General features: G+C 38.5%; 2 protein-coding genes and 1 long non-coding RNA gene across 7 annotated transcripts; 2 read left to right on the forward strand and 1 right to left on the reverse strand.

Moving 5' to 3' along the window:
• Nucleotides 1-7037: 7037 nt before the first annotated feature.
• On the reverse strand, nt 7038-29826 carry PIK3R4 (phosphoinositide-3-kinase regulatory subunit 4). Its single transcript, XM_058803816.1, has 19 exons — nt 28980-29826; nt 27609-27742; nt 26852-27434; nt 25415-25549; nt 23300-23521; nt 21801-21974; nt 20516-20661; nt 19189-19392; nt 18191-18392; nt 16390-16589; nt 15231-15441; nt 14698-14863; nt 14085-14249; nt 12803-13014; nt 12386-12517; nt 11090-11190; nt 9991-10079; nt 9425-9533; nt 7038-7632 (listed from the first exon to the last, which is right to left on the reverse strand). The coding sequence occupies exons 1-19, from the start codon at nt 29707-29709 to the stop codon at nt 7462-7464; spliced, it is 4086 nt and encodes a 1361-aa protein (XP_058659799.1). The 5' UTR covers nt 29710-29826; the 3' UTR covers nt 7038-7461.
• Nucleotides 29827-33142: 3316 nt separating this feature from the next.
• On the forward strand, nt 33143-40918 carry LOC131565367 (uncharacterized). The gene is made up of 4 exons (XR_009275444.1): nt 33143-33560; nt 33978-34150; nt 38734-38774; nt 39878-40918. It is a non-coding gene; the product is annotated as an uncharacterized LOC131565367 (long non-coding RNA).
• A 17896-nt stretch (nt 40919-58814) lies between these two features.
• On the forward strand, nt 58815-121022 carry ATP2C1 (ATPase secretory pathway Ca2+ transporting 1). Of its 5 annotated transcripts, none has more exons than XM_058810380.1 (28): nt 76115-76181; nt 76717-76867; nt 90490-90600; nt 91511-91627; nt 93180-93269; nt 95989-96024; nt 96911-96972; nt 97328-97436; nt 99193-99348; nt 99904-99972; nt 100675-100750; nt 101251-101317; nt 102369-102493; nt 103723-103820; nt 105231-105326; nt 105437-105526; nt 106241-106345; nt 108018-108174; nt 109521-109691; nt 110680-110777; nt 112357-112407; nt 113190-113356; nt 114945-115013; nt 116691-116807; nt 117558-117705; nt 118322-118417; nt 119215-119356; nt 120210-121022. In XM_058810380.1, exons 2-28 carry the CDS (start codon nt 76862-76864, stop codon nt 120344-120346), a joined length of 2766 nt encoding a protein of 921 aa, XP_058666363.1. In that variant the 5' UTR covers nt 76115-76181; nt 76717-76861; the 3' UTR covers nt 120347-121022. The 5 variants fall into 5 exon arrangements, with proteins under 5 accessions (XP_058666355.1, XP_058666363.1, XP_058666371.1 ...); XM_058810388.1 differs by lacking the exon at nt 76115-76181 and adding an exon at nt 76344-76404; XM_058810406.1 differs by lacking the exon at nt 76115-76181 and adding an exon at nt 76500-76614 and having other exon boundaries at nt 76717-76945.
• The last annotated feature ends 874 nt before the right edge of the window (nt 121023-121896 follow it).

A 121896-nucleotide genomic window follows, 5' to 3' on the forward strand; every position in this document is an offset into this window, starting at 1 on the left:
TCCTGTGACTGTGTTCTCAGGGGTCTGAGGATGAGGGAAGAGACGAGAATCTGACTCCATGCTTCAGCAGGCTTGATTTATTATTTAATGATATATATTATATTAAAACTATAATAAAAGAATAGAAGAAAGGATTTCATCAGAAGGCTAGCTAAGAATAGAAAAAGAACGAACGAATAACAAAAGCTTCTGTCTCAGACGGAGAATCTGAGCCAGCTGACTGTGATTGACCATTAATTAGAAACAACTCTATGAGACCAGTCACAGATCCACCTGTTGGCATACCACAGTAGCAGATAACCATTGTTTACATTTTGTTCTTGAGGCCTCAACTTCTCAGGAGAAAAAATCCTAAGGAAAGGATTTTTCATAAAACATGTCGGTGACATTTTTCTTCTTTTTATTCCTTTTTTTCTTCTTTTGTATTATATTCACAAAATATAATACAGTATAAAATGCTTATTTTCTCCAAGCAAAACAGAAAAAGCAATAGGTTTTTCCATGTTCCAGCATAGCCTATCTTGTAGTATGATACACTGAGAGGCATGGACTTCTGAAGCACGTGCTACTCTTCAGTATGAGGCTTTTGTATGATGGAAAAGCATCATTGAATGCCAGGGGCTTTTTCTTTCACTCAGCCTTTTTATGGCCTAGGACATAATGGCCTTTTCCTGCCTCAGTCTGAGATTAAAATTTTGGCTTGTGCTAGTTAATACAGAGCTATACATTTAGCCGTGTTACATTTTTATTGCAAGATGAGGATTTATGAATTTTAAAAGTCAAGTGTTCTGTCTCCCTTGGCAATATCTTTTTCATTCTTTCCTGCATAGTTAGCTCAGCTGGCATTTAGAAATAGATTCTTTTTAAAATTTGCTTTGCATCCAGGAGAATTTCCTGACTTTACACATTGTTTCTGTTTTCACTTTTGCTACTCTTTTTTTTTTCAGATGCTAAAGCAGTCTTTTAGCAATTTTTGTTTGAAAAGTCATTCTTTTAAAACCACACACAAGCGAGATATCAAAAAGAAGGATTTAAAAATATAATTTTAAATAGATGCCTTTACTCATGCACCCCAAAATTGCAAGAAGTAGTAATAAAAATGGGAATGTCCAAACCTGGTTAGTAATATACTCAGGGGATGAAGCACAGAAGAATAAACTGCTTTCTGGTTTCTGGTGGCTGCTGCTGGCAGATGCTTATGTTTTGACTTTCATTTCCAACATTTTCCTAAGCATTCTGCCTTCTTTAGCTCAAGCACAGATTCCACTGAGATCATGTAAACTGTGCCAGAAGTGGACCCTCTAAACTGCATCTCACAGGCAGATGTGATATTTACACAGAACTGCCAAGGTAAATCTCATCTTGAGGAAATTATTGGGAAGCTCAAGCTCCTATTTTTTAATGGAAGTTTTGACATTCTGAAAACAATAGAAGATGATTTTGTCCTTGTCATTCCCACTTCTGAATATTTACTGTAACTCATGTTGATTCATGTATTTATTAATTAATTTCAGATTCAGTGGTGATTATTTTAATGAGATAAATAACAAAAAGTGTTTTTCTTCTTGCAATGTCACCTTTTCATACTGTGTGTACATGGATGAAGTCAATTTCATTTGCAGATTAGCCCATCTGACCCAGTTACCTTCAAAGATGTAATATTCTCCTTCTGATCATTTGCAACAGTAACATCAACCATCCTTGATCTGGGATTTGAGAGCAAGTTGTCTCTGTTACTCTGCTTGCTTGCATAATTCTCAGGTCTTTGTCTCCCCTGTGATTTTTAGACATACTCTTCTTGTCCTTGCTTTCCATAAATCCTTGAGAGACCAGTGCCTTTCTTTTCTGTGGATCTAAGAATATTAATAATCTCTCCTTAATTATGCTAGCCAGGTCTCTTGTGATATGGTCTTTTCCCAAGAGACTGTGCTTGGTATCTCTTATCAAATCCCTTCTATGTATTGCCAATGTAATGTATTGTAATACTATTCTATTTCACTTTCTTCTAGCCCCTGATTCACTTGTTCAAAGCCCAGTTTTTACAAATGTATGTAGGTGATGATTTAATGTATAATTATCTCTTTTGAAGCTGACACTTTGAAGAAATCAATGAGCTGTGTAAATAATAAGGTGAGAAAACAGGCTTCATTTCAGTCGCTATCCCTACACTGCATTCCCGAGGATGGCTGCCAAAGTGGTGTCAGCTGGAATAGAAGAGTTTCTTGGAGGCTCCAATCAGCACAGCACAAACTCATTACAGTGCAGGATGAAAAACAGTGATTTTTAACACTTTGCTTTTCCCTCTCCTAGTTGGAGAAGAAAATCTGGACTGTTATCTTCACAGGTAAAAATAGAACTTTTCCTTCTACTTTCAGAGCTGTTGCCAGCTTTCCTTTACTGGTAATGCTAATGGTTTTCTGCCTCCCAGAATCCATGGCACCTTTGTGCCTTATGCCAGCTGGTCTAATTTTGACAAGAAGTAAATTATCTGAGCAAAGCTGAGTCTCTGCTTTTTGTGTAGTCAGGATATACTACCCCATGAGTGTTTAAAGTTGGAAGGAAATGGGATTTGTGATACTGACTGGATTTTTAAAATTGCAGAATAGTCAGGTAATTCATAACAGTCTTGCTAACACCAAATCATCTCTGTTTTCATGGCAACTGAATTCCAACCAGGAAGTTATTTTAATAAAAATACATTTTTCTCTCCCATTTTACAGAAAACTGTGTGCACACAAATAAAAATTTATTATTTTTTACAGGCCACTCCTGCCAGAAAATTAATTCTAGAATTGTTGCAAATCCACAACATTAATTTTCAATAAGGCTTTTCTGTATATAGCAGTTTTGTTATCAGTAGCCCTTAATGAATTCTTTTTGGCTCTGAATGTACTTAAGTATTATTTGAACACGGGCAAACATTGGTGTTCACAACAGCCCAAAACAATGAGTTTCATCACTTAATTACATGCTTTATGAAACAGTACCTTCTTTTGTACATGTTTATCTCATCTTTTATGTGATACTCTGTAGTTCTTGCAGTAAATGCATGAGCAAACAGCTATTGCCTATTCAGTGTTAGCTGCCATTGCTTATTTACAGATCTGTTATCTTTTTCTTCAGGCTTCTGTTTTCCAGATGCTGACTCTGAGCCTGGTTAATGATTCTTTATGTGGAAACCATTTTTTACCCACAATAGGCCTCTCTGTGCCTCCCATAGCTGTATTATATCTATTTTGATTATTAAGGGGAAATACTATACACATTATTCACAGTAAGAGGGCACCATGGATTTGTTCACTGGTGTATTATCCTATTCTTTCCCTTGTAATATCTAACATCTAACTTCTGGATCAATATTGAGTACTGAGTTAATCTTTTTATAGGACTGTCTGTTATAATTCCAATATTTTTGCCTGAATAGGAGTATATTTCAGGATTCATTCAGGACTCTTTATTATAAACACAGGATTAAGGGTGGGCTGTGTTTCCCATGTACACCATTTGTACCTTCAAATAATTTAATTTTACATGGGATTGTTCAGCCACCCACCACAATGAAATCCTTGTATAAAATTTTTGCAGCCACTTTTTGTTCCTACTGCCCCAAGTAACTTACTGTCTTCAGCCACTTTGGGCATATTGCTGTTCCTTTCTCCTTTTTAAGTCATTGATAAACTTTATGCAAACAGAGGTCATCTATCTCTACTGACAGCTTTACTCCACTGCGAAAACGGATCTATTTGAGGTATCACATATTGTGTCTTAACTATTATTAAATAGTATTTAATTTAACAACTATCTTTAACAGTGTTATTCCTGGGAATATTTTGTATCAGATGACAACATTTATTTTTGGAAGGCTTCCATTGGAGAATTTGTCCAAAGTCTTCCAGAAAAGCAAGAAAATTTGCCAGACATGTACTGTTCACATGGCTAGCAATTCTTTCGAAGATAAGTTTATCATAAAGTCTCCACCTTACATGTTGACTCTTCCTTGATAGAGCACATTTATTGATGTCTTTACCAACCCTGCTTTTTTTAATAATTAACAATATTTTGCCTACTGCATACATTAGGCTGGTCCCAAAACTCCCCAGGATTTTTCTAAAAGATCTGGTGTGAATTCAACCTTTTTAAAACTAGAGAAATTTTAAGCAAGAGGCTCCAAATCATAGTTGGCAGTTTGGCTGTTTCATTCCTGATGCCCTTTAAAATACATCATCTTTTAGATGGGAATTTTCTGCTCTTGGCAATTTACTACTGATTGAAACCTCTCCTACCAAGCTGGCAGATGTTTCACGCAGAGGGATCCTGTGGCACCTCACATACATATGTAGAAAAGGGACAAGATTCTAGCATAGGAACCCCTCTGAATTCCTCCGGGGTGAACACAGAGGGAAAGCGCCCTTCTAATTATCTACCAAGGCCTTGTTTTGTTTGAAATCTTTTACACCTTCCTCAATTATTGGCCAAACAGAAACTGTCAGATTCTCATTCCCAATATATTGGAAAGGAGTTTATTATTTGTTTTTATGTCTTGCAGAATATTTTCCTGAGAATGTATTTTCTATATTGTGTTTTACACATGGTTTCCAAAGTTTATTTTCCTTGTGTTTTCTATTTCAGCATAACTTACGACTTATGAAAGGTTTCCTTTTCCTCACACTAGTCTTCAACATGCTACTGTGAATGTATTATCTGAAAATATTGTCCTTGTTTAAATGTCACACAGCAATAGGATGTCATCATCATCATGGCAGCTAAATGGAGTCTTTCATGATTGTGCTCTCCACCTTCGCAGTCTCTGTAGTTTTCTTTAGTACAGAAGGAATTGCCTTTCTGGTAGGAAAATCCATGCCTTCTTTTGATGGGATTCTGCTGCTTCAGCCTCCCTTTATAGTTTTGCCAAGCTCTGCTCCAGGCCAGATCTGAGGACACAAAGCTTCTGTTGACACAAACCCAGAGGAAATGTCACTGTGAATATCATGACCTTTCACATCCGTTCTCCCCTCCCCTTGTCTTTCCTTTAAGTATTTCACCAACACTTGTCTAATTGTAACTGTCAGCAGTGTGGTATAATTTTAGTTTAAGACCACTTTTCCTGAAGGAGCTACAAATGATTCCCCTGTGCTTGCTGAATCTCAGTTCTGCTTCTGTACACAATGTACTGTATCTGTGCAAAATTACTAAGACAGTTTTGCACTTCAGGCTTTGGGACTGGTCTAGCCAGCTGCTTGAAATGTTTTGAACTGTGGGTGAAACACCAAGCTCCTGAGTTCTAAGATGCTTTTGATTAAATATTGATGAAATTGCTGAGTTTTATCTGCCATTTCTCTAGATTTGGAAGGGAGAACAGGGACTGAACCAATATTGCTACTCTGAGAAATATTAAAATGAAGGCATGTCCTGAATTACTGGGTAAATCAGCACTTTCACTTAGCCAGAAACCTTTCTTGTTACAGGCAACAGTAAGTTAGAAGTTGAAAAATCCATGCTACTAATAGAATAGTATTCTACAAGATGTAAGAGTTTTGATAAATATTATTGAATATAATTTTATTTTCTTTTCTACCTTTTGCATGTTTACAGTGCAGCAACGCAGCATGGTTGTGTTTTCCTTACCCTGATCTAAAAGGTGCTCCTAAACTTAAATAATCCAGCTCTGATTTTAAAAGTTTGGGACTACAGGTAACACCAGAGAAGACCTCACTGTCTTCCTGGACTGCGATCCAGCAACATTTTTCCATGTGATCAGTCTCAGTTCTTTTTAATACTTTACCCACCATTCAAGTGTCCTATGTATTCATACTGCTTAAAATGTCTTGTAAGTTTCATATGGTATCAGTGGATTGTAACACCTGAAAGTGAAAACTGATCTTCTTTCATCAAACTACTTCGTCAATGGGCAGAACCATTAACCAAGCAATGGTTGGAGCCATGCAGCCAGAGAGGTGATTCCCTTCACCAGGTGTACAAGGACCTGTTTAGAACTGTACACCAAATGGATATAGCAGCAGAACAAGCTTGACTTACCATCCTCTTCCTTGCTGCTCTGTGATACAAGCGGACTGAGAAAACCTTCCTTATTTCTGAATTCATACAACATAAAGGGACAGAACCAGCTCCTCTATACAAAGCCAAGAAAGATCTTCTTTCAGCATAACAGGGAGCAGCAATGATAAGGTCTGCAAAGAAATGTCACACTGTTCTTGAGCCCACTTCCTCTTTTGTTACACTAAATTATCCAAGTAATGCACTCACTAGGGAAAAGCAGGCAGTCTTTTTCCATTGAATTCTGAGACTTTTTAAACAAGTCATTATTTCATGTGTTGTCTCTTCAAAGAACTCAGTTCACAAGTTAAGAGCATTCCCTGCTTCTATCAGATACTCTGTAGAGAAGTAGGCTTCCATTTTTTTTCCCAGCTACACTCAAGAAACTCATGCCAAATTAATGCTGTTTGTTGTCAGTGTCACTTCTGAGTCCATCCTTGCAGAGGGGGCTCAATGATCTGTTTTAGGGGGAAAAGTAGTACCTGGAACTGGTTAATGGTTCTGCCATTAACCAGTAAGGTAAGAAATATAAGTAAAGTTTAAGTCTGAAAAGGATTTGGAAATCTGAAGAATTGGATCAGATAGTGGAAGAGTAGTGAGAACATTTACTGTCCCTGTCATTTAGAACTGCCTTTCACATGAACATTCCATGATGAAAAAGTACTTCCTGCTGAAAGCCATGTTTTGGCTATTTTTGACATCCATACTGAATGACAGAGAACACCATCCTGATGGTGCTGCTTTAGGTTCCCAGGACAGCAGAACTTAGCTTTAGACTCAAGTTTAAAGCAAGCTGGATGCAAGTTACAGTTGAGGAGCAAGGACACCACTGTCAAAGGACAGCTGAGGATAGACACCATAGTAAGATGATCTCAAATGACAATGAGCCCAATGGCTCTGCCAGCTGAGACTGTGGAATCACTGCAGCGGAACCATAGATGTAAAGAAACCCAAGTACCAAACAGGGAAGCTCAAGTGGACTTTATTATAGTTATTAGAATGTACAGGGACATCAGTGCACTGGTTCTTATTTCATTTCTCAGATTCAACACAGGAGCAGTTAGACACCAGCTCTTTGCTTTATGCACATTTAGAATGTGTCATGTGGGACATCCTGAAATAATTTTCTGAAAGGTTCTTGAAGAACAGTGTAGTCAAAACCAAGCTAAGTGACTTCATAGATTCCCTGCTATTTCAAGGAAATGCTATGGATACCAAAAAGCTTTAATATAAGAAGTGATTAGGAAGTGCCAACAGGGTGGTAGGATACAGGTAACTGATTTTATCACTGCTTTTATAGTTTTTAAAGTCCAGTCCATTCCATTAACTGGAATCAGTCCTTGAAAACTTCATTATAACACTATTTCTTTATTACAAATATTTACATACTATATATTAGTACAATTTTTATTTCCACACTTTAACGATCCCATCCCTTGACGCAGTTACTATAAACCCTTGCGTGGTCTGGAAAGTCGCGATATCGGTGATAATGTCGTGATGCCCGACTGGGAGAGATTCTGGACCCTTCCGAGGGGTCTCATCACTGGGCCCCATCTTTTGCTTGTTCTGAATTTCCTGTATAAAAACAAAGTGGGAAATACTGTTTACAGAAGGGTGAGCATTTGCAAAGAGACACTGTCATCCATATTAGGTTGTCAGTGTAAGAAGACCACAAAACCTCTTCCACCAAAAACCAATCAAACAAAAATGCCCAAACATACCACCTCACACCCTTTGACAGTTTTCTCAAGATTATTCCTTGGTTAATTTCTTTTCATCACACACAGCCTAAGTCTTAATCTGAACTGACTTTACAGCTCTCTGATTAGGTAAACGATGGGGGAAAATAGGAATAAAATAAAAGGAAAATTGGAATAAAATTGAGAGGAAAATGGGAATAAAAACTGGAAAAAAAATTGGGAATAAAATTGGGAAAAATTCGAATAAAATGGTGAAAAATTAGGAATAAAATTGGGGGGAAAATGGGGAAAAATTTGGGAAAAACAGGAATAAAAGAAGAGGAAAATTGGAATAAAATTGGGAGGAAAATAGGAATAAAAATCAGAAAAAAACTGGGGAAAAAATAGGAAAAAAATTGGGGAGAATTGGGGGAAAATGGGAATAAAATGGAGGAAAAGGGGGAAAAATTCCCTTATATGGACTTTGCTGCACCCACATCCCCTTAGTTGGGTTTAACCATGCCTACATTTCCTTATTTGGGTTTAGCCCCTCCCACATATCCTTATTTGTGTTTAGCCCTGCCCACATGGGCTTATTTGAGTTTAGCCCCTCTGACATTTCCTTAGTTGGGTTTTAGCCCCTCCCACATTTCCTTATTTGGGATTAGCCACTCCCACATATCCTTATTTGGGTTTAGCCACTCCCAAATTTCCTTATTTGGGTTTAGCCCGCCCACATTTCCTTATTTGGGTTTTAGCACCTCCCACATTTCCTTATTTCAGTTCAGCTCCACCCACATTTCCTAATTTGGGTTTAGCCCCACCCACATTTCCCTTATTTGGGTTTAGCCCCTCCCACATTCCCTTACTTGGGTTTAAGTCCTGCCCACACTTTCCTTATTTGGTTTAGCCATGCCCACATTTCCCCTTATTTGGGTTTAGCCCCTCCCACATTTCCTTATTTGTGTTTAGCCCCTCCCACGTTTCTTTATTTGGGTTTAACCCCTCTTATATTTTCCTTATTTGGGTGTAGCCCTGCACACATTTCCTTATTTGAGTTTTAGCCCCTCCCACATTCCCTTATTTGGGAAAAATAGGAATTAAACAAGAGGAAAATTGGAATAAAATTGAGAGGAAACTGGTAATAAAAACTGGAAAAAAATTGGGAATAAAATTGGGAAAAAATTGGAATAAAATAATGAAAAATTAGGAATAAAATTGGGGGGGAAATTGGGAAAAATTGGGGGAAAATTTGGGGAAAAATGGAGGGAAAATTGGGGAAAAATGGCAGGAAAATGGGAAAAATTTGGGGGAAAATTGCTGGAAAATGGGAATAAAATGGGGGAAAAATTGGGGAGAAAAAGGGAAAAATTGCAGAAACATAAGAATAAAGTAAGAGGAAAATTGGAATAAAATTGGGAGGAAAATGGGAAAAAATTGGGGAAAAATTGGGAAAAAAATACTCATTTTTAAGTAAGTAGTATTTGTTGAGCCCAATTCTGTCAAAAACAAATTATGTTTTTCTTTTAAAGTAGCTTCTTCCCAACTGCCCAAAACATGCAATGCTGGCACCATCCACAAAAAGCAAGAGCGAGCGAGTTCTAATTGAAGACATAATGCAAAGAGTGCAATCCACAGGGCCACCCAAAAGGAAGCAGAATAGATGTCTATCAAACAAAGCAAAATACCTGAACCACCTCTGTGCCCTCAATTATCTTCCTGTAGTAGGAAACAGATGGGCAATTAGAACTTCCAGCAACAACATATGATCTCTCAGGGTAGGCTAGATCCCAAAACCTAAACACGAAGAAACAAAATCAAAATGAGATGTTCAATTCCATCAGCTTAAAACAACTGCTTAAAAGTGGTCTTGCTCTTATGATGAAAATGAGTGGGCACAAATGCTATCTGCTTTCTACACTTAGTGGAAGGGAGTGATGCAGAGAAATTTATACTCATGTCAAGTTCACACATGAGTTATTTTTTGGTTTTTGTCATGAAGCCCATGAAGAATTTTACAAAAGGATACCCGCTGTATTTCAGAGTACACAATACATTTCAGAGAAGCACCAAGTTCTGCAGTCCTTTTGCTGAGAACAATTTCCTCAGCTCATTGGTGTTCACTAATGAACACATGTTCAGTATTATTGTTTTGGATTCTTAGAGATTACTTAGGCAACACTTGGCAAAATTTAGTACACCAGCAGGGGTGGAGGGGAGGGTGACAAACAAGGAAATTGTTTAGCTTGATTACCTTATTTTCATATCTGAGCCTGCTGTCAGTAATATGGGATTCCCAGAAGCTGGACTACAGTATATTCCGTGGATGCTGTGAGGAGAAGGCTAGCAGGAAAAAGGGATATATAAAAATAATTTATCACCAACAGCTGTTACATGATGCTTCAGAAAGGGAATGCATTCCTTGCCACATTCATCCACCCAATTTCCAAATCTTTCTGGCGAATGCCAAGTCACTTTAAGGGGCCACATCTTAATATATTAATGTAAATTGCTCCCTTACACTTTACAGAGCAATACAACAGAATTAACCCTCTATAATCCTCTTGTTTTTTTGAATCTTGGAAATTATATTCTCAATGAGGAGAGATTATTTCTAAAAGAATCAGGCAGGCAAATCCTACTGAAAAGCACATGGATGCTTAAATTTTTAGGCTATGAAGGCATTATGGGACAGATATACAACAGAAAACTATCTTAGATCATGGAGCTCCCTGTGTAAAAAAGGGCAGGACTGAAATTAACTCAACCTGCAATCCTTGTAGCACGTACAAACTCAGGTTTAAGTAGATTCCAGATAGGCATTTACAACATTTATAGAAGCAGCTGTGGTAATTTTTGTCTATGGATTTGTGAACCATATTCCAGATTGCTCCTTTTCCAATTAAGTTTTTGAAGAAGAACCACTTCATGCTTCAAAGTAGCGGCTAAATGTAGTAGTGGTATTATATTACAGAAAGAATGTGTAAAAGAGCAGATGTTTACAGAAGTATGCATAGCCTCAGGAACAGAAAGTAAAAATAAGTACAAGATACCACATCATGAATTTTGGCTTTTCCACAATCTTTACAAGCTTAACCAGCTCACTGGTTTTCTAAGAACATGGCTGGGCATAATAAGTGAGTCCTACAAGTACATTCCATAGACAGTGGTAGGTGTCAATGAAGATTTAGGTTATACTGCTGTTTTACAAAGGCAATTTAATTCTGACAAGTAAAACAGTTATGGTGCCAAAATGAATCCCAGGGCAAGTTCTGTACTGATGCACAGCATGGAGACTAAGGTTGTTCTAACCCTGGCTACACAACAGAAACTGGAAAAGAAAGAGACCAGACCTGCAGTTCTGAAAGAGGTGGCGCACTGCTGGCCCACAGAGTGAAGCGTCGATCACCAGTTTCCATATCCCACATAGAGACTTCGTTGTTGCCTTGAACAGCTACAGGAAAGATAAAGCCAGTGCAAAAAGTACAAAACAGATTGGTTGGCTCTTGCTGTTTGCTCTACTGACATCACATAGAGGGTATGACATAGAGACACTCTCTGTTTGCTCCCTGCAGCATTTGTTAGTCTTGCTTTAGTACTTTGGTTTGGCTTGAAAGCAGCTTCACTCTAATTAAAAGTGCCTGATTTAAAAGAGTTTAAAGGAAACCTGACTTAATTCTCAACCCCTTTAAAAATGTATAAAACCCTCAGTTTCCTCCCTAGATATCTTCCCAGCACTCTTTGAGAAGGATAGATAGTTTGTTGAGCATAGTCATCAGGGACTTTGGAGAACACTCCTATGCAGGTAAGAAAATAATCCAAAGTTACAGAGTTCAGTAGTAGCCACAATGAACTTCCATTCTCATGTGGACAGGTAAAGAATTCTGTTCAATGGATTGCTTACAAGCCTGGCAGCAACCTAGCAGGCAAGGACTTTTTAATAATAATCGAAAATTATGAACTCTGTCATTCCTTTAGTCTTTCACAGGGAGGAAACAAACTAGAAAGCACAGTGAAACTTTGTACGCTTTTTCAAGGAATTTATCTCCCAGAGTGGTCAATAACTCAAAGTAAGAAGTGAAGTCTTAAAGCAAGTAAAATATGAAACTCAAACTACTCTCGTTTTACAGCAACTTGATAAATTTTGTTATTTAGGATTAGTTTTAGGTACTTGTCCATTTCAAAATGTGTTCCTGACACAAACATATAAAAGTCTATGACAGTGCCACATGCAGTGAGGATGAAGCAGCTGTAAGTGTATCAGATGAGGAAGATTTGGAGATTTCCAAAAGTTCTAATCCATGACACAGCTGGCTTAGGTTGAAGGGAGAACTGGAATTCAATCTCTGCTCTACAGAAGGTGGTAGCAGATTTCCCATCAGCTTCAATGTATGTCATGAGTTTGAATTTAATCTTTTGTAACATTTTGTCCTTAAAAAGGGATGGGGTGGACAACACACAGGGAGGGCCCCTCATGAGAGCTGCAATGCTCAGAAAATGAGAATTGCAAATGCTGTCATTTTGACAATGGCTAAATCCTACTTTTCTTCTTTTCAACTCTCCACCAGGGCTTGAAGCAGCAGCTGAAAAAAACTCTGGTTTAATCACAACCTCTGGCAATTGTGAGCTAAGTTTAAGACATCTTTTACCTGCTATTACCCAGGACTGATAGACAGGATGCATGAGCAGGCGTCTGATTCGGGCCTTGGAAGGATGAGAGTGGCTGGAGATAGGTAACTGAAACCTCATGTCCCAGCATGCCATGGTACCATTGCTCGTTCCTGGTGAGAAAAAGCTCCCCTTAGTCAGAGGGATCAATATATGAGGTTTTGCCCCTATCTTTGTGCTCGGTTGGAGCAGGGAGATGACCTTCAGCCTCAAGTTCTTAGCAGGCAGAATGCTTCTCAAAAAGACATGAGAAGACATTTCTCTCCTCTTGTTTGAGAAGAGCATACACTAGTAAGATCATATCAAGTAAAAGCTTGAGATGTAGTTACTGTAAGAGAAAACCATAAGGAAGAGGGGGGCAGGGAAGAGAGGGAAACTAATATGAAATACAGGCTTACCAATACACAGCCAGCACTGGTGTATGTCCACAGCAAATGAAGTTATGAGGCCTAACTTCAAATCGTGTTTCAGTGTCCAAGCATTGCTGCTGCATCGCAAATCCCATCCAACCAGAGATCCATTAACTGTTCCATAAGCCAGAACTGACTGGGCTCCTGAATTGAAGTGATGAATGTCTACCACACAGCCATCATCCTTCAGGTCTAATGACCTGGTTAAAATAATAAACTAATTTAGGCACAGATATGACTCCCTCCAAGTTTAAGACTCCTTCCCACAGCTTATGCTGAGCAGCATTTTCCTCTTTGTGTCACTTCTCAAGGCATCTGCCAGAAACAGCTTTCTGAATTCAGTACAATGGATGCTTATGCTCTCTCAAATCTCTCTGCTGATAGGACCTGCAAGGCTGTCAGCAGCCCTTTGCAAACATAAACACAGCTCTGTGCCCTGGGTCAGGGCAATCCCAAGCACAAATACAGGGTGGGTTGAGAATACACTGAGAGCAGCTCTGAGCAGAAAATTTGGAGTGTTGGCTGATGAGAAGCTCAGCATGATCCAGCAATGTCTGCTCACAGCCAAAAAAGCCACCCACAACAGAAGAATCAAAAGTGTGGGCAGCAGGTTGTGGGAGGTGATTCTCCCTCTCTCTGCTCCACACTTGTGAGACCCCACCAGCAGTACTGTGAGTACTTTCTGAGGCCTGGACATACCTCTCACTCAAACTTGAAGATCAAGCTGTAGCTTCAGTGCCAAATATTCAAACACTGCTCATATGGAGGTAAGAAAGAGGTAAATCAAGCCCAAAGGCTCCCCTACATACTATCCCATTACCCATATCTCTACCAACTTATCACATTAAGGGCCCGAGAGGAAAAATTGCAGGTCTTAGGCAACATCACATGCTATATGTCTGTAAACATTTATCTAATGACCTGCAAAACAACCTTCAAAATCACTTTGTAAGTATTAAGATTGTAACAAAGGAACCAACCAATCCCAGTACATAAACAAAAAACCTGAGAACTATTCAGAATGGCTGTTTCAAGCTCCTAATGTGTTCAGTGACACAAGAAGGACAAATAAACTAAGAATGGTCAGCTCTGCAGAGTTGCCTTTCAACCCTTCTTTATGAAGCAGGATAAGAACATGGATTACAGACTTCCAGTACACTCTGGGCTCAGCCAGCAGGAAGCCTAGAGCAAATTTAAGGATCTTATCTGAGGAATATAGTAACAGCTTGAGCTCTCTGTGTGATGAGATTTAACTGCTTGAAGTACATACCTGCTTTGTATTGGATGAATTTTAGGAGATTTGGGGAGCTTTGAGGATTCAATACCAAGAAGCTGGATGGCTCCATTATCCGAAGCTATAGCCAAGTAATGTGAACCTTGGCAAAATGTAAGTGTCTTTACATGTCCTCCAATCCGAGAGTATGTTAAAATTGATCTAAACAGTACAGAGACAAATAGGGGGAGAGAAAAAGAGGTTATTTTCAGTGGCACTTAAAAAAAAAATACTTCTCTTAAACACCTACTTAAAACCAATGGCTCTTGAGAAAGCTCTGAAAATAACATTTTCTAGCTGTTCCAAAATGAGAAAGCAAAAAAGCCAGTGTTGGCTTTAAACAACAACAGCAGAATATATTTATATATGTACAGAAATGAAATCAAAAAGCCTGTAATTATTATGGCTACAAAGCAGTCCCTTTGCATTTTTTTTTATTAACTAATTGAAACAGCAATCTAATATTATAGATGCAAGCCAAGAGGAACATTAATATATCCCCTTATTGATATTTCCAGTACACCCACAAATTATTCGTATTTTGCTTCCTGCTCTACTTTATTTTTCACTCTAAAATTGCAGACCCAACTACCACAGGTTTTTAAGCTACCTGGTTGTAGTGGTTTTTCCTTCCATTTTTTGGCTGTTCCAGACTTTCACTGTGCCATCATTTGAGCAAGTGGCAAAAATGGAGTGTTCATCAGAGACCCGAATGCGATTCACGGCAGACTTGTGTTCATGAAGGTGAGCTACCAACAACCCTTTGGGACGCCATCCTACAGGGAAAACAAAACCACAACCTAATCAGGAACATGCAAGTCCCCCTAGATCATCCACTAACAGCTACATCAGGATACTCATTACAACTGAAAAGCACAGACAGTACTGAAAACAGTGTTAAGGCATTTTAAATATTAAAGGCAAAAGCCTACTTGCTCAATTCTAAATTAGACACTAGGTCATAGGTGTTCTGCATGGTAAACACATTTCCTAAACTAAGAACTTCCTCTTTTCCTCATCCTTCGCATTTTTGCCATGAAAGGATGATATCTTGACTCAAATTATACATACATACATGCATACATACATACATATATATATATATAATTTTTAATCTAATAACCTCAGTGGCCTGTGATGTACCTGGAGGTGGGGGCTTGCTCTCCCACTCAGCATTCTCCATCATCTGTTTGGCAAGTCTCTCTGCATTACACTGCTCTCTCTTCTGCTGGATCAGCTGCTGCAGCTCAGTTTTGCAGGTGGTGATGCGCAGCTGGTGTGCAGATGGGGACATCGTGCTGCTCAGGCCCTGCAGGGTTGGTTTCCTGGGCTGGACAACTGCTCCATCAGATGCCTGTAGGAAATCAGACCTTAAAAATATATCCCTTACATTCTACACACAGATAAATCCCCCTCATTAGATTTCTGTGTCACACACAGTGAATAAAAATGGCAAAAATCTTTTTTATTGAATCAATTAGCAGTGAAATAGCATTTTAAAAAATGCTTGCATGAAGACAATAAAAATAGTGAAAATTATTATTTATATAAAAGATTAACATTTTCTTATTCTACCCTGTTTGCCTACTCTGTTCTATATTCTGTCTAAAGAAACTATAATGTGCTGTGCCCACCTATTAATGTGATTATTACATAGGCAGTTATTGGTCTCAAGACTGACAAAATGAAAGGTTAGCTTTCAAATTCATTTACATTGGACTTTAAAAACCAAAGTATGAAGTGTTTCCTTTAAGTTCAGGGTACACACACTCATTTAAAGCTAGCAGAAGTTAATCTCCAACTAGAAGCCAAACAGAAAAGAGTGTTCGGTGTCAAGATGTGCCTCCATGGCTTGCAGAGCTCCCAGCCTATCCTCCTCTTGCTAGTACTAAGTATTACAGGTACAGGATGTCTAAATGCTGTGATTTCCAAGTTAAAACCAAGATATCTCTTCCTCACAACATGTATCAGGGCATTCAATTTGAGGAGAAGTCTTCCCTGTGAGAGAAGTTTACATAGTAATTGTTCAATCCCCACAAAGTCCCATCTCTTTGTGCAAAGCATCTATTTGTTAGTGAAGCTCAAGGGACTAAAACTTACTTCAGTCCTTTCTCAGTTCCTGTTTTAAAAATAAGAACTTGAAAGTCAGCAACTCTGCTGAAGAAGACACCAGCCAATAGCATGGCCAGTGTCAAATAACCTCCAAACAAAACAAGAACATCACATCCCTATAGTCCCACCTGACTTTAAAACAATTAAATCATTACAGGTAAGATGCAAACACAGCATTTTTCAGGTATACCTGTGGAGAGGATGACAAAGTGGCACAAATACCAGCTGAGGACTCTGAACGAAGTGGTTTCCCAGCTTGGATGGCTTCAGGATCAGTAGTTTGCCCATGTCCTTTGGATATTGGCTGGGAAATGTTTGTGGGTTCCAGGGACCCAAACATGCTTTTCCATTCTTCATTTACATTTGAATCTTGCTTTACATGCTTTCTTGCTATTAAGTATGAGGGAGGGAAGGAGGGAGGGAGGGAGGGAGAGAGGGAGGGAGGGAGGGAGGGAGGGAGGGAGGGAGGGAGGGAGGGAGGGAGGGAGGGAGGGAGGGAGGGAGGGAGGGAGTGGGAGAAGAAAAAAACAAAACATCCCCAACATTACCATGACAACATTCACTCAGGATTGTCATTACTTTGGGACTACATAGAAATCTAATGTTTACAGGCCAAATGATTATTTATGTACAGAGAAAACCCTTCTGCTATGTTGTGGAGATCAGCTGACAGCATTTTTACGGGAAACCAAACAAAGCACCTGCCTCATGTGTTCACATCCTCTGGATCATGAGCTGACTCATGTAATAAATCACTTCACTAGAGGGAAAGCTTACATCTAGAAGGCTGCAGGATTAGACTCCACCATATGACAAATTTCTCTTAGAGAACATGGAAGGATTTAGGTCATTTAGTCCAACCACCCTGCAATGAGCAGGGGCATCAATAAAAAATTTGTAACAGCACAGTACACAAATCATTGTTGGTGTCAAATACAATCAGTTCCCATCATAATTGCAACATCACCTGTAAATTCAAGAAAGTTATTGTTTAAATAGGAAATTTATTTATTTCCAGCATTCCTTTAGAGTCACTTAGAACTGTAAAATATAGACAGAAAAAGAAACACATGGAACAAATTAAATTTGGACAAAGTCAGTGAAGAAAAGTTAAGGGCATAAAGATTTTAAGGGCAAGAGCTTTGGGTAAAACAAATTACTTCAAGTATAGACTTCATATACACTAAGTTTTAAATCATGTTGACTCCTCATTAAAGGATGCAAAAAAATAAAAAATCCTATAGTTCTGTACTTTCCTTTACAATTATATGCAAAACACCCTAATTCTGGAAATAAGATATTAATAGCTACAGGCTTTACAGATATTTCTGTATTTCTATATGTAAAAACACAGAACCTACCAGTGATGTAATAGAGGAGGGAATTACAAGCTTGAGAGGGTAAAGAGGAAGCTCAAACTGTCTGTAAATAAGAATTTTGAGGATACAGAGAACTAGAATAGTTAGCAGCAAGTGGATTTCACATCTGAACAAGGAAATGTAAGAGGTTTTTTGAGCTTAAAGAAGAGCAGGCAAAAAAAAAAGTAAAATGGGAGTGGATGAGAAGCTGAAGAACCCCAGGGCCAAAACACAGTGCCAGCCTGAGGAGTTTTTTGTTTTCTTCAGGCTACCTCAAGAAAACACCCAGGATTTTCACAGTTAAAGAGCTTAGCCCTTGTTGAGAGGAGACAGAGCAGATATGTAGCCTCCAACATTTACACTGTTGCCATGAGTCACTAGAGTCCTGTTTGCCACAATCAACTGAACAATGGCACACAGAGTCAAAATAATTTAAAATATTCTCAGGGGAAAAAATAATTCCCATTTTTCAATGATCAGAGAACATTTCATCACCTCACACTTCAAACTGAAGCAGTAATTTTCCTATGGCAAACTCAGGTGAGGATGGTGATAGTCATGTAGGCTGATTTACTGAGAACACCCTGAAAGGGAGGCTATACTTCAACTATATAGATCACAAAATATACTAACCACGTTTGTCATCAGAATCCTGCTTTGTTTTAACAAGATCCACTTGTCTTCCAGTTATTCCCAGAGCTGACAAGTCAATCACCCCTTTGTGACTGCTATCATGCAGGTGGCTCTGATCCACAATATTGGCTTTAGCTTTATTAGATTTTAACATAAAGTCCTTCAGTGCTAACAGTTTGTCTTCTTCCTCCTCAGTCATCCCCTACAGAATAAAAGAAAAGGTAATATTACTCTCTCTTAACAATAACATGCATCAAGGCATGAAGATTTAAGAAGCAGTAAAATCAATGACTGGCTCAGAAGAGCAGAAGAACACATTCCCAGAATTCAAAGCATTGGTCCATTGCTCATAAAACATAAGGTAAGCTACTGCAGTGTAAGAACATCTTTCCTCCTAAGGAATGGGGCAAGGAAAAGTGAAAGGGCAGAACAGAATTTATTGCTGGATCACTCTCTGGTGCAATCTGCTTAGCTGCCACCTAGACCATGCTTACAGCCCACATGCCATGGGGTGAAAAAACCCCACACAGCTACAGTCCTTTTTCTTCCCAGTTCTCACTACTTTGGGTGGGTGATTCTTTATGTTCCCCTCTTCACACATAACCCTAACACTTTCCAGCTCCATTTCCTTTTGGCACAAGTCTAGCACTTTGAAAAATACATGCTCCGTTATCCAGCACAATGCACTTAATCCAGCAATGCTCTCTAATGCTGCCACATCAAGGATGCATCAGAATTTGAAACTTACAGCCATTTTTTTAAAGACTTATGTGGTATTTGTATGTCTCTACATCTGGCAGATCTTTTAAACATCTTTAAGCTCTGAACAACTTGTCCCACAAGCATATACTGAAATCAATGAAGTTAAGGGCCTGGGGGATCAGAACCTCAAACTGGGAGTCCTTCACAGAAGGAACTGCAAGGTCAGGGCTTGTGGAGGTGTACGGAGCCCAGGAGTCTCAAGTCTGACTTTTAAAGTACAAATAAAACCCAGTTACTTGTGAAATAAGCTTCTTCAAGAGCTGTGCAATGGCAGGGTCCTCTGGGGGTGGGCACTCAGAGAGAGCTCCAGTTCTCTTCATCTGTCGCAAGTGCAGGTGTCGGAAGAGGCTCGTGATATCCTTTGATCTTAAGACATAATCAAATATGGAACGGCTGACAGGCTCCTTAAGGACACTTAACAGGACTATTTCTTTGTCTACCTGCAATTCAAAACAACAGACCAGTCAACATGATATATTCACATAACCTGTACAAATCACATAGATTCAGCTTGCCTCCCTTCTTGAAAATAAGATCTGTGTTGGTCATGTCATTTCTCCATTCTCTTCCCCTCTTTCCTATCAAGTACTTCTCATAGCTTGCTGTCTACAGGAAAAACAACTTCAAAATGAGTCCAGAATGAAGACTTAATATTACAGTCCAACTTCATGTTACCCACTACTCACTTCCACTACTCACTTGCTATATGTAGTGTTGCATAGCAAAGAAAAGATTTATATACTAAAATGAAAAAGAAAAGATTTATATATTAATATGGACAGGAAGTGAAATTTACCAACCAATGCCTAAAACACAGCACAAAGAACATGTAAACACACAAAAATGTTATTATAGTGAATTTCCAATATGCAAGGTTTTCAACAAAATGTTGAACACAGGATACATTTCTCAATGTATATACTGCAATTATTTCTTCTTCATCTATAAAAACACCCGAGAGGTGCAGTCTACAGGACCTAAAGCTGTATGCAAAGGTGCCTATATGATCATACTACGAGCATCATGTAGGACACTCCTGGACGTGCATTAATAGTAAATGACTTCATTCATTCATGCTGAGCATTGTGCCCTGACCCTTGGCAAAGCACTGAAACACAGGAGTGGTTCTGGGGAAATCACAAGCATGGTAATCACTAATTAACAGACTGGTCTTGTAGATGAAAGCACAGAACATAAACCAACTTGTTTCACAGCCAACTTTCCATCCTTTTTAGACTCCTATAAACTGTACAGTATTGTAAGAGTTTGACTATAAACAAGGCAAAAAAGGCTTGAACCAAAAATATACCTGCTGCTTTTAGGCTTGGTAAAATGTTTTGCATTTTGCAACAAATTTGAGACAACAGTATTTGAAACATGGAAAGCAATGGCCATTCTACAAATATGCCAGAGATCTATAGCAGAAATCAAAAAATCTATAATTGCCTATAATATCAATTGAAAAAAGGTACATATGGTCCCTATAGCCAGGACCATGGCCAAGACAAACTTATGGATCATGGCTAGTCCAGACATTCTCACTAATATTATTTGAAGTATTACCTGTATTATTGGTTGTGTGATAAAAGGATGGAGGTATGGCATTAGCTTGCAATAGACATCAGCAATATTCAAATACTGTGCCACCACAGTGATAAATCCAACTGCACCATAACATATCCAAAGATTAGGGTGACACAGGAATGGTGCTGAAAGAAAAACAGGCTGTTAAAATATATCATTCATATAGGAGAGAGGAGATCATCCTGCATATGGCAGTCTGTGATGTAATTTCCTTCTAACAGAATTACTCCCAAACTGAGCCTTTTCTCTTCCAGAGCAATAAGGTTAAAACATTCATACAGAGGAAATTATTTCATGGATTTCACTGTAGTCATGCTGCTCAATTTCCTTGCTCTTGCCAAAAAGCATATTTTCCTTATTTGCTCATTTCAATCCCTAATTGTCAACGACAGATTTGCAAGGGAGACTAATCCAAAAATAAATCTCAACCACATTTTAACAATTACAGTGAATCCTAAAACCGGTGATAGATTTTTTTCTTTTTAAGTAAATACTTTATTCCTTCCTGCTTTCCCTCTCTTCCTTGAAGAGTCACTACTTATATTATGAAATTAGGAGACTCAGAAGTTCCCCAATTATGCAGGCTTTAAGAAGTAGTTGTCAAGGCACTTTATCTAGTCATGAGATGTAATCACAGACCATCTGCTCCAAATTCTGAGTGCATTTGTAAAACCATAACATTAAGAAGCAGCAGACTACATCTCAAAAGATCATTTGATTTTTTTTTTTATAAATAGCTGTTAAATCTTGGGCACATCTAAATTAAATTGATAAGCCTGATCAGGAAAGAGAGACCAACTCTGCAACCAAGGATGTATTGAGTTAATGGGTTTTTATGGTGTTAGAATAAGAAAGAATCATGATTGTCTGAATTCTCTCATCTTCAAAAGCTAATGCATAAGTGTTTGCAAATTATGTGCCTGATGGACTACCAGGAGCATCCTGGACTTTTTCTTTACAGCAGGTTGCCATGTAGATCAAGGAAAGATCCTAAGGCAGAAAGTTTCTGGAGTGAGTGTTTTTTGCTGCTGCCCTCTATAAAATCTGGCAGAATGCACCCAATTTGTTCCAGCAAAACTATTATTTTAGAGTCCTGAGCACTAACATGGTTCAACTAGCAGTAGGTCCACACCATAATTTTGTTTAGATTCTAAAACAGAACTACAGGTTTGTATTCTGGACAGCTAACCCAACAGTGGAACTTTATGTAGAACTGAGATTTCTTTACAAGGAAAACAGGGTATTCTCCAGTATTCTAACTTACCTATATCACAAGCAAACTCATAAATATGGGGCTTTTGCAAGAGCCCCAGCTGGCACATACAAGTAAGAGCATTGAGGGCTTTATAAATGACAAATTCTTCAGCATCACTGAGACCTTGCTGAAGCAGAGGTTTGAGAATTGATGAGCTTTGCCATCCAACATAAGCAGCAACACCTGAAATATAAAAATAACATAAAAATCCAAAGCAAACTGATAAACAACAGAAAACTCCATCTTCCTATCAGAATTGAGAACAAATATAAAATAACTATTGCTTCTAATCTAATAAGGTAATAATCCATATACTTGTTCATGTCTTAATGCTGGACTTTGCAATTCTTTGCTAAAAGGAAGGGAGGAAGGAGAGAGAAACAGCACTAGAAAGAGAAACACCCTCAGTGCCACTGCTACAGAAGGGCATCTGCTCACAGCCACAGGCAGCAGTGCCTGCACTTACTTAAATAAAATAAAATAAAAACATAACTTCAGAACTTAATCTGAATTCTTCTATGGATGTTGGGAATGTACATTGGGAACGGAGTTAAAAACACAGGTTACATGTCTTCACTTTTAATTGCCTCACATGTCTCTATGTCTTTTGCAAGAAGGCAGGACACTCAAACCTCTGCTTTGGCTGTTCCATTGCTCCTTCTAAACAATTTCTGATAAGTTATCAATATCACTTCTTGGCAGTTTGCCAGCACAGAATTTTGTGGTTTCCAGTTACAATGGAATGCATAGCTACCATACTGGCCCCACTGAAAGTTTGATCATGATTGTTTTTCCTGCCAGGCACCTGAAGTACCATTTAGGCTCTCAGGAACTGCACTTGGGAAAGTTTTCTTGACCCACAAATCCTGAGCACTGACTCTCAGCAATGGTCATGTGGATTTCCAACATACATGGAGCACTGGATATACTTAACAGCCGATGTCATTTTTGGTAAGATTTTTTAAATTGTTATGAAGTATTCTGAAGTAACAAGAATCTTTAGGTGATGTTTTAAGGCACTAAATAATCTCTCCAGTTAGAACTTCAGCATATACCAATGCCTAGTTTTCATCATATGAACGGATCTACTGAAGTGAATGGGACCTTGTGCATATGTGAAGTGATGCATCTATTATAGAGCTTGCAGAAATCCTACTTATCACTTGCCATAATTTAGCTTTTTAAGTTAGTGGCTATAGGAGAGACTCAAAGAAGAAAAAAGCGTTTTAATTCCATTTTTTAATGTTAATCTACCCTAGACTTAAATGCCTCAGTTGTATTTGTATTAAATATTTGGACTAAAAGAAGTATACATTTGTATCTACTTTGTTTCATCTTCATTCCCTAATGAAACATTTCCTCCCAATAATTTAGAAAAAAGTATTTTCTTATAAATTCTAGAAATCTTTATAAGAAAGGACTTTTATATGACTTATTTCTTCATATCCTGGAAACTGCTAATTTATTTATTTTCCTTCCACTCTGTATGGCCGAAACCAAACACTTACCAACAATGCTGTCAAAGAAAGCTCCTCGAAGATGCCAGTCATTCTTGTCATTTAAGAAAGTGATCATATGAGACAGAAGAACATCGTTGGCTTTCTGACGTCCAAAAAAGACACACAGACGTGTTATTCCATTTTCCATCAGTGTCTGCTTCACAATATTCTCTGGGTCACTTAGCAAAGTCACAACTTTCTGCTGGACCATTTCATGCAAGGCTTGCAACTCTGCAAGGGACAACGGGGTGAACATTTTGGCTGAGGAGAAACAGTGTGTGCATGTGTACCACCTGCTGCTAAAGGAGTTACAGTGACAGGTCATCCTGAACAACACTTGGCTCGGTAAAATTTGTAATGCAACAGAACCTCAACAGTTCCAACAAACAAGGGCTTACCAAAGACTTCAAGGCTAAGCATGAGGTGGTGACAAAGCCAAAGAGTAGAGAAATGTGAGACGTTTTTACCCAGATCAATTTATTCTAAATATGTAACTTTCACTAAGATCATTCCACTCATTTTATATGTATAGATGATATGCAGATGTGAAGAAGCATAAGAATGAGTAAGCAGCAATGTTACCACAGTAAACAAAAGGCTTTGAGGCAATTTTGGTTTGATATGTTTATTTGACTATGAATTTCAAAATTTGTGAACTGACAACAGATCAAGACTATGTTTTTATTTAGGCAGATAGATTCACTTCATTAGCATGAAGTGTACTACTTCAAAAAGTGAGTGCTTCCAATCTCATTAAATTTCTGCAGTTAATCTAACAATACTGATGAAAAATTTGAAGATGACCTTGCCTATGGCTTCTACTTCATGACACAATTGAACAAAGTATTTTTTTAAATGGAAATAACAGATTGTTAATGCACTGCATATTATTGAAAACTACAAAGCAGGATCTCAAATGAGCAACACAAAAATTTCAGCTACTGCTGCACCAGTTTTGAGGGGTGATTATCATTTGCCTACAGTCAGAAGTCCAGCCAATTTGCTTTCTATTGTGACCCTGTCCATCAGCCACATGAAATATCTGCCTCCCGGGTTCAAATTTCTCGTGCTTGGTTTCAAAAAGGGTGAAAAGAACAGAACTACTCAAGGTTCTTTCTTCTTTGTGTTACTTCCTTCATCTCCAAGCTATCTCAAGGGATAGGAGACAGCATTCTTAGAAGCATAGCCCAAACGATGGAGCTTCCTCTCTCACTCAGCAATTCTGAGCACCCCCACCTTACATGAAGGAATTTGAAGAGGATCTTTTATATTTGGTTTCAGTAGATTTGTTGCTGTCTTATTTTAAAGTATCATCCTGCAACTAGTTAAGAGATAATTGCCTTTTCCCCAAATGGAATACGTGCAGGATGTTTACCGACTCTGATTAGTCACAGATCGCTCTACTTAGCCCAGAAGAGAAATGACAGTTTTTAACCACAAACTCTTCCCAGCTTAGAATTGCCCAGCATTCTTCTGGGAATTCATGCAGCACTAAAAGGCACTGGAGATGACACACAGGTTGCTTATTATCCTGTGTCTTTACAAAGGGAAAGGATAAAAAAATCTATCCTTAGGGTTTTAATTCATTCAACTCTAGTTATAATACAATGTTACAGTAATGTTACCGCCAAATGGCATCCACACATTTAGCTTTACCAGGCAAACAGACAAGATTTGTGAAGCACAGGGACAGAAAAGGAAGAATGAAAAATACAGTGCAATGACTATGTTAGAATTTGACAGATTTTCCAAAGCTAACGCTGCTTCCCACTCCAACAGAAGCAGTATTTGGAACACAGGCGTGTTTTTGCAGCTGTCTTGTTTATGAGATAAGCTGGAAGTGAAGCTGGATATGCAACCAAGCAACCAGCATCACAGTCAAATACCTTGAGGACCTCTGGAGAAGAAAAATATGCTCATTTATATACTTTTTTGTCTCTCACAACACTCAGAGCAGAGGTGTCTGTCTCTGCAGGAAGCTGTCACACACTTTGATACTGGTCAAGGCAAAACATTCTTCCCATTTAACAAGAAGGCTAAGCTTTGAGAGATGAGATAGCTCAGTGCTACCTAGGAGCTTTGGCCCATGATTTGCTATTATAAGCAGGCAAAAAGTGACATTACCTGTGTCATAGTTATCACTAGGATGAGATGTTTCATCCATTTCTTCACCGTTTGGTTCATTTTCCATATTCAGATTTTTCAGCTGTACTAACTCCAGAAATCTCAGAGCTGTTTCTGCCAATAGTGCTATATTTTCTGCAAAGGAAAACATTTTGGTTAAGAATTGTTCTACTTTGCCAATTTACATCAGTCTGATGACCCCCTGAAGAGAGATTACAGCCACTGACAACACCAGTCACAATGGGCAAACAGGACTGAGATTAAACAGGATGCTCTGGTCAACCCACTTCTGTTGACTCCTGGCAAAGCTACCAAAGTACACCAAATCACACAGTACTTTTGTCATGTAAACAAGTGGAAAAATCCTAATGATATTAGGTGTAACAATGACTAATTTAATTCTTCTAGAACAAGCCCAATTAGCAACTAAATAATTTGATAGAAGGTAAAGGCCAAATAGCCTGAATTAACTAACATTGCTACATAGTAGATTGCGACAAAATAACAACAAACCACCACACCAGGACATTATCCTAGGAAATAACAACTTGTTACCCTGGAATCCACTTTTAGAACATTTGTCAGCGTATCTATCCAGCTGATTTGGCACCGTTCTGCACCATTTGGAAGCTGCTGAAGCAACTCAGGCTGCATTATATGGGTCAGTCACTGCTGGCACAGGAGCAATAACATCAAGGCAGAAGTCCCACTTAAGCAGCAGTTCTGAGTGTCATCCAAACCAACAGCAACGTGCCAATGGAGCCTGTCCACAGCCCAGGCCAAATACTCTTAAGTCATCACTCTGACCACTTCCAAAAGTGTAACAGAAATTAACTCAGTTAGACTACCTTTAAATACATGAATGTGTTTGAAATTTAAATTGATCATGGTGACCACAAACAATTGGTTCTATTCATTAAGTGTACAAAGTCTTCAATAATTATTTTTATCAGTTTACTTGGTAAACAAAAGAAAAACATCATCTGACATTTCCAACTATATAAACCCCAAAATCTAATAAAAATGTGCTAGTCATAGTAAGGGCACACAGTAAATAGCAAACATGGGCATGACTATAAAGCTTCTTCCTGAACTGTGGAGAACTCACACATCTGAATAACATCTAAAGAAAACATCTGTTACAGTATAAGCCAGTTTATTACAGAGCAAATAATTTAATTTCAGCTCCTGCATATCAAATTGCATGTTGTTGGAAAACAGCTCTGCAGCCCAGCAACACAATGATGTTTTAAGTTAGTTTCTTATTTATCACTTCCATCAGGCCATTTTAAGGAAACAATCAGAGCTAATGAAATGTGACTACAGGTGTCATACCTGCAGTCACTTCTGAGACTTCTGGCAAGTTTTACTGACAGAAACTGTTAAGAGAACACAGAAAAGCTGAAGATTCAGAATTTTGACTGGATGTCCTCTTACCAGCATATGCAAGTCTGACGATGGTGGCTTCATCCTGGGCCAAGTGTGCAATGCCTGGCAGAATGTATTCTGGGTAAATGTTAATATCATTGCGTGGCACCTCTTTGACGAGAGCAAGAACTTTAGTTAGTGTCCTCACAGATTCTGCCCTCACCCTGGGCACAGAGTCGTTGCTGAAATGTAACAGATAAGGAGTAATACGATCCAGAAGAATCTCTACACTTAATCTTGGTGCTAAATGAAGAATCAGCTCCAAAGCAGCCAGTTTTGAATCACAGTACTTGAGAGTCTGTAAACAGGAAGTTATCACAGACACTAGAATAACCAGCCCATTCTCTTTTGTCTCTCCCTCGGCCTTCTCTGTGCGGTCGTGCCCACAGAGATTGTGAATGATGTTGTCCAGATCTTTACGTATGACCAATATACGCTCATCTGCTGACACAAACGTTTCCTTGGCAAACTGGGCCATGTAAGGCTGAAGAAAAGTGTAAAATATTTCAGGAAATGCATTGTTACGTTGCTGTTTCAAATAATCTTCAGCTGCTAAACGTTTATCTGGCTCTCGATGGATCATCTGAGTAACCTTGAGAAAGGCAGAAGTAGGAGGGAATGGGAGAGAAAGATCAGAGGTTTAGACATTTGTAATACCAAAACATCAAAACCCAAACCCAAACAATAAGCAATCTGTCACCAAAGTAGGTGAAATACACTGCAAACAGAACACACAGATGGTTCTAATTCTGTAGCCCATCCTTACCAGTTCTCTGATACTGTGGTCTTCAATTTTGTTTAGGACTTGGTCAGGGGAAAAGAGGCCATTTCTGTACGCCAAAAGCTGAGATAAATCAAACAAGGGTACACCTTCTGTGAAGAGCTCTGCTATTACACAACCTGGGACAGAAAGAAAAAAAGAAGTCAAAGATGTCAGAAGATTATAAACAGACACTATTACTTTGTTTTCTATATGCAGACAAGAACAAACCCTAAACAAGTCTTTGCTCAATTAAAAATAAGGCAAACGAGTTGCCAAATTAATTTGTGGAAAGGAGATAACATCTCAAGCTCCAAAACCTGGCTTTTATACTTGATCGCTGAAATCTGTTCCAAGTAATTTATTTCAAGCATGTCAACAGCAGAGGAGTTTGCTGAATTAGAAAACATGAGGCAGTGACTTCAGCCACCTGCCAGCTGGAAAATCCATCACTAGAAAAGGAACCCACATCACTGTCATGTGGAAGAAGAGAGTGGTAAGTCAGCATGGGTCGGGCAGTAGGTCAAAATTAGGCAGCCTTTTTACAAAAGGTAAAGGAATAACTTCTGGTCCTACAGCTGATACTGGGGTACAGCACATATTCACTCACACATGATTGCCAAAACCAGACTCCCAGTATTGTGTACATGACACAAGTCTCTCTTCAAAGAACCTGCTCCTGAAGTTTGCTCCCAATAGTCTGCTTTATCTGTGGAGGGTCCTGGAAGTATGGCCATAAGAGCAACTTGTAAAAGGAAGTAATAATTTCCTTCAAATTAATTTTCAATCACTTTACAGGGAGAAAAAACCCCAAAAAAGGGCTAAACTCATGACTTTTAAGACAAGGCTAAGACTCAAGGCAGTCTCCCACAGTCAAACTCCTAACTAGTATTTGTGAGTGGGACCATAACAGGACTTTGCTTCCACTTTGTGCCTATGGGGAAAATAAAAAAGGGGCTTCTAGAGCCAATATTGCCAAATTACCCTGAAAACAGTGTCAGTCCCCCCAGAACTGGGCCATGGACTGGGTTCTCCTCTCAGGCCCCATGAGGCAAATGCTTCTCTGCCAATGGAAGATGATGGACTGTGCTGTGAAGAACCACCTCTTTCCTAGGGCATAGGTGAGCCATAACAGAATAGTTTGTGATTTCTCTCCTCAGATAATAGTGATACACCTAACTTATGTAGCCTACTACATTGTTTTTGTACTTTTCTGTGAATGAAAAAGGTTTGGGTCTTTATGCTTAAAATACACAAGTTTTTAACATGCTGCACTCCAAGCCAGCTGTAAGAAAAGAAAAAAAAGGAATCAAAAACCCCCAATAAAGTTCTTCTGCACTGCATTAGTCAGAAACAACACCTGATAGCTCCAAGTACCTGCAGAAAAGATATCCATTGCACGTTTTAACTCCCCTCTTGTTCGCTGATTGCTATTTGCCAAGTCTACCAAAGGAGTGGAAGGGTCCCTCATGTTCTCCAGCTCCGTGGCAAACATGCTGCCATCGACAAAGCGCTCGGGAGCGATGTAACATGTTCTCCTCCGGGATGTGTCAAAGAAATAATTGAAGTCAGCAGGATTGTCTTCAGGAAGGTAAGTTGGTTTAAAACTGGCAAAGTCAGTTAGAAGAACCCAGTTCCAGCTGGTCACCATGATGTTCTCAGTTTTAATATCACCGTGGCGGACTCCAGATTTGTGCGCTTGGTCCACCGCAGTGAGGATCTGGAAAGCGATCCACCTTTTCTCGATGTTGTTCAGGAACGGCCTGGTACTAATTCGGTCATAAAGGTTGTCCCGTACGTACTGTCTGAAAAGCATGGCGGCCTTCTCGGACAGGGTGGCTTTCTGGAAGGGGAGGCAGTTCTGTGCCGAGTGTAACCTTATCTTCAGCTCCTCCAGCTCCTGTTTGTAGCTCGTCAGGGGTAAGGTGGGATCCTGAATGGCAAACACCTTCACGACCACCAGCCCCTCCCGGTGCTTGGCTCGGGCCACCTTGAAGAAGCGGGTGCTGCCCAGGCTCTTGTCATACTCGAAGTCGTGGATGTCCGAGAAGTAGCTGTCCACAGAGAGAATCTGCGAGGGGGCGATGCCAGCCAGCTGGTTCCCCATGGCGTCACCTCCTCCGGCCGCGGGCACCGGAGAGCTCAGGGGCTCTGCCTACGGACAAACACGGCGCGGATCTCACGCAGCCCCGGGCCCGCCCCGCTGCCCGGGCCCGCGGGCCGCGCTCCCCGCCCCGAGCGGGCCCAGCGGCCGCCGCTGCCCAGGCCCGGCCGCCCGGGCCGGCCCCAGGGGCGCGGGTCCCCCCGCAGCACTCACCGGCCCAGGCGGAGCCGGGACCCCCGGCCCCGGAGGCGGTGAGAGGGAGCGAGGCGGGACTCGGGGCGGCGGAACCGGCACCGCCGGGCGGGCGGGGAAGGGGCGGCGCCGTGAGCTCACATCCTGCGCCGGCCGGCAGCGCCGCGCTGTACCCGAGAGTCCGCGGCCGTGCCTGCGCGGTGACAGCAGGCCGGCTCCTCTCTCGGCCTCCTGGTGAACTTCTTTCCCCTCCCCTCTCTGGCTCCGTTTCCTGGAAGGGTTTCGTTTTGGGTTTTTTTTTGCTCTGCAATGGGAAGAGGTCAGGGCGGCAGCTTATTGTGATGTGTTCAGGCCGGCTCTAAGTTGTTTCCGTCTATTTGTTTATCCATGTTAAGGAAGTGCTGTGGGGGTGCAGCGTCTCCTGTGAGCCTGGTGCTGAGCCAGCTCAAGCAGTGCGGGTCGGAAGGTGCCTGCAGGAGATAGGGGTGCTGCTGGAACGGGCCTCAGGAGCATCCCTCATTTGCTTCTCTCAGCAAACAGGAGAAGAACTGCCGTGCTTCCTTCTGGTCCTTAGCACTGGGTGCCTGTTGGCTTTTTCAGGTGGCTTCACTTCTAGGTCTGTCCTGGCAATGCGTGGTATATCTGAAATATGAGGAAAAAGGCTTTTTATAGCAAACAAAATCATTGCCTTTCTCACAGTTTAATCTGAAAGTGCTTGAAAGCGAGGAGAAGCCCAGGGCAGAGTTTGTTCATTCTTTCCTTTGCCTTTTCCCTTTGCCGTGTGCTTTCTTTGCTGCGTATGATGCATTACTAAAGACGTGGTGTTTGGGTCTCACAGATCAGTGCCTGTATACTCAAAACTTTCCTTAATGCAAGATTGCCACCGGCCAAGTGTGAGGTCACTTAATCATGCCATCTTCAAAATGGTTTGGGTTGTCCTAGTGAGGGTTTCTTGCCAGCAGGACTCACACATCAGTAATGGATACCTGGAGAGTTAGCCTGTCCCAGGGCAGAAATCTTAGCTCAGGCCTAGGGCTAGGTTAGGACTAGGACCAGGGTGAGGAGAGTGAGAAATGGGGAACCATTTGGTGTTAGACTGGTGCCTAGGCACAGTTCCTTCTAGGGTCATAACTGTCATGCCATTTTTTCTCTTTGGAATCCCATGATCTGGACATAACTTCCATTAACAAGACCTTTACTTGGAGGGGAGGTAAGGCAGGCATCAAGTGCCAGGGGAGTTTGGAAGAGAAGGCACATAACTCGGTTTTCTGCTCTGCTAGAAGCTTGGCAGGTTGGTTTTGTGCTGTAGCACTGTAAACACCACTGTCATAGTGGGTAGGGAAGAGAATGTGGAGTGGTGACTATTGTGCTTCTTTTTTGACTTTGAGACAGATAGTATACTAATGGTACCCTAGTATGATCCTTCCTAATCACCTAAAACTTCATTCCCTCATTTTAGGGCATAACATGGCTGGAGAAAGCTGTGTAAGGAGACAACTGAGTGGCTGCTAAAAGTCTGGCTAAGTTGGTTGTTGCTTGTGTTATAAGTCACTAAAAGGGTAATCAGAAAATCTCCGTGGGCTTTTCTGCAAAACAGTTACACAGGTGTTGCTCTCTCTAATGGAAAACATAAATGGATTTAGAGCAGAAAGGTTTTCTCAGTTGCATCTGTCAGCCTCTGCACCTTAGCTGTGCACTCCAGCCTTTGATCATAGGAGAGAAGTTCTGTTTCCAAAGGAGGGCAGGGCTTTTTCATAGCCAGGGCTCTTTGTAGCTGCCGCAGGCAGACTTTGCTCCAAGCTGAGCCATAGCTGCTCTCTCTGAGCTAAGGCAGATTTCTTGCCTGTGCACACAGTTGTGATGGGCTGGAGTCATGCTTCAAGGCACTTTTTCAGCCACCTGTATCAGGGTGACAGCCTCCACACACTGCCAGGTGTACAGCATGTGTGGGCACAGGTGCTGAGAGAGATACAACAGCACTTTTTCCTGATCTTTATTTGAAGTTTGGCTAAACTGACCACAACAAAAGGAGGAGGTGTGTTTATGGCTTCAGAGCAATAAAATGGAAAAAAAGAGCAAATTGTGTATATGCTCACCCCTTTCAACTCCTCTTCTTCCTAGATCATATACTGTTTAGGTGCTCCTCCAAATCAAAAACAAATAGGAAATAAAACTTATAATTTCACTGTGGCATCTTTGGTCAGCATTTATTCAGAAGTATACAAGAAGTAAAAATAGACATTTTTAGCTGTTGATCATGCTGAAGTTGACAGAAATTATATAAGTTGCCAAATACATTGTCATATTTTTTCCTGTCTCCCAAATCTGTTTCCCTTCTAAAGCAAACATCCTTGGGTATCTATGCAAATGCAATGTCTTTCATCATTTCTTGAAAATGTCAGAACTCTGCTGCTACTGCAGAGCTGAGCTTAGAAACAGAAAAGCAAAGAGCATTGTCATATCAGAAATCTCCTTTAAATCATGGATGAGGACTGGAAATTGCCTGGAAACTGCCTGGGCTCAGTGGTGTGTCCTATGGATCTCCAATGCTCTTGCCCCAGTACAAAGAGCAGGGCTTATGGAAATACTTATGTTGTGTAAAACCAAAACTGCTTTGAAAGAAGATTTAATGAATCTTCAATCTAAAGCATCTTGGAATAAGAACAAAGCTTCTGAAATGCTCAGTTTTGTATATTTTACTGAAAAGGGTTTGTAAAGTTTTAATTTCTTATGATTCTCTATGTCAGCATTTTGGGTAATTTTTTGCTTTCAAAATGGTCCATGAATATGTCAGTTGACTTTCCAGGAATGGTGCTTTTTTAAATTACTAATTTGCAAAGGGATTCAAGATCTGTGCATATCACCCCTGATTAGTATGTCTGTACAATTTAAAGCATTCTGCAGCACCATTCTGTGCTATCACATCTTGTGACAATCTGTCCTGCTGATTTAGCAAGACTGCACTGCATGCAATATGGCAGTGATCCCAGGGACTTAAATGAGTGAGAGAAATGGTTTCTAGAATACTTTCTTTAAAAGTACCTAAGGTAGGAGAGCTGCCTCAAGTTTAGTCTCCAGACTGATGTACTGGCAGATTTGTTCCCTAGTCATGTGCTAATTGTTTTGGAATGAGAATCACTTGCTCCTGAATCCTTCTACCAAAGCAGCATGTATAAAATTAATTTCACAAAACTCAGCAAGAGACCATATGGAAGGGGAAAATGGTATTTATTTTAAACAAAGTTGATTTCAGTCACTAGCACATTGTGTTGTAGATGTCAGTCCCTTGCGCTCCCGCACCATGTACTCAGAAGCATCCAGTCATGTGTGGTACTTCCATACACAATCTTCTATTAATGTTTCATTCATACCAAGTTCAATGTTTTTGCCACACAGCAAGTTAAATTGCTCTAGCACACATGGTTATACTAGGCTATACTAGTGCAGTTTTCTTCTGTGTCTGCAGTTACTTTAAACTTTGGGAATTAAAAAGAGAAAGATGGAAATTGTAGAGATGAGTTCTATTACATGCCTTAAAAATCTAAGCCTTAAACATACCTGCAAGCTGTGGATAGTTCTTATAACCACCCCCTTGCAGGGAGAGTGGAGCAAGAAGAATGCTTTGCTCTTTTTCTTCTGCAGAACTGTGGAGATTTACTGAGGTAAATGCTGCTGTTTTGAGCTTCAAATGAAATCTGGGTAACTCTTTAATCTCAGGAACTAAACTGTGTAAATTTCCCCTTTCCTACATGTGATTCCGCTGCCTGAGACTCAGAAATGGCTCTTCTGTACTAGCCACAAGTTAGCTAATGGTCATCTTTTACTGGACTAAGTCAGCTCCAGTGCCAAACACTTCATGTTTTTTATTGTCATGTATCTGAGTTTAGTTAACCTAAGCTCCAATGTCAAACACCTTATATATTTAATTAAAGTATTTTAATTTTTAAATTTTTCTACTTTACTTTTCTTTTCTTTTCTTTTTGTTTTGTATTTTATTTTATTTTATTTTATTTTATTTTATTTTATTTTATTTTATTTTATTTTATTCAGTGACTATTTAGTCTTCTTTTGAAATCCAGGTTACAAATCCAAAACTGGACTCTTGGGGAGAGATATAACATGTTCTGCAATGAAGGTACCAGCTCTGGGCTAAATGAGTTGCTCTCTGCCAGATCCAGACTTGGTCTCAGCTGTGACCCCCCAGAAATGTCGAGTGTTTCCAAGGAAGCAGGCCTCTGCTAGAAGCTGAGAGGTTTGTGTGTTTCATCTGTTTATTTTGTGTGTTGATGTGAATTTGGGAGGGTTTAGCAGAGTTGCCAGCACATTTTCAAAGCATGTTTTAGATAGGCAGGATTTTTGGAAAGCGGATGCCTTCCCAAAGGCATCACCATTTCCAGGGCTTTGGTTTCCCATGCCCCACTTGTTCCTGTCTCAGTAGGAAATAATTTTACCAAGACATAGAGGAGACTGTTCAAAGCATCTGCTGACAAAGGGCTGAGTATCATGTTGCAAATGCATGTCCTCATTTGCTGGAATTGTAGAGGCAAAAGATAGCACAGAACTGGGGTTGAATATTAAATGTCCCAGGGAGAAAAACAGCTAGCAGGTGCTAGTTGCTGTGAAATCTGGATGAAATTAAAAGCAATTCCTCCCTTGCAAGGAAGATGACGATGATGTGAGAGTGAGCTCTTTGGGAACAGGTACACTTAGGAGAAAGCCTACTGAGAAAAGTCAGGTTTTAAGCTTGCCTGGCACAAAACTGACAGGAGAATTAGAATGGCAACCTCTGGGGAGCTGATGCAGGGCTGGGAATATCTGGCTGGTCAGTGGTGTTAGTTATGGCAGTATTGGGAGAGAGGACAGTGAAATAGTTGTCAATCCCATAACTGAGTTATTGTCCTCCAGGCCAATAATACTGCCTCTCTGTGTGAGAGCAACCACAGTGATACTGGGTTTGTCCATAGGAGGAAGGACTGAGAACAGAATCGCTGCTCTTCATTATCTCCTCATGTGGACATACAGTATTAAAAACCTTATTTGCACCTTATTCTTTCCATTCTTTCCATGACAACTTTCTGGCAGAGACAGAAGCACTAATGTTTATACTGTGCTATCAAACAGTGCCCTTTCTTCTCCACTCTTACCCTTCCCCACTGAAACTGTAAAATATCAGGGAAATTTGCCTCTAGAGTCTCTCTCTTGCTGCAGTCAGATTGTTTACCTCCAAATCCTGGTCTGAAAACAACTGATATTGTCAAAGATTTTTTTCAAATTTGAAATTAAAATGTTGGACTCAGGGCCATCTTTAGTGAAGGATCTATTATCAGATGCCAGGGGTAGTAAGATCAGAACATAATTATGCACTTCAGTGCAATATTCAGTTGTTAGTCATTCTTCCCTAATGGTGAAATGCGTGACAGTTTTGGGTTTTGATTGGCACCTCCATTACCTGCTCTCAGTAAACAGATTATTGGCCTCTTTTTTTTAAAAATAGAAATTTGACATCTTCACCTTGCACACAGTCTTGTTACCCAGCCTGCTCTAATGTGTGCTGCAACTAATAAATGAGCAGCTGCCATGGCTACTGTAGCCATACAAAGAAAAGCTCTTCAGCTTTTAAGGAGTGGCTGGAGGCAGGTAATTAACCACAGCTTCACTCCTTGCACGCTAAGAGCCTGGAAAGCCACACACCAGGCTTCCCTGTGGATTTTCCTTTTATCAGCACTTACTTCAAGGATAGCAGTGTCACTGCCAATTCTGGCTGCAGCAAGAGAGTAAGAAAAAGCAAGGTAAATCTAGTTATAATTAAGCTGGTGATAACAAAGGGGTCTTAAAAATATAATAGCAGATTAATCTTTGGAGAACTGCCTTCTCCTTCTTCCTTTTCCCCATTTCAGGCTTTATTCCTTAGTGCTGTTGTCTGTTCACTGCTTCAAGAAATGCATCTCTAATGTATCCAGGAGTAGGAGGGTGTTCACCAAACCATCTTGGCTCTTTTCAAATCAGTGCATTGTCATTTTTGCATCTTAATCCTCTGGTCCTCCATTTCTGAAGAATCTCTAATATTATAGAGCTATTTAAACTCATGTTTTAGCATACAGGGTAAATCACATTCTGCTATACAGCAGATTGTTATTTGTCTGTCAGGCTACAGTAAGAGGTCTGATTTCTGCCCACTGACTTCACTGCAAAGTTCTGTGTTGCCTATAATAAGGGTAAAATTGGGTCCAAGAGTGGTAAATTATATCTTCTCAAGCACAGAAGAACATACCCTGACTTTCATCCATATCAATCTGTTTGCAAACAACAGTGAAATTCTTTTTGGGTCTCACTGAGCCATGACAACATGACAGTCTTTTAGAGCTATAGATTGGATTTCAGGACAGAAATTGCTACTGCCAGCTAGTTTGGATTCTTGTAGAGAGAGGCAAAAATTCAGCCAGAAACTTGCTGCAAACCTATACATCCTGAGTGAGCTGTAAGCAAGAACTGCAGCCTCTTTGTCTCAATAACAAAAAACTCTTACCAGGAAAGCTACTGGTATTGGTTTATTTGATTATATTTTATTTCTCTCTCTCTCATGTCTCATTCAGAGCTTATTCACTTGTCTCAGAAATTCAAACCATTAGTAGTTGCTCTTTAAAGGTCAACAATAACTTTAAATTGCTATAAAATTAATCTGAAGTTGAAGTTGCAATTTCACTCGTACTCTTACTGTTCAAGTAGTATATTTTAAAAGTGTTTGGGGCTTTGGGCCAAGCATGGGTATAAATCAAAATAAATACTTGGCTGACTTGCTTGGGTATCTTCTTTGGCAATCTGTTTCTAGCTCACAGTTTGGCCTTCTTTGCAGCTGAGATACCTGGTTCTTTTTCTGCCAGCCTTTTTTTAGTGGTTTATATTTTGTTGTTGTTGTTGGTTTTGGTTTCTGTTTTTGCATCTTCTGTCTGAAGCAAAAAATTGTCTTGGTTTAGCAGTCTAACATTGCACTTAGTGATTTCTCAACACTCCAATCAAGAGTTTTCAAGCTTCCTTGACTTTTGCAACTGCAGTCCAAGCGTTTTTAAAAAATATTGCTTGTTACCTAACTTGTGTAGTTCTCTATAATTCATTTTTTTCCGAGACAAAGAATTATGGTGATAACTGCTGGCATTGACTCACACTGCTGCTTGTGCCCAGCTTGTCTATCTGTTGACTTCAGTCAGGCTGCTAGTATAAGGTTTGCAAGCCTCTGCAAGAAAATAAGCTTCTTATAGATGCCCTTCTTTTAAAAATCCTCATAGGTTTCAGTCCATCTTTGTCCTTCCCCCAACCCCTCCTGATTCCCTAGCTGTTTTCTGTGGCCTCACACCTAAGGCATGTTTGAGCCTTGCATGATGCCTGCCTGGGGATGAGGGAAATAGTGATGACAGCCAGCTGCCTCAGCCAGCTGGGGAACTGAGTGCTGGGGAAGCAGTTTTTGTCCTTGGTCTCCATCACCCCCTTCTGCACCGTACTGAGTGTGGGAGCCAGCTCAATAACTGGTGAGGAACTGCAGCTGACTTGGGATGACTGGGTTCCTCTTGAGAGCCTGAGTTCTAGCTCTTCACTGGGCTCCTGCAGCCTTTAAAGAGTATGAGTGGAATGTTTTGTTGTCCTATTGTTTTCAACTGATTTAAGCATCTTTTAAACTTGGATACACTTGGGGATAGCAAATGAAGTGAAATAGTTGTCTTAGCATCTTTTCAAAATACTTAGAACAGCAGCAGACTGCAACTTAAAGGGAAAATATTTCCCATTTTGGGGTGGTTGTGTTTGCAGTCCTGGGTCATTTAGAGAATCTCTCAGCACATTGCAGACCACCAGAAAAAAAAAAAGAAAAAAAGAAAAAAAGAAAGAAAAAAAATAAACAGTAAAAAACGAAGGAGACACTAAGCAGCTGGATTTTGTCCTGTAGTAGCATCCACTGGCTGGCCAATGCAGTCACTTTGAAAAACAACATGATTGCATCTCATCCTTGTCAAAATCTGAGTGGTGAAAGAGTAAGGCTGAAGTGGTGAGTAGGAATCTATGTGGCTCAGTGCTGACAAACTCTCTCCAGCTCTGAGACTGGGAGGAGACTTCAAGCTCCTCTTGGGCCATACTTCTGCTGTGAAGCCACCTGATGGCAAAAATACAGTAGGAAAGACCACTTGGAGAGTTATGGCAGGTTATTAAGAAAGTGCTTAGGGAAGGAAATTCCTCTTCTTTGCACTAAGAGCCAGACACCCTCCTTAGCAATGTTGGTTGTTTCAAAACATTTGCAGAGGAGCAAAGCACAGCCAAGACCCACTCTCCACCATGTGCTGCTGGTCAGCTGGCACAACAGCACTGGACAAGGAAAACATCACTTCTTCCTTCAGTAAAACACCCATTCTTCCTTCAGTAAAAAGCCCATTGCATTAGAAGCAGCAGGATGAATTCTGCTATGCTTCCTTTTTATACTAATTGTGTATTAGGATATACACAAGGTAATTTTATAGTGAGATTTTTCATTCCCAGCCTGTGAAAGATTCTGTTTTCCAGCTGCTGGAAAATAACATCAGCTGATCCTGTAATGAACTCTCTCATGTAAGAATTGCCTCATTACCACTAAATGTTGCCAGCTCTTAGATTTGTGTCCTACTTCATAAATTCTAAAAAGCAGCTCAATGTATTTAGAAGCTATTTCCCTGTTTTAAAAGGAACCAGAGTCCATTCCAGGACCCAAGCCAGATCCCTTACAGTGTAAATGAAGATAGATTGCCATGAGCTTCTTTCAAAAGATGAAGAAAAAGTTTTTGCAAAGTAATTTCTCTCTCTCTCTTTTTTTTTAAGGAAAAAGAACCTGTGCTTTTTGTGTTCCTGAAGAACAGCAAGTAAGTCTAACAAAATTGCACTATTGTGTGTGCCTGCTAGTCAAGTATGAATAGAATTTTTTTTCCATTGGCAGAAGGCAATAAAGGGCCAGAATCCATTTTCCCTTGGTTCTACATGCCAAGTCCATAGGGTTCAATTCACTCCAAAATAAAGTGTAGCTACTTTGGAAGAGCTAATGATGAGGTCTGGAGGGTTTATCCCATCAATTTTTAATTTGAATACAATCCATGTAAATGTTGAGCACTTTAGGTCAGTTCTGTGTTGCTTGAGTGCTATAAAGCAATGAAAATCTCTTCTAATCATGTGAGTGGTTAGTGTGAGTTTTCACATTTATTGGCAGCCTGAAGTAGTGAATAGGATAAAGAAGCAGTTTTATTTTCTTACCTAGACAGGTATAGGCAGAGCAGCACAACAAATTTGTACTGTTACTCATCTTGCATACACTCATAAAAAATAGAAGGGAATTTGCTATAGGCTGCAAAAGTAGTTCACAAAAATGAAGTTGCCAAGGAGAGCATCAGTTCTGAACTGTGCACCTTCCAAATATATGGGAATTCTGCCTGGGCAAAACAGTAATGTTGGATCTTAGTAGACAATGTTACAAACATTTTGGGTTTAATCAATGAATCTTTCCAAAAGGAGCTAGAGAGGGGAAAAATCCATAATGCAGTTGGGCACACTTCTCGTTTCCCATTGAAATCTGTCTGCTTCCACCACGTCCAGGCAGATTTAAACTGATTAAAATGTCAACTAAACAGTGATTCCATATGTACATAAATTAAGATATGAGAGTGTTCAGTAATTTATTTTAGCTACTGAAATGCTGCTGTGATTTTGACTTTGAGAAAGGAAGAGTCTTAGAAGGATCAGAAGGCAGTATCTCATGGCAAACAACCAAAACTGGATGAGTTCAAAGATGCAAGAGGATGTGTTCAGTCAAACATATATTCAGTTTGTTCAAGAGGGAGCATGCAGCTGTGTCCTAATAAAAAGAAATAATTGAATTTATTTGATCTTCTAGGGTTCCTTCCTTCATAGTCTATCCAAGAGAGCATTTTTTTACGTTATGTCTTCTTTTTTTCATAATGTCTTTCAAAACCAGGCCTAGTGTCCAGAACCCTTCTTTTCCAGTGTCAGGCCTGACATTTGGCCATTGGTACATTTATTACATTGGATCCCTTCTGCACTGCTCCTGGAGAACTGCACAGCAGACAGCTGGGAAAGCCATGGCTGGACCTGGACTATTGAGTTTCCAATCCACATAGGACAGAAATATTCAGAGAAGAAAAGCACCAGGTCTGACATGACAGTGCTGAGAAAAGCTTCCAGCTGAATTAATAGTTGCACCAGGAAACTTTTGGACTGTCTACATGGACTTGTTTTATTATCTAAACCCAAAATACAGTTTGACTTGTCATGTCTAGCCGGAAGTAGAGTGCATAAAACAGGCTGAAAATCCAAGTGTGAGTATAATGAAATATTTAACCCTAGTACCCTATTCAGCCATTGCTTAGGGTTCCTTTCAGTTTTTCAAAAAAAGTGGATTTTCTTCCAGTTTTTCCCCAGAAAACCTGTTAACAGTTATCATTTCTCGTTGCAAGAAGGGCTGAAAAATTTGGCATCTGAACATCATCACCTTATGGCATGTTGCACCTGAGCAAAAACTTACCCCCACACTTCACAAAAGCAGAATCCTTGGAAGGAACAGTTGTAGCACTTGAAGTGCTATTTAGGCTGTCAGTTCTCTTTCCATAAATGTTTTTAAATTAGGGATTTAAATTAAGCACTCACATTAATCACTCTCAAACTAATCAGTGAATTGATTCCAAATCTGGCAGCCAGTCAGCGTTGATACAAGATTTGCTGCATGTATACTCACAAATTTTGTTTGCACAGTATTTTATTGCAAATATAAAAAGGCAAATGCAGTTGTCAATTATGAATGAAATTGAATCGGGACAAACTGAAGTATGAAACTGGTGTATATACACTCAGCAGCCTGTCAGTATGGACAAAACCACCTGAGATTTGACATCTTATTTGATAGATCTTGTAAATAATAAATCACCTTTTCTTTCTGCAAACAACATGAACTGTGTTCATCATTTGAGATCCTTTACATTATTAACAGCTTGGCAGAGAGTTCAGAAACTCAGCAAAGAAAATATTCGGGAGATCCTCTATAGTTTATATTAAGATTCTGTGCTGATCTTTTGTACATAGCCTTTCTATTTTACCAGGAAATGAACATAATTTTGTATTAGAAGAGTCATGGTCTTGTGCTTCTTGGGGCATTTCCATACTGGAAGTATTCAGAAATATGATTTGAATGACAAGAATCACAGAATGTCTTGTTGAAAGAAACATTTAAAGATCACCTAGTTCAACACTGCCATGGACAAGGACACCTTTAATCAAACCAGGTTGATCAGAGCCCATCCAACATGGCATTGAGCGTTTCCAGTGACAAGGCATCCACAGCTTCCCTCAGAAACATTTCTCAGTGCCCCACAACCCTCATCATTAAAAATGCCTTTCTTATATCCAATCTGAATCATCCCTCTTTCAGTTTTACACCATTGCCCCATGTCCTACATGAGAGGAAGGCTGGAATCTTTTTTACTCAAGTAATGCATACAGTTTGCTGTGTATTTCACAAAGTGAGATATTTCCAGCACTGCTCTTACATTTTTACAGCTCCTGGAGCTGATGTGCCAAGGAACAAATTTCTCCTCAGGTGCAGTCTGGCTCAACATGTGTCCTAAAGAAGCCATGGCAAAACAAGGGAAGAAAGACAAAAGGTACAAAGAGCATACAGACAACTCCTAGGGCACAAAATAATCCTATTCATCCTCTGAAGACAGTAACAAAAAAAAAAAAAAGTCTTTGTAGCTAAAGCTGGTTACTTTCTAGCCTTGACATGCTTTGAAAAATTTCTATGATGTAACCAACAATAACAGGCTGTTATCTGATGAAGACAGTGGTACCTTAAAAGCCTCACTGAGTGATGTAGAGTTGGGCTATGTTTACTCCCAAAAATGCCAAATATTCCTGCTTTGGAAGGCAATTCCATAGTCTCACTGCAAGAGTTTAGTGGGCAAAGAGAGGAAACCAAAAAACCTATCACGAAGGAAGAAAAGAATTCTGCACAAACCAGATGGTTTACTCCTTTCTCTCAATCCTTTTTGTTTTCTGAAATATACCTTCACAAAAGCAGAGGATTGCTGAGGTAGGGGAGAAATCTTGTCAGGAAAGGATTCATGTCCATGCCTTTTTTCTGGTGCTGTAGTGACCGTGGGGAGGGTGGACATGGAGATGGGGGACAATGACACAATCAGTGTTCTCTTCCTCAATGGCCACTTAATCTTTGGCTGTAACAGTAGAAATTCTCTCTCCTCACACTTCTCGTACAAGATCCATGGTCCTGAGCACCCTGGGGCGGGTGTAGGTGTTTCAAAAAAGATGAAGACCATCCCGTTCTTTCACATCCTGAAAATCTTCGCACGAATAGCCAAGCTTGGTTTTAGGTCTAGAAATTACACATGGACTGCTGAAAGTAAAGCTATCATTAAATATTCATTAATTCCTTTCTAGGAGTAATTTATTCTTCTTACTTTTTTCTCTCCCTCTCAAATAGACATCTCTTTGACTGGTTTTTGTGGCAGATAACCTGCAGGGCTAAATGGAAATTGAGTTTGTGCCCTTATTTCTAGAGTAATTTGGATTGGTGGTGTATCACTGGAAAAAGTAGCCATCCTAGCTGCTAGGCAATTTTAATAGTGATTTAGCCACTTTTCCCTTATTTATTGTAGTCTTTCCTTTGTTTCATATTTTCTTGTTCTTAATCTGAACATCCATAGATAAATAATTATTTATTGTAAACAAAACATAGATTTCTTCCAATAGTGATTTGTAATAATTATATCAAATGTAAAAGGAAGAAAAACAATCTGGTACCCTAGGGAATGTATAACATCTGCAACAGATCTTCTTAATTGCAGCAACCTGTATTTTTCAACACATAAGCTTACTGAAAGGTCTGCAGGAACATCACAACTGCACATCTGATTAGCTCAAGCTAAACAAATCTGAGTGCTAATTCAGTAGAATCCCCTGAACTGGTAGACAGCCAACTCAATTAAACAGTTATCCTGATAAAGAGACACAGAAATGCTTCTGAAAAGACTTGCCATGACATAAAGTAGCCATCAAAGTAAAACTACAGCAATAAGAAGATTACTCACAGCATTTAATTTGTCTTGGGTATTTATTTCCTGATTATGACTGGGATCTCTATTTGTAATGGAAGTTTGGCATTTCACACTGATTTAAGAGTTTGAGATACTTCATTTCTGTATCACTAAATTAATATACCCCTGTTAAGCAGTTTCACTCTCATTAAGTAAAATTGTGCTAAATTAGCATCCATGGAGGTGCCCTGGTTAAAAGCTTTCTCTATATCCTGATTGTATACAAATCACATAATCCTGGTAAAAAAAGAAAAAGAAACCTGAGCAGTAGCTAAGAGAAGGAATTGGTGGTTGCTTTTCAGAAGAGCAGACAGGGAAGTGTCTTCACACCAGCCTTTCCTGAGACAGGGAAGATTCAATTTCTCAACTAAGTCAAGAGAGTGGTCCTGGCGCCTGAGGTTGCTATTTGCCACAGGTGTTTCTCTAAGAGACACACATAGCCATTGCAGTCCAGGTTTGGCAGAGCCCTGATTTCCACAGTGCTTGGCTCTCTTGCTGAATGGAAATTATCTGTAGTGCTGGTGCTTCTTGGGCTTCCTCTGTGCACCCTGCACAGGAATGGTTTGCCACACAAATTCTTGAAGTGATCCTCCTAAGAATTAATGTTAGGAGAAAGGTTTTTCCTTTTTGAGCTGTTATGCTTAACATCTAATTAGCCCATGGTGTCAAGGCTAACATGGTAACTCTGTAGGCCAGACATTTCTCATGGAGAGTAAGGAATAATTTAAAACCATCATTAGGAACTGCAAGGTCTTGAAAATAGAAATCCTGTTCACTTTATCTATGACTTTAGGTAACTGTGCTACAGTACTCCTTCCAATTTAGTGCTCATTTCTGGAGTTACTAGGTAAAATAACAAGCTGACATCTGTACTGTATAATATGCTTGATTACCTGAATGCAGAAAATGGCAAAGAACCATTTCAGATAACCAAGTGATTTAATGCTTGAGGGAATTTCCAATAGAATTAATCAGCATCTCGGGACTTCAAACTGTTTGCTTAAGGAGGATGTTTGGTTAATTGAGGTTCAGTAACTAAGGTTACATAGAATGCAGAGCAACTTTCAGTAGGCCTTGAAGTGTTGCAATGAAGGGTGTTTCAGAGGATTTTTGAAAAAAAAATTTCACATCTAATAATTTGCCTCTTAGTTATCTTAATTACTAGCCATTTGATTGTCTTTCGTATTCTGTAAGCTAAACTTATCTTAGACAAAATTATATTCCTTTTTTTATACAAAACAAAGAGTAAGAGTTGGGCCTTACCTACATACAGAAAAACTGAGTAAAAAATCTGTTTACACTGTTAAGCTACCAGGGCAAACTGAAATATTTACTGCTGCTATCTGCAGCCTGTTCATCCAAATTTCATTATTTCAGTGACCTTTCTTGTGGTAGCTGTGTGTAATGTTTGTAAAAGCAAATTTTTGAGGCAAGGGATTTGTTTATAAATTCTCATTTGCTTCTATCTGTTTTATTTCTGGTGGAAGATTCTGATTGACAAGTTAAGTGTAATTGCTTTAAAAAACAGCCTTGATACATGCTGCCTTACAACTAATACTTTATGAGGTGTTTGTGAACTTGGAGTCAGTATAAATGTCAACATGGGAAATATATTTAATCTTTCTGCACAGCTGTTTTTATAGACCTTTTCCTCAACTATTAACAAATAGCTGATAAAGCCCTCAGGGGAACTTGCTGTGACACATACTGAAATTGGTTTGCCCACCCTAGCCCTCCTCTTGCCTGGTGGAAGGTTAATGCTTTAAATTGGTCAGAGAGTTTGAGAAGATGGACTAATTCAGGAGCAGTTACACAAGTGATAAGAGGTCTGACCTTGTCCCACCATCTGGTATGGAATTAGAAGGCAACTCATTTCACTGGAAGTAAGACCCCTCTCCTAATGCTGGGGTGAATTTTGTGATTTGCTAATTTAGATCAATGGCTCAGCTGCTCCAGATGGAAATTCTGACTCACAGCCAGTGGGGTTGCAGGTAAAGTGAGGGTAAAACGTTTCCCACCCATCTGCAAGCTCCAGAGGAATGCTGAAACTTGGTGAATGCTATTCCTGACAAATTCCTGGTACTATTCCTTTAAAAGGACTGTGTTAAAATCCTTCTCTCATAAAATTGATAAGAGCATTTCCATTATTTTCAGTAGAATCAGAATTTTGTGCTGAAGAGGAAGAAATGTAATTTCAGAGTGACTTCCTTGACAGTAGAGACTATATGATTTACCTAGGAAATTATTTTCCTAGTGCCTGGGAATTTCTGTTTTTCATTTTGGTCAAAATTGCTCAGTTGACAATGTTTATTCATGACACATTACACTATGGGATAGTCTTTGTTTGCTGTGTTTACCTGACAGAAGTGACTCAGTGGGACAATTGTGCTCTATTGTAAATGATATTTAGAGTAGAATGTTTGAATTGTCCTTTGGCTGAAAGAGCAGGGGTGTGCTGCTGATTGTTGTTCATTCTGGCCATTTTTGAACTTAAAAGGTGCTGAAGAGTGCTTCAGCTCTGGAAATACATATACTTTTGAGGAAAAAAGGATAATATTGGAAATGACCTTTTTATTGGAGTTTTGTGACCTAGAAATTCTTAAATATTCCAAGAGTGACAAGTGTTTTCCAGTGAATTTATGGCCATGTTCACAAATGCCATCCTTCACAAAAAACTCTGGATTTACACAGAATTGTTTAAGTTGGAAAAGACCTTTAAAATCAAGTCCAGCCATTGCAGACCTGTGCAGAAGCTGTATAAAGTAAAGCCTTTTATTTGCAGCCAAGATGTAACATGTGCCATGCTCTTGTAAAATGCCTGTTTTCCCTTCTAGTGTCCCCTTCAGCTTTTGGTAGAGAGGATCAGAGCTGAATCAAAGAATGGAAGTAAGGCTTGGTTTTCATGCTTTTCTCAGAAAAGGCATGTGGTAAACATGCATTTTGTTATGTAACCTGTATGTCCACTTCTATGCCACTTACATGTGACCTGTATGTACATAATCACCACTGGACAAAATACATGAGGTAATATTGCAGCTCAGCTACCTTTCCTAGTTAAAGGCTGGAATCTAGGGCAGTGAGCAGAAAAGGTTTTTATATATGACTGTTCCCTCATCACTATGCAGTGAATCAGTGGTAACAAAATCGACTTTACAGAACACGATGTTCATTTCATCCCAGTGGCCATGATGTGGCTGACTGGGTACTGGGACTTAAAGATCCTCTTACCCTTGTGTGAGATTGGGCCTGTGTTTTTAGCTGCCTGAGATTCGTATCTGATGAGTAGACAGCTCCTTGCAAATGCATCAGATAAATTATGCACAAACACTCTCTCTTAGGCAAAAAAACCCAAGATACAAATGCTGCTTTCCTTTCCCCCAAAAGTACTTGTTTCCATCCACACAATCTTTCCTATCTCACACAGTACATTTATTTTATTTCCATTAATAGGCACTCTGTGCACTCATTTCATCAAGGGAAAGAAATAACCCAGTACTGTTGAATGAAATACTGATACTGTAGAAATAAATGCAGATGTTTTCTATATGCAGGCTTCCCAGATGGTTAATTGACAGTCTATACAAATGTTATTTTCTGGCACTGTTAATAATTTTTTTTGTGATTTTTGTCATAATCCATTTATTTCCACAATCTATCATTGCATTGATAGCAGTGTGCTTTTTGTAAAGTCAGTGTGAAGATTGTTATTTAAAGCAGAGTCCAAGGCTTACGAAGAAGATATCCCAGGAGGTGATAAGGGAAATTGCATTGAGACAACAGAGCAGGAGGTTAGCTTCCTACGCTCTGGAGCAGCAAGATACGAGGAGCAAAACAGAGCAATAGTAAATCCCAGAGTAATGGCATCATGTTATTTCATGGAATGCCATGGAAAAAACAAATGGAAGGAGAATAGTAATGTCTTTCACATGCACTGTGAACATCTATAGGCAAATTCAGTGACCCATGTGTTGAAGATGGGTTTTAAACAGAAAAATGGGGGAAGAGAGGGGTAAGACACCCTGCTAGCTCCAGTTGTGACTCCACTAACTCCACTAGAAACCCTGTCTTGCAATGATCTCCTGAGAGTATGTAATGCAGCTCTTCATTTTCCCACCCAAAACCCATAGCAGCTCAAAGGCTCAAGAGCGATGTTCTGTGTACAGGAAGCCCTCGAGATGACTCTTGACAGAGAGTATCTGAAATGGAATCTTGAGGAAAATGGAGTCTTCATTTTTCTTCAGTGTTTTAAAGCCAGCACAACACCTGGCATCAGCTTTCTGCATCAGATAGGGGTCTCTTGGATATCTGCATCAGATATCATCTCTTACAAGATAAGCTGCTGTTGGGGAACAGCAACTGTCTGGAGGTGCTCCGAGCAGCTCAAGGTAGGCTGGGAACACACAGTATGTGCCACCTTAAGCTGGGCCTTTTGGCATTTACTCCCAGCTAACTTTGCCAACAAGCTCTCATGCTCCATCCCTGAATATTTTTTCTTGGTGTTACAGGGTTTCCTGCACTTCAAAAGACAATGCAACCAAGGTATAATAGCAGAGCATCCTCATCCCATTGCACATTCCCATTGCAGAGACGTTGGGAAAAGTCCCTCTCTTTGACAGCATCAGAGGATGAGAGCATTCTGTTAATGTCTTGATCTGTCCCAGCTCTGCAGTGTTATTTTTCAAATTTCTCCATACTCCATAGAGTAAGTGAGCATTTCCCAGTTATATACTGCACTGAATATCCCAAATACAGTAACTGTAAGGTAATTTTCTTTTCTGATTGACAAATTGTGTACTGTTGCTCTATCATGGAACCTTGACCGAGTCTGGAAACAGCATTTGAGCATATTTGGTGTATTGTATCGATCAAACTGGAGAGAAAGCCAGAGAAGGCGTTCTCCATAGAAACACAAGGTTACAGTGGGAACACTGAGTCTTCTCTTGGTGATAAATGGCACTGACACTGTGATTGCTCTGCCCTTGTAGTCTCTGGAGGTGTCTCTATGCAATAAATTTTTTACTAACATGCCCCTTTACTTTCCTTTTTTAATCTGCTCAACATTTTGGCTGCCAGATTTTACGTAAGTGAAACACACTGTATCATTTTTTCCAAGAGTAGCTTTCCTAATATCTCTAAGCCCAAAATTTTATATTTGCATATGAGCACAGTAGTATCAAATCATTCAAAGCAATTGATGCTTCTAGATCAAGGTCTGTTCTCAGTTACCAGTAAGAATTCAGCAATGATTTAGCTACACATATTTATAGTTTCTGCTTTTTAGAGTGATTCATAAAGGAATTCAACAGCCAGAGGAATGATAAGAAGGGGAGCTCATTGTTATAGAATGCTGTGGGCATTCTATATTGTTATAGAGCTATGGGCTCTTAGAGGAATTAGAGAAATTAATGCACAAAAAATTAATCTGGGCTGCCACACCTAAAGACACCCCTCCTGATGCAAGAACTCTGACCTGGAGATTGCTGGAAGCTGATGAAGGTACCTGGGGAAAGCAATGCTGTGTGTCTGCTCTGCTCTCAAGTCAGCTGTGTGTGCATCTGCTAAAAGCCCTTGCAGGAAGCAGCTCTCAGGAGACACATCCTCTGAGCGGGTACAGCTGCTCTTGTGAACTGCTTCTGGCAAAGGGTGAGACCTGCAAAGAGAGCCCCCAGAACTGTTACCTGTGGTACAGGAACACAGCAGTAACACAGCAGCACTCCTTCTGTCTGGCAGAAATGGATGAGGACAGTCTCTGCCTCCTGTCAGGGCCCTGAGGGCACCCTCTTCCCCTCCTGGGGGTTTGACACAGCTAGTGCCCTCTGACACAGCTGCTGGTCTTAGGGAGAAGGTAGGTGGGACTCAGTGAGGTCTTTCTTCACCTGCCATTCACACAGGATCTGGTTTTAAGCTCAGGCTCTGGGTTCTCAGGTCCCAGCCAGTCTGCATTGCAGCTGCATCATGGCCATGCCCAGGCTTGGCTGGGGACCCTTCTGATGGGCTGCCTCTGACCCATGAATTTGCTTCCCAGCCTGACCCCAGACCTACCCCATCACCCATGGACTTGCTGGGCCTGGTTTGCCCCCTTCTAGCCTGCCCTGCTCCCTCCATGAGGGCAGTGGGATGAGCCTTGGCTGGTGGGGCCAGCCCCTGTGGCTCAGCTACCCACCTCTTACTTGGGAACTCCCTCCCTTGCTGTGCCACACCAGTAGCCCACTCTGGGGTGCCATGACCAAGTTGTTGACCCAGTCTGTGATCCATTGTAGGTGATGAAAACTTGGTGTTTTGCTCCCCTCTGGTTTTTATGCACCTTTAGCTGTGGGGCACAGGCACAGCCTCCAGCTTGCCTTTTGTCAAGTGAATCTGGCACATTTGGTCCCACACATTGGGAGAAAAAGTAACAGGTCTGACAGTAATATGCTTGATCATGCAGCACCCTGATCTTATAATTTAATTACATCTTTACAGAGATTTTCTTTCAAGAATTTATAAGGTTGAAGATTACCATGCTAAACACAAAGGTTAAGGGTATTTATGGGCATGGCTGCTCAATAAATTTTAGTAATAATTGTAAGGTGACTCACACAAGTTTTGCCTAGAGTTTCTGGAAGTTTGTGAGGGGGTCCTTTTGACTTCAAACAGACAAAGATAATAAAATGGGCTGGGCTGAAACATGGCTTATGGCTCACTTGTAGTCATAAGCTAGGATAATGAAGATAACTCCAGCTACCAACAGTTTGTGTATCAGCATAGGCAGTGTTCAGAGTGAGAGCAGTTAATAACACAGCAAACTCTGCAGTTGGAATCTGTTCATCTAATTTGCCTCATGAGACAGAAAATAGGTTGCAGGTTTTCTCTTCCTGCCTTCCTTCCTTGAGAATTCATTGGCAGAGGAAGCCAGTGTCAAAAAGCCCTGACAAATTATCATTTCTGTGCACAAAACACATAATTCAGGTTTCATCATCCTTTCCTGTCAACAAGTTTCAGTCTGTTGGGGAATGATCATTTCTGTGCTAGCTTCTGCCTCTGCTACAATTGAACCATGTTCAAGCTCAGGATGATAAATACATATAGCAAATAATTTAGACAAGTTGCCTCCCTGGTAAACCATCAACTTAAATTAAGAAAACTTTAAAACATTTAGGATTGCATCTGCTCTGTGATTTTTGTTTTAATAAAAAATCCATTTATTCATCTCTTCAATATGTCACATTTCTGTTTCACCCTCTCTATAAATGTGATGCTCTTTTACTCAAACATTTGGAACACTTTTCCTGTCTTTTCATAGCTCCACCTCATTGGGCCTAACCTCAGAACCTTGAGTTTTTCTCAGGCTGATTAACTGATGTTTCATCTCTTTTCTTTTTCTAAGGAGTAAGTTGGAGATTTTCTCTCTAAGTAACTACATGTTGATTCATTTGTCTGTTTACTAATTTTATTTCTATTTGGTTTTTGCATCTGTATCTTTCCCTGTGTTTTAGGTCAAAGGCATTATAAATGAATTCACAATTCTTTCCTTGCCTGCCAGAATAACTGCTTATAAAATTCTGGTTTCTAATTCCTTAGAGTTGATGAGGGACCTTTGGCCTGAAGCATACAGTTTGATATCCCAGTCTGCACCCTTTCTAATGAATGTTCCCATTATATACTTACATGTTCAATCTTCTTTTTAATCTGAGTAACATTTGACCCCTGAGATGACATGCAGGAAAAAGAATTCCACATTTTAATCACTTCCTATTTTATTCAAAAGAAAATCTATTACAAAAACCAGACTTCCTTCCTGTGTTTCAGATGTGCTGTACCTAGTTCTTCCACAGTCTTTCATTTCCCTCTGTGTCTGTCTCTTTCCGGCTCTAAACAGTTTGCATCTTTTCAGTCCTTCTTCGTATAAAAGCCTTTGTAGAACTACTCATGATCACTGGCTGTCTCATGTCTTTCCATTCCTGCAGCTGTTTTTTGTGAGATGATGATACATCTGGCTATGGGTGCTCTCAAGACATGTCCTTGATTTGTAAAACAGAAAATAATACAGCCCTCTATTATTCTCTAGGCACACGTTTTTGATCATCTGTGCATAATGGGAGCAATAGCTTCTTCTTGATGTCTTTAAAGTGACTGTATATCATCTGCACTAGAGATCCAGGCTATCCAAAACTGACAGAAAATTCAATCCTAAAATAATTTTTGGAGTGTGTACAAGGCAGAAAGAAGAGATTGACACATAGCTACTAGAAAGAGTGTCCTTTGATATATAAACAGATAAAGTCTAAGCCAGACATAATTTTTCAGAATCCATTTTCTGAATGTCTTTTTTACTTTCAAATACCATTCTTCAAGTCAGATGTTTGCCAATTTACAACATGAAATTCAGAGCCTGTTGGGCAAGCTTTTATTCAAAACTATCATGCTGGTTCTTCCTTTTAGCTGCATGTAGGTTTCCAACACATTCTTCTTTTAGTTGATCAATAGATAAATAAATTGCCCTTAGAGATAGATATTTTAAAATGGAATCTTTTAAAAAATAGGGTATGGGTTTTTTTTTAGTAGATGCTAAGAAGCTGAATTATTAATTGCACCTGGAGTTTCAGGTGCTCAGCAATTGGTCCTTACTCTTCACCAGCTTTCAAATGACATATATGCTTTCAATTAGATCCTTTACATCCTGTCAGTGGCAGGACTCACATTCTCCTCTGTAGGATAAGGCACATTTCATGCACTCACATCATCTCCTCTCCTTGCTTGCTTAACTCACATGCCTCAAATCTGAGATCTTCACAGAGACAAGAGGAAAAAAATATAGAATTACCTAGCAGTAATCTCCTTAAATCATATTTTAGGCTAGGTATTTTAAGTGAGAAGAAGGGAACCTAAGGTGAGCTCTTATAAAGCTGATATTGCAATCCTTTTCCTTTCCTCCTCTCTTCTGAAAGAGAAATGTTCCTAGGGGAACATTTGGAAGGCCCTTGGAAAAGAATTACAGACCATGAGAAGATGGGGAAAAAAGGTCAGTTATTTTTATTTCTCAATTGTTGAATTATCTTGAGAATAGTAGGTACATTCAAAAAGAGAAAAGGTTTTGCATAGGTATGAAGTCACAAGAAAATACAGCAGAAGAAATTGTGCAAGACGTTTGAGGAGTAAAGTTAAATTGCGAGAAGGGGCTACTTTCACTTGAGTGAAGAGACTCCATACTTTCAAGGAAAAAGTTGTATGCCAAATCTGGCAGAATGCCTTTGAATTTCCATGTTATCTTTCCCTAGTCTGATGAGGGGAATATTTTAAAAAGCTAATGCTAGGTGTTTAAAGGTGAATTGCTGGAATCAGGCTTAGTTTGAGAAAGACTTTCCCGTTTTCCTACAGTCTCTTATGGGGCTCTTAGCACAAGTACACTTGCAGATCTAGTCCTTGGTGTCCAGGATGCAATTTCTGTAGAGCTTGTACTTGAATAGGAGAGAGTTTTCTCAGTAATCTGACCTTGTGTGTCTCTGATTATGCCTTAAATAAGTGCTCTTGTTTAGAACCTGGACTGTACTGTAAGTATTCTCCACCTTAAGCAAACCTCTAGGGGAAGTGCTTTGGCTTAGGGCTCTTCTGAGTATGATATGGAAACTGTTCAGATGAGTCCTCTTAGAAGCTGGAAGAGTTGTGTGTCTGAAAAAAGGAAACTAAGGAGTAAAGGCCCTCTTCCACCCTTCAGGCACTTTCTGCTGGCTAGGAGCTTAGTGGGTTTTTGGATGGGTTGCTACTTGCTTTCGAGTGTTTGAAGGCAAACTTGAGGATACAACACTATAGGGACTTGAGGCTACAATGCTAACAACGCTATAGGAAAATTAACTGGGCTAGACAGATGAGATTGTGGTGATGTAATGAGTTAAACCTTGGGTGAGCGAGTAGAGGTGAGAAAAAGCTCAGCTGGCTGCCAGGTTCACAAGCAGTGAACATCCACCTGGCCTTTCTAGCCCCACAGCTCTGTGAGGCACCCAAAACTAACCCACAGTTCATCAGTGCAGTGAAGAAGAGGCTTTCATGCTCCTTTGAGACATGTGTGAATAATTAGTTGAACTTTTTTTGTTCAGACTAAGTTAATAAGCTGCAGTATATTATATGTTTAATAGACAAGTGAAAACACAGTGGATTTCTGTTATCTAACTCTACCATGGCTTCTTGTTGCTATGTGTGGGAAGCTCCTTCAGGAAGGATTCTGAAGGAAAAAGCCCTTCTCAACTTCATAAACCTGTAACGTGAATAGAGAATTGCCTGGGCTACAGTGTCAGGATAATTAACAATGAAACACCAGTGGTGAGGGAGCTATCAAATGGGATATCTCTGAATCAGTATCGGGACTGGTATTAATTAATGAAAGCACTAATTAAGGTTTCTATTAAACAATCTGGAAGACAAAATGAAGCACGCATTGATCAAATTTGTAGAGGCTAGGCTGAAACTACAGAATGATTGATCAAGAGATTTTAGAGCAAGAGGCAAATTTTAAATAGGGTGTGATTTTAATTTAGATAAATTTAAACAATGCACTAGAGGGTGACACTTAATAAAATGGAAGGCTGCTGATTAGAGCTCATTAACGCGAAGAACTAGGAGAGTGGGTAACAAATGGGGCCCAAATCCTAATACCATGGAGCTTTAAAAAGACAAATAGCTTTCCTGGCTGTGCAGAGAGTAAAAGGTAGGTCATTTGTAGGACAGTGGCTATAAGAATATCTATTCTGTGATTCCAGTGTGGCAATATGGGTATAAAACTTCAGCCTGTTATCCATGGGAAATTAACTCTTTGATTGTGACCTCAAGGTTGGCTATTAAAGGAATGAAGTTTCTGAAAGCAGTGCTGGACTGATAGATCTGTGTACATGGCCTCTGAGAGGCACGTGAGCACAGTGTGTTCCACTGACAGCCACCTCTCAGCCGTGTGACACCTGATCACACACCCTGCTTATGATCCATTGACTTCTGATGCATTCCTTTACTTGGCACAATGCAACGGGAGGAAACTGTTTTGGTCAGGGAAAATGCAGCAGGATGTAAGTGTAGAAGTCTCAGCCTCTGTCTATCATCTTATCAACCTGTTCCTTCCTGTTCCTGCAAAACTGAATATTTGACATTATCTTCTGACTGGGCAGGGTAAATCAGGTGAACAGGAAGAGCATATCCAAGGAAAGAAGTTTTGAGAAATGTGTGCTGGGTTTTGAGCTTTTTTGTTACTGCTGGGGTCTCTCTTTTCTTAGAGTGACATCATCTAGATTGAAGCCCTGGTACAGCAGAAGAACCATTGCAGCAAGTTGCTCCTCATGACTTTGTATTCTTGGGAAATAAGGAAGAAAAGGGGGAAGCAAACTGCTTCATGCATGCTTGGTAGAAATTTAGAAAAAATTCTGATAATACTTCAGCATCTAGGAGGAATTAAGAACCAGTTATCTGGTCCAACAGTTTCAAGTAAGCTGTTGGCAACTGGACTTGTAGTATACGTAGTTATTTGATGCCTGTGTGAATGCCTCTACACAAGAGTGCTGTATTATGCTTGAGAAGCATTCTGGAAACTCAGGCAAATTTTCTTCTAATGAAAGGAAATATTTTTTGGCACTGCATCAGCAAGGAATCTATATATTTGGGAATCAGTTTACTGGTGACATTTCTTTAACTGTATCTTCTTTCTTTAAAAAGCACTTACTTTTACGCAGAATTAATGATGCCATTTGCATATCCTTAGGGGTTTTTTTATAGTAATAGCTTATAATTGCACAGAATCATAGAACAGCTGAGGTGGGAAGGGACTCCTTGGAGATGGTGTAGTACAATGCCATGCTCAAGCAAAGTCAGAAAGAGCAGCCTTCTCAGGACTGATTGCAAGGCTTTGAACTTGTCCAAAGTTGAAGACTCCCACAACCTTTCTAGCATCAGGTTGCAGTGCTTCACCACAGTAACAGTGGTTTAATAAACAAATAATTATATTTAGATGGAACTTACTGCATTTCAGTTTCTGCCCATTTCTTCCAGTCCTTTCACAGGGCACTGCTGAGAAGTCAAGCTCCTCCTCCTTCATTTCAGCCTCTCAGGTATTTACATATATTAAGAAGATCCCCCCTGAGCCTGCCCTTCTCCAGACTAAATAGTCACAGCTCTCTGTTTCTCCTCCCATGATAGATATTCCAGTCCCTTAATTGTCTTCATGGCTCTTTTCTGGACATGCTCCAGTATCATCATGTCTTTTTTTGGACTCGGGAGACTGTTACTGGACATGGAACTAAAATTGAAGCATTAAAATCCTAGAAAATCTAAATTAGTGATGCATATCAGAGTTTGCATTATTCCAAATTAAATAAAAAAAAAGGAACTGGATCAAGTTTTAACTACAATTGAACTAATAAATCCTGCTCAAAAATACAGAAAATCAAATTAGTTGAAAATGTTGGACTAAAATGTTGGACAAACTTTGCTGGAGTTACTGTTACTTATCAAAGCAATGAGGTGGGGGGAGATGGAGGAAGAAGCAAAATCTTATTCTGACAGTACACAAAGCCAAAATGCAATACTTCCTTTATACATGTAGGATATGCTTCAAGCACCCAAATGCCATGGTTTCCTGGGGATAGAGGAATTTTGCAATGAAAGGCTTTGGAATGCAAACGTGTCTGGCTGAGATATCAAGATAGTTAGAGAAGACAATTAAACAGCTCATAATGAGCAAGAATTACCTGCTGCTGTCTGTCCTGCTGCCAGCAGCTTGCACTGAGTAGTAGGACAAAGTCTGTGTTTGTTCACCAGCTCCTAAATGTTTTCAGGATGGGAGTATTGTGTACATAAGTAGTACCTACATCTATATAATCATACACATATACCTATTCAGATGCATACATATTTCTGTTTTGATGCAGGTTTTCCTCACTCAGTGAAAAGAGAATTATTCGCTACTATTATAGGGGAGCTGGATGCTGTTTGTGGATTTTAGCTGCTAGTGATATATTTTATTACTGTCATTAGAAAAGCTTATAATACAGGGCAGGGGTTGTCTAAGTGCTGTGTGGGAGATGCTCAATTCACCTTGACTGATACCACAAGAATTAGTTGAACAAATAGGTTAGTGCTGTTCTTGTTGGTACTGGATAGTTGCCAGGCCGGAGCTGAGAAGTTTAGTCTCTGTTGTTTTGAAACAGTTTGCTGTTTTCTGAGCACACAATAGATCATTATTTTAGTATAAATTCAATGCATTCCTAGGCAGAGTCAAAATGTTTAAATTTCTACCATTTTCTTTTAAACATATCATGGTGTGAGAAGTGAGGGCATTTCTTTCGTAAAAACACGGGGTACAACAAGAAACTGTTCTTTCAGGTGTCAGAACATGTTTGGAAATTTTGTCACATTATTTTGCACCAGAGAAAGGAGACTTTTTCACTACAACTCTTAAACTAAAACATTCTGACAGCTGATACTGTTTGTTGAAAGCCTGTCTTTGCTTTTCTTGGCCTGTTATTGCTTTTCTTAAACATGGTGGAGGGCAGAAGAACATTTGTGATATGTACCCACTGACTTACTTTTGACAGTGCAAATATTTCCTAGTTAAGAAACCTTTCTCTCTGTTTCAATAAAGACTTTAGGTGCTAATCAAGGAAATGCAGAATTCTGATATTTGCCAAGGTATGGCTCAACCAGGTGATATTGTCCACACTTCTGAGGCTCCACCCATCTGGATTACTGCAGATGTCTCCCTTTGTGTTCCCTAAGCACCCATATGGAGCACAAAAGGGGTAAGTGTACAAGTGCCTGTTGAAACACTGTTCTTAGGCCAATCTGAAACAAGCCTATGGTCCTCTGTTCCTCTGAAAGAGCTTAGTCATGCACTTGAGAACTTTGCAAAGAAGCAACTTCAGCCTGGTATGATTTTGCAGGGAATGGCATAAACATAACACTGTGATTTTAGGTAAAAGTCTGAGGTTATACAAAACAAATTTGTCCTAATATATGTCATTTTAAAGGAATCACTACTGCAAAGTGGAGCTCAGTGTTTTTCCCTGCTTGACTCTTTTATGCCTGTGGCTTGTGTTTTTCCTTTTTCTATTCTTGTCCTTCTCTTTGTGGGGATCCTGGCTTTGCAGAGCAATTAAAATTCCCATGCTACGGTGTGTCACTGATCTTTGTAACATCCTCCTGGCTTCACAGTAACGAGAGCACTTGGCAATTTACAGTGCTGACAACTCCAGTTTTCTTCCTCTGCTGCTCAGGTGGTCAGAATCACACAAGTGCCAACAAATTTTAAAAAGCACAGGAACAGTGATTCTGACTCAGCAGGGCTTTGTACCAAAGTGAGGACAGGAGAGGTATTGTGCCGAGAGCCCAAAATTGGCTGGCATTTCTGGATAGGAAGTGAAACAGGAAGATCACCTTGTAAGCAGGCTTGGTGCCATCCAAACAGATGGGCTGAAATATAAGCAGCCAAACAGTCATTTAGGAACACAAAAAGGATTTGTTGAAGGCACATTTCCAAGCATGAAATGTCAGAATGTTTGCCTCTGTCAAGCATCAAACCTGAAGGGAGGGATATGTGCAAGTAGTGTGGGATGAGTTAACACTGAAAACAAACATGTAAATCTGTCCTGGATTCTTTCCTGGATGCATTGAAAGCTTTTTTGTAGCTGTGAGACCTGAAAAGGAGGAGTCTTGCAAAGCAGTATTATTTCCCTACCATATGGATTACTTTCCACAAACTGTGCTGACAAGGTAAGGAAATTATTTCTTTTGCCTCCCACAAATGTTGATGTGCAGGAGGCACATAACATTCTCTGGCTGGTTAGTCTTTAGCAGCTCTATTTAATAGCTTCAGGATAAATTCTGTAGCACTATCCAAGATGTAAATAATACAATCATAGAATGGCCTGGGTAGGGACTGACCTTAAAATAATTTATTATGCACAGAGAAATACCTTAGGAAAGACTTAAAAAACTTGGAGTTGTAGTGAGGACTGAATTGCTTTACTGTAGTAAGAACCCAGCTCTGTGACTTCTCTGCATAAAAGGTCAACAGCAACAACAGAGGGAGGAAGACATCCACCCAAACTTCCATAACTCTGAAACTCAAGAACTTAGGATGATAATTGATGGAAATGTGCTTTGTTGTTTTTCCATCCACTACAAAAGCCAGACAAATACTTCTCTGCTGATCGAAAGTGAAAAGTAGAGAAGGGGTCATAAAGACAAATGTAATGACTTGAAAGGAAATGAGTTTGCAGGTAAGATTCAAGGCAAAGCCCCTGGTTGCAAGCTAAGCTTTATTTGAGCTCGTGCTGTTATGCTCTGTAACTGGTGCCTTGCAGTTCCAGTTTAGAAAGTGGGGAATGAACAAAAGCATTAATCTGACTGAAATCCACATAACAGGATTGTGTGTGAAACAAAAGTGAAACCAGACAGTGCAGTCAGTGAAATACAGCTTGAGGAGGAGGGGTGAATGTGCTGGAAACAGCAGTTTTCTATCCTCTTTACTGCATCTGAACAAGCTTTAAGAGGCATCAGGCATTAGGGGGACTAGGAGAAATGAGGAGCTGGTTACTGTTATTTGATTTTGCAGCAGAATGTTCTTACCAGAAGTAGAGCTATTTGAGCAGGCTGCCAGGGAAATGATTTGCATTTGGTAGAACTGCCCCTCAGTTCTTGCAGCTCACACTGCCCTTGTGGAACTTTAACACTAGTCATTTGTTGGAGGCTCTGCATTTGATGTTTTGATTTTCACCAGTTGCTCTGCAGAAAAGGATTGTGCAACAGTCGAGGACTACGAGTCTTTGGGAGGAGGAGGAAAGCATGCATTCAGAACTCCAAACAGGGAAGCAGTAAGAGAAGTTGCCTAAATTATGGATAATCTGCTGCATAAATCTGTCTTTTCCTGTTTCATAAAGCTTCCTATCCATGCATTTTGGAAACTTATATCGACAGTGAAAGCCAAGAGGATTCAAGTAAAGGTAAAAGCAAATTAAAAAAAGCACTACTTCAGTTGTAACCCTGGGGGTGATCTAGCCATATCTTAAGGGGGAGGATCACAAGTTTAGCTGCTCTGCTTTCTAAATGTCAGGATCTGCGAGTAATGGTTCTATTTAGGATTTTATGAGAGCACTGTGAATTTGAAAAAAAATTTCTCTGAGAACAAATAATTTCTGATTCTGAGGAAATTGCTGGAGACTTAAAGCATTGAGACCGTGAAGCTTTAAGTAGTCATTACCTGCCTCTTGAAGATCACAGAAGCCCATCTTTCACTGCTGTCATGAGCTGTTTTCAGTGTAATTCCAGTTAATCTTGAACCACTCATCTCCATACTAGCTGTGTAAAAAAAATTGTTAAACTTCCTTATATTTAACATAGTCTTGAATCTGCTTGTTATGATAAGGGGGGTATATTTGACAAAATGAATTTCTAAATAGGTATATAAAATAAATAAATAAATAAGTAAACCAGACTTTCCCTCTTTTAACTCTTTTCTAAGCTATAAGCTTTATGCTCTGCTGCTCTCTGTTCTGTAAAGGCTTTATCTTTTCCAAGAGATTTGCATTCTTCTAAAATCAGGTGTAGGCACTGGTCAGTATTTTGGCCCTTTGTCATGTAAATCTGTGTTAAATAAAAGGTTGCAGTCTTGGCAGTAGGGCTTGTAACCTGAATTCTTAAATGTTTTGGTAGATCATGATTTCTTAACTTAAATGCAACATGAATATCCTTAAGAGAACTGAATTGTAATCTGAAGCTGCTGCTGTTTCACAAGGAAATGGAAGCTGTTTTGCATGGGCGGGGGGAGAAGGGGTGAGTCTGGAATGAGGCCGTCTCTGATGAGTTGCTGTTCCTTTTCATCCAATATGTGCTGGATATTAAGCTGTGTGATGAGCATTCAGAAGAATAAGAGCTATAACAAGAACTGAAATTCTGCATTCCTTTGAAACAGTTAAACTTCTTTGTTTTCTGTGTGCTAAATTATGCTGAATAGCATACTTCTCCAAATCAGAGGTCATCAGGCAAAGAAAGACACATTCCTTTGCCATGATATAGTTTGGAAATAAAAAGTGCCAGGGCTGTAACTGGCAGGGGGTGGGTGGGAGGGAAATCTCCTTTTCCTGTTTTGGTACAGTAATGTTCATTATTTTCTTTCTTGCTCCTAATGTTTTTACAATGGCTAACAGCTCAAGCACTACATGCTTAAAGAAACATCGTGTTCATTCTCCTTGGGTTTGTCAGATGTTGGCAGGGCTGATACTCACCACATAGTAACACTTGCTGCTTTGACTCTACAAACACAGAGTGCAGTTTTGCTCTGGAAGCTGCCCTGCATGGTGTTGAAAATAAGCTCTTTATTTCTGAGGATCACAGTCTTTTATTTAGCAGGATAAGTCCTTGGGATGGTTTGCTTAACACTGACTGAATATCTTTTAAAAAACATTACCCAGTAGATAAATGTATTTTTCTTTGAGGTTTTTGTTGTTTTCTCACTATTCACCCTTTTCTGATCTCAGTGGGCATTAAATTTGGGTTCCAGAGAGCTTAGCACATTCTAACTGTGCTTTTGTCATGTTCTGTTCTGATAGATTTTGTCTCATGCACACAGTGGTGCTTGTCCAGTCACAGAGGCAAAAATCACAAGCAAAGGATGCATGCAGGGCTAGTTGGCTAATAACTTTTGAATTGTTCAAGATTTATCCTGACAGCTGAACTTCAGAGGATGCACAGGCCAGATGTAACTTAAACATTCATTGATGGAGTTGAATGAGAGAATTAGAGATTGAATTAGAGAACAACCTGTAACTTGATGTTAAATTTAATCATTCTGCCTGCATAAGGATGTGAATATCCTTAGTGCAATATACTTCTGTCACTGCTGCTTCCACTGCTGGAAGAAATCCATTTAATCAAAACAAGCATTGATGTGGTTATTAGCATGTTAGTCCTGAGACAAAAAGCTTTATCAATATAAAATGAACTGAATGTGGTGCTACTATTCATTCTCTTTACATTGCTTGATATTGTGCACTGAATGTAATGAGGCTTGTTGAAGAACTGCTGTTCACTGTGGTGTTCCAGAAAAGCTATGCATCCTAGGAGACTTGTTCTCTGATCAAACATTTTAAATGAAATACAACATTAAAATAAGTGTAATGGCTACAACCTGAGGTTAGCTTTGCATGCTCACTTTAATGAGTTGCAATTTCCTCTGGAAACTGACAACTAAAAAATCCTGTTTACCAGTTGCTTGGAAACTGATCATCAGTAAGAGCATTAGACATCAAATATCTCAGTAAAAACTAAAGCTGGGAAATAAATGTGTATTGTTCAGAAACTATAGATTCTGGAAATTACCAAGGCTTTTAATGAAGCCCAAGACATAAACAGATGATAAGAAGGACGTGTTATAGATAAGAACATCCAGACTTATACTAAGAAGGATAAACTTGCTTGCCTCAATTATTAAACCATTCAATATGGTTTAAGAAGACTATTTCAAAACTGGCAGTGTATTAAATGTTTCTTTTCTTGGATCAACTTCTGGAATCATTCCTGACTGACCACACAAGGCCCAGGAGCATGGACTTCAGGAAGTATGAGTATGATCCAATAATGGAATTATTTATGATCTTTGAGATTCTTCTTTTTAATTCAAACTTGGATGTTTTAAAGCAAAGAAATCTGAAAGCTTTTTAACAAGCCTTATAGAAACGGTATGCAAATGTGTTTTGTGGCTGCATGGTAATAGTTTGAGAGCAAGTGACATTTTAACAGCACAGTTGAGTTTAGGAGGTAATTCTGATTAAATGAGGCTTTTATCTAGACCTCTATAGCTTTTTCTTAGGAGAATATGTATTTTTTAAGAGCAATTCTTATCTAATTCTATACATTGAATTTTTCCATTAAAATGATTATGATTAAGTTCTTGGAAGGTGTGAGGTTTTTAATATTAATTCAGTCTGAGTAAGGAAATGAAACATGCCACTTATTTTCCTGTCAAACATAAAAGGCCTATTATTTCAACATGTTTAAGCAGCCTCTCTGCTTAGATAAAAAACAATAGAAGGCATGTATGTGGCTTATTTAATGGTGTTTATGCTGGCAAGATTATCTTCTTTTCTTGAAAAATTTTTCAATTCATTTGGCAAAAGAAGAAATTATTTTTTTTTGCCTTTGTTGCTAGTTAGAGTATATCTCATTAACATTTGAGGAAATTACTTTTCAAGAGTATTGCAAGGTTACCTCTTTCCAAAACATGACCATAAAACATGGACTTCCTGTTGAAAATTCCAGCTGAACTCAGATAAAATCTTTTCCTGATGGAAACTACAGGATGCTTTTTTCATTCACAATCAGTCTCCAAAGAGTGTGTGACCAATGCTAAAGGAAATGGAAGAACCAACATTTTGTGCAGAGAAACCACCATCTTTCCTCCTGATTCCCAGCAGAAAATAGACATTTCTTACATCCTTTCCAGCCAATATTTCTTTAGAATTATTGCTCAGCCACACACCAGCCACAAGATGAATGCTAAAGTAATTTCTCTAGCTATTAATTCATGCATAAGAGCGATACCATCAATAAGGTTCTATACAGGAGAATTAACAGATGGGGCTTTGTCCTTTTGGGAACCTACCAAATGAGCTTTGGGAACTCAGAACTGAGGCAGCACAGAGTGATTTGCACATCGTGCTTGGCATTGAGAGCATGTTTCTTTAACAGTTAACACAACTGCTCTGGCACAACCCTTGTTAGCCTCTTTTCTGAAGCAAGTGAACTGTATATCTGCCCCTTTCCCCCAGTAACTGCAGAACTCCTGGATAGAGAGTCTCAAAGAGGTGAAACACCCACACGCTTAATGAAAATGAGGCTGGTTGGTAAGAGGGGAGGCATCCTATTAAAAGTGCCTTTAAGAGCAGCATTACATCAAAGAGATCACGCAGGGGAGAATAATCAGCAGTACTTTGTGTGCTGGAAAAGCTCCCATCAGGTGTTTGCACCTCTCAAATATTGAAAAGAATAATTCCCAAAGCCTATCCTGGAGAGGGTAACTGAGAACATCCTTTACTCCTGTCTCTGGTAGTGGCTGATTGCTGCAGCTCAGGCAGTTTATAATTCAGTCAACCAGAGGACATCAGACTGCTGGAGCCCAGGAGGGACATTCCCCTAGTCATGAGAGAGCTATTGCCATTAGAACATATTTGTCTTTCTCAAGTTTTCCAATCAAATTAATTTTAAAAGCAGTGGCTGAATTGAGAATAGAATAGAAAATAGCATCTGTGCTGAGTGGCATTAGACTTCCTTTCCTTCAAATCTCTGTTGTAACTGTGATAGGCAGGATTTGTAGGTCCTTCTAAGGTCTGAGTAGGAACAGTGTACAGATCCTCTTGTGAGGATGTTCTCCTAACAGAGCTTATCAGATGCTTGCTTGTTTAGTGCATTGTTATTTTGCCTTATCTTTAGTTTTTCCCCAAAATGGCAACTCTGTTCAAGTCAAGGTCTTATCTCAAAGCAACTGAGGATTTAACACGATCTTTGAGGAAGACACAAAGGATGGGTCTTTAATCAAGGAGAAAAAAGCTCACAGGCTGCATGCAAATAGGATATAAAGTTTCAATCTGTATTTAACATCTGGAATAATTTATCCGTGGTCAGCTCATACTCTGAAATTGTGGTTAGAAATGCTTATAAAAGACTCTATATAGATGAAATAGAAGTTATAGTCCTTGTGCACAGTTTACAGGTGGAAGGTCTCTGTTACATATGCAGTCAGACAAAAATAAATAATTCCTTCCAGCTTTAAAATCTACATTAGTTGAGTCAAATTGGCACTATTCAACTTTGTCTGTAAAGGCAGTTATTGTATGCCAAGCAACATTGGTTTAACTGAATCTGACATATGTTTAATACACGATTCCTGAAATTACAGGACTACAGGCATTTTAAAGTACACATTTCATGTGGCAATTTAAGAATTTTACAAGAATCAGCTCTTCCAAGTGGGAAAGACTTGAGACATCTAGTTAATTAGCCTGGAGAAGAGATACTGAGGATGCAGCTAAAGGGTCTGAACAGAACATGACTTCATCCAGTGAAAGATCTGGCAGCTTTTGCTGGAATAGCTGGCACTTGATCTCTGCTCTGAGATGAACAATACCTCAGATTCCACATAGGTTAACCTCTAGCTGGAAGTGATGCTGCCTCTTAGTGTGGAGAGATGTCTCTCTCAGCAGAGATGGCATCTGTGATTGCTGGTGTTGTAACAGTGATAATGCTTTTATTATGGCTGTGATAGTTCAAGTGCTACTGCTGGCATACAAAAGAGAAAAAAAGGAAGAAAAGAGAGAGGCACTCTGGCTTTGTTTTGCTTTTCTAAAGATTTCTGTATCTAAAGAGACATTTGGTGCAGGGGCCTCAGGTTCACAGTGTAAGTTCTCTATGAAATAGATGGGTATTACAAATGACATAGTACTTTTTTACTAGGACAGCTAAGAAATCTGTACAGCTATTAATGAAAAGTTAATTGTAATGGCTTTATCATGTCTAGTTAATTTTGTTTACAATAGTGGTATTTTTACTTGTTGGTATGTAAAAACTAATGTATATGTTAAATTTAAGATGACACTTTAAAAATGCTGCTTGCTTTAAATGACTAAGGCACTCTGATTTTTGTGGTTAAACAGAGGCTTGACTAATTTTCCTAATGAAACATTTTCTCTCATTTCTCTTATTTGTGTTCTGAAGCATAATAAGCTCTGAGTGCTGTGTATCCCTGGGATGTGCTATCTCCAGAATCTAAAATACTGGATTCTCTGGGGCTGATGGATATTATGTTGTTTAATATTTTATACTTATATCCATTGTGTCAAAACAATTACTAACAGTTCCTTGCAGCTCACAAATTCATTTGGAAAACTCTGAATTTTCTGATAGAGATGGGTAGCTTAGGTGTGTTCTTTGTCACATTAGGCTCTCCTAAGCTCACTTAAATCAATATTGGAGAGACTGCATCAGAACAAATCCCCATTTGGTCCAATTTGGCTTTGTGCTAGACTTTCTCCTGTAGTCATATAGAAATCCCTGTCAGGACTCTATGAAATTTTCCAAGGATGTATAGATTCTTCATTTTTTTACTCAAAGCAGATTTTTTATTTGAATTATGATCAGTGGCATCAAAGTTTGAATGTTTTGCCTTTTCAGATAAACATCTTTGTTGAATCACCGTTTCATATTTCAATCATAGGCTGGGTCTTCACTGCTTTGTGTTAGATATAACCAGACATTTTTTCAAGCATATGCTATGTCTACCTATAAAGACACATTTTAAGATCAGCAGGTTTTGGTGTTGCCGTAAGAAACCAGCAACTAATATAAACCACTTGAAGAAACCACTAGGCTAAGCAAGGATCCTCATCACAAGGCACTGAGCTTCTGCCTTTTTCACAAAAGCAAGAAGGAGCTGTTTTCCAAACAGAAATCATAGAACATATCTAGCTGCTGATGGACTGTGGCAGCTCTTGCCTAACGGTTTATTCAAATTCTTATTTTAATATGTTGTAAAAGTATTAATCTAAATGGTCAATGCTCATTTATTTTTGGAGTCTAAGTTTGAGATGATCTTCTGAAGAAATCTTACACCACTGACATTTTAAATAGGATTGTAGTACATTTCCTGAAATACTGTTTTTAATTTAGGCACTTTTTGTGACACAGGTATCACATCAATCAAACAGGGCCAGGTTGGATGTGGCTCTGAGCAACCTGGCCTAGTGAAAGGTGTCCCTACCATGGTAGGGAGGTTGGAACCAGATGATGTTTATGGTCCCTTCCAACCCAAACCATTCTGAGTTTTGACAATTCTTCACCCAGGCCAGTATCAAGAGTGAATGGTGCTGCTGACAGGTGTTGCTTGGGAAGGGAGGGGAGTGGGGCAGGCTGACTGCCACTCCTCAAATCTAGTGAAATGAAAAACCTTAACAGAATACTGTGCAGTAGAAAGCTTATTCTCTCTTTAATCCTTAAGCTCAACTATTACAGCTTTATTTAAATAACTGGCAGAACAGTGCATGTAAACACAAGTATGCCAAGGATTGAAAACCAAGAGAAAAAAATTGAAAAGTAAGATATATTCAATTACTGAAGCTTTATTTGATTACAAATGAAACAAATTTTTTGTAACTAAAAGAAAAATCTGTTTTATCCCGCTGTTTCCTCTCTTTTTCATATAAGAATATGTCTGCCAGATACAGATGGATTAGATTTAATTTTTGGAGCCTTCATGTTAGCATTTCTAATGTCATGAAAAGACAAGGAACCCAACAAAGCAACAAAGCTTAGGGAGCACTTAAAGTTCTGAGACAGTCAAACAAAACAGATGCTTGGTTCCTGTTTTCCTAACTGAATTTCCTCGGCTGTGCCCTGTCAAATTAGCTTCTTGTATCATCAGATGTACCGACCATGTGCTACTGCGAAGAGTTATTGTGCTCATGAGCACCCAGTAGCACATATATTTATTTGTTTCTCCCAGGGAAATTAGACAGAAATATAGCAGCGCTACTTTTAAAGCATATTTTAAAAATAATCAGAGCAGAAACTGCTCAAGAGGCATTAAAAAGGGCCAGGTGAAAATGTTTTTGAGTGTTAGAAATTCCAGGATTGTCAATCACAACCCTTACAAAAATGAATTACCCCTTCAAATTCTGATTTCCTTTCACAGAAATTTCATTTGGCCTTTTTATTCAAGTTTTGAGATTCATGCCTTCAAGATTTTCTATTCAACTAAAAGGATTAGAAGCTTTTTTTCAGCACAGGCAAACTTCTTTGATATAATGGCACCGTTCCACAAACCAGCTTGTAATATCAAACAATACAATATTAAAGCCCAGGAACTACAAAAGCTTAAACACAGAGTGGTATAGGCATCAGGCTTTGGGTTGTGACCTTCCCCTGGCATTCATGCCATGTCAAAGCCTCTTTATGGCGTTTGCTTTGCATCCACAGGAAGTTTGTTATAGGCAGCAACAGCCTAGGCCCAGCCCTGAAGACAAAGCAGGGAACCTGAATTAGTAAAAAGCAATCTCAATAATAGTGGCTGTTTTTCATAGTAACACAAGGCATTTTCACCGAGGGCTAAAATCAAATAATATTTGCAACCATCCTATGTATAGGACTCAGGAGTGCTGGCATTGCTGCTGGAAACTTTTAAACCTGACCAAATTTCATGTAGCTGCTCCTTCAGTTACAGTGCTGCAAAAGGCTCTGTGTTTGGGCAGGGCTAATTTCACATGGAAGGACAGGATGTCATGCCACAGCTATTTTAAAGGACTGCTTGGAATTACTGTCACCAATGACTAGGCTACTTCAAAATCATTAAAAAAAATAAAATATATATATACATATATACATAAATGGTTGTGTTTAAAGATAAGTGCTTGTGAAGCTTGCATTGCATACCTGCAAGAAATCTGAAACTCATCAGAAAATATTTGCTAAGAGGTTCCCATTGGGATCAGAAGCCATTGTGTGCAGAGTTGCAAAGAATGAAGTCACTTGTTTTTTTTCTTCAGCCTGGATGTACTTCTTTAGGTGACCTAGGGCTTGGTGAAGGAAGTGGTGGTATTCCTTTTGCTACAAACTGCAAAAGGAAATGCTGTTTTAGAGGTTTTGGCAAGTCTGAAAATGGACTTTATCTTTCCTCACCAATTTTCAGCTTCTCTGCTGCAGTTCTGCATTCTTTGTGCTTTGATCCTAGAAGCAGTATCTTGATTACACTTTGTAGGATGTAACAGCTGAATTGATGCAAAGCTTAATTTATTCAAACCTAGCTCTCTCTCTTTAGATATTGCAGTGGGGCTACGGTTTCGGATAAAACAGACTTTATAAACAGGAAAAACTGCAACACCAAGGTTAGTTTATTCTACATCCTTTATAATCTGTCCCTGGAAGAGAAAAGCAGCATCACTGTACATAAATGTTGAAGATGTGAGGCTGTAAACAACCAAAGATCAAGTTTTCAAAAAGGGAAAACAGTTGGGAGTGAAAATTGTGGGAGACATGAAAGATGAAGTCTTAAAAGCACCTGGCTTACTGAAATCTGTATCTAATGAGGAAAATACTCCAGGAGTCCTGTTTTGCAACTCCAAGAGAAGCAAAATAATGATTTTGGTTCTCAATGCATACACACGTAAGTAATTTCTGATTAATCCATGTTGCTACTACAATGTCAGAGGCTCCCAATGATTGTTTTGTTTTGTTTTTTCTCTCCATGGATGATTTTCCACAGGTGAATGACTGATGAATCAGAAAGATTTACATGTTGGTATCGTTTTATTTCTGCATATTAAATAAGTCACTGATTTATGGCTGGATAGATTTATTATTTGGTAGAACATAATAATAGATAAATTAATGATAAGCAGATTTATGATTAAGTAAATCATAGATATAATAGAAATCACATAAATATAAAATGTACAATATATTGATGTGATGTGTGGTAGATATGTTCTCATAACAGTATCTTAATACAACCTAAGATAATCTTCTGACTTTAAATTTATTACATGACATATGAAAGAAGTAGGATAAAAACCATGCCTCTCATTAGATAACAAAATATTCTGGTCAAGTTTTAAACAGAATATAGGAAATTCAGGGTAAAAATTTACTTTTAGCCTGAACTTCAAAGAAGAAACAAGATTTTTGCTGATTTATCACTACCAGTTTCTGTACTCTAATTATACAGTTGTATCCTCAGAACTCCTCAACAGATCCAGATTAGGCTGGAGGCCCTCAAAGATGTAATGGGAGCTGCCCAATTTTTTTCCTGAATGAGAAATGTTTTTTTTTCCTTCCTTCTGAATAGGCAGTTGTCATGCTGAATTGTACTGAATGTCCCCACTAGCCAGATGGTGGGGAGGAGGGCCTACGATACGAGTTTCAACTCTTTTTAAATTAAATCCTCCTCTGGTGCTTCTTGGCTTGCTGCAGATGCACAGAATGCAGCTGATGTTGGCTGCTGAATTACTGGGAGACAGAGGGGCACCTCAGGGCCCTTTCAACCTTCCCATTGCAACAGGCTGCTGGAATAAACTCCCAATTTATGTGATATAGCTGTGGGGTTTGTCCCTCCCATATCCACTCCTGTCACTTTCAGCTGGGGCTGTATCCAGCCTTTGGAGATGCATGAACCGAACATGTGATCTATTATTTAGAGTCAGGCTACTAAACATGGTGATGCTGCTGGGTAATATTTTAGCACCTCTTTTCAAGGCAGACAGGAGCCTTCTGTGAAATGTGTGTTTGTGTTTTAATTCCCTTGTGCTGAAGATTGATATTCATTAGCAGTGGGATGGAGACACTCTTGAGCATTTGCTCCCACCTCCACTTTGTCCTAGCACAAGCTTGTGTATTTGGATAGGGAATGAGGTCAGAACAACCTTGTTAAATTTGGGCATTTTTTCTAAGCATACTTTACTAAGTTTCTAAATTTTACATAACCTAGTGTGCAGTTTTTATTCCTCCCCCTGCAGTCTTATTGTTAACTTTGACTAAGAAAGCATCTAAATACGGATTTAGTCTTTCAGTTCACTATTTGGGTCTGTCTTGAAGTTAGGGGTTTCTACAATAGAGCATGTAGTTGCAATAGAAGCACACTACATTAACTGCTTTTATCAGTAATCTTTACCAGCTTTAAAAATGTGACTTCAGATCACTCTTTTAAAGACATAAGGGAGGAAAAAATCCTCTGTGTTTTTGACTCCATTTACACGAAAGTTTTAGTAATACTAAAAATAAAAAGGTATATGGGCTCTCTGGTACAAGAAAAGTTTGTAACTAGTTCCTCCCAACCAGAAAAGCTGCCACATGCTTTTACTTGATAACATTTTTTGGCTCTGAGTCTGAATAAAATTTCAGAGCCCAACATATTATGCTTAAGTGTGTTATCAAACAAATCATCATATTCTTGCCAGGAGCTAAAATCTTATAACTATGTAAACATCTGTTTATTAACTGCCAGCTCCTCACTGAGTATTACCTTTGCCCTGTTTTGCTCTCACCCATAGTCTTGAAGAAGAATTTCCAAGAGAGTCTTGGCAAGCTTATTTGTCTGTAATATATGCAGCATTCCTGAAATTCTTGGCACACTAACCTTGAATCAATTCAAATGAAATTCAAACTTTGCTGTTTCTGTGGTTTTTTTAGCTGTTTATAGTTTCATTGTTGAAATGTCTTTATTCTCCACCACAGACAGCTTGCTATAACATAACTGAAATAATTTATAAGTAACTGTGGTGCCTTCTTTGCCATGTAATAAATTGCAGTGATCCTTTAGAAGGACATAGGGAAGAGTTTTCCACCTTCTGCTCTATTCAGGCCACAACATGATGGTAGCTGCAGCTGGCAATGCAGAGGAGTGGAGTCTTTGTCCTGTAGTACACATCCTAACAAGGCATTTTGCCTGCCTCAGCCAAGACTTCCAATAGTAACTTGCTTCACAGCATATTCCAATTATAGAGCACATGTTTCTTGGCTGTCTTTTAGAGGCAATGTGAAACTAGATCTTTACTTCACAAAATGTCTCTGGAAATGTGAAGCCTCCAGTAGATAGGATAGAGGCACTTGTGAGAGCTTCCACATTAGCAGTGAAACTTCTACTGGAGTAGTTAACTTTGAAAACAGTCACTGAGGGGAAAACAGAAAGAAAACAGCTGAAGATCTCTGTGAGTCATTAATAAAGGGAAGGGAAACCTCTCTGGAAAATGTGCAATTAATATTTTTAACTATTTCAAAGTAGTTCAGCTGAAGGAAGAAAATAGCAGGTGAATATTAAATATGTGTGTGAGATGGAAGGTATTAAGTAAGAAAACTATGGAAGATGAAATGCAGGTTTGAGATAAGTTGAGTGCTATGATCTGAAAATGAATTAACTTTCTTTGCCTGAAGGATAGATTAAACCTGATTTTCTTGAATGCTCTGAGTATACATTCACACCAGCTCAAACTGATTAAAGGTTTTAATCCTGTCACTGTTTTACACTGCCTTCCTCCACTAGTTCTGGGAGTTCAGCAGTAGAGCCTTTCTTGAGACAGGCTTTCTTCTTGGCTAGATCAGTCCTCATGAGCTGGGTTATCAAGAGAGGAAAATGTCAGGGCCAGTGCAGAACTTGGCACCAGCAGAAGGGCAATCACAGAAGCCTGATTTTATGTCAAATTAAAATGCTGTGATGCTGCACCCCTTCTCTGAATGTAGAATATTGGTAGGGATGCTGCTTAGGGATGACACGGTTAAATTCAAGTGCTTTAAAAATCAGTGAAATATAATTTAAGACTCCCATAAACCAAAGTTCCTTAATTAGCATAATTGCACAGTGTCAAGACAGGGCTGAGCTAAGGTAATTTGAAATTGTAGTTATGTTTCTTACATCCGAACATGCTCAGAATTATAAAATTAAATGAGCACTTATTTCCTCTGGGAAAACTGTATAATTTTTCTTCTTTTAAGCTTGAACTGATTTTATACACATGCACACACATACACACACACACACACACACACACACACACACACATAACATTTGGAGATAAGGTGATTGCTTCTATCTGCTATCAGCTGAAAAGCATGGATGGAAAGGATGTGGAGATGAAATGTGCAACAGGCTTTACAAATGATGTGCCATTTAAAGCATGTAAATGAGAAGCTCCAGTATCATCGCTCCCCTTTCCTGACTTCAGTCATACAAGAACTCTGGAGAGGACTGTAAAAGCACTGGTGAGATTTCGACTTCCAGATGAAAGACAACAAAAAATCTGATTAAATCAAATGGAAGTCCATCTTACCAGAAACCAGTTTTCTTCTTCCATGAAAGCTAATTTATGATCAGTGTATTGAGGGATGTTTAAGTTATAGCTAAAGCAAAGCAAGCAAGCAAGCCGTGGAGAAGCCTTTCTTGACAGAAGGATCATATACTAGCCCTTTCTGACCCAAACTGAACGCCTATAGAAAGCTTGTCCATATTAAAATATTATCAATTATATGACTCAGAAAAATGTCACTTATTATAATGTATAAATAAATTCCTATGAGATTAACAAAATTTGTAATAGATTTCAGTAGCATTACTCAACTCTGACAAACTTTAAACAAATGCATCTTGAGAAGGATACTATAAAACAGTATTTTAAAAGAATTTGGAAGCTCACTTCAGAGCAACAAGTATTTTAAATGCTGTCATGGTCTGAAAAGTAACTTCAACAAAATTCTCTGCAATAAATCTCTAATCTGTGAACCATACAGTTATAGGTATCCTTGTTATGTTTAAAATACATTTTGCTGCTTTTGGTAGTGCTGTAGCACATGGGAGCCATTGAGATGAAGCTGAATTGATCAAGATCCCAAAGACTAAACCAAACTTGAAGTTCAGCTTGCATATAAACAAACTGCAAGTTGAGGCCTATCTGTTTGATGTCATTAGAGTGAATTCTCCCTTTTTTGCTTCCAACTGATTGATGGTACTTCCTGGAATATAATGTATTTACTACTTTTTATTTTTTCCAAGCTTTCCAGAGGCCTTTGATTCTTCTGAAGAAATAGAAAAGCAGCTAAAAACAGCGTTTTGGGTTGCTTCTAGATTCATACAGAAGTTGTGTATGCTTTTTTACAGCTGCCTGTTATAAAACCCAACAAGTCATCAAAACCTAGACAACCAGTTCAATTTATCAAATCATTAGTTTTTAGCCCTGAAAGCCTGAGGAAGAAGAGAAAGTACTGAAGGCAGGAGTACCATGGACCCCATACCTCTTCTACCCTTTTGGCTGTGCCAGAACAACCACTTCTGATTTAGACAAGTCTGTATTCACTCATGTGTTGGGTCATTCCAGACATGAATCTGTTCCCACATGAATTCAGGTGTGGGTCAGTTTGGGGTTGTGGGTGCCTGCTGCTGACAGACACTTACAGAAGGCAAAGTCTGACTTGGCCATGGAGAGGAGGTAAATTATGAGAATTTCTAGGGGAAAAGGACAGGGAGGGGATGGGGTAGTGGTGGTGGTTGGGTGGCAGGAACCCATTTTTGTTGATGCAGAACACTAAGGTGGTGCTGTGTGGCATTGAGACCTGGTAACACAGCAAGAGAGGGAGAATGCCTTTGGCAGGGCGCTGCCTAAGTTGCCATTGAATGCTCATGAAACTCTGCTCTCCTGAATGCAAACCTATTTCCACAAGGTTTGCTTGCATTTATGAGGTATTTTCATGACTGTGAACTAGAAAGAGAAAATGCTAACAACCACAACTATTCAGACTTTTCCATCCCAAACCTATCAGTACAGCAAATCCTTTCAAGTAGTTTTTTAAAAAAGAGATTCTAACTCTTTAAGGAGTTAAAGGACTGTTTGTGTACATTTTTCTGGTTTGTATACGTATTTTCACTGGAATGATTCTGTTTGGGCTAGACATGTTTGTTTACTGGAAATTCAGAGGAGCATTTCATTGCAAGATTTTTTTTTTTAAATTAAAAGAAATAAAACAATTACTGTCGTTTGTGAGTACAACTGGCTGTGACAGGTTACTGTAAGCCAAGCCTTTTTTTCATTTCAGATTTATCTCTACAATCATATTTAATAATGTGCTTTGGTTTGCCAAATAATGCCTTTGCCACACACTTTAATGAGGCTTCCTGAAGATATTAAGGTTGTCCTAATACTCTTGTGAATCAAGCTCACATTAGGATGGGATTTTTGAAGAAACAACATTTACCAGCAGTTGTAAATAAAATACTTTGAGCATTTTTTATTAAACAGCCCCTGTCTGCATGTGTGGAATATAGCAGAAACTGTAATATGATTTTCAAGGATGGATACAGCCTTGTATAATGCTGAAGTGGCACTTCCCAGCTGCCTGGCAGCATCACGGGCTGTAATATTGGTAGATGTACATAATGTGAAAGAGATTAAGCCTCAAAGATTAAACTTTTTCAGTTGTTTCTATAGAGTAGGACTTGCTTTTGACTTCTTTTCTTGTGAGATACCTGAACATAGAATGTTTCTTAGTATACAGACTTTGTCACAGATATTTAGGTCTCAATTGTGAACAATCTCAGTAATGTTCAGGAATTCCCACTCTTCTCTCCCAAATTTTTCACAATGTAAAGAAGTCCAAACATGTTGTGCATGTAGACAGTATTAGGACCAACAAGTTTTGGTTTTTCTCCATGAAATATTTACCTAAGTTTTAATATTTAATGACAGCATATGATATTGAAAGCAAGACCTACCTGTTTTAACAAAGTAACTAAATGGTTATTTTTTTTGTTGGCTGCATCAGTTTTGTGTTGAAATTGTGGCATTATAACTGCGAGCATGCCATGAGTGTCTTGGAAGAGTTCTTAGTTTGCTTTCATGCAAATTAACAGAAGTGCTGTCTCGGAGGAGTCACTGCTCCTTGTAGTGGGATACTTCAAGGAGTAACCATGGAGATACTCAAGTAACGTGGCAACTACACGGGGCAGGTCAGAAATTATGTAATCTCAAACTATTAACCTGCCTGTTGTCATCTTAATTTCCTGAATGCAAATATCTGGAGCCTTTACTTTAGGGCAACACTTCTAACTCTTCTTTACTTCTCAAAATATATTGACAAATCTATATTACATAGCACTCAAAGTTATCTTCAAAAGAAGCAAGGATGCTCTTTAGCTTCAAGGGGCATGCTATTATGGGTAGAGAGATTCATTTGAAATGCTAAAATTCAGTTCTGTTAAATGCTGCTTATGAACTGACAAAGACTGAGTTTGGTTTCTTCTGCTGCTAAAGAAAAACAAAGCCAAGGTGACAGATCGTTAATCATGAGATGTCAATGCAAGTGCTTTTTTCAGACCATATTGTCACTGCTCCTTTAGAAATGGGGTGTAAAGCCTACAATTAGCATGTCTTCATTAGATTTTGACCTTGAAATCTGAAAGGTATTTTGTTCTTACTGGTAGTGTACATCATACCTTAAATTAAAATGAATCATCTGAGTGGAAGTTACTTTTACTTAAAAACTTCCCCAGCCGAAGAGTTCAGCATTGCAACTATAGTTTCAAATAATACTCCTTTGGTGTCAAGATGAACATAATTGAGTTGATAAAGCATTTTTTCCCCCCAGAATTCAACTAGTTATTAGGGTTGGTGGCTCCATAATTGGTAGCTAAAAGCTACCTTTAAAATAGTTACCTGATGTGTTTTAAGATTTTTTTATTGAGTTGATTTTTTTTCTGCTAACATTTACATCCTATGTTTTGCTAACATATGCTAATGTGGTGGTGCAAAACCAAGCAGGGCTGCCAGCCTAGCCTAGCTGTATTGTATTGTAGGAGCTACCTAAGGCTTCAAGATGACTCTGGGGAGATTCCCATTATCAGAAAAAAACCCCACTTTTAGGGCGATCAGGTGTTCGAATAGGCTGCCAAGGCAGGTTGTGGAGCCACCATCTCTGGAAGTATTCAAGAGGGGTCTGGATTTGGCAGTGAGTGTTACGGTTTAGTGGTTTAGCGATCTTAGTGGCAGTGCTGGGTGCACAGTTGGACGGGATAATCTTAAAGGCCTTTCTTTTCCAGCCTTGATGATTCTGATTCTACTCCATGTGCGTGACCCCGGTTTGCATGGGAGGGCGGCAGAGCAGCGCTCTGAGGCGGCCGGGAATGACGGGGTTGTTTTCCCACGCCAGGAGGGCCGGGTTTGGCTGCCGGCGCTGGCGCGGGGCCCGGCGGGGCCGAGGGCACGGGCCGGGCCCCTCAGCACAGCCCGCGGCTCCGCGCTCCCCGCGCCGGCCGCTCAACGCCGCCTCCGGATCCGCCTTCTCGCGGCACCGTGCGGCTGCTGCCCGGCCAGGGGCGAGGTGGGCACCGGGGGGGCGCCTCCATGGCTCCCTGCGGGGGCTGGGCGTTCACACGCGTTCATTTTCAACAGCGGTGCCGCTCGGCTCCCACAGCCTGCGGAGCTGCCCGGCGCTGCGGGTGAAACCGCTGCACCGTGCGGGGGTACCGGGGGCCGGTACCGCGCGGGCGCTGCCGGCGGGGGCGCGGGCGGCGGGCGTGTGTGGGCTCCGCCCGCCCTTCCGCCGCGGCGCCCCGCCCCGTCCGCCGCCTCTGCCCGCGGAAGTGAGCGGAGCGGGGATGCGGCCGCGCCGCCCCGGCACTCCGAGGTGAGAGGCGCGGCTGGGCGCCAGGGCCGGGGCGGCGAGCGAGCCGGAGCCGCCGCTTGCGCCTCCGTGCGCTGCCCTAGCCGCCTCCCCCGCGCTGCTCCGCGGCCTGCGCTACGGTGCGGGCGGGGCCGGGCGGCCGAGGGGGCTGCGGGCGGGGGCGCTTCGGGCAGGCAGCGCTTCCCTTCGGCGCTCCGCTGTCTCCCGCCTGGCGCCGTGGATGCGGGTGCGGGCAGAGCGGGGAAGGGGGGGTTACTTGGGGTGAGGGTTTATTTTTAGGAGCGAACGCCCCTCCCCGGGCGGGACGAGGCTGTTGGAGGCGCTGGTGGCGAGGGGGAAGCGGCGGCGCTGCTCCTCCGTGTTGCTGGAGCTGCTGGGCGGCTAATCCTAATCCTCATCCTCGGTGGTCTCTGACAGCTCTGCGGGCTCCCTGGGTGTGCGTGTGCGGCTCTGCGCTGGGCAGCCTATACGGCTTTTTTTTTTTTTTTTTTTTTTTTTAATTATTTTTTTCCTCTTTTAGCGTTGGTTTCTCTTGCAGATGTTGCTGCAGGTGGGGGCAAAGGGAGCGCTGTGATTGCCTGGGATCTTGGGGCATTTCTCTCTTCACCTTTCCGCTCCCGCTCCAGCGCTGCTGTTGCTAAAGACTTTTGTAACTATCGACTCAAGTACAATTTCGATGGAAAATGAAGGTAAAGGTCTCATCAGAGTCACTGACTTCATTGGAGCTAAGAGGATTTTTGCATGCAATTTGGTGACAACTCCTACTGGTGCGTGTGTATGTTATGTTTTACCGTTCCAGGGGTTCGCAGGGTTGCTCTCGTGTGCTAATCTTGTGGTAGGGATTTTGATCTGCATTTCGAGGTTTTAAGATTTGTAGCGTCATCGTTTTTCGTTATTTGTGCTGCTGCTTGTTGAAGTGTCGGAGAGATTTTATTCTCTCTTCATATACAAAGTATTTATTGTGCGTTTTAGTGCTCCGTGTGTTTGGAATAGAAATATTTTATTTAGGCAGAAGTTTTTTAGCATTAGTTGCTTGGTATTTTCTTAGATTATACGATTCTCTTAAATTTTTATTTCAGGGTGAGATTGAGGAGCATTAGTTGCATTTTTTGTTCAAATATTTTTTGTATTTATATGTTCTTGAAAATTGCTCAAATTTGCTCTCTTGGACAGTATTTAATTAAAAAGTGATACTGAAGTTTTGAGTACTGAAAAAAGTTGCTCTATTATGCTTTCCCCTTCTCGTCTAGTTTGGAAATTACTTAACCTGGGGAATTATTTCAGTTTTCTCCTGTTGGCCTTCAATTTATGCTCTGGGAACCTTGAAAGCCCCTTTGCATTGTGACAGTGACTATGAACTTTATTGATTTGTTTTTTTTTTTCATTTTGTATGTTTCTGTTTGACTGTGTGTGTTGAAAATCTCTAAAATTTATTTTTATTGCTATAAGGGAAGAACCATTGATATCCTCCCCCCTCCCTTATGTCATCATTATTCTCTGAAAATGGGTGGGGATTTAGGTGGCTTCTGGATTTGCTCTGCTACAGGTTGTTACATGACATGTTAGATGTCCCTTTTTTCTGCCACCCCTCTCTGAAAACAGGAGAGTTTTTAAAATTGTTTGACTTGAATGAAGAACTGAATTGAGATTGAGTGGTAGACCTAAGTTATTTTTTATTATTGGATATTTTTCTGTTTTGAATTATGGTTGTCGTGGATGCCTGGAAAGTTGTGTCAGTTATGAAGTCTAACCCATATTGAAAACTATGTATGTAGCTTGCTATCATCTGGCATTTCAGAACTTTCTTCTAACTTTAAAATCAAATTAGAATATTTTAAATTCTACTGATCGTGGCCTCCAGCTGGATATTTGTGAAGAAGAGCATGGGCCTTGTTAGGTAGCAGGAATTTTGAAGTGCACAGAGCACCTCCAGAAGATTGGTCTTTGTTTTTAGGGGCTGGATAGCTGACAGAAGTGGGGTCAGTGCCTTTGCATTGCAGTCACTGTTGCAAGGGAAAGGGTTTTGAATGGGCAACGCCCAGGAGGGGGGGAAGGCAAGCAGAGATAATACCACTGAAGAGAATCACACTTAAGGGAAAAAAAGTATCTGTGTGCCAAAACCCAAATGGCAGAAAGACTTTTAATACCTTGCGGTTCTGTTGCCAAATAAATAGTGTATCATGGATGGAGTGCACAGTCGAGTTGTGTGTGTGATAGTGTGGCTCTGAGTTCTGTTCTTCCAAATGCACAAAGATGACATTTCTTATGGAATAATGAGCTATACATAAAAATTAAATGTTATTTCTATGATAGAAATAATATTAAAAAAGGCTTTGGCTAGGGAAAGATACTTTAAAATATGATCAGATGCATGTTTCAAAGGCAGAAATAAAGACTGTGGTTTATTGAGGGTTTTCAAAATGGGGTAGGCTTATGGGGGTAGGAGAAAATGATGTATGATAAAAAGACTGAAGTGGTTCTTTGAAAACACGAATTACTTCTTCTCCACTATTTCTGCTCCCATATCCCTTCATCTCATAATTGAGTCTCCAGATGGGCATGGATATTTACAACTGTGTACTGTCTGTTTTGGTGTTCTTGGTATTTCTGAGCCCTTCTTTTTCTATCACTGTGACATTTTGAGGCAGCTAGACACCAACAGCTTTCATATTGGAACTTCCCAGCACTCTTGATGTTCTTTAATGTATTTTTTCCTGGCTGCAGCTGAAAAATCTTTGTAATGTTGTATAACAAAGATTGCATTTAGAATATTTTTAAGCTTTTTTTTCCCTCAAGTATGTGTTTGGAAAGTCTCTTAGGTTTGGATATTGAACAAGACATGGCAGATTATAGGGTTTTTTTCTCTCCTGTATTTGAATGAATATTCAAGATGGGGAAGTGATGAGATGGTTAAGAAAAGTGATGTTTTTCAGTGTTAATTCAGTACTCATAAGCAGTATTATGTGTTTCTGTCCAGACTAATTGATGTCTTGTCCCAAGACTCTGTGGTTCCTGTTTCTTGTGTTGGATTGCTCGAACCTCCGCAAAAGTTCATGTTTCTCATGGTAAATGGGGAAGAGAGGACTTCCCATCATAGGAAGACTTCTGCTTGATCATAAGCCTATGATTTAGAGGAATGATGTTTGTGTTTCCATTTGGAAAGAGTGAATTTTGTGGCTTCTTTCTGTAAGAGGAGCTTTTTCTTAAACTGTAGGGAGTTAAGGAAATCTTGCATAGACAAGACATAATTTTGTAAATTTTGGATCTTTCCATTGATACCTCTAGGCCACTTGAAGTAATTTTTTGTAATGTAGTCTAAATTTTTTTTCTTTCTCTTATCAACATCTTGTAGATTGTGATTTAGGCTGTTTGAGTCAGGAATACCTTGTAGAAGTCTGCCTTTTAGCAGAAAAATAAAGAACAGGTTTCATAGACTTTGAGCTTCTTTGTGGTCAGACCATGACCACAAATACAAATTGTTAAATAGGAGTCCTATTTTGTTTTCAAGGCCTTTAGGTAGGATGTATTTCCATATCATTAAGACCTGAATGGAAGAGGTCAAAGTAACATTTTTCTGCAAAAAAGATTTTCCCAAAATCATATGGAAGGTTGGTATGAAAAATCAGACGAGACTTGCTGCATGTAATAAAACATTGTGTGGTGATTCAGAAATCCTCCTTAATCCTCATTGTTTTGAGTCCTAGTTAGTTTTAGCTAATCTTCAAAGATGATGGTTAACCTCAACCTATGGTCCATAGTAATTTCAGGATAATTTTGATGATTGGATGAATAGGGAGATGTAAGTGAAGACTGTTTTATTTCTTAGAAAAGGGTATTTTAGTTTTTCATAAAATCCTGACAGATCAGTAATTTTTGTTTGTCTTGTGCTTGAAATTGCTGTGAAGTGCAGTTGAATTTCCTAGTGAGTTTCATGGGTGGTGGTTTTTAGTTTTGTTGGGTTTTTTTAAATGACAAAAATGGGTTTAGTTGCTAAGCTATCAGATTGAAGATCAGTGAATAGATTTTGGGTTTTGGGGGCAGTGAGTTTTAGCACCCTGGACTGGCTCATCACAGATTAGGCAGCTGTAAGTCCTAACGAAGGGGTGGAGCATGTGTACATGCCACAGACAACAGAGGGGGGAGGGATGCCTGCGGCAGCAGGGGCTTGACAACAAATTAAATGGTTCCAGGGTGGCATCATCAGTTGTTCATTAAGTAATATCCAAAATAATCAGATTGAAATTTGCAATACATTGAAATTTACAATACCAATGTGATGGGAAATGTTGGGAGGTTCTGAAATGGACTGGGTGTTACCACAGCAGTTCAAGTTCCTTTTGGGATGTAGATGATTTCTAAACAAATTAGTAGGTGAAACAAGAAATTTTATATCCATTGATTACAGTTTTTAACTATTTACAGCTTGTAGAAAGCTAGAAACTAATACTTCACACTTACGTTGGCACAAGTTACATCTTTTGAACTTGGAGGTTAAAGTGAAAGAGGAGAATTTTTCTCTTTTAAAAAAAAAAAAGTGTGAGTTTTCACTCAAGACCAATTCTATTCCTATATTTAAACAGTACTTCAATAACTTAAATAACTGCTAAGCTAATATAGCTTAAAATTAATATGCATTAGAAACATGTATTTCCTTTTTAAATGAACAGTCACAGTAACCCTTTAATCTGTTTGGTTGATGGAGAATTTGATAGTTTTAGCCTTTCCTTTCTCCTTTTTTTCCCATGCAGGTAACTTGGAAATGTTAATGTACTATAACCTAGAAGTGATTTAACACGGTGTCACTTTGAGTTCAGATGTTGCAGAATGTATATTTAGTTATTTTGCTCCCTTTGTAACTTCTTTAATTGGAGAGTCTATGGTATATATAATCTCATGGTGATGCAGGAGGAACACTGCTGTAAGCAAAATGAAAACAAAATTCAACAAAAGAGAAACATTTTTTCCTGTTTTTTTTTTTTTTTTTTGTAAAGAGTGACACACATGCAGTGATTTTGAGCATCTTGGGGTGCTTTTCTGTAGGACTGACTAAAAGGGTCTCCTTATAGCTGAAAAAAGATCCTGCTTCTGAGCTGTGTTCCTGCACTAGTGTTGTGTTGTCTCTCATGGTTGTTGAGTTTGTCTGGCTTGCAGGCTTGGCAGAAGGTCAGCCCAGCCCTTCCTTCCCCTTGCCCTTGTTGGGCAGCTTTCTTAAGCTGGAAAATTGGATGTGTTCATGAAGTGTTCAGGTAATGTGGAAAAAGGTGAGGGACAGGAGTGAGACCTGTTAGCTTGACTCAGTTCCTGACATAATCATGGCTTCCATTCAGTATCAATTCACCCACAGACCATGGTGGAATTTTGCAAGAGTGGCATAAGTTAATAAATAGATTTTTAATCGTGAGATCTGCTTTTGATGTAGGGAAAGAGTTCAGATGATTCCTAATTGACATTGGGTGATAAAACTGACATTTGCAGTGTGGTTTGTAGAAGCCAGAAGGAATGATAAAGTTACAGTGCAGAGAAGAGAGGGAAAATAAAATGCAGTAATCAAGGTATAAATTAGGGACAAGCATCTGTTTCTAGTTATTTGTTTTGTAAACATTCTGCTCCAAACAATTAGAAAGGATAAAATGGATAATGGGTTAACAGATGCCACCTACAGAATCTTTTACAGAGCCTTCTAAAATATTTTTATATCAAAAATTTTCTGCATACATAATTCACAAAAAAAGGCAGAAGCATTGTGAATACACTGTTGCTGCTTTCTTGATACTAATCATAAGAAAGTTTATTACCATAAGTGGAGTAATTATGCATTGAGTTATATTTGCATTGAAATTGACACTGACAGTAGTTTGGTCTTGAGAACTGTGGTAAACAGTAAGTTCAGTATTTTTTTACTTAGAAATTTATTATATTGCATTATGAAGAGAGTGCATAGCTGTCAAAGATATAATCAGCTATGGGGTCTTGAAGCTTCATTATTTTAAACAAATACTGAGAGAATATTTGTATTGCTGTTTTTGCTCAGTGCAATTACATGGCAACTAAATTCTGCATGTCATGGATACATTAGCAGCACATCACAGGGTGATAAAGCTCTTCATTTTAGTGTTTGCCATTCAAGTGCCATCCTTGATTCAGAGAAGCTCAGCACTTCAGAGTGTTATGAGATACAAGCAGGCTTTTGGAGAGCAGCCACATGTTCTTATTTCTAAGCTTAAATATTCTCTTCTGGAAAGTCAGTGACTCTCTGGCAAGATAAATGACTGGTACTTAGACCCAAAGTTTTTTGGCCTTTAACTTGTAAAGGGCTTCCAGTGAATCAGGATTTAACCTGAAGCAGGAGCTATTTAGAGTCAAATGAGGTATGGCCAGCAGGGCTCTCTTCCTTGGTTGCTGAGTTTCTGAACTGATAAGCCTTGCTTTCATCGAGGCACTAGCATCGATTTGCTAATTTTAGTGTGTGCTTAGGATTGTTTATCTTTTTGTTCTTCTGATTAGTAGGTAATGACAAATGTAAGAAATGTTCAAGTGGGCTTTTCCAGTGTTCAAGGAGTTTTTTTGAACAGGAAGATTGAAAACTGAATATTTTGGCCAACCACTAGTAGATAGGTCTGATGCATTTGTGAATGCCTTTGTGGTAAAGCTGATGCCATCTCCAGGCTTTCAGCAATGAGGCTTTAAACCCATTGTAGTACATCCTCCAGCATTTATGCATAAATGCTCTAAATGGTAAATCTTTTGTAGAAATGAAATAGAAAATGAGTTTGGCATTCTTAAGTTTCCCTGTATTGTACATTAAATAAGCCAAAGGAAGAAAAAGTGGTTTTGGAGGTTTAGGTGAATTTTTTTTTTGCCATCACCCTGGCAGCCAACAGCTCTAGTCAGGTTAAGGTATGATTGTTTTTGTGAAACGTTTTCTCTAGCTAGAGAGAGGGCAGTTGTCACTCACAAGGTTTGCAAGATAACCACACAGTGTATGCCATGATTACAGCAAACTGCCCATCTTTACTCTTTGCTGGTAGCCTCAGTTGAACTAGATGTCCTACTTTGTTTGTTAAATTAAAGAAGACATGGGGGAAGCATGCTGAAAGAGTAAAATGTATTCCAGGTATGGAGACATGTTTCTCAGAGAGTGTTCTTGGAGAGTATCTTTAGGACTTGAAAATAGTTCTTGAGGCTGTTGTAGAGTTAATAAATTGCATAATAAATGGATCATCTTAGTTTTTATTACACTGCCTGAAGTAGATGGGGTTGGGGAAAGGTCACTTAAATATTTTATGACTTTTAAGGTAGGACAAATGTGGAGATTTAAAATGGTCTGTGCCAGTATTTGATTTTTGTTTCTTATTTGATCAGAAATGCCAAAGTCAAAGAGTATGGTTCTGCATTATGGTTGTCTCTTGGCCATAGTGAAAGTCCTAAGCACTGCTGAAGTGGTACTGGGATATGAGGCAGGGGTTTTTTCAGGGTTACAGGGCAGCTTACCAGGTATTTCTCATAATTTGTGTGTTTATATTTCTTTGGTTAATGGGTGGCGTCTTGCCCTTTTTCTATAAAGTATTATGAAATGACACACAATAGCAAGGGTCTGAAAACTGACCTCCCAGGATAAAATTACTCTGCAAGGAGAGCTCATTAATGCAAATTAGTGTTTTTCTTTCCTTCTGGCTTTTTTAGACTCAGAACTTTTCTGTGTGAACTTCCTTTGATGTGGGGGCTCCTGGTAAATGTTTCAACTAAAATACTGTTGAATAGGAGCAATTTTTTTTTACTGTTAGAATACAGGACTGCTGCAGTTGTTTCCCCAGAAGTGAAAAATCATCACACTTTTCCAGAGGAGTACATTCAGTAAAAGATAGTAGACAGTAACTTCAAAGCCTTCAAAAATTATTTCTTTTTCTGAGCAAACAGTGCCTGGTAGAAAACAAGAGGCTCATTAGTTTGCAGACTTCTGTCTTTCATGGGGTGGGAAGGGACAGCTCTTTGCAGTGACAAGCAAAACATTCTTTTTGCAAAATTGGTCGTGGGTGGGTGTTTGTGTCAAATAAGTGTTGGCCCTTCTTGTTCTGAAAGCCTTATTTCCCACAGAGGTGTGTGTCAGGGTTTAATGCTCTCTGACCAGGTTCTTTTAGATAACCCACATAAGGAGGATGCAACATTGAATGTTTGGGCAACAAAACTGGTGAAAGTCTGAAGCACAAGTCTCACAAGAAGCAGCTGAGGGAGATGGGGTTTAGTCTGGAGAAAAGGAGGAGGAAAGGGGACCAGATTGCCCTCTAGAAGTGCCCAAAAGGAGGAGGTAGCCAGGTGTGGGTTGGTCTCTTCTCTCAGGCAACTCAGGACAAGAGGACATATCCTCAAGTCATGCCTAGAGGAGGTTTAGCTTGGACATTAGAAGGAATTTCTTCCCAGAAAGGGTGATTAGACACTGGAACGGACTATCCAGGGAGGTTTGGAGTCACTGTCCCTGGAGGTGTTTAAGGAAAGACTGGATGTGGCACTCAGTGCTGTGGTCTAGTCACCGTGGTGCTGTTTGGCCATTGGGCCCTGATCTCAGAGGTCTTTTCCAGCCTAATTGGTTCTGTGATATCAAATGTGTGTATTTGAAGATACTCGATGTTGTGTGGGCTTTTTGATTTAGCAGAAGCAGACATGCATATGATGTTTACAGTACATTTTATAAGTACAGTTTGTAATTAGCAAAATGTAGGCATTTCAATACACAGTTCAGTTGCAGTACCAATGTGATTCCCATTTCCTGTCTCTGTAATATGTGCACCATTGTCATGCTGGGCATCCCTCATCACCAGAAAGGATCATGTGGGTTGAGACCCCATCTGGTGCTCCTGAAATTTGGTGGTTCAGTGCATGTGGTCACTAAGCAATGTGAGCCTGACCAGCATGGGGGGGATGCAAACTCAGACATTAGCATTCTTTTGATGAAATTGGGGAGAAACATTCACACCACCCGTTTATCCACTCAGCTGACTGAGGTGTTGATGCAAAGCAAAGGCCACCCTCCTGTCCCACTGTGTAGAGGCCAAGTAACCCTCTTTGCAACAGCGGTGGTTTGTCACACCCTGTGTTATTTCCTGAGCTTCGTGGGCGCCTCAGCCTCGCTCATCTCCTACAAGCCTTCTGTTACAGGGCTCTGTGGTCAGTCACTGTACTGGAGTAGAGTTTGAGGCTCGTTTGAGAAGTTGCTGGCCCATCACAATCGGTCTTCATGATTTAATCACACACAAGGTACAGTCTGTAAAGATAAAGCCTTTCTCAAGATATCTTCCAATTTTATGCACATAATTTAAGTATAAATAAATTAGTTCAAAAGCCAAGAATAAGGCAGTAAAAATCAGAGTTTACTCAAGGTAAATATGTAGCTTGACTGCATTTATAGTTTGTGAACTTGATTGCACTGGGTTTTATTTATTTTATTAAGTCTCTGTGTGCCACACTCAGCTGCTTCTGCCTGCTTTTTCTGCTAGCAGTACTGGTTAATTTCTCTGGAGATTTAATTCCTGTTAAAATGTGGTGGAGTCTCACAGATAAAATCGAGTCATTGTCACAACCATGTTGAGTATTGCTGGTTTCAGAATGGTGTGAGGGCTCTTTGTGTGCTCCTGTCTGCCTTATCTCTGTTTTTGGAATCCTACTATTGCTTCAGGGGCTTGCTTCTGGCTGTACAGTTGGTCTAGGATTTACTGTAACTATTAAGTATGCCTAATGCCTTTTTTATTTGTGTGTGTGTGCTTGGCTTTTTGTATCTTGTCATCACTTGGCCGTGGTTCTGTGGCAGGGACTTGTATTGAGGTTCCAGAAGCACTTTGCCTCCTAAACAAGAGGGGGAGGGAAAGATGGCATAAACATCTAGTGAGATGGGTATTTTTAAGGGCATTGTTATCTAGTGACTCTGTGGAATCACTGTTGTGATGCTGAGCAATGATCTATTGAAATAGAGAGCTTGGTAGCTTAAGAGAGATAAGATAGTTCTGCTTTAAAGAAGGCAGTTAAAAATGTGCATCTCCAAAACCTCTAGGCACAATGTCCTAATCAGCAGGAGAGGATTTTGCAGTGATTCTTCATATCTGATGGAACTGACAGAAAAAAAAGAATTTCTTCCATTCTGGGTAGTCTTTTCCTTAAAGATGCATTTGGCAGCCAAGAGTCTTTGCCTAGTGGGAACTGTGTGTCCAAAGTCTGTGTGCATCCACAGGGAGAGTCAGATCTTTGTGCCATTGACATCTAGTTATCTCTAGCTCTGTGTGTTTTCAGGATTCCAGACAGTGCAGAAGAACACTTGGTATTTAAGTATCTTACTTTATGCATGGTGTCTGTTGCCCCTGTGCACCTATTATCCACACTCTGGATGGTACAGACTTGGAGAAAAACATGCTTTGTAGGATCTGAGCTTTCTAAACCTTTCAGTGTATATCACACATAGCTTGATCATACAGAAAGGAAATGGGAAGCTTGTACGTTTCAGTGTGCTGTTCAGTGAAATACCTTTTATTGTGTTGAACACTACTGTTTTTTTTTCAGTATGGGGAGGGTAGATAAAAAAAGAAAACTAATTCTTACCGTGGATGAGGAAGTCCTTATTCTTTTGGGATCCCAGTAAAGAAAGGCATGAAAAGCAGATCACTACTAATATCTGAGAAAATGCAATAGCAAGGTATAAAATCATCTGCCCTTTCTGATGCTGGGGATCCTGAAATGATACAGCTTTGGAAGGATCTCTGGTCAGGGCATGGCACATGTAGATCTTGTTGGCTCATTGTTCATTACTACTGTTGTGGGGTTTTACACTACAGTCATCCATCCCTGATGGTAGTTAAATCTGGAATTAGAGCTTTGAAGTGTCCCATGGACAAAGTGCTCTAATATCCTTACCTCATTAATAAAACTGCAGTTCCTGAGCAAAGTGCCTGTAATATTTCAAGTGGGAAAGACACTGTACACATACTTAAAATGAAATGCACATTGATTAGTTACACATTGATTAGGTGGACATTCATTAATTGTGCTATTGATTGGACACAGCATGACTCAGTAACGATCACATGGTATCTGTGGTAATCACGTACCTGAATGTGGGTCACTGACTGCTCACACAGTAATAATCTTACAGGCAGATCATTGCAAATGAGTTGAAAGGTCTTTGCAGTACTTGTATGGCTTGAAAGGGGTTCAATTTTACAGGGATTGATGGGACAGATTCAGACAGATTTAAGTGAGCTACTCAGATGGACCTGAAGATTCAGAAGGAATCTCAAATAATTAGAATTTCTTTCAGTACCTCAACTTAAATTTCATTTTTTTGTGAACATCTGGGATTTTTTTTAATTTTTGCGGTTCTGTATAGATTTGTTTCTCTACTACCTTTGTGTTTCATACTTGTAGGTCAGTTGAGGAACTTTATATAACATTTGGAGGGCTTTATATTAGCTAATTAGCCAAAGTGTTCTGGTCACCAGTTTGTCTAAAAATAGATTTTGCTGTGAGGGTGTTCTAGATTTTTAGTCTGCTCTTGGTGAATATGGGTCCTTTCATTTTCTGAGCAAGAAGAGCTAAAATTGCCCTTAAAAATAATTGTGAAAATATACTGATGTCAGTGAGCTCTACTGATGGATAATGGACTCATCCTGCTAAGCTGAGAAAAGCAATGGTAGGGATAAGCTGTTGGTACTTCATATTGGTCATGGTAGAAGGAAGTTAGGTAGGCTCTTGTAGCCTATGAGAAAGAAGAAACAGTAGCACATTGCTGTTGACTAGTTGACTAGATTTTTCTTCAGAGAAAACAGAAGGGAACTCTGAATTTCTGGTAGTTTAAGCCTTCCAGACAAATTTGTATTTATTTTGATAAACATCCTTTGGTCACAGTTCCATGGTCGTATGATTGATGCATATTTCTTGGCCTAGAAATGATGCTGTGTACTTTGGAAGTGGTCCAAGAAAAGCCCTTCCTGAGGCAGTGGTGTATTTTTCTTAGTTAGCATCCTGCTGCTTTGTTCCTTGGTGGAATCAGCTGCAAGTGGGGAATGGAAAGCTGTAGACATAGAAGCCTCAGTGGTGATGTATGTGCTGCCTGTATCCAATACCTGACATTGGCCAGTATAATTTCTTAGTCCGTATTTTCTTTATCCATAAAAAACTTGGCCTGCAATGAAATACTGAACTATTTTAAGGCATCAACTGATGAATAATGGAAAATTAATTGCAGCATAGGATGGAAAGAAATTCTGCTCTATGTGGGTTGTCTCCAACCCAGAGCACTGTGGTTCTGGGAATAGCTTCTGTTGGATACCTTAAAGGGTGTTGTGGAGGCCCAGATCTCTGGTGGGCAGCAGTGCAAAGGGCTGCAGAGAGCACTTGCCAACAGTATAGAATAAATAATTTTTCTAGTTTTGTGGAAGTAAAGGTGCATACTAACAGCAAAATCATTTGTTTGAATACAGTTACTGTGGTCCAGCAGATAGCAAGGACAGCTGTTTTTCAGACCTAAATCTGTTGGTGTAACACACTTTATATTTTGTGAGGGGAATAGTGATTGGTTTCTCATTGGCTAAGCAATTGAAATTTAATTTGTGTCAGGGTTAGACATTTGAAGCTGTTCTTTTCAGAACTACAAATGTAGTTTAATCTATAAAGATTGTAGAGGGTTTTTAGAAATTAGATGAGGATCCATGCAGAATTATTGTACTATGTGTAATTCTGCTCTGGTGAAAGAAGCTGGTTATAAAAAGGCATTCTGAGCCTTTCTGATTCTATATCAGATTTTCTCTGTAGGTTTTTCCACCACATACAGAACAGCGTTCTTTGTAAAAGGGGGAGATAACATGAGTGAAATACATTCAATATGACTGGCTTTTTTGAGTCTGTCACAAAAAGGTTGTCAAAATAAGCTTTGTTGTTGCACTGTAGTTCTGTGGTAATGAAGATTTATTTTGAAAATAAACCTGGTCTCTGAGAGAGCCTTAACATTTCTGTTTAAGAATATTTAAATTTTTAAAATAATGTTTAAAAACATTATTAGACTTCCTGAAGCCCTAATTGATAATATTAGAGAAATGACCTGTTATGTGTCCTTTTTTGGAGTTGTTGTTTGTGTTTAGCAGTGATGTCAGTTGTTACAAGGAAAAAGATTTTTCTCAGCACTAAAATTTGTAATGGCTGTCAGTTCATTTCTGCCTGCCTTTACTGGGAAAGCATGGTTGCTCAGCATTTTTGTTGAGAATGTGGAATCACTTTGGTCAAAGTCATATGTTTGTGAGCTTGTTTTGGAGCAGCACTTAGGCTTAAGAGTTTTCTGCCCAAAATTGGTGTTTGGTAGCTACAAGGAAAATGAGCTACAATAGTAGAGCACATGGCCAACAGCATGCAATACAGAAAATGAAGATTGCCATACCTTTTCTGGGACATAAAGTGCTGGAATCTCTTAATGTGTTGTCATCTTTAGGTACTTGTGTGTTAAGTCTCAGCACCCATGGAGGAGTTATATACAAAGCATAAACTTGCCAGTTGAAATTCTGCACAAGTACAATGTGAAAGCCATTTCTGTGATCCGCATGTTTGCATGTTAGGTCTCTTCCAGTTAATGGTGGGGGGATGTGTGTGCAGCATGAAGTGTTAATTGTGGGTGCAGTGAGACAGCAGGAGAAGAAGAGTATTAATCCAGCTTCTCATGTAAACAAAAATCCGAAACTCTGAAGTTTGATTAAATATCAAAGCAGTGCTGAGCTATGCAATCAATGTTGCTATTGTGTTTTTCTGCAGTTCACAAAATTTTAGCTTCCTAAAATTACAGAAAACATTACTTTTTATAGCATTGATGTGAAACTTTTGTACTGTAGTCAAGTTTTATGGTTTCACTTACATCTGTGCTCTTGTTCGAGGTTTTCTTACTGGTGTTTCTCCTTTCTTTATGTACAAGAAAATGTAAATAGACCTGCTTAGAGCACCTTCATTTATGGCTAGAAAGTAGGAGCAGAAAGTGAAATTTATCTGGACTGACTTTCTGACTAGATATCAGTGATAATGAGCTAAAGGATTATTAAGTTATTTTGCTGTTAGGATCTTTGCCATCAGTGAAAGTATGACAGAAATTATTGTTCTCACTTGCATGTCCTGTGTTTTATTATTGCAGGTGGTAACTGCATGAAAATAAGATGAATTGTAGATTTTTTTAAGTGCAATGTTTATAAAAAATTGCCTTTAAGTGGTATAAATACTTAATTGCTCTGGTATGTGTTGTTTAAAATAAAACATTAGCACTCTCCTTCCCTTCAGACTTTGGTTTTGTTTCTAGGTTGCACGTCTTCAAAAAATCCCTGATGGTGACAATGAGACAATGATTCCTGTACTGTCTTCAAAAAAAGCAAGTGAATTGCCAGTTGATGAAGTAGCAAGTATTCTGCAAGTAAGTAATTTTTTCATATCAAAAGAATGTACTGATGCTAGCAAGCAATAACTTTGATATTTCTTAAGGACAGATCTTGCAATTGAATGTTGATGCATTATCATGCAGTTTCATGTTAGCTATTACCTGCTTCTAAAAGCAAGTTGATATTTAAATTGTTACTAGAAATGCTTTAATCTCTTAATATTACAAAAAATACGGACATTTGCAGGGGGAGGGAGATTGAATTTGAAAATATTTGGATTTGTCTGCTTTGAACATTGCAATTTGTTAATAAAAATCCTAGAGTCAATCTTGCTATAAAATTCTGTCCTGAGTTTTTCTTTTTGTATTGCTTCCATTTTACTAAGGAATCTTTAATGTTCTTAATTTATTTTGGTAGCCTCCATCTTAAGTGGAGAAACAGGACTGAGAAAGCTACCCATTGACAGATTTATGAACCATTCAATCTGGGTTAATATTCATGATAGATGGTCTTTTTTCATTTTCTGTATGCTTGACTGCTTGAGGGGTACACCATGGTGAATGTTGGTCACTGACAACTCAAGATTTTGAAGCTATTGCAGTAATTTGGCTGAGTCACTGAACTCCTGCCATAACCCTCAAGAGTCTGAAGGATGCCCACAGTTTGGTTTGTTGTAGAGTTTTTTGCAGGGAAGATCAGCAGTCACTTACAGATGTGAAGCAACATCTGCTTCCATATTCTTCTGTGAATTTTTGATTGAATTCTTTAAATACTGACAGAGTTTTAAAATAGTAGTTAGCTTTTATTGTCACGCAAACAGTAGTACCAAGCTTGTCTTTTTGATGTTGCCCAAATTGATATAATTGAAGGCTGTGTATTTGGGTGTGAGAATTTACCCCAGCTTCTCAGTGTAATTGCTGTTTCAATCTTTGCATATTTTAATAGGCTAATCTTCAGAATGGCTTAAAAAACTGTGAAGTTTGTCATAGACGGGCATTCCATGGATGGAATGAATTTGATATTAGTGAAGATGAACCACTGTGGAAAAAATATATATCCCAGGTGAAGATTTTTGTCCTTTTTGCTTTTTGGTTTTAATACTTTTCAGTAGTTTTGCTGTTAATTTTGTTTTGCTTAGCTTTTGTATACAGGAACATATTTTGATAAAAGTGGGAAAAATCTAGTTGAGTGGGAAACTACAGCTTGTAAAATTTATATCTAATTTACCTATTGAAAAAGCTTTTACTTAGGTGTGTATCTATAAACATCAAAGTGTTTTTTGATTGTGATTTGTTCTTAAATGTATGTTCATAGCTATCCAAAGGGTGCCATTCATAACCAGCCTGGGGTCTAGAAAAGCAGAATAAACTTCCCTGTAGTCAAACTTGGTCCTGAGTTGTACTAAGATCAGAGAACAATGCATATGACCGTTGGTAAATATTTAAATGGAATGTGAAATATGAAGAACCTGATAGGAAATTTCAAAAAGCAAAACCGCTGCCTTTGATCTGAGGGTGGAGGTGGGACCAGCCTTGATTCTGGTGTTGAGCAGAACTGGCAAGAGTCAAGTGTGAATTTGTTTCTTAGCAGTGTGATATATCTCAAATACATATATACATATCTGATGTGAAAGTGTCACTACTTTCTCCTGCCTACCTGTCCCACCTCCCAGCTACACAAGATATTTACACAGAGGTTTCTTCTCATGAATTTATAATATTAAATATTTTGATCTGTGTTTGCTGCACCTTGGCTGTGCAGCAGTGCAACCCTGAAGTTGCACTCTGTGGTTGACTCTGTGCTCCTTGGGAGAGATTAAAAAGACATTCAGTGCTCTGATGATGGTAATGATGGGAACACATCCCATCCTGCTGTACTCTTGCTTTATTTTCAAGTGTGCAGGGTCAATTACTCAGATACAACAGAACACTTCCAAGGCATATTGCCGAGGACTATTTTAGATGGGCTTTATTAAGATTCATACTTGCTTTGAATGTGCTTATCAGATCTGCTTTTGGAATGTTCTTCAACTGAATTGTAGGAATGTTCTTTTTTATACTGTTTCTCAAAAAAATGAGCACGTTAGCAACCAGCTGTCATAAAAGAAAGATCCTTTATTGTTTTAGCCTTAAAAAACTGTGGAAATCATATGATCTAAAAGGAAAACTTCTATCTTGTAAAAGAAGAATCATGAATTGAAAGTTAAGAAATATATTGCTACCTTAACCGTGATCAGATGCTGGAGCAGTATCAGTCTTTTACCCCAAAGACATTTTGAATGTATTTCAGGCTTCTTTTTGTATGTTTAAATACAGTATAAACAGTTATAGGAGATAATTCTTTTTGCATTTAAAATGTGGATCAAGAAATGTAAGAAACATTTTCTTCCTATTACATATTGCATACAGTCTGTTCAAGATCTTTGATATTTAAAAGAAAATGCCCCAAGTAAGCATCTGAACTGTAGAGTTAGCTTTTCTTTGCGCTGCTAGGTTATAAATATTTTAATAATGGAATAATATGTTTCAAAAATAGATCTGGTGTGCTCTGAGGGGTAGGTAAAATGGCCTTTCTGTCAAGAGTGTGGCTGAATTACTATTCTGTTTCATTTCAGTTTAAAAATCCCCTTATTATGCTTCTCCTGGCATCTGCAGTCATCAGTGTTGTAATGCATCAGTTTGATGATGCTGTCAGTATTACTGTGGTAAGCAATTAAAATTCTGTCTTGGTTGGGAGTACTTGGGAATGTGTCATGATGCTGAACACACATGTGTGTTCAGCATCATGAGAGTGCCAGTGTGGGGTGGGATCACTTGATTGCAGTTACTGAGTTGGGTTTGTGTGTTATCGTTAAATCCATTTGGTTTGTGACTGCATTTTGGTTTTTTCCTTTTCTTTGGCTGAGAGCAGCAATACATATGAAAATAAATCCATGAACAGTTTTTGGCTGCTTATTGCATCTTTTCTATTGGTAAAATGCCTGTCTTTAGGCATTTGTTCAGAGAAGCAATTTTTGGTGTGTTCTGTGTAATTTTAATCTAAAATTATGCTTTATTTCAAATTGAAGCCAACAAAAACCTTCTGTGAATTTACTTGAAAGATGTAATCTTTTAAAGCATGAAGTAAAACCTGGACTTTCTAGAAATCACAGAAGAAAGACAGAAGCTGAAATAATAAATTTTTGTAGAAGGTTGCAGTTAAATAGGGTGCTGAACTCGTGAGCCAAATATAGTACTCATAACTGTTTGTCACTGCAATTGGCACAGAGAAGAAAACTGTAATCCCTTTGACCTTTTAGGGGCCATAGGTGGTGACTGAAAATCATGATTTCTGTATGACTAGAGGCACGTCCTGGCTGGGTTTTTTTCTGTTTTGTCTTACCTCTGTACTTTCTGTGTTGACTTTACTTTTGTACATAACTCAGGGTCACTGGAGGTTTGCTCCTAACCCCTCTAATTTTTTATAAAGAATAATTGCCTTTGAAAGACAACCTGTGTGACCTCTTAAAGATGAAACTTGCAATTTTGAATTTGAGTGTAGCGTTAGTTTGGAGTAGTTTGTTTTGTTCCTAAATTGGATGTAGGTAAATTGTTGTATTGTGAAATATATTTAATTATTGTGGCCGAAAGTTGACTTATTTCATGTTTTTTTCTCCTTGGTTAGTGCCTTTAATTCTATTTCTTAACCCTCCTGAGCAAGGCAGTGAGTGTAAGAGAGCAGTAATTTCTGCATTCTTTGGTACAGCCTGGGAAGAAATCTTTTAATAGCCTTGTGAACATTGGTAGAAATATCTTAAAATACAGAGAAAAAGTGTGATTGAGTTAAAGGTATAGCTGTGGGTTTTGTCTAACATCTGACTAACATGTACCATTTAGTCTTGTTATTATCAATAATGCCCACTTTATCACCAAGTGTACATTTGTTTTATTTCATTTTCAGATGGTAGTGCACTTTTTCTATGACTATGCATTGTGTTCAGAGCCTTGGCAACAAAACTCATTTGCTGCTAAAGATCAATGACATATATTACTTTTGGTGGCATTACAGTCTTGAGCTGCTTCTGGCATCCTTTTAGCTCTGCTAGTATAAATGTAAAACCTCTTGATCTGGACTGGGAACTGATGAAGATTAAAAGAAAAATAAATTCATTAAATACTTTCCATTTGGCTTCTTAATGCAAGCCATTACACACAGACACAAGCTGAGAGACTGATGTGAGGCTAGGAATGCAAAGCTTTTTCAGGTAGTGTGCTCTGTGGAGTATAATACAGCCTCCAAAAACCATGCAGCTGTGGTGGAAATAACTCCATGGAAAGATGAAATATATATATAGTCATTTCCTCATATTCAGTTGGTGAGGCTAATGTTACTATCACAAGTAAGGTGGTTTTATGTGGATTTATTTAAGAGTTCAAGAGAGTTTTTCACTTGCAAAATGTTAATATCTTGGTTATTTTTAGTAGTTGCTGTGTGTACTTGAAAGGCTTAATTAATGCTTGTTGTGTTACAGTTCTGGAAGAAATCAGTGTAACAACTCAGCTTGAGTAACAAATTCAGTTAATGAAGCAAAACTAAATATGAGAGTGTATTGAAGGAGAAGATGGGACTTGCTCTACAGTGAACTCTGATCTTTGTTGTTTCCTGAAATAGATTTATTTCATTTGCTCACTTTCACATCACATGCTTAGAAGCCCTGTAATGTTTATGTTGAAGTGCTGCAACCAGAATTGTATGTGATAGAGGGGACTATGAAGGCTGCTCTTGAGGCCTTAGTGCTCATCTTGGATTCTTCCTTATGAGCAACATTTTTTAGCTTTTTTGTTTGGGATCTCTGACATCCTGTCTGGGTTGTGCCCGGATTCCTGTTTCACTCTGTGCGTGCCTTGGGCAGTTTCTGAGGATCATCCACCTCTTGTTCTTGCTAGGATGCTTTATGGCTCCAGACTGGTTCTTCAGCTTGCTACCTTTTATCTAGTCTTCGTGTTATCTTGGTATTTGAGTGAAACCACATGTGTGATGCCCTATAGTGGTTAACACACCTTTGTTCTGGTCACAGAAAACACCAGTCAGTTTTTCTATTTGTGTCATGGGTCTCTTTCTGTTGCTGCCTCTTACTCACTGCTTAGAAACAGGAAGCAGAGGCAGTTTTTCAAGTTTGCTATCTAGATATTAATCTTATTTTTAGTAAAATCAGGTTATTGCATTCTTGGACATCACTGAAGCAGGTGCAAATAGATAATGGCTTTGCTTTTATGACAGACCTGAGAGATACACAGTGATTTTGAGCATGAGAAAATTAGTTTGTTTCCAAATCATCTTGTTAATATGTAGTAACAACTATGACAGAGCAAAATTAAATATGATTGCTTACTTTCATGGTCATTTGGAATGTTTTTATCTCACCCACTTCTGTTCTCTTGCAGGCAATAGTCATTGTTGTTACAGTTGCCTTCGTTCAGGTAAGACAGCTGTTGTCCAAATAAGATCGTTGCTTTTGTGTGAATTCCTTTATTAAAAAGACTGAAGCAGTTGTCTTGGTGCATTGTGCTGTGAATGGCTGAGTAATGTGCTTTCATCCAAGTCTTTGCCTTTCCTAAAGTGCATGATTTTTCCTGCTTTAACCGTGTTGACATTTCTGCACCTGTATCAGTATTATACTCAGCAATGAGAGTACTTGTAAGTCCTTGTGATAAACAGTGTAGAAGTACATAAGCATCTAACTTCATAGAAAAGATTTTGAAAATGTAGCTCTTGCTTAAATTTTATGCAGAAATGGAAACAAAGATTGTCTTTGTTTCCCAAGTCATAAAAAAGTTTTCTTTTTGTAAATGCACAGCTTTAGTCAGGGTGTGCCCAAACCAGAATTGCTTTGTCTGTTTGTACTTTATATATTTAATTATCTTAATTTTGTAACCTGTTTGTCCAGTTAAAGATGAGCTGTGTTACCTTGGCTGTTGGGGGGGCTAAGAACATGAACACAGTATTTTTGGTATTCATTTGTTAAACTGTAGCATTCAATAATGTGTCTGATCCCTGAGTTTAGACGCATTCTAGTAAGTATTACAAAGACCTGAAGATATTGAAAGAAAATGCAAAGGACCTCTGCTGTTTTTTTTCAGAAGAAATGCACGTAGGCAAATCTGTAAAATTTTTCAGTGTTTGGACCATATTTGCTTTTTAACCTGTCTGATATAGAACTGTTGAAAGTCATCTCTTATCTGTTTGGAATATTACTTAATACAACTTTATTCATGAAATAAATTTCAGTAGCTGTATTTTATGTTGTGCAAGTTTTCCCTGTTTAAAACTGCAATCTTATTTATTTTTAAAAAAATGTCTCTGCAGGAGTACAGATCAGAAAAATCTCTTGAAGAGCTTAGTAAACTAGTGCCTCCAGAATGCCATTGGTATGTAGTTTTGTCCTTCAAGTCCTAAAGTAAATCATAGAAAGTTTAATCTGAAATGAGTAAATGGGAAAGACTTGACTTAACTTAGTTCCTTTGTGTCAAGTTTTTATGCTGACATAGGACACAGTTTGCTTTTATTTATTTTAAAGATTGTTTAATGAACCTAAAAAACTACACTGTGTGGTTGTGCCTTTGAACCCTTCCAGTGGCGTTACTGGTGTGTAAGTTCTCAGAAACAAGCAGCAAGTTAGAAATATTGTGCTGAAATGTGTAGCATTGCAAGGTGCAATGGTGTGAATGCTTTTCTCAGCCAAAATGCCAGAGAAGTCACTCTCCCTTCTCTTTGTGCCTACAGTGTGCGAGAAGGTCGGGTGGAACACACGCTTGCAAGAGATTTAGTGCCAGGGGATACAGTCTGCCTGTCAGTGGGAGACAGAGTCCCAGCTGATCTACGCTTATTTGAGGTATATTCCTGACTTGGATTTAATGTTTAGTAACTTTACTTTCTGTGGGACACATGGGAAGGGAAGATAGCCACTGACTACTGAAGTGCAATAAGTGTTCTTGTTTGGAGTTCACAACTATCTTGATAGAAAATTTGATACAATTACTTTCCAAATGTCACATACATCCTTAACCAATGTATGTTGTTTCTTACTGTAGGACAGGAGAAAGCATTTTTAAATTTTATATATAATGTATTCTTGAAAATGCTGTCTTTTCCCTGTTGATGTTAAATATGTGGTAAAAACATTGTTTTCTGTCTGAATGCTAAGATATTTTTCATCTGGTTGAAGGTGGTTTTCACTCTTTATTTGCATTACATTTTGAGGTATAGTTCCACTGTTCTTCAATCGTGGAATATCAGAAAAACTTGTGAACTGTGCTGGTGAAATCTTTTCTCTCTGACACTTTTTCATCAGTGTGTGTTGTATCTTCTAGTTTACTGAATACTTAATTTGTGGTATTAGCACTGCTGGAAGTGCTTGAGTTGAAGCAATTGCACTATAGCAGTACTTGAATGTTCTCTAAAAATGAAGAGGAATGTATATATATATATTAATCTGTCATATTTTGGTGGTCTTAGTTGAATAATGTTATTTTTCTGTCAGATTGGTCATCCTCAGTTTGCTCAATATCTGGGCCATCTATCCTGTTAAATAGTGTCTGGATATAAAAATCTGTATGCCCAGGCTATCCACAGCTGATAGTTAATTAATCAGTGTTCATTTCATGACAAATTCTAAATTAACTAGTTGACAAATTTGTTTGGATTGTGTTGTTTGCCTCTGTGGTGTAGTTGGTACTTGAGTGGGTTTATTTTTTATGACTGCAAACACTCTGCTTCCCTTGGCAATTGTGCAGTCCCTGCATTGTTATGAAACTGCTGTTGCAACAGCACCTACTTTCCTGTTTATATCTGATACCATGCTATGACAGCAGCCTGCTCAGGCCTCTTGCAAAGCAAAGCAGAAATGGAATTAGAAGTTTCTCAGCTGTCTGCAGCCCTTCACTACAGGAGAATTTTTATTGTAAACTCTTCTTGCTGATCATTCGAAAATAAGAACATGTCATCTTATTTTCTTCTGGTGTCTACTGGGCATTGCTACAGGATGGTGGGTTTTAAAAAGAAATTATATGGAGACAACATTTTAAGAGAAAGAACTAGATTTGTTCTGCATGTTCTCATTGATGCTGTCCTAGAAATCTGTGGAAATGATAACTAGGCACTATTTGCTTTGGGAAGGCATTTGTACAAATGAAAACTTTTCTTCACTGGTCTGATTTTTTTGGGGACAATCTTGATTTTTAAAATGAATTTGCAGATCTTTTCTGGCCTAGGTTTTCTGTATGTTAATGAATGGTCCATTAAGTTTTCAAATCATCCTCTCTGAAGCCAGCAAATTGAATCAAAAACTAACATACCTATAACAGTGTAGACTTGAAACGCAATTCCTTTTGGTAGTGGTGATAAGTATTTCAGAACTTGTGGCTAAGTTTGAACAGTAGCAAAGTGGCATCTTCATCTTCCATCTTTGACTCAGGTGAGAGCTTTGTAGGAGTGCTTGTTCTCAGTTGATCCTTAAAATATTGACATGTCTCCTTATCATATTAATAAATTGGTTATATTTTAATGGTCAAAATTGTGAAACTTACCATTTAACTTCCAAATACTTACAAAATAATGTCTTTTTTTTTTTACCTGTTTTGTTTTCAAAGGCTGTGGACCTTTCTATTGATGAATCCAGTCTCACAGGTGAGACAGCTCCTTGCTCTAAATCTACAGCTCCTCAGCCAGCAGCAACCAATGGAGACCTTACTTCTAGGAGCAATATTGCTTTCATGGGGACATTGGTCAGATGTGGAAAAGCAAAGGTAAAATCATTATTGAGAGAGAAGAATATGTTCCATGTTTTAACTATTTGAAGGCAGTTCTTAATTTTTCAATTTACCTCCTGGTGATTAGTGTGATACTTTGTACAGTTTTTCTCACTGCTGCTTTTTGATATACTAGTTTAAAAAGAAAACTATGGCCATAAGAGCTCAAATTCATAGGGAGCAGATGATGTGAAACTCCTCTGTCTAGGTTGTGGTGTTTTACTTCTAGAGCTAGACTCGCGTGTTTGAAAATGTGTAACAGAGAATATGGTGCTGGCTAGTGTTAGGTGTTACCAGTTTGAGGTTTGCTACTGGTAGTTAATAAGTACTTCAGCAATGCACAGAAAAGCAATTTGTTTCACTGAGGCAAAAGGTTTTTTAGGAAAAAAATCCCTGCTTGTGGCAAGAACTAATTTTATAAACCAAGTTAACATTTTTGTTGGGCTAAATGGCATTTGCCCATGATTGGAGTCAAATCTGTCAATAACATCAACTAACATTAAAACTTCCGATTTGATTTGGTTTTATCTTTATGTGTTTTTTGGTTTTTAGGGGATAGTTATTGGAACAGGAGAAAACTCTGAATTTGGGGAGGTTTTCAAAATGATGCAAGCAGAAGAGGTAAGAAGATATTTAGAAGCAAAGACATAGTTTGAAAGTGTGTATTTCATTCATTAAAACTTTGAATTTATTCCGTAGGAACTTATTTAAACATACATTGCTTTCAGTATTTCCCTTTCCTCTAGTGAAGCAAATCTTTTAGCTCTTGGACATGAAAGTAGTAATTGAATGTCGTGCAACATAATTTCCATTGCTGACCTGAAGATACTAACTGTGAATATAATACTCTGCGCCTGTCTAAATATTTACACAGCTTTCTGTATTGCTAAATTGAATTTTCTGTAGATGATTAAAAACATTCCTTCTGAAATATAACTGGCTTTCCAGGGCTCTAATGCCTGTATTTTGAAAATCAGTTTTATTCTTGCTACCAAGAGCTTTTTTGGTCTTGGAGGAAGTGCAGTAGCTTGTAGTTGGCATTATGGGTTTTTTTTTTTTAAACAGAATTTTTATAAGACCTTTTATATTAGATTTGTTGCAGATATCACAAAGGCCTAGAAGAATATTTCTAATAAATATTTGATTTCATTGAAGTATTTTTGAATCTCATTGAATTCTGTGAAAGAACAGTCTGTTTTCCTAAAGTAAATGCATGGAAACATAGGGTATAACTGCATCTTATCCACTGACTGACTTGAATTTTGCATCTGTGAAGAAAATTTGGTTCATTTGTTAACTGCTGCTTGTTTGCCATTCATCAAGGCTCCAAAGACACCGCTGCAGAAGAGCATGGATCTCTTGGGAAAACAGCTTTCCTTGTATTCCTTTGGTATAATAGGTAAGATAATTTATGTAGAATAATTGCGAAATATTATCTAAAGGAAACTAGTGTGGAGGCCTGGGAAATGGAAGAATTATCTCTAAATCTTTTGGCTCCTGATTTCATTGGTCACTTTGAGTTCATGTCACTAGTCATCTGCAAATTGCATAATGTGACATAACTCTAATCATAAAGGTGTTCACTTGCTTCTTCCTGCAAATGTACTTTACTGACTTTTTGTCCTCCAAATGCTTCCTTTTAAATTGCAATGTGTCTTGGATTCTGATTCAAGGTGTGCATAAGTGAGTACCTCACTTAAAGATATGATTGGGCAACTTGACTGGCTAAAGTTCTCTTCATCTTTGCTATACTAATGGAATCATGACAATGAAATAAATAATGTTTTGTAGGTAGTGTAGTAGTAAGCTTTATTCTGGCTATTTGAATTTTTTCTTGTCCCCATGAGGCTACAGTACTTGCTGGTTTTACATTTATCCCCTTGACTGTTTTCTTTATAGGAGTTATTATGCTAGTTGGCTGGTTGCAAGGAAAGCATATCCTTGATATGTTCACAATTGGTGTGAGGTAAGATTTATGTTGTGAAATAATGCAGATAATTCATTACAGCAAGTGTTTGAAAGCTAGTGATCTATTTCATAAAATGCTTGCATACACTGCTCTTAACTTCATATAATTCAAAATGAAAATAGAAAAGCAAGTTCTTACATATTTTTAATAATGCAGTGTGTTCCTGTTAGTCTCTTAAACTTTACATTCATATGGTGATTTCTGACTGTCTTGTGGAACATCTGCAAACAGGCAATAGAGTTCTACAATTTGAGTTTCTGTTGCTGAGTAAATAAAGTAGCTGTAATTTTACAAGGCACATGACAAAGTTATTACAAGCTTTGTCATGTAGTTCAATAACTCAACCTCTGCTATACTATGCAAACTTAATCCCAGTGTGTTTGCTGAGAACAGCACTGAATTTAGATGGTCTAACTCCATACTCCTAGAAAAGTTGTTGGGTTGCTGATTACATGGGCATAAGTGCTGTGCTGTAGGGTTTCTTTAAGTGACAGGATCAGATTCTGAAGAATTATGCATTTGTGAGGGGAGAAAAGAAACTCAGGAACTGCATCTTTGAGCATTTACACCGTCATCAAGTTTTTTATTTGTTTGTTTTTTAAATGACCTTCAAGGCCATTCCCTCACTTAATTTGCTGCCACATCATGATCTGGCAGTAGCAATTGTGGATCAGTGGTGGCATTTCCCAGTTCTGTGTAGTGCTGACTGCACTTATTCTTCACAATCTGGGCTGCTTTGCACAGCCCTAATTAGTGCTTTGTGTAGGCAAAACAGATGTACAATTGATTTCTCCCTCTCCCCTACATTTCTTCGTACTTTTGCATAAATAATGAGCAGAAATGATCTAATTTATTTCATTTGTTGCTGTCTTCAGCGAGTTTCTTATAATGAATGCTATACAACTGGAATCACATGGTGACTCCTTTTCTGTTTTAATCTCAGTGACCAGTCAGCTACAGAAACAATGGTCTGAATTGTAAATTCATCACTACTGTGTATTCCTGTGTGACATTTGAAAACAGATCTGTGTATTTACTTTCATTACAGTTTGGCTGTAGCTGCAATCCCTGAAGGACTCCCAATTGTGGTAACGGTGACACTGGCCCTCGGTGTGATGAGAATGGTGAAGAAACGGGCTATTGTAAAAAAGCTGCCTATTGTTGAAACTTTGGGTATGACTAGACTGACTTAGAGATAGTGTTTTTGGTGTAAATGTTAGGAAATACTGATGACTAATGAGGAAAACATTAGTTTGCTAGCAGCAAATTTTGAAGATTTGTTGGCATCTTCAAAATATTCCTGAAGTGAATGTGTGTTACCCTGGAGCAATGCAGGGAGAGGTTTCTGTAGGCCTTCTAACTACTCCTTTGGAATAAATAAAAAATCTGCCAGTTAATAGCATGTCATGCTAGCAGTACACTAAACTGATTGTTTGCTGTAAGATGTTCTTGTTAAGTAAGACTTGTAAATTTTTTTGTAACTAAAACTTTCTTGGTGTAAATTTAGGAATGGTATTGACAGTTGAAAACAAATCCATATTTGAATATTAGAAAAAGCTTTGTAATCATAATGCACCTTCAGGATGTTAGGCTGCTTATATTAGAATATAAAATCATTTAAAAACTTTAAAGCTCAAAGAAGTTTTGTGTGCAGGTTGAGTCAAAACATGTGAAGTGCAGGACATGGAAAAGAAATAGAAATACTAAGTTAAATAAATCTGCTGCTACTGAATTCCTTTTTGCAATTTGAAGATTGGGAATTTTTTTTTCCAGTGCCTCTAGCAGAGTTTCATTAGTGTTGCAAGGTTTTTTGATGCTTGTACAGCTCCTGCTGTCATGTCTAGAAATGTCAAGATACTGCAACAGTCTCTCAGAATCTCCATTCCAGAGTTAAAAAGGCATATGCAAATCTCACATTTTTGTAATCTCTTCAAGCTTATTAAAATTTGCAGGTTTATTAGTAAGTCACTTGTGACTTACTAGTGTGACACAAATATAATGGCTGGTGTTAAGTACGTGTTGTACTTTTTAATAAAGAAGAATGACTTCTGTAAAGCAGGTTCCTAATATTTCTCCTCACCAGGAATCACAATTGAGATTTCGGTAATGCAGCTTGAGGTACAGCAGAATAAAATAAAGGAGAGGTAGTGAGTGGACACATTTTGTATAAATTGTGAATTTGGGATTTAAATTAGTTTGGAGGTTTTGCTTTATTTATTGGACAAACTCCCAAAGAGCCTTGTAGAGTTATAAGTTGAAAATTTGCTGTCTCTCACTTGTTTTTTTCACAAGCAGCTGCAATATTTCTAGAAATTTGCTCAGCTTGCGTACTTTTCTCTTTGTTAGTTACTCTGATTGTTCTAAATAAGAATTGTCTTATAAATGTTAATTTGTTATTTCAGGTTGTTGCAATGTCATTTGTTCAGATAAAACTGGAACTCTGACAAAGAATGAAATGACTGTTACCCATATTTTTACTTCTGATGGGCAGCATGCTGAGGTATGTGGTGTGACACCTAGACTTGAATTTGCCTTTTTATTTTGTTGTGTGTATCAGCTGAAACATGCTGGACTATACTACAGGTAAAGCATCAGTTAAAGAAAGCATAAATTTATTGCACTAAACTCCTGTCCCTCGGTTCATTTAGTATGCAGTCTTTGAGCTGTGCTATCCAAGCCTTCTCTGGTTACAGAAGCATTTTTTTATGTATGTTAAGTTCTTACAACTTTTGGTGACTACACAGAATAAGAGACAGATGCTAAGATACACAGACAAGCTGAGAGATTGTGTTTTTCTTCAGTACAGAAAGTTGAGGCTATTTTGCTGTTTCAGGTATGAAGAAAACCCCCTAAAATTTATATGTTCCACACATTTAAAGTGGAGATATCCAACTTTTTGCCTAAAAGACAGTTTATTGTGTGAACTGTTCATACTGAATATGCATTTTCACTCTTGCTTTTTTATAATGGATGGACTTGCAGGATGGACATGAAACAGTGATTGTTGAGATTAGGGAGTTGTTGGAAAGACCAGTGATGTAAATCCACAAAAGAGAAGCAAAAGCAGCGAGGTGTGGAACTGGATGTGGGTTCATAGGAATGTTTTAATCAAGTTCTTAAAAAATTCTCAAACTCCTTGACCTGGGTTTTGTTTCCACAATAGAGTTAATAGACGATCTTGTAATTTTATTCTGCAAGCAAAAATACTGACATTTTTTTCACACGGTTTCCTATTATTTGCCTGTACTTTCTTATATATCCTGATATTTGTATTTTTGTTGCTAGAAGTCTTTATGAATACTGCTACTAGCTCAGCTGCATCTGGGTCAAATCAGCTCCTTTTTCCTAATGGAAAGAGAACTTAAAATGGCTGTGAAATATATTAGCTGTTAATGCTGTAGATATGAGGGCTTTTTTAGGATCCTAGTAGGATGCCTGGTTTTTATGCACTAAAAATACAATTTTACTGGGTTTAACACCTTCTGAAGTATAACTGAGAGGCTGTTCAACTGTTTCTTTTTTTTTTTTTTAATAACTCTATGGAAGTAGGACTCTGCTCTGTAATTCCATTCCCCTGCAGGGGGTACGCATTATTAATCAGGGTAGAGAAAAAGTTAGAAAGCAGAAGAAAGAAGAAAAAAGAAAGCAGGCCTAATACTGTAAGGAAACAACATACACTACATTTATTTATGCTGAGGAATAAAATTGATACTGTTAAAAAGAAATTAGTCTCTAATATATTTTATTGAGTTCAGACTGCTGTTGCATTAGAAGCTGAGTAAGAAGAATTCATGCACACTGAGTAAAAGCAGCATTATGAATGGCCTTTTGAAATTCTTCTGTAGATTATAATAAAAGCTGAGAGCAGTTAACCTGGTGAACACTACATTGCATGCTGCTTGTCTTGCAGGTTACTGGAGTAGGTTATAACAGGTTTGGAGAAGTGATGCTCGATGGTGAAGTTATTCATGGTTATAACAACCCATCCATTAGCAAAATTGTGGAGGTAAGGTCTTGGCAAAGAAAGGTGAGTTTTAACTGACGATGTAGCATGAGAGCTTTGCACGGCATTTACTTTGTGTTCTGTTTTCTCCCCTTTCCTTCCTCATAATTTAGGCTGGTTGTGTGTGCAATGATGCCTTGATTAGAAACAACACATTGATGGGGAAGCCAACAGAGGGGGCTTTAATTGCACTGGCTATGAAGGTGTGTACTTGATGGTGCTTTTTGGATTCATGGCAGGTGGGAAATGTGTAGAAATAATTTGTGGCTTTGTTTTTCTCATTTTCTTCTCTTTTGGATCTCCTAGATTTGTATTGCAACTGCTCATCTCCTATGTTTCTTTCTTGTAAATCTTGGGCATTCTGAAGGATCAGAAAAAAAAATTTACAAGTGAAGTAAAATCTCTATTTTCATCTTTTTGCACTTTTGTCTTTTCACCTGCCACAAACTGATTTACCTGTTGAATATTTATTGTACTCTCTTTCCCAGTTTCACATCAGTAGCAGAGGGAACTTGGTAACTGATGTATTGGTGACTGCAGAATTTATAATGCCTCTCAAGTGCAGGGCTTTTGAATTGTAGACACTGTCCTGAAGTGTTTGGGTTCTTTTCTGTTGGGAAGGGAGCAGGGTTGTTGTTGGTTTTTTGTGTAATGCTGTGACACACCCATTACAGCTACTGAGAAATGTAGCAAGGCTCATGCTGAAGCCTGAAAGAAGTTTCCAAGTGTTTTCAGTGCTAGTTTGCCAAGAAGTTATGTAAGTTGGAACAGTGCGCTCAAAAGGCAACTTTGGAGATGAAATTGTTCTTTAATTAAGTGATGTTTGTTAACTAAGGTGTTTTAACAAGTCATCAAATTTCATACCTGTTTGAAAAGAAAAGGTCCTGACATTGTGGTGGTGCTTCTGTTTTATACAGATGGGTTTAGATGGAGTCCAGGAGGACTACATAAGGAAGGCTGAATATCCCTTCAGCTCAGAGCAAAAATGGATGGCTGTTAAATGCATTCACAGAACACAGCAGGTAAACTTCAATCACTGTTTCCATGAGCACTGGCTCTGTGGAATGGATATCTACCTTGTTTAATATCTTCATTTTTCGCTTCAGAAGTTTTGGAAGGCTGGCAGTAGTGCACAGTCCTAGAAATATGGCTTGATAATAGACACAGCTTTAGTTTCAAGCTCTGAAGTAGAGAAAAGGAATCACAAGAAATAATTTCCATAAAAGACATCCTGGAAGATTATTTTAAGTGTTTTGAAAACTGAGACCTGGAATGTATACTTAACTATTTCTCCTTCCTTCTTCTTTCTTCTCAAATATCCAAAGCAATTCTGCCAGTCTTCTGCTGTTCCAGTGCTGCATAGTTACATAATGAATTAAGAGCAAGAATATGCATTGATGTTCAATCGTAAAATTTAATTTGTTTTGAAACAAAGGGTTTCTGGTTTGATGCAGACATCACATCCCCAGCGTTGACAGATTTTATTGATGTCAACACTGGCATGGATTATCAATAAAACCCACTCTTTTAATCTCTTTTTCTGCCTTCTGGTGCTTTCACATACATATGGGCATTCATGTTTCATTTAGATTCATATAAATGTTTTTGTTACAAGTATTGACATAATCACTGCCAGTCTGATAACTGGAGCCTTCTAGACAGTATGTGCAACAACAGACCTTTCATTAGATTTATGAAAAAAATCTTGCAGTACTTCAGATCAAAATCAGGCTTGCTGACAGTGTTCCAATATCACTGTAAAATCTGCTTTGGAAAGAAGGCACTTGACTCTTTTTAGCTATAGGGGTTATATTGTTGATTATCCATGTCTTTGTAAAGAGCACAAATTGCTATAAGATTTTAATTTATGTAAAGACTTACTGTGTCTGTGTTTTGGAATCAGCAATTTTAAAAGAATGTTGGAAAATTAATAGTAGATTGAAAGAGAACATAAATTATTTGAAGACTAAGAATATGCAGTGGATTTAGAAACTTGGAACTCTCTTAAGCCTATCATTAAAGATTGAGGTAACTTGACTGCTGTACATATGAATAACTTCACAGGAAGAAAATAGATATATTAAAAAAGAGCTTTTTAGTTCAACTGGAGAGAAAGATGAGTGATCAGTGATTGGAAATTTAGCTGAAGCAGCAGTTCTTAATGGAAAGGGAGGGAGGAGAAGGAATGAGTTGATTTAGCATTGGAGTTAAGTGTTTGAGGAAGCTGGTGGACTCTCAGTCCCATGATATTGTCATATCAAGGCTAAATGCATATCTGGAAAATATTAGAGTTACTAGGCCTTGTACAAGAATGGAGGGGATGTTTAACGACCTGTACAGCTGGTCTGATGAGGAGCTTAAGGTCTTTCAGGTCTAATGTCCTGTGCAGGTTGAATTTCTGTCCTTTGCATAACCTCTTAGTCTGTAAACTGTGTCTTGCAGTGCCTGTGTTCTGAAATGAGAAATTGATTATTAGCTTGGCTCTTTTGACTTCACCACTCTTGAATTTACACTGTCTAGAGACACTCAAAAGAACAGATTTTTATGTTTAGAAGTGTAAGTTTGATTTGCATTATGTTCTTAAGGTTGTTAACAAAAGTGCACGTCATTCTTATGTATCCATGTGTGTATGTACTTGTGTATGTGTGGCTATGCATGCACACATGTGTGCACAGCAGCTCTTTTTTCTTTTAGGACAAACCTGAGATTTGCTTTATGAAAGGTGCTTATGAACAAGTCATTAGATACTGCACATCCTATAACTGTAAGGGACAGAGCCTACCCCTGGTGCAGCAGCAGAGAGAGCAATACCAGCAAGAGAAGGTGTCTATGGGTTCTGCAGGGCTTAGAGGTAAGGCTGTTTCAAAAGTCTCTCAAAATATCAATTTCATTTAAATAGCACTGCTTGTTGTTAAAAAAACCCCTAAACCAACAACAACAAACAAGAGCAACCCAAAACACTGGGATCTTCTTCTCTCTTTGGTTGGTTGGGGTTTTTTTGTTCAGTAAGTGCCACTGTGCTTAGTTTTTAGGCCTGTATAATACCATGATTAAACTGCAGAGGATGAGAGGGCACTGTTGCTTTCTGTCATCTCTTGCCTATGACCATAACTGAACTGTACATTGCTACTTAATGGCTTCCATACCTTATTATAGATGCCTGTGGAGTTTTTTTAATGTGAATATGTTTATTTGTCCATTACTTTGGCTTCTCTCACCTTCATGAGTTAGGCTAGCATAACTGATTGCAGGTCAGGAGATGCCATTAGAATTATCTTCTGTGTTAACAAGCTGTATAGAATTTTAGATAAAACAAAATATTTTTCACAAGATGATTGACAGGAGTTGATTATGGGCCAGGATTATACATGACTGGCTTTCTTTGGCCTCTGTGAAGAGATCTCTAGGCTGTTAAGTCCGTGCACAGCTCTTTAATTCTTTCATTTTATTTTTAAAAGGAGCCACAGAGTACCTTTGCTGTACTCTGTGGCTCAGGAAAATCCTAAGATACAAATTATTAGAAGCTGAGAGGATATGCTAGGAGTGGTATTTTCTTCTGTTGTTTTATTTGAACAGTCATTTGTTCTGTCTGTCAAAAAAATCAAAGGTAATGTTTTGAAAAGAGCAGACTTGCTTTTTCCTTACAACTCTAATGACATTTAAATATATTTGAATTAAGAATCCTACTTGAAAAGACATTTCAGAAAATATTCAGCATGTACTCAATGAAATCTGCCTCTCAAAAGGTAAAAAAGACATTTCAGAAAATATTCAGCATGTACTCAATGAAATCTGCCTCTCAAAAGGTAAAAAAAAAAAACTAAAGCAGAAAATAAATATGTTAAATGATCCTCCCTTTCATCCTAGTGCATAAAAGAAATGCACAGAGAAATCACAAAGTTAGATGTGGTTCTCTTTCCACACAGTCAAAATATAAACACTTTCAGATGAGAATAAATAGGAAAGTTATCTTTAAAACCTGGCTGTTTGGTAAGGAGTTCTTTAGAAGACAAGAGTGTACATAAATAGGCTATTGTGAACGCTCAGCATTGCCACTACCCAGGTTTAAAAAAAAGGAAAATATCAATTCCAGCCCTTTGCTTTATGCTAGCTTGTTAGTTAGAAACAGTTGTTTTAAATGCTGATGTAAACGTTAATTTGAAATCTTAACATTTTAATTTCTTTTTCTGCTTAAAGTTCTGGCCTTAGCTTCTGGTCCTGAGTTAGGACAGCTGACATTTTTGGGGCTTGTGGGAATAATTGATCCCCCGCGGACTGGTGTAAAAGAAGCTGTTACTACACTCATCACCTCAGGAGTTGCAATAAAAATGGTTACTGGAGATTCACAGGAAACTGCAGTTGCCATTGGTATGAGCAGTTCCCTGCCTTTCATATTTTCTTGTTTTCTGTTTAGCTAATTGTTAGGAAGTGTGTGTATTAAGTCTTTAACATTTGTGAGTTCTGTATTTTGGGTGAATGTATGGCACGGTGGAATTAGCAGGGAAAAAGACCCAAAAAAACCACAATCCTAGCCTGAAGTGATACTTTGGTTTCAGCTTGAATAGCAGCTTTTCTAGTTTAGTTAACATGACTTTGGCTGTTTGAAACTTTATTTTTTTCATGTTGTTTACTTAATACATATGCTTGATTTCTGATTCTTACTGTTACACCACCACCAGCACCCTGCCTACCCTCAGCTTTGGGTGCCTGTCTCTGACAGGAGGGATGAACTAAAAGAGCCAGTGACAAGGAATAATGATATACTTCTGTGCTGTCTAGTAGTTTTGTCCATATAACTAAGTTTGAACCTTAAGTATTATTAATAAATATTTAAACAAACTACATAACTTCTTTTTACAGTACAGTGCATTAAAGAACAAGCACTTCAGCCAGAATGAGCATTTTTTACAGACAGGATGATGAACAGTTCAATGTGCATGTGAAGAGTATATCCCCAAACTCGGAGTATTTTATCAGAGGTTTTTTTTCTTTTCCTTGTCTCCCTCATATTATTTTTCATCTTCTGTCATGTTATTTTTGAACTGTAAATTCTTTGAGATAACTGAGCTCCTCTATTTGTTTATGACACCTGACAGAATCAATTACAAACCTTTAGACCTAAAAAGACTAAGCAAATAAATACCTGATTTAGGATAGACTTTGTAGCATGTTGAGGGTTCATGTAATTTACTCCAACATGCTGAATCAATAATGTAGTAAGGTGTTCTGCTCCAGGTATTTCAAATCTGAAATGCTGCAGGAAATATTAGCATAAAAAAAAATAAAAAAAAAGAGTACTTAATGTCTTAAAAGGGTAAATTATCATCTTAAGGTTTTTTTTATTATTTTTTTACAGCTAGTCGACTAGGATTGTATTCCAAAAATTCACAGGCAATCTCTGGAGAAGAGATAGATGATTTGGATATTCAGCAGCTTTCTCAAATAACACCAAAGGTTTGTTTTGATGTACTACTTACTGAAATGTGGCAAAGGATACATTTACATATTGAGAAATGCTTTTTTTCTGTGGCAAGGTAAAATACAATTCCTGAGTGACAAATAATATTGTTCTAATAAGTATCTTTTTTCTGACATGACCAATATGAAAATCTATTTTGTTCAACTTATGCAGTTATCTTTTTAGATATCAAAAAATAAATTGCTTCTGTCTCTTTTAATGATTCAGGGGTTTGCTTCTGTCTCTTTTAATGTTTCAGGTTTTTTTTATCTTTAACTTTCATTTTGCCACCTCTTACTGAACTTTTTGTATTATTAGGCCATTTTATTTGTGAGCAACTCAGTTCATTTATATAATCTTAGAGTCTGCATGTTCAGACAGTCTATTCTTTTGTAATTTGTAAGACTTGTCCATGTTTCTAATTATTTTGATCAATCTGAGGTCACTAGTTGAGAATTTTGAAGGGGTCTATTTAATAAGTTACTGCTTAATAATTTTTTTTAGTTATTAAATAACTAAATGGATTAACTAAAATGTCCAGGTTATGAATGTGAAGACATAATCAAATGCAATAGAGGCTCAAGTTTAGCCATGTTGCAAAATTCTTGCAGCAAAATGCTGCTCTGTTTGCAAAGAACTGCAAAATTAGACTGCAGCATGCTTGAGCCTGGTGTAAGCAAGCCAAAAGCCAATATTTGCAAGCAAGAAATGTGCATGTCAGCTTTCTGTCTTTTCGTAGTGACTCACAGAAACTGGGGAAAAGCAAGAATTATGTGGCAAATAGTAATTTTTAGTTTATGTGGTAATATATGTTCTTAAGGGCTGTCCACATTAAATAACGGAAATAGATCCAAATTTACTTACACGTGTTTGACCTTTGACCCAATTGCTTTTCTAGGTGTTTGCTTAAAATCTTACTAGGAATTAAAATCAACCAATAAGATTGATAGCTTTATACAGACTAAACTGATTGATGAGAAATCTAGCTTTTTGTAGGCTTCTTGAAAAGGAAAAATGCTAACTGTATGGAGTTTATGGAAAACTAAATTCCACGTGCTCAAATTTCAGTTTACAGAGAAGTCCAGAGACAAGAAAAATCTGAAAATTGGTCCTTTGAAGTCAGAATTTTTTATTATCTTTAAAACTTCAATTGTTAATAATATGCTGTAAACTAGTAAAATTGAAATCTCCTGAGTAGCTTGTCACTTGTGCTGACAAGGAAAAAGGATGGTGATTGTAGAGTCAGTGCCACAATTGCCTGCATGAATTTAGTCAGGAAGGCCAGCAGCAAGCCATTATACTTCAGTTGCTTCATTATTTTAGAAGGCTTTTAAATTGCACATTCTATCTTGAAATAAGCAGCACTAACTTTGTTTACCAGGACATGCTTTGAATCTCCTCTTAAATTAATTATTTCACTTAGTTAAAAACATAGCTCACTGGTGCTTCAGCTTAAGAGCTAACAAGAATACAGTTGGCCTTTGATTGTATTTTTTACCCTCTACCTTAAGAGTATCCAATGCAATTCTTTACATACCTGAAATTTTCACCACTGTTTCATTACTTTTTTAATAGGTTGCAGTATTCTACAGAGCCAGTCCCCGACATAAATTGAAAATTATAAAGGTATGTCTTATAGAGGCTCAAATGCTGGACTGTTGCTGTGGGTATTGCCTGTGCTGCCTTTACTTATACTATAATGTGCTACAGTGTGTCAAGATGAAATCAGATATGCATCTAATTTGGCAATGAAGTGTACTTGAAAATATTACATAGAAAAATGCATAGTGCCCACAAGGAATAGGTAGGTAACATTGTGCTTTCTTCTATGTAGGGAGCTGGGGATTGATTCTGATTTTGTGTCACATTGCAGTTGAATTGACTAGGAGCTTGAAAGAACCATATTTCTGATACTTGTCAGATGGGATAAAAGGGAATGAATTTCAAGCCGTGTCTGTGGCAATGCCTCTATTCAGAAGTTAACAAAAGAAGGTAGCAAAGAAGGGGGGACTCAGTGTAACAATTGGAACAATCAGAAAAGTAACAATAAGGAGAAGTCAAAACACTGAGACCATAGGGATGCATGCATGACTTATGAGAAGGTGATAATGGTAATGTGGAAATACAATATCTTCTGTCTTTCACTAGAGTTTTTTTCTTTTGCCTAAAGGCGGATTTTAAATACCCTAGCTTTAAAATTAAGGCTGTGAATATATGAACTGAAGTTTAACCCAAAATCTTGTATAAAAACTATTTAGAACAGAAGGAGCACCTTTTTTCTTTAGGACATTACAGTGCAACTATAAAAAATGGGGGAGGGGGAGCAGTGACACAAACCTTGTATCTAGAATAATTTTATAGAATGAGTTATTTCAATCCCTGATTTAAGTTCTTTTCCCTCTCTTTAGTCCCTGCAGAATAATGGTGCTGTGGTAGCTATGACAGGAGATGGAGTGAATGATGCTGTTGCTCTGAAGGCTGCAGATATTGGTGTAGCCATGGGACAAACTGGAACAGATGTTTGTAAAGAGGCAGCAGATATGATCCTCGTGGATGATGATTTTCAGACAATAATGTAGGTGGCCTTTATGTGCATTTGTACTATATAACTTTAATGAGATCATCTCTGGGTTAAACAAATAGAAGTTTCCCTGAACTTGTAAATGAGCTTGTAGCTGCTGTAAATGAGTTTTCTGCTCAGTCAGAAGTGTTAGATGTTTGGAAACATAACTGAGGTGAAATTGAGTCTATTAGCGGTTAGTAGATTTCATTCAATTTTGTACTTCAGAAGCATAAAACTAATGAAAAAATGACAGAGCATTCCACTCAAGATTTAAAAAAATTACATAGATCTCTGTTTGTTTTCAACTCTTAAATGTGGTGATTTCAGAAAAGGAAAAAAATATTAACTATTTAGATGTCACAGGTGAAAATAGGTTATTAGTGTCTGGTGACCAGCTGTTTGTACTTGTTCATTTTTTTGGTCAGTGTATTTCAAAAAGAGCTTAGCTAAACTTAATCCTATTTTGACTTTAATTCATCTGACTTTTGAAGGTAGTGATTGTTGACAGAGCTGAACTGCTGTCTGGCAAAATAGCCTTCATTTTGAAATTATGCATCAATCCCAGAACACTTTGGTTCTAAAGTATGACATTTAACCCTTGGGAAGAAGTGAAAAGTACAGTATAAGAAAATCTGCCTATGTAGCAGTATGTCAGAAGATGATCTGAGGTTGTCACACTAATTCAGCCAACAGAAATTTGCTGTTATGCAAAAACATAACAGAGAAGGGAATCATTTTAACATAGGCAGAAGAGTACATAGGAAGGACATCTGTAGTCAGTACTTTACATGGGCTTGGTGAGGTTTTTGCTGGACTGTGTTATCCAGTTTTGCTCATGTCATCAGGAGAGTTCTCAATAGGAGAGACAGAGGAGTGATGAATGCTAAGGAAAAAAAGAAGTATGAACTTCCATAGTTTTACATCTTTTCCCCACCTTTTAAGTTATCTTTGTTTTAAGTTACCAAAGGAATGCTGTTTAATTCTTGTGGGAGCGTAAGAAAAAAATCAGTTTTATTTGCAGCAAAGTAGATGTGATTTGGGTATCAGAAAATCCTTTTTCACTGCAGTAGTTGTGATAATGTGATAGGCAAGTTGTGACATGTGCTAGGGGTTGTGAAGATGGTCTGTACGTATTTCATTCTGGTACAGGAAGAATGCATGGTCCTCTAAAGCCATGTTGTATTGCTGTGGTTTTTTTGAAGTGTGTGTGGGGTGTTGTTGGCTTTTTTGGAGTTTGTTATTTTGGGGTTTTTTTGTTTGTTTTTTTTTTTTTTTTTAATTATCTGACTTGATTTAGAAGGGTCAAGGATGGTGGTGAATTTTGAATATAAAGGAGATCTTACTCTAATAATTACATTTTCAAAGTTAAGCATCTTGAATGATCATAAATAACTTGTGATTATTCACAATCACAGAATAGTTTGGGTTCTTATAAGTCAAGTTGAAAAACAATGACTACCAAAGTTAAAAGAACCTCAGCTCCATTTGCTTCTTGCTGGTTTTATTGGTGCTTAAATTAATAGCTTTTTTGTTTGTTTTAAGCTTTTTTTTGGCAGTAGATTCATTTGTCTTGTAATGTAATCTTTGTTTTTAATTGCAGGTCTGCAATTGAAGAGGGTAAAGGAATTTATAATAATATAAAAAATTTTGTTAGATTTCAACTGAGCACGTAAGTTTGAAAAGCTGTCAGTATCAGAAGTTTCTTGTGAATGAATCAAAGCATGAAGCAGATGCATTAATTCATGTCAATACTGTAAATTTTGAGGAGGATGCTGATATACTGTGCTTTTGAGTTTTCACTGTTTTGTGTTTGGTGGCTTGTTTTATTTTTGAAGTCCCAGAAGATAGTGCAATAAACAGACATGTAACTTTGTCATAGTTCTTCCTGTTGGGATGTGTAAAGTGAGTTACTGAAGGGATCATGAGAAGGAGCAGAGCTGCCTTTGGGTCCCTGTTTAAATGGGAAGCTCATAGTCAGTCCCTCCTTAACCAGTACATGTATTCAAATGGGGGAAGCCAGAGGATCAGCAGGGTAGTTCTTCTGAAATCCATGTATTGGTTTGTGGAATGAGCTAACTATATGAAGGTGAATTCCTTTTCTTGCACACAAGGATTCATGTGCTAGCTACATAATGCACATGTAAGGTAAGAGGACAAGAGTTTATTAAGCCTTAGTTTCAAATTTTTTGTGAGTTTATCTGATTGGATCTGGACTCAGGGACATGTTTTTTCTCTTCACCATGTTGTTTGTGTACTTTTTTGAAGCCTTCATGACATTTCAGAGTGGTCTGAAATTTGTAGAAGTTTAAAAAACAAACAACCAAATCTAAAACCTCTGATAAACTCAGAAAAGCTCCACAAGAACCCCAACCCACAAACAACAAATACCACTCAAAAAAACCCCCTCCAGAACAACACAAAATTCACAACAAAAACTCCCAACATAACAAAACCGAGAAAAGGCCAATATGTTTACATAAACACTGTAACAAGTGGCATATACTTTCAGTCTTACCAAGACTAGCCTAGGAATCTGCTGCTGAAAAATAACTAAGCACAGATGTTCTAAGAAAGTGTCCTTACCTTTTTTGATTAATCAGTTACCCTTTGGTTTTTTCTGTCCCTCTTTGCAGAGAGAGCATAATAGGGTTCAGTACAGTGCTAAATTTGGAATTATTGTAAGCCTTACTTTCTTCTCCTTGGTTATGAAACCTCTTAATCTTTCACTGAGAGCAAGTAGTGCGTATTTGTTTACAGAGGTTTCTAATGCTGAGCTTGCAGCCAGCTAATCTGTTTTTCAGTCTTTGGCCTGACCTCTCATCTTGCTAGTAATGAGGAGTGGTTGTAGGTATTTTTAGGGAGCTTGAGTAGTACCTTGTCTTGACTGACCAGTCAAACCAGGGACAGGTGCACAGAGTGAGTTTGTTTACATCAGCAGTGGAAAAGCAGTTTGTTTTTCAAAACCACGTTTAGAAGTTCGACTTTTGGCACAAGAAAACAATAGGACCCAGTCCCCCATAAAAAAAATTTCAGAATTATCACTCACCATCAATTAGGTGATGGTGAGTGATAATTCATGTTACCGAAGTTTGGGAGGTTTTAAAATGCAAATTTGCTGACTTTTTATTGCTAGAACCAATGTTGTTTTAAATATGGACTTTGTTAGAATGAGTATTTGAAAGGATTTCATGCTCTATCTTTAAAGTTCAACAACATCAGTCATGATTCACATTGTCAAAATATGTATCCACTCTTAAACAGTTGAAATGTTGATTACAAAGCAGTTATCAGTGGGTCTTCAGAAATGTTCAATGCTGACAATTGTAAAAATGGATTCTTTCAACAGGAGTATAGCAGCACTGACTTTAATCTCACTGGCTACATTAATGAACTTTCCTAATCCTCTCAATGCCATGCAGATCTTATGGATCAATATTATTATGGATGGACCTCCAGCTCAAAGGTAAGTAATTACTCTTAACTCTATTGGGTTCTGTGTTCATTTTATTTCAACAAGGGAAATGGTTGCTCATAAAGGGAACTGTGAAATGTTAAGCTTCAGTGAGATGTTTCAGAAGTATCAAACTTTTCTCTGCAATGCCCTGAAAGGTGGATGTAGTCAGGTGGGGGTTGGTCTCTTTCCCCAGGCAGCAAATGACAGAACGAGAGGACACAGCCTTAAGCTGTGCCAAGGGAGCTGTAGGCTGGATATTAGGAAGAAGTTTTTTTACCAAAAGAGTGATAAAGTTCTGGAATTGTCTGCCCAGGGAGGTGGTGGAGTCACCTAGATGTGTTTAAAATAAAGTTGGATGTGGCACTCAATGCCGTGGTTTAGTTGAATTGTCAGGGCACATGTTGGATGTGATGATCTTGAAGGTCTCTTCCAACCCAGTGATTCCGTGTGAACTTTCTCTGTGAACTTCAATGTCTGTAGTATGTTTCTGTGTTAATTCTATTTAGTTTACTTTAGTATCTAATTACATGGAAGTAGCAGGGCTAGTGGATATGCCCATGAATTTTGCATGCAGGGTTCTGGCTTCCCTCTGGGTTCTTTCTCTGACCCTCTTCACTGCAAGTAGATGGTAGGGTGAGAGATGGTGAGGAACTAGAATTAAATCATTTTTTTGTCAACTCAGAAAACCTAATGCTTAAGTTAGAAGCAGTGAATTAATTTTATGATGATAAAAATGTAAAATGTTCTTTTAATTGTAAGCCTTGGGGTGGAGCCTGTGGATAAAGATATTATTCGAAAACCTCCAAGAAATCTGAAGGACAGCATTCTGACCAAAAACCTGATCATTAAAATACTGGTTTCATCAATAATTATTGTCTGTGGAACACTGTTCGTCTTCTGGAGAGAGGTATGACAAAAGTGCAAAACCTAGAGTAGAAACAACCTAAATTAAAAGAAATCCTTTTTATACCAGCAGTTGGAATTCAGAGTTAATATGAGCTTAGTCATGAGTTTTGGCCATGCTTATTTTATACTAGCAGAGTAGAAGGGAAGATTTGCAAAACAGTTGTTGAAAAGTGAAATATATCCCCAGTCTCTATTTTAACATAGACTTTTTCAGGTTCCAAATCTAGTTTGGAAACTTTGCCCATAGAAAGTAATTATGTAAATCTTCTAACCAGATTATTATGAAACAGCCATTTGACTTTGTTTTCCCTGTAGAGAAAAATGTTGTGTGAACATTTGGTAGTGTATCATAGAACTCCTGCTATTCCATGTGCTAGAATAAATGTTGGTCAGGAGGCTTCATTTAATCATAGCTTGGAATTACAAATTTTTATAAATTACAGGTGATTTCATGTATGGTTTAATAAATCAGCTTGGGGCAGACACCTTTCTTTTGCTTTCATTCCCTAACTGGTTAAACTTATTGTAGAACTGTTGTAATAATTTGTTTAATTGACTTGTTTAATTGTGGAGGGTTTAAAGCATGCTAAAGCCATTTCATTTTATTTTGTTGGCAGTTAAGAGACAATGTAATAACACCACGAGATACAACCATGACTTTCACCTGTTTTGTATTTTTTGATATGTTCAATGCTTTGAGTTCTAGATCTCAGGTAAGTGATTCACAGTGTCCATTTACACAGTATTAACACAATAATCAGTTTTCTTTGAGGGAAGATCTTACTGTGTTTGTTTCAAGTGTTTTTCCGGCAGATTTACTTCACATCTGCTGTTAAGCTCAGAGTTTTATGTATTTATTAGGTAGGATTTCTTAAATTACAGATAAATTAATTACTTAATTTGTTTACTTGGTGGTGTCCTGACAAAAGCAAGAAAGTTGTTATTAAGAGCTGAAGTGTGATGGTCCTTTGTATTGCTGTGTATACTTGGTTGTTTTTTTTCTCTTCCTGGAAATTCTGTCAGTTCAGCAGCCTTACCAGAATGTGAAATTTCTTGAAGGCCTTAGCTTTTATAATTTGTAATCCTAAACCCATAGTTCAAGAAAAATTGCTGAAACTGGTCTGTGTTTTTTAATCTGTGTATATTTTTTTTATTTTAAGGAAACAAGTCTGAAATGTTGTAATAGTATACATGACTACATTTACTGTAATTTGTGGTCTTATTTGTTATGGAATAGTGTAGTGGAAATCTGTTTCTGATGAACTGTACTTGTGGAATAGTGAGATCAATATGCAAGTTCTTGACTATGAAGACAAGACTTGTACTCTATTTGCCAGGGAGAAAATGCAATTAGCCTGTTCAAGAACTTGTTCTGGATTATCTAAGAGGTCAACAGGAATACTTTATATTTTGCTAAAAGTCTGGATGAAAAGAAATTGTAGTTTCTTGTCTAGATAATCAAGATTACATATTGTTGTAATCTTAATGTAACATATGATTGTTTTTACAGACAAAGTCTGTGTTTGAGATTGGACTTTGCAGTAACAAAATGTTCTGCTACGCTGTCCTTGGATCTATAATGGGACAGTTATTGGTCATTTATTTTCCTCCACTTCAGAAGGTTTTCCAAACAGAAAGCCTGAGTGTCTTGGGTAAGAAGAGTTCCCTTTTCAAAACTGTCCATTAAGGATTAAGTTATAAATGTGGTGTGGTTCTGTAAGATCACTTTCTGTCTTTTTGTGTACAACAGGAATACAAAGCTTGCTGATGCTTTTTGTTTTGTGGGTAGGGGTTTTGTTTGTTTCATTGATTGGTTTTTAGTTTTATGAATCATTTTAGATGTTTTCTTTCGGAACCTTTATTTAAATGCATATGGTACATAACTGATCAGTGTGTTCTCAAATTTATATAAAGGTGCTTATTTATTTGGGAGTTTTTAATATAAATTTTGTTGCAGGCAAAATTACTGACTTAGTAGGTTGCTGAGCACTGCTAATTTAACTAGTTCACAAATTTTTTCTCTAAATATAAGCACCTTACTTAGAAATCCAATCCTTTAATATATATTGCATTGTCATAGGGTAAATAAACAGGAGGATTTTAAAAAGCCATAGATGTATAATGCTGTTGGCAAAGGTTTATTACTTCTGTAGTTTTCTGGATTTAAGTGATTGTAATGAAATACTGTAGTATAATTTCTGATTATTGTAGCATAATTTCTGATTATGCTACTATTATTTTTTCAGAATTAAGTTAATTTTGTTGCTGAAAATAAGTCTATGAGATACTTTAAAAGTTTTTAGTATCTTGTGTGTAGTTATGATTTGTGCACAAACCATGCATGTTAATCTTCTGGGCCTGCAAAATACTGAATTTTGCTTTATTTCTCCTGAACTTTCCCAATGACTGGGAGAAAATTTGAAAGTTTTGTTAAGTCTTGTTCTTTTTTATGTCTCCCCTTAGCCTTAAATAGCAATTTTAAAGAAGGCTAATTATCTTTTCCAGATTTACTATTTCTTCTGGGACTCACTTCCTCTGTGTGCATAGTGACTGAGCTAATAAAGAAGTTCGAAAGAAGCAAGGAAAAGATCCAGAAACGTGGAAGTTCTTCTTCATCAACTTCGTCTTTTCTTGATGTATGATGCATATTGCATTCTTGTGTTTGCAGACTTAGCGATTGCTGTCTAAAGGTGTTGGAGAAAGCAAAACACTATCTGGAGGATAAAGAAATCCTGAGGGCTTTTGACAAGTCCTTTGTTTCACTGGCTAATGAGGAACTACATGTTTCAAGACTGTTTAGAATTTAACTTCCAACTGTGGAAGTAACAAATGAAATTATGCAACTTTGGTAACATTTTTCCTCAAACATAAATTTACTTTTAAGATTGAATGGTATTGGGGGGGAGGGGGGCAGGGATTAATTTAAAGAAAGATCTAAGCCCAAGTCCCATTTTCTGCACTTAAAAAATATAACTGTGTAAAATCCTTCTCTTAGATATAAATATTTTAGTTTGTTTTTATTTAAAGCATTGTACTATTCTACTTTTATGGTGGTGGGACTTTGCTACTAATACAAGGATAAAAATATTTCAGAGGCATTCCACTGGGTTTAGAGTCTGTCACAAGAGTGCCATATTCTAGCTACTGTATTTATTTACTTTATTCTGCAATGTGTAAGCGGCTCAAGTACCTTGTGCTACAGTTTTTTTGTATCCCAAGTTTGGTTATTTTTTTGCACAGGATGTGACCGCTGTCGGATCACTGTTTTTCTTTTCTTTTTCTGTGATTGAAAAGCCTATACTGCAATTTGAAGTAAATGTTTGCTTTTCTTATAAGTGTGTCGTCTCTTTGTTTTAAAAGAAACTGGCATTTACATGAAGTGAACGAGCTTGTTTTGATATCATTGCAGATACAGGCTTTGTTTCGTGTCTTGTTCCATATTGACTTTAGCTTATGACTGTGAGATCACTTGAGTGATTTATAAGACAATAATTATGGAAATTATCTGCAGTGTACTGAATTAGAAAATTAATATATTAATCCTGGCTGGGCAAAAAAACCCCATCCCTCTCTCAAAGAAGCTTCATTTTCCTTCCTTTCTGTTCATAAAAAAACCCCCCTTTTTCCTGGTAGGGTAACTTTGAATTTTAACCTACAGATTTACTTTTGGGGTTAGAAAAGCATTATAATAGATTTGTTTTGACATTGTAAAATTATTTTTAATATATTACAATGTCTGAATACTCTTAATATTCACTGTTTGGAAATAGTGCTTTCCTTCAAAATAGTTCCATGCATTTCCTGAAAGGATGGTGAGATGACACTGATGACAACAGGGCAAGACTAACACCTAAAAGCGTATTGAAAAAAGGATGTCTAAAGGTCTCTGTGGAGAGTCAAAGACACAGTGGTATCTCTTTCCCTTGTAAACTTGTGCATGTGGATCTCTCCTCACTGTAGCCTGAAAATGTGGCATTGGCTCAGGCCCATGCTGTCACAGTGCTCATCCTGTCATTTGAGGAGGTATTGTCATGAACAGACACTGGGGTATTTCTGCAGTTGCTATTGTGACTTGCCCCATATGCCATGCTCAAAAGTGCAGTACAAATTTCCTTGTTAATATTACTGGACTTGTAATTCTGCCTTTTGCCTGTGGGACTCCTAGGAAATTTGCCAGAAAATGGGGCTGCTG

This window comes from Ammospiza caudacuta, chromosome 1 (genome assembly GCF_027887145.1).
Source record: "Ammospiza caudacuta isolate bAmmCau1 chromosome 1, bAmmCau1.pri, whole genome shotgun sequence".
Lineage (NCBI taxonomy): Eukaryota > Metazoa > Chordata > Aves > Passeriformes > Passerellidae > Ammospiza > Ammospiza caudacuta.

Coding starts and splice junctions, on each gene's coding strand:
- PIK3R4 (XM_058803816.1), bottom strand. CDS start 29,709: ATGGGGAACCAGCTGGCTGGCATCGCCCCCTCGCAGATTCTCTCTGTG. Junction 25,550..26,851: donor CGTCAGACTTGCATATGCTG/GTAAGAGGACAT, acceptor TTTCCTTTGCAG/AAAATATAGCACTATTGGCA. Junction 23,522..25,414: donor TAGTGATAACTATGACACAG/GTAATGTCACTT, acceptor TGTCCCTTGCAG/AGTTGCAAGCCTTGCATGAA.
- ATP2C1 (XM_058810372.1), top strand. CDS start 58,874: ATGGATAATCTGCTGCATAAATCTGTCTTTTCCTGTTTCATAAAGCTT. Junction 93,270..95,988: donor ATGCTGTCAGTATTACTGTG/GTAAGCAATTAA, acceptor GTTCTCTTGCAG/GCAATAGTCATTGTTGTTAC. Junction 116,808..117,557: donor GATGGACCTCCAGCTCAAAG/GTAAGTAATTAC, acceptor TTTAATTGTAAG/CCTTGGGGTGGAGCCTGTGG.